General features: G+C 34.9%; 1 protein-coding gene across 1 annotated transcript; it reads left to right on the top strand.

Annotated features, from left to right (window-relative positions):
* The first annotated feature begins 35,977 nt into the window (after window positions 1–35,977).
* fat4 (FAT atypical cadherin 4) lies at window positions 35,978–134,503 on the top strand. Its single transcript, XM_006629160.3, has 17 exons — window positions 35,978–41,665; window positions 87,329–87,460; window positions 90,274–90,535; window positions 90,914–91,264; window positions 94,541–95,463; window positions 96,456–96,630; window positions 112,117–112,297; window positions 113,118–113,368; window positions 113,889–118,238; window positions 119,352–119,456; window positions 120,467–120,774; window positions 124,717–124,802; window positions 124,965–125,144; window positions 125,299–125,423; window positions 126,310–126,527; window positions 128,353–128,614; window positions 130,739–134,503. Exons 1-17 carry the CDS (start codon window positions 36,560–36,562, stop codon window positions 132,607–132,609), a joined length of 14,886 nt encoding a protein of 4,961 aa, XP_006629223.2. The 5' UTR covers window positions 35,978–36,559; the 3' UTR covers window positions 132,610–134,503.
* Window positions 134,504–144,179: the final 9,676 nt, after the last annotated feature.

Here is a 144,179-nt window from a genome sequence, read left to right as displayed (position 1 = left end):
TACAACAAAAAGAAAAAAAAGTCCCCCCAATGCCCTTCCTCCTTCAGAAGAAACCCCTTTCCATCCACCCCCAAAACCCAGTCTATCTCGGAGTCCCAAAAAATCAGATGAGCAACTAAAGTATGGTGGAGGAACCAGTGAGACTTGCATATCTTATCTTCCAGAGACACAACTTTTCTTTACTGGCACCAAGAACTTGAGCCGTAGTTAACTCCACGTGTGCAATATCAATAAAGGAAAGGACCCATTGGCGCCAAGGAAGACAGTTAGGTGACTGCCAGCAATGTGCATTCTTCTGGTGGTTGTAATATTAACCAGCCAAACCATTTTCTCAAGTGCTGTTAAAATAGAGGAGTTGTCTTTAAGCAAGGAATACTTAATTTCAACAGTGTTGATAGTGCTGTACATACAGTACCTAAAACATCTGTGATGTTTCCTGTGCTCATGGCTCCTTGGTAACACAGAGTACACATCAGGGAATTAGTAATATATATTAAAAACTGTTTCTGAGGCATTAGATAAGTCCCATGAATAAAATTAAAATGGATCAGCTGATGATCAAGATTTATGGAAGCAAAATTTGGATTACTTCAAAGGTTATCACATGAGAAGTTGTCTTTCTATGAGAGATATATTTCTTTTTCAGCTATCATAGATTTTGAAAGATTTATATGGGGATCTTAGTAACAAAGAGTAGAGTAAAGACAAACATTGAAAGACTTCCATCTTATGATACTGATGATACAGATACAGATATTTTTGGAGTTTAGAAAGAGAGCACCCAGTTGCTTTAAAATAGGACCTCTTTCCCTCATCTAGCCCTCCATGTGGGTTAGGAAATGACATATTTTTTATCTTAGATACCACACAACTGAAGGTAGAATGACCATTTTCCCGGAAATGTAACTATACAAAAAAGATCATGATGAAAATAGTCAGAACTGTATTTATTTGGAAAAATAAAAACCAAGAGACTTTGGTTTGATTAATCTAGCATACTGTATGCATGTACACTGACAAGGGTTCATGAAAGTCCATGAGTAAGCCTTCTGAAAGCAGGGTAGCAGGTCAGTACTCAGGAAAGACACAACAACAGAAAGTGTCCAATATAAACTTTCTAAAAATGGAAAGCTTGTGTTACATACCATGGATGTGTGATGAGAAAGACCTAGACAGCTTCCTGGAATGTTGTTACCATTTAAGAATTCTGTGATTTGGCTCTGAGCCTCGATGGTTGCTAAGCAAATCTGTTCTCACTTTTGTGTTGGAAGCGAAAAGAACAGCTGTTATAAAGTTTAAACATTGTTATGTATAATGGATATACCATAATGTATGTTCTTACAAATTTATTACATTGCACAGAAAACATCCCAACTGCGTAACATCGGAATACATCCATGCATAACAAAGCTACAGTACATTTTGCTAACTTGATTAAGATGAGTACCCCTAAATATTATTCTACATTTCAGTACATGTGCTGTCTCAGTGAAGATAAATTTAATAAAGTCACTTCCTGGTTAGAAAGAATTTGTCAATTATTTCATTGTCTCTTCTTTTCTGTAGACAACAAACACTTGATAACACTCATCCACCTATCTTTGTTCTACGTCCTGTCCCTCTTGCATGACCTGTCTGTATTTTTTTCTGAGTTGTCTGATTTCTGTTGGTGCTATTGTTATTTTAGATCCTATTGCAAAAGAATGATAGCCTTTGATAAATTATATTATATACAATATCACCATACCTCACTGCTTTTGTCTTTCAATAAGCTATTGTTTAATACTAAAACATGCAGGCAGTGGAATTCTTCTCAATTTGCATTTGTATGCTGCGAGTTGAAAATGAAATAGTTTGATGGACTGCACTGAACTGGTAAGTTAAGTAATTTACTTATACTTTAAGTGCTGTTTTTTGTATGCTTCAGTATCAAGAGTGAACAACAGATTGATATAACAGTATATGAGCATCTTGAACATCAAGAGTGATCATAGTCTCAGAAATGAAATCTTTCAACTGTGATAATTTAGTCACCAACAGGCACTGACTGTGACATCTTATCAGTTCAATTGAATTAAACTCTCAGATACATGTAGGAATCCAGGCAAAAGTATGAAAGAACATAATATTGATTCAATGTTTTATATGTCAGGCATACTTTATATTACTTTACTTTATATTGCTGTCACACCCAGACCGGTGGTGGCTCACAGCCCCTGTTTGCCATGGGAGACCCCAACATTTCCACGGGTGATCACGGTGCTCCCAGGTTCCTCAAAACATATTCAGACCACCTTTCAGTCAGACCACCCCCCTGCTAATCAGGCACCCAATCATCCTATTAATCAAACCATCAAGGTCCTCAATTTAATTCCCGAAAAAGCCACTGGGTAGGTGCTCTGTCATTGAGTTACCTGTGGCAGTACATCACTCAGCACAGCTCCACTGGAAGTGTAAGCAAAACTTGGCAATTTCCATGGAATGTAATTCCTGGAAGGCCATTGGGATGGTGCTTTGTCATTCAGCAATGTTTTAGAGATCAGGGATTTTTTATACAGGGTCGTAAGTGAAACTTGACATTTCCCAAGGAATTCCAAATCTCCCAAAAATTCCAGACTCAGAATCTGGATCTCCAAGCCTGCCTGAACACAGGACTGCAAGCACCTAACCAGAGGCATCTTTCACTGCCTGCTGCCGACTTCAGCAGCCTCATGTGCCTGTCTCCTAACACATACTATATGTTCCAGCATGCTAACCTGCTGCCTGCACCACACAGTCATGCCATAACATTTTTCAGTCCTCATTTTATATCTTTTACAGTACATGCGTTTCAATAGTTATTAGCAAGGATTATTTTGCTTTATTTACAATTACCATAATGCTTTCACATATCATATAAATTTCTAACTGCCGAGTAATGTATGAGAATCTTGATTGTATGGCTTTCCTGAATTACACAGCTTGAATATACGTAATTCCAGTCAGTGGCTGACAAATACATAACAAGTACATGTATGATTTGTAATTCATGATTAATTGTTGCCATAATTAATAAAAGACAATAATAAAAAACACAGTATATCGAGCTGAATTAAAGATACAAATCCACTGAACCAATTTGTAGTCTCGGGATGACTCATATTTACTCTAAACACTCATGAGTTGACAGCCTTATTTGCCATTCTGTTAATTCAGTTTTATTATTTACCTTACTGTACCATCACAATTCTTCCTCTTACAAACACGTAATGTATTTGATTTTATGCATTGTACATTATTTATATTATTACTTTACATTGTAAAACACCCTTAATAAGAGCATCTCCTTAATGTTTCTGTTTTCTTTCCATGTTTTCATCTGGAGGTTGTAATACTACATCATCCATTTTTCTTGGATATTGAGTTGGTGAGTAAACCTTAGCACCACATCTATAGTACATACCATTTTAAAAAAGGTGCACAGAAAAGTATATTTCCTGAAAAAGATCAATAGCTAAATTTTAGATTCCTTTAATTTTACTTTATGATTCTGTTGTATCTGTATATAATTGTCTTGTTCTCTAATGAATACAGCAGGCAAAGGAAAATTCAGGACCATTTCCGAAATTATCTTGTAATCCCTTTGTGCACCTAGTCACAATTCACAAACAGCAGAAAGAATCTGATTCTGTTCTTACATAATCACATTGACGACTCCTTAGGCTAATTGCTATGTTGCAATCATAGACTTTTTATGACACTGACATCATGCTGGCTATTATTACATTTCTTTCTTTGGTGGTCCTTGTTGCCTCAAGCCAGCTATTGTTTAGTGAACATTTCATGAGCCTGCCCTTCCCCCCATCGACCACTTTGGTGGTTTATTACAGACGCTAACCATGCTTTAATGCACTGAATCAGGCAATAGGATTTTATTAGTGTGCCTGTATTCAAACTGTAATCGCTGGAGATGAGTTTGCTGTTGAATGATAGTTCATTTTTTTTATTGTGAATGTGCTTGCAATGCATACTTAGCTGCTAACATGTACTTGCTTGAACGATATGCATAGATCAAAACACAAAGGTTAATTAATTTGTGCAAATCTCTAAGTGTTCACCTTACTGTGCATGTATCTCCTTCACATACATGTTCTAACAAGAAATCATTTGTAAGGCACTCTCAGCAGCAATTGCTGTGGTAAACTTTGGGTAGACTCCTGTTTATTTAGGGTTACAAAGTTGACTTGCAGGCAGCAGCAAGGGATTTATTATGAGCTCATAAGAAACACATTTTTAGAGTTGAATCTAAGAGCTCTAGAAATTACAGTCACTGTCACTTCTATTTGCAGCAGATACAAAGACAACAATGTTCCTGTCAATTATTTAAGAAGCTTGGTCTACCCCCGTTACCATGTTGGTTTTATCTGGAATTTATTTGTATGCAAAACATTAATGCATTCTCTGAAACATGACAAACAAACCACAGTTACAATTACCTGTAGGAGACACTGGCACTTAATCCTGTTGCATGATATAGATATATCAACCACAAAACAGGTGATTTTTTTTATAATGGAAGGTCAACTACAAAAAAGCTCCCTTCTAAATACTGTATGTTGTATTTAGCAGGCCTCACCTGTAACATTTTCATTTGTTTATTGATAGTTAAAATAATGAGCTTCTTTATATTTTTATTAATTCAATTTCTTATTTATGTATAAATAATTATAAACAGCTTTTTAATATGATACTCAGAGATGATCCTGGAGCTATTATAGTAAACCCATAGCACTACTTTTGAACTTCAGTTTATGATAACATTTAACTTTAATTACTATACATTATTCAACTTTATATCAAGGATACCAGGTGCCAAAAAAGCTATTAACCTAAAGCTGTCACTGATTTTCACAACTACACTGTGTTTTGACATAAATTGTAAGATATTTCTTACTGATAGAGTAACAAGCTGAGGTTAATTCCAATCTCAAAAATGGAAAATAAGTGAAGACTCCACCATTTGACTACTATGGTACCAATGTAAATCTAGCACGTGGAGACTTCAGGTGAGAAGTGTTATTTTTTGTCTTTCTACATTTTAAATTGGAAGTAACCTCTGTTTGTTCCTAAACATCTCGCACGCTAACACAGCTCCCACTCAAACCTCTACAGCATATTTAAAAATGTCACAAAGAATATGACATTATTTGAATGTTTCTCTAAAGAAAAATTAAATATCTTTAAATTCATAAAGACAACTGTTTTTAATTGCCAAGTTTGTGACAGTACAAATGGTATTACTTTGTGTATAATACTTTCAGCAACTTTGCTTAGCTTAATTGCAAAAAAAGCTATTCTGAAAGAACGATTCATGACACAGGGCAGCATGGTGACACAGTGGTTAGTATTTTCGCCTCACACTGCTGTGGCCCTGGATTCAATTCTGGACCAGGGGTGCAACAGTATCTATATGGAGTTGGTATTGTTTCTTCTCTCACTTTCTTCTGGTGTGAGTATGTGAATGTCTATGTTTGTGTCTCTCTCTGCCATGTCATGGACTAGGTAGATAAGCTCTGGCTCCCCAACAAAAATTGATGGATGGATTCATGACATTAAACAATTTTAAATAATTGTCACTGTTAAAACAGATTAACGTAGGTGTGTGTTGGAATTTTTTGTATGATTATGAGAAATAGCTTATTCTTAGGGCCTTGTTTTTATTTATTTTTCATATTTATGTTGAGACAGACTGAGAATTATTACAATTAATACTATGAGTATTAATACCTAATACTAATACTCTGTACTTAAGCAAGGCTTCATTCTCATTATTTCAACCAACCAGATGTTTTAGAAAAAAATTATCAATCAGTAAATGTGAACTAATGGTGAAAGACAACAAAAATAAGTATGGCTCACACCTGAAGAAGGCTTCATAGCCGAAATGTTGTGTTTTCTCTCTTCTCTTTTCAGCATGGAATAAACCTATTACTTGTTTCTTTCAAAAATACAGTAAGTATGTATTTTTTGTCTGAAAATGTTTGGTATTGTGGTTGTATGTATTCTATTGTATGTTTATTTAACATCATGTTGCAAAACATTTTTTAAAGCTCTTTGCAATATGATCTTTTTGAAACTACAGAGAGATTGCTTTCAGACATCAGCACACAATTCCATTCCGAAGACTGGCCTCATAAATATAAATTACTCCGGTTATTGTTTTTACTGTAAATGTATTCATCAAGATCGAGGTGAATTGTTTTTAGTCTGTACTGGCATAAACATCTGATTATACATGGGATAGGTTTTACTGCATTCTAGCATACTTGGTGGCAGGATGCCATAATGGGATCTTGAGATAGATCTCAGGGAAAACCTACACTAAATCAGCTATAAAATACAAAAAACAGCTTTTCATTTCACATCATGAGGAAAAAGAACCACTTTAAAAACAAAACCAGAAACAATCAGCTAGGTTTCTCTTCGCTCTAACTGCACTACTTATCCAACTCCCTATCTATTGGTAGCTGGGCAGATAAGATGTTTATTCTCTAAAGAGATAACCTTTCTAAAAAAAACTACTCTTCCAAAAATTCTGTCTCTCTCATACACTCTTTAAAAAACTTGTGGAGTAATTTAAATTTAAATGACTAGACCATTAGACATGTTAATTCCCTGTTTTTAGAGATAAATGATCAACCGTGTGCAAAGGTCTGTATCTATTTTCTCTCTAAATGTCTCTAAGCAACATACCTGCAGCTCAAACTAACACAAAGAAACAGCTGCTCCATTACACTTTATCTACATACAGCTAAATCACAGTTACAAGCTTAAGTGTATAATTTTTATCAGTAATTTAAGATATGATTCACTTGTGCACAAGGTTTGGTTCTCTGTTTTAGTTCAAAGCCCAGAAGCTTTACTTTCAGATCAAATTCAACTAATAGTTTCATATGTTTTTATTGTGAGTTGTAAACAGCATAAATAACAGAAAGATAACTTCTGAGACATTTAAAGCAATGACCACATTGTAACCTGAAACCAGTTCACAGGTTATGACTGCTTTGGGTTTCTTGCTTTCACGGCAGAATTTGCATTTCTTCTCAGTAGTGCTTTTGCAGAAGTGTGAAGTCAATAGAGAATTTCATGTACTGCATTGGTCATTAAAAACATACAGTAAATAAAGTAAACTTCAGCTTGAGTCTTCACAGTGCAGATACACAAAACTACGTTTTTCCTTCATTCTTAAGATACCAATACGATCTTTTATAATAAGCAGAACCCCAGATGTTGCACATACACTGTACCTTATTCGTGGTCATTAAATAAATCCATCGATCCATCTTCTAACCATTTCGTCCAATTCATGTTAACAGGAAAGACAGAGTCTAGCCCAATAAGCAACAGGGGCAAGTTAGGGTGCCCCCTGGACATGATGCCAATCCATTACAGGCCAGACACACAGACATGCATACACTCATACCTAGGGCCAATTTTCCAAGAAGTCATTTAACCTACCAGTATGTTTTTGGACTGAGGGATGAAACCTGAGCACCAGGAGCAAACCCACCACACATGCTACCTCTGAAAAGATAGTACCCCACATCTGGAATTGAACTTGGGGCTCCATTGCAAAGCAGCAAAGCTAACCACTGCACCCCTGTGACACCATGCCATCCATTAAATACTGTACATCTTTGCAGCTATTTCAAATAGCTAAAGAGGCTATTTATAAAGAAATAAAAAATACAAAGAAATATAAAACATCGATGACCTCAGCCCCAAATGTGCTTTAAAGAGGACAATTATTGATGATTCATTACCATATGCAAAACAGAACCATGGCTGTAAATTCTGTTTAAAATGACAAATTAAATAATGTCACTGAACCAGGTCAAAACAGAGGTAAATTGGCTCATTAGTTATTATTTTCCCCATAATTACTTATTAGGCATGTGAGTCACCTGACTAAAATGAGAACAGCAGCACTAAATCGAATTGCTACTCATTTCGTTCTGGTCGCCAGATTTAAGTTGAATGCAAGGTTTCTCCAATAGTTACAAACAAATAAGGAAACAAAAAAGAAACACAAAACAATGGCCCAATGGGACCATGTCCTGTAAGAAATCTATGTTCTGTAAACATCAGCATTTGGCAAAGGAAAAGAGAAACCTTGCCAACAGATCAGATTGTCTGCTTCAAACCTTTTCTTTTGCATCATCCATAATTCATGTCTCAAGGGACTGCAATGTGCCATTTTTATGCTGAGACAATTTATTTCTAATAACTGTTTCAACAGATAGAGCATACAAATGTCATGTAGCACCGACAGACAGGACTATATTGCTCCTTATTCATGTTTTTTGTTTTTGGAAAGGGAAACATTCCTACATAAGGAACTGGGAAGAAATGATCCTGTTTAAAAGAAGAACAAATTCATCTTCAGATCTGCCATGCTAATGGCAAACCTTCTTCATCTGTAGGTTTGATTACATTATTCTGTTAATGTATAATATCTTGATCATTAAAATTGATTGCATTTTCAAAGATATACTGTAACAACCATTAAACATAATGTATTTCAAACCTTTTGAAAAATTGTTTGCATTAATTTTCTCCACTTGTCCATTTGCAAAGTAAATTTAAAAAATGAAAATATAGTTCTCAAACTCTAAGGCCTTAACAGATCTTTTTTCAGCGTGTGAATCAGATGAATATACTATATATATATACTGTATATATAATTTGTACTTAAATTTATGCATAACTTTAATTCAAAACACTGAGTGATATATTGTCCTGTTGCTAAGTTAAGCTTTAAAAAGGTAGATCACACTTAAATTATTTAAGTAAATGAATCAAAACTTTATAACAGCAAAAATATTCATCTTTGTTAAAAACAAAAGAAACATCTGAGAATCATGTTCCTGTGTTGACCCACTTGCTTAAGCAAGACAAGCAATGGGTGAGGGTTTTCTCTAAATTTGTCAGTTTTGGGAAATGCTTTCCTGTTCTGCTTACACCTAGATTGAGAAAACATTTACAGCAATATCTAATTTCAGGTAGCGTAACCTCACGTACTAAAAGTGTAATGTAGTGAAATGATACAATAATAGTGGTCACAGATGAAGAAGTTTTTCTTGTGTCATTCACAACATTGCAAAAAATAACATTGAAAAGCATAAATATTGGGACAGTGAGGTTAAATTTGTTTTAACCTCATAATTACTAGTTGTGCTGTGTAATATTGAAACTTGTATTTCAGATCAAAAGGTATTAATACTATAATAATAATAATATACCCAAGCTGAAATTGTAGACATTTGCCTAATATTAATTTTTTGATGTGAAGTAAAACATAAAAAGTAACAAGTGACAAATTGAATTTTGCTGACTGTTTTCATCTAACCATTGCCAGATGGTTAGAAGCTTTTGATTCTGTTAAATAATTAATCAAGATTTTCGCCTGTTTAACAGTGTTTAACATATTTTTTCAATTACACTTATTTTTTCCTAACACTATATTATTAAAAGTCTGTAAAAATAACACTATATAAAACATACTGTATAATACTGTATCTGTAAAAGAAAGACAAAAATAAGTCTTTACTGTATGTCTATGTACAGTAAGAGAGAACAATCCAAGTGAGCACAAATTTTACATTGCTCTGAATTTTATTATTACTCTTGAGTGTGGTAAATAGAAATATTTTTAACCCCACCATTGATGTCAATGCAGTGTGGTGCTTTAATTGAACAATGATTGTGAATTTGGATGAAGAAATGATGCAATGTTTGAAATGAAAAATTAAATGCTTCTAGATGCAAGGCAGGCACTATGTGACCAAATGCTCTGAACGTGAATACAAAACCCACATAAGTACAGTACACACCCTATAATTACACAAAGAACCTTACCACAAGTGATTTTTGCATCACTATTATTCCCATCTTTATTTTTGATGAACAATGTTGAGAAAATTTTAGCTGAATTGGTTAACCAAATTAAACACTCTTCAGTATCGAAGTGGGTGGTACCGTCAGAAATTCAATTTTAGAATTTTCTGACCAGAGTAAAAACAGAATTAAACAGGAAGAACACAGGCTGCCACATGCATAATGTGGTCAATGTCTTTATAGAAATCTTTCTACGCAGGAACATAATACATATCAGAAGAAGGATACATTTAGACAACAGACATGTCTTAAATTCCAGCTATTGCGAATAGGATTCACTGTAATCATTTTTTACATTGGCATTTGTAAATGAAAACCAAGAAAGAACATTAGAGCAAAGAAGACACAAAAGATGAAATTGAAAAACAAAAAACGGAAAGCAACAACAGCAGCTATAAGAAAGCAAATTAAAAATGACCAAAAAAGACTTGTGTTACCAGAAACTTATATTCTTCCACAAAGTTTCATTTTGCAAAATGTTTGTGTACATTTGATAATGTTTTTTTTTTATTAAATATCTTCCTTCATGTGAGATGAAGCATCAGAGCTTGTGCAAATGGAAGCTAAACCCAGGCTACACTCCTATAATTGTCCCCACAGAAGATAGCAGAGGACAAGAAAGTTCACATTTACATTTTTGGTAGAGTTTAACGTACTGTAGGAGGGTGAAGGGAGAGTTTCCCCAAAACATCTGAAAATGTTCCATAGTCCATTCCCATGGAGAGACTCCAGGTCTGCTGGACTTATCTTATAAGGTTTCAGTAGATTTGTATTTTAGTTATCACCCAATTGATTATTACAACATTTATTATGATCATTTCTATTGATAATAGTACTTAAATGGTTAAGAGATCTGGTTAAGATGGTTAAGACGCTCAGAATTTCTACCCCTAAACTCCTAATCATTTTTGTTATGCACATTATTTTGTTCAGGCATTATAAGCCAAGTGTACAGAAGGAGGCAAGAATTCAGACTATTCAGACTTAACAGAAATCCTGATGTTTATTCCATTCATTTCCATGGTTACAGAAATGGTCAAATTACCAGGAGCAGGTGGCCTTGTACAGTAAAGGCAGCAGTTATGTAAAAGAGACATTTGTCAACATCAACATTTAGCTTTAAGTACATACTGTATTGGCTTGAAACATCTACTGTATTTGTTGAATAAAATATTTTTCCAAACTTTCATACAGTATACAATATTATCGAAGGTAACATTATAGCTTTTAGATGGAAACATAAAACAACAAGAGAATGAGAACAGGTTTAAACAAAATTTAGAAACCACAATGAGATAATTATTTAATAACAGGGATGTAATAGGACTCCAAGCAGTTGGTGTTTTCCTTATCACAGCCCTCCATGAGTTCATTTGAGTAACAGTTTGTCAGTGCAGCTGGTGTTGCACATATGTATTGATCTACTTTAATAACAACCTAGACTAAAAGTTTTATCCTGAAGGTGCAGTAGAATTATCGGCACCCTATAATTAAAACAAATAACAAATAAAATTGAGTTATGTAATCTAGAAGAATTTTTTTGCAAAAGTATAGGTACAGTAGAATTATAATTTCTTAAACAAATAACTATGGTTAAAAAAGCAAACCATATCCAAAACAAAATTAGCTGAAGACTAAGACTATGTTTTTTTTATCATAATAGTATAAGAAAGGTTTTAAATAAGAAGAGGTAATCTAGCCAGGTATTGAAACATGAAGTAGCCAAGTAATAAGTTATTTTTTTTTACAATTTAGTGGAGTACAGCACAGGTCAATAGTGGAGGAAGCTGAACTCTGTCAGCAGTTCTTAAAGTTTCAATGTCATGGAGCATTAGTATGATCTTGCTTAGAGCAAGGGACATATTAAGCTATCTGAACTGGCAGAGTCACTAGGAAAGATGGTGATAAACTCTTCCATGTAAGACCCCTGGGGCTTCTTCTTTTTACATTAACAACAAAACTCTAAAAATATGAAGAGAAGGTAAACTGACTTTAGAATTTGAGTCCAAAATCAAAGCTGCATCAGTAGTAGATATGAAACCAAATTGCTTTTTATTATGAACAAGATTGGAGTGCACAATCCACACAATTGGCATCATTAGGGAATCATTTTATCTGACACAATTCAGTGTACAGGCAATAAAATATTCCTATACTAAGTCTTGGGTCATTTATTTTAATTTAATTTATTTTAATGGGCTTGATTACCATTAACTTGAACATATCAAATATAACAACATACACAGACCAAGACAGAGTGGATAGAAATGTGAAAATCTAAAACCTTCTGCATTAAGACTACCAGGCATACCATAGATAAAAGACTATATGAGGTACAGTACTTTAATTTCAAATTCATTTTTGTAATGTGTTTACAATTTATTATTTCCTCTCTGATATACAGGTGTCAATTACTTCATGATGAACGAATAAGAAAAAAATAATCATATTAACTTAAATCAAGTTTACAAATGTATCCAATTTAAAATAGTGAAAGAAACTATATCTATGTACAATGGTAATTCCATCACTTTATTGCCTTTCATTTTTGCAAGTCTTCTTGGAGATGTCATTAACGGTAATAAGCCTTTAGGGCTGTAACAAATTCCCTTTGGCCTTTACCAATCATGGCCTTCTAATAATACCCCATCTCTGAATTGACTTGAGGTGAGGGTACTGGCGCACAATGGCTGCCATTGCATCATCGAGGTGAATGCTACACATTGGTGGTGGTGGAGGGGAGTCCCCATTACCTGTAAAGTGCTTTGGGTCGAGTGTCCAAACAATCACAACTGTATTTACTGTAAGTGTAAGAAATTATCATTATAATTATAAATACATCATCCTTTTCAGAGCATGTGGAAAGGTGATTAAGTATTTTACAAAATGAATTAGGTTGTTTACTTAATTTATTTATTGAAGAATTAAGTAATTGAGTTGAGGCCTAGTTGTGAGAGACCAAATGGAATTTAGTCAGGACACCGGGGACAGTATTTCTGTCTTCTGAACAGAGTACCAGAATCTACCAGAGTACCAGAATCTTCAATGGCAATGCTAATGGTGACATGTTAAAGTGAAATGGGTTTTTAGTAACATATATTTTAAATAAAAAAATAAAGAATCCCATATGCAACATTGGCATGTTTACTGCACTAACAGTAAGAATTTGTACAATTTTTTAGATATTGGATATAATAAAATAAGAAAAATTTCAGGGCTTAATTATTAAGTGTGAAGTCAACTCCTGAATTTCTGAAATGGTATGCCAAAAACTATTTCCTATGCTTTTGTAAAATAGAATTTTATTTTGCAGAAATTGCTTAACAAAATAGTACAATATTCCAGTCTAAGTGAAGACAACTGTTTTTTTAAAATAAATGCTTTATGTTGATATTGTGAATATAATAATAATAATAATAATAATAATAATAATAATAATAATAATAATAATAATAATAATAATAATAATAACAATAATAATAATACATAAATAATACTTTATTTATTAATACTTGTTGTTGTTGTTATTATTATTTCTCTTTATAATAATAATTTATCTTTCTTAATTCTCTTTAATAATAATCTCTTCACGTGAAAGTGTTTATGCACAAAGGTTTGCTGATATAGGAAAAATTCTAGATGGAATTATGGAACTCCAGGGCATGCAAAAAAATCTCTTGACTGTATTCTTTTTCTGAAATTATTTCTAAAATTCTGAATTTTTAATGGAGCTAAGCAAAATACTTGCATACAGAATTTATATAATAGAATATGGTTTAATGAATCCTAAATCTTATACAGTAGTTACAGAAATTCCAATGCTATCTAAAAATAAATAACTGTTTTTCGGTAGAAGAAAAGGTGATATGTTGACCCCAAAAGCACTTTTTTGCCTTCAATGCCATGACTGCGTAATCCTGTTTACAATATCTACAGTATCTTTTGCAGGTGGTTTTGATTGACTGTGTGGCCAATGACTCACAGGTGCATGTAGTACCTTATGCACAAAGGTTTTATTATCCAATTTGGTGGTTTGTAATGTAATACAAAGAAAGAATAGGTTCCAACCTCTCACACACAGCTCACCTGGGTCATCAGCTGACCTAAGGCTGTGTGACTCATGAAGGCAGTAATAACAAGTACTCTGAGAACTGCAAGTCAGCACAGTTTCAACAACTCAAAATATATGGCGTGAAATTGTGTCTGTCTTAGCTCTAATAATTGTGGCAGAAAGATGAATTGTATTTCAGTGACTGTTCAATCAAAGGATTTACCACATGCTGATAACCCACTACTGGTCATTATGATCTTAGTGTGTACAATAAAGGCTCTTTTATAACAACAAGTGGTGATTTACAGCATTTAAATATTTTTTTATAAAAAAACATCATTGCATGTCTATTCATGTCTGATCCAAAAAAGGGCTATGTGTATAAACCGAGGAAAGAAATCACATGAGCTTTCTCAATTGTTTAATCATTTTCTAGGTGTTAAGCACACCAAATAATGCTTTACAAACTATTTTGCTTTGCTATTGGTTAAAAGCTAACAATCTACAGACCACTGATCTGATCTGCAACATATTTCTTGAACCCATTCAGACCTTCAGAATTCAGTTTAAGCTGTGAGAAAAATATTTTATATAATTTTCTTGTCCTTCAGTGATACTAGAAATGAGATTTTATTTGACTTGCTCCCTATCACAGTGGACATTGGGACTGGATGACTGTAAAACCTAAGATAATGATGAATGATGCCTGTGTGTATTGTTTTGATTAAAATGTTTTAAAAAGTCATAAAACATTTAAAATACCATTATACATTAAACTATTAAACAAAACAAAGATATACCATACATTGATCACAATCAACGCATTTTGCCAGTGCACTTGGGAAGTTTTCATCTTGTAGCCTCTTTCCTTGTCGTCAAAATTTAACATCATGTTTTTCTGGATCTCTGGTAAGGACCTTCTTTCAGTTGGTCTAATTTTTTAATTAAGGCTCAATAAGTGAAGTTGTCTCCCCTCTTCCCTTAATGGCCTGTGATTTACCCAGTCACATAAGGCACTCTGCCACCTTCACCCTGACATACAAATGGTCCAGGTCCTGTTTTTTGTTGATACCAATCATTTCAGCATCTCTTCTATACTCCAACCAGCTGGTTACCACCTACATATCAAAGGCATTGGTGAGCATCCAAAGTGTCTATTTCCATGACTTTATTTTGGATGCAGTACAGGTTGAAAAGCTGAGTTAATCTACCCACCTATGACTACATTGTACTTTCTTACGGTTTCAGGTTGTCGCTTAAAGTGAATGTGTCCCAATACTTATCGTCATGTGAAATCACTGGGCTGAACACAAAATAAGATTTTTTTTCTAACATGATCTAATGTATGCATTGTATTACCAAAAATGTATATTATATTGTAGAGCTTTTGGGTTCACGTGGGTATGTGCCCTCGCCTCTGGTGGGACCTAAGGGGGACTCAACCCAGCCAGTTGAGCTAAAGGGAAATCTCCCCTCAACCAGGCAGCTGAGGTCCCTGCTATTCACAGGGAAGGGTGGTGACGTCACCGCGCTGGCAAACCAGCTCGCACATCCTGTGATGTCGGCCGTATGCGTTAGACTATTTATCTTTCATATTGATCTTGTGATCAGAAATCCAAAATTCTTCACTGTAACAAGAAAGCAAGTTTTGACTTTGTGTGATAAGTGCAGCTAACCCTGCCTCTGCAGCCAGTCAATCCTGCTCTGAGCACACAGCACAACTCCCTAGTCAGCGGATAACAGACTTACTCTATATTTAAATGGTATGTCAGTACTTTGTCAAACGCATGAGTATTCATTACCCTTGGACAATTCAAACAACATACCACAGAAATACAGAGATTTCAAGTGAATTTGGTAAACATTTTTTAAATCAAACCACAGTTATAATGTGTATTTCTAAGAACTGTGAATGATCTCTCTGCACTAAACTATACCTACTGTATACACTAGACCCTATAATACTTAGTTCCCATTTTTAAACAAAGTAAAAATGACTAGCAGTCAGTAGTAAGATATCAACATTAGGTTTTATTACTTGATTCAATTTTGTAAACAAAAAGGCATTTGAACAGAATGTAATTTTATGTATTTATTTCTTCCATCCAAGGTGGTTTGTAATATTCTTTCATTATGTTTTGGTTTCAATTTTGTTGTCCAAATGGATTTTTCTGTATCTTTAGGGTCTAATACAAGCTATTAAAGAAATTCAGAAACTTGTAAATCTTTATTCTGAAAATCTGAAAAAATAAGACTTGAAAATAAAGAAAAGATATCTTTTTGTTCCAGAAAACCATAAATTCCTCCACTTCAATGTAACTGTCTAAACATCCCTCAAAGCCAGTGGCTGTTTTGTGCTCATTCTCTGTCAAAAATCTCTTCACAGTAGATAAAGTTTCATATCTATATAAATTCTGTCTAAGGTTTCCCTGGAGCAAATTTAACCTCTGTTCACTTTCCTGACTTTATATATTTCTGGTATGGAACATAGTCTCAGTTATTTCCTCAAGAGACAGTCTGAAACCCAATCACCTAAGCCACCACTTCAACTTTTTGAAGGAACAGATCACAAATGTCAAAATTCTGCTGAATTGTTCCCATCCTTTAAACAGCGTGATTGGTAGACATGCAGTCATTAGATCCATATAGTGCAATGTACAATCTGTTATGTATTTCTTTATAGCATAAACAATTATTTACAGTATATTTTAAATGTGGCTATTTGTGTAAATCAAGTTTCATATACTAATGGCCAATTGATCTGCAAACGCAAACAGAGGAGACCATTTGCCTATTCTAACTCATTTTGTAGTTATTTTCATTAGATATTATTAAATCTCATTCAGCTGTTTAATGAAAGTGCCCGAAGCATGGGCTTAGCTGCCTTCTCCAAATACTCTCACTCTTGCGCATTTCCTGTTTTATGGCCTTTATGAATTATGTGCTATGTGCTTGTTTCAGTACTGAGTCTGAAGCTGTCCCCTAGGCTGACCCTGTCTTCAACCCTTAGGATTTCTACACTTGGATTAGATCGTTTTCCACTCTCCTTTGTTTCTAGATGCTTAGATAGAGTATAACTCCTTTATCCAGTCTGTATTAAGACATTCCCCTGAGACCAGACAATCATTCTTGTTGTCCTATTTTTACCTCCAAGTTTAAAAAATAATTTTTGTGCCATGGAGACCAAAACTGAATACAATATTCCATCTTACGTCTTAATGGTGTGTTGCAGAGCTCGAGTATAACCTTTTTTTCAATTCCATGTGATTTGCTACATGTATATACTAAAGTATTCTATTTACATTTTAATTGTTTCCCAGTACTGTACTGTCTTGAAGAGGGCAAGGAAGATCCAACATAAACTCCCTCTCAGTAATAGATTCCTATTAGTCATATGTATAGTGCATTTCCCTGCTTTCTATGTGAAAAACATTGCATTTATCAACACTAAATTGCATTTGCTACATAGGTCAGCATGTCAATCCAATACTTAAGAATGAATGCATTTTGTCTAAGACTTTTTTGTAATTCACTGCTGTTTGTGTGTTGGCCAGTAATAGAATGCTGTCTCTTTATTATCTGTATTAAATACATAATAATAAATCATTATTAAGAACCACAGCTGATAATGTACACTACCTTATTAACTGTAGTTCTTAGCAATGATTTATTATTTCAGTGAATGGTGTTAAAAACAACATTACATGAGCAATCATTCTATACATCATATAAACCTAAGCATTTCCTTCCCGTAACTGTAACAAAGCCACAAAAACAACAAATGCCTTTGCTCTTTAAAAATATTTTTTCGCTGCTATTGTTTCACCAAAATCACAAACAGGGATAAAAAGTCAAAAGTAAATCATGAGTCATAAACACCTTATAAACAGCACTCCCTGATCATATCAAGAACCTCAGCTGATGTTTTTAAATCTTGCCTCAAGACTTCTTTATTTTAATTTCATAATTTAGACATTTACTTAGTTTATTTCTGCTTACAGTACAGTTCTTTTACTGATGCATAATTTATGTAAAGTGCCTTAAGAATTGATTGATTGATAAACCCTGATCTTGTACTTAAAAACATACTGTATGCCACAATAAACTAGTAATGACAACAATGCAAGCTCTGTAGCCAAGATCTGTGGCACAACCTCTTCCATTGCATGGAAAATCTCTGCATATCCTAGTGTCCTCTTCAATCCCAACAGTTCCAAAAATTATATTCCATGATATACTGTACTTCCCCCTACTCTATTTCTACAACAAATACAGGGCAAGGGGAAGAAGGCAGTCTCCTCTTTTCTGGCTCCCAGAAAAACTCCCTCCTTGCAGCTGGCTGAGGTGAATGTACCCTCTTTCTGACCTGAACTCCAGGACTTGAATAACAGGCAGGAGTGTCTGGGTGATAACTGAAGGTAGGTAGACATTCATGAGTGACGGCTACTTGTGGAACCAACTGTGTGCAGATGAACAGGCGGCAAGGTTGTCTGCTCTTCTTTCTTTCTTTATCTTTCCTTTCCTTCCCTCTGTTACAGGTCCAGCCTGTTCGGCATCTCCACACATTCCAATGTGGCACCTCTGTGTGGTAATTGATGGGTGTCTTGGCAAGCAGTGTGTCATTCAATCAGAGGTGATTGTTGTTTGGTGTACTGTTTGTGCTAGGGAGGCTTGAAGGCCTTGATTAAAGGAGAAGGAAGCATACAAAAAAAGAGAAAAAACAGAAAAACATGTCAAAAACATTGGCCATTATATGCATTACTAAAGTAAACATTGCCCTGAAGCCACTGGCCTATACAGTACCTGCTTTTGTCACCCCGTACCCCTTTTGGAAAGACAAAAAACAAATGTTCTTAATTTATTGAGTACAAAATGTTAAATTAAATTAAATTGCTTAGAAATGAATGAATACCTCTAATAATCTAACACCATCTACACAACAAAAGAAATGAATTTGAAACATCAAGAAAACACATCAAGATCAAGATGTATTGAATACGTGACCTTTCATATTAGCAAAGTAGTCTATTTGCAGTCCTTTTACTGTAATTTCTACAGTGCTTTGCAAAAGTATTCCAGGGATGGCCTTTTTTGTTTAAATAACAGGTGAAAATTTCTAAAACTTAAATGCTCAAGCTGATCAAAAGATTAAAAAAAGTATTATCCCTCTAAGTCAATACTCGGTTGGAGCACCATTGTCAGGAATGGTTGCTGTCAGTTTTTTTTTTGGACAAGTCCCTACCAACTTTTTACACGAGAATGGACAATTTGTGCCCATTCTTCTTCGCAAGTGTACTCATGCTTTATGGAATTGATGGACAGCAGTTTTCAAGACTTTCCATGCAATATAAGGCAAGACATTCACTGACCAATCAAGGACAGTCACATTCTGCTTATTAGACGATTCCAGTGTAACACAGGCTTTGTGCTAGGGATGTTGTCATGATGAAAGTCACTGTACATTTGTATCCTAGTTTTAGGTCTTTAGACTGAAACAGGTTTTCCTCTAGATTTGCATCTTTGCTTCATTCATTTCCCCTTTCCCCATAAGGAAATGCTGTCATCACAATGCTTGACAATAGGAGTAGTGGTTACTGAGTGATGTGCTGTGATGGGTTTGTAACCAATTATTACTGTACATTGCATTTGATCAAAATGTTCGCATTTTGTCTCATCTGGCCATAATGTTTCGGTGCATTTTCCACGTGTGATTTGAGGTGGGATTGGCACTCTGCAATGTAGGACAGCTTTGTGTCCTGACCAGGATTTTGTTGAGTCATGGACACTCCCATCTCAGCCAATGAGCTCAGTAGCTCTTCCAAAGTTGTCATTCCTACTAACACCCTACGTACATAGAAAACAGTATGAATACAGGACCCACTATAATTTACTATAAAATAGGTTATCTAGTCATTCATATATCACCCCCCTATCCTGTGCCTATTAGGAAACGTTTCTAAAAAGTTGATAATTTTTTTTAAACATGCAAATAAGTAGTTAAAGCCTAGGTTGTGGAAGGAAATAATGTAAGAGGCTGACAAATATTCAATATTCAACTGTTCAATATATTTTTAATTGAAAAGTAAACAACGTAAAGCTTTATTGCAATATCCATGTTTTCACAAACGATACTTTTTACTTACAGTACATATTTAACTTTGCCCACTTTTTAGTCAGAAGAAAGACAAGAGAAGGAAACTCTCTGCCCTGCAAATCACCATGTGCACTTCTGTTCATAGCAGTTATGCTGTAGTTCAGAACACAGCAATTTTCACCCACTCTTGAAAATACTGTCTAATTATGATTTTAACAGTTCAATTTAAAACTGTTAAGTTGTATCCAAGGTCATTTCTTAGAAACAAAACAAATGACTAATTCTCTGGCATTGGTTTTGGTACATCTGTCACAAGTGTGTATGCGAGAAATAAAGCCCCATTCACAAAACATCTACATGTTGTCATGGAAACATTGCCAGCTGCGTTTTTTCTACTTTTATTAAGAAACTTAGAAAGAACAATTTAAAAACACAAATACAATAACAGATCAATCAGTAAGGGAAACAGCACAATAAAGAATGGACACATTGTGTAGTTCACTTGTTGCAGATCGATCTCCTGTGAAATACGTATTTAATTTCTAACAAAACTAGGATCTAATTGGGTTGAAATGTGCACTGTCATTTACAGTTGGATATCACAATGCAACAAAGCAAGATGCATTCTCACTCTTAAAGCATGGAATTATCTCTTAACCTACTGCTCAACACCACAAGAAATGCTAAGCTTGTCTGCCAGTTTTTAGACAGTATTTAATTTCTAAAAAAATGTTTGCAGTTCATGAATGTACACAAAAATTAAAATTGTTATTATTGGCTTATTTTAGATTATTCCATTTCAAACTAAACAGAAAATGTACGATTTACAGTTTTGCAAATGAAATCCAAATAAACGAAAGGTTAATTAACCCACACTATTAAAAGTAATAAATGCAAACAAATTCATTTTATTTGCCCAGTGACTACAATATATGTACAGTATTTGACCACCAATATATTTAAAATAAAATAATCCAAACACACACAATTTCTTGAGAGCCCTTTTAGGCCATATACTGTATTGTGTGTTCAATTGCTATCTATCAGCTAAGACATTACTTAGATCACATTATTAATAAATAATAATACAACTTCATGAGTAACTCAATGCAGTACACAGTAGCATACAGTACATATAGTGCACTACAAAACAGAAAAGCGAAAAACCACAGCAAATTGATGATGAAATCAAGAGTAAAACTAAATTATGCATTTAATTCTTCAGTGAAGACAAAGATCATTAAGTGGGCTTTGAATGTGTTGACAGTTGGTGAATGTCTAATGGATTTAGGCAAGGAGTTCCACAGGCGTGGTGGTGCACACAAAGTGCTCTGTCATCCATTGTGTGGAGCCTGGTCTTCAGCTGACTAATAAGGCCTGAATCGGTAGATTGCATATTAGGAGCTGGACAATGCACATGCAATATGTCCTTAAAAAATGTAGAGATACACAATTCAGTGCCATCTACTGTACATCAGCAGGAAATCTTTAAAGTCCAATTTTAAATTTCACTGGGAGTCTGTATAATTTACCAAGAACGTGAGTTATATGCTGATGCAGAGTACTCTTAGTCAGCACATGAGCCATGGAATTCTGCTTTTTTTTAATTGAAAGTTTTTAGTACCGCATTATACTCTGATCAGTTAGGTTTCAAAGAACAAAAACCAATAGGCAGTGTACAAGAAAGACGTGCTAATCTTAAACTATCTCTCAAAGGAATAATCTCAAACAAATCAGGTTAGCCTGCTTTTTTCTCCTTGTGTCAGACATTGAGAGTACATGTGAAGGTTTTGAGTGTCTGTAGCCATTTCCAGAACTGACCAAAGGAGAACTGGATGTCTGTAAATTAAGCAGAGGTGACAGAGCAAAGCTGCAGGCATGGAGGGGGTGGGGGCTAGAAGAGGGGTGGAATAGACATAAAAATAACATTTTAATAAACCAGAGCTTCTGAAACTGTGAAAGGTCAGACAAAGCCAGGGGTAAAAAAGAGGGGTTTGTATCCTATTTTAAGAGTATTCTCCATCACTTTTTTTCCCAATAGAGGCTGTAGCTGAATCTTTCTGTTAAATGCATAACACAAATTCAGTCCAGGCAAATGTATATTAATAACCATAACTGATACTGTTTTGAAATGGATAAAAAAAGACTGTGGAATGGTGATTTTTTTAACTGCATGAAAGCCAACTGATAAAGTCATTTTTAAACTGTAAAACCACATTCACACTGCATTATTTTCAATCCTGATAAAAGTGTTTCTATTTCTAAATGGTTTAACACACAATAATGGTTCACTTGGAATACATTTAATCAGGTCATGGGATCAAATCCCGAATGGGATACTGCAGTTATACCCTCGAGCAAGGTACTTCAGTAAAATATCCAGCTGTATACATTGGTACAAATACAAGTTGCTTTTTATCAAAATTATATCATGTATTATATCATATATCATGCATTATATCATTTTTAATTTATTTGGCTGAGACATTTGATCAAAAGTCTAAATAAATTAAAAATTATATAATACATGATGGGTGGCACATGCTGCCTCGCAGCTCTGGGGCCCTGAGTTCAATTCTTGGGGTACTATCTACTTTGTATGTTCTCCTCATGCTTGTGTGGGTTTCCTCCAGGTGCCCTGGTTTCCTCCCACAATCTGGTAACTCCGGAGATAATTGGCCTGGGTTTTGAGTGAATGTGTGTTTGTGTGTGAGTGTGTCCTGAGATTAACTGGTATCCTATCCAGGGTATATCCTGCCTTGAGCCTGGTGTTTGCTGGGATAGGCTCTGGCTGCCATGCAATCCTGATTGGGATAAAGCGGATAGAAAATGGATGGATGATATACGGTAATGATGTAATGCAATTTGAATTACACCAAAATTCCAGTAATTTCCTGATCTGTGATTTTTCAATGCTGCTTAATTAGACCACTTCTAATTGGAGAAAAAGACCATTACATACAATAATATATTTAATATATTGTTGTTCAATTAATGAATGTTCTAAACTTGTTAAATTAAAGAACATAATTGATAGATTTAAATATCCTCTTGTGCTCCTTTACACATCACTTTACTTTATAGTGCATAAATTTAGACAGTACACAAAACAATTATAATATAGCAGAGTTAATGAGCTTCCAATTGGATCTCTCGTGAAAGATTTTAGTATGAATTCTACAGTCTTTCTACGTTTCCATATTCTTACTGCTCATAAAATGCATAATTACATCTGCAGAATGCAGTTATTCATAAAATACATTGTAAGGTCATATGTGAATTATTGCAAAACAAACCTTTAAAGAAATAACTACGTGTAGTTTAGGGTATCAACGAGTTTGTGTTATTAACAGGGGACTTATGATGAAAGGTACTGTATATTATGATAACAGTATGAGATAAGCAAGAACCTTAGCCTGTCTTAGAATGCCATAAATTGAAATCCTAGACTCATGTATTTTATATATATACAGTATATTAACATGTATATGCTCATAAGCACTGAAAACTCATTAGCAGCCCTATGTAATTGAATGGCTGTAGACACTAGTATGCTTCAATACTGGAATTTACCAATGTTTTATAAGTCTCTTGATTGCATCTGCACCAAAGTGATGACACATCAAAGGATCTGCTGCGTGAAAATAACAGGAATTAAATTTGGCACGTTTTTACTCTACTCAGCAACAGAGAATCTTTGATGTGCCCATCTTGGTTTTAGGTTTAATGCAACCAGAATCATTGTTTTGGAATGGTGGAATGTTTTTTTTTTTTTGCTTTTACTTGCTCGAGCTATTTTTGGCTCATCAAACAGTTTTTGCTTCTTTTTTTAAAGACGGAAGGGTTCCAGTTGAACTCAGTAAGAGTGTACGTAATTAAGAACCTGATAATATCCTGGCATTAAATTGCACTATTTCAGATGTTCCCTTTTTCTCTGTCCTCTCTTTTCACCTTGTTACTCACAGCAAATTCAATACACAAAAAAAATAACCTATTTATAATAGAGTACCTTAAGAAAACTTTATTTTAGCTCAATATAACTTCAAATGTAAAGAATGTTCAGTTTAATTCACATGATTGGAATATAATTATTAATAAAGTTCAGATCTGGCACTGGATTCCAAGATTGGAAAGCCCATCCAGACACTAATGAAATCACCATTAAGGAAGTGGTCAGACAAAAATATTGCTATGAATTTTTCATTTATAACAATATGAAAGTGGCAGTGTATTTTCATTTATAATACAATTGAATTGCATATATGCCACATAATATAAAACAACCTTTTTCCTTTGCAGCCGTTAGGTTGTCTCATTCAAACAGTTGATTCTCATTATGAAGACAGCAGTGGTCTGCACAATACTGACTTTTCTGGAGAAGGTATTAGGTTAGAAGCTGATCACATATGATTTAGGGCATTCCATCCTGAAACACTAAACACTGTTCCCTGAAACAACATACATTGACTGTGCTTTAATCTACTTTTAAAAAAAGTAAATATAATGCTTATACTTTTGTAAAGTCTGTGTTTAAAGAAAATATCTTCTTAGATGTGAAAAGTAGCTCTAATCCTTAATACTTTGCCTTTGAATTTGTAAGCAAATTATATACGGTCTTTAGGCTTGCACATGAATTGATCTTCATAAAGCTCTTCCTGTAGTAGTTTCAAATCTTAAACATTAATGGAAACAATCAATTTATGGTCAAATATAAATTACTTCATTAATTTACAGTATTTCTGCAGTAATATACTACGAAATCATCAAATGCTGAATTCAGGTTCAAAGCAGCTTTCAAGGGGAAACATATTTCACTCTAAATATGTCTAAATAACACTGTAAGTGTAAACAACATTTTGTTTTTACTGATGAAAGCAAAGTAAAATATGCAGCTAAATCCCAAACCTACTGTAGTCATATATTAAACTTGCAAATGTCAAAATCTAAAATCTTGTTTAAGGTGATTTGGGCTGTATATTTCCTTTTCTTTACTTCTACATGCATCTTTAATAGAAAGTGTATACTAAATAAAAAAAACAGCATTCCTTACTTCCACTGCTCCCATTCACTCTACTGTTCTCTGCATGGTATTTTCCCTCAGGCAGTATTTCCATTCTTGTTATCAAAGGCATAGATAACAGGAAGAAAAAAAAAACTTTTTAAATCAGGTCCATTAATTGCTTCTTCAAAATTCTTCCGTAAAAATATTAATTTTAAAGTAGTTTCACTCCTAGCAGTAAAATAAACACAATATTCAGACAAGTGTGACTGGAATAAAAAAATGGCACAGCTCCCATTTTATGAACTAGGATAATAATTCATTAGATGTTATTTTTTATAAAATAAAAATCTTGTTATTTAATCTTTATTATGTTAAGAGGAACTTTTTATTTATTGTGCATGATTTAATTTATATTGTACGTTCATAGAGGTGAAGGAGTCTTTTCAGTGAGTTACAGGTATAGATGTTCTGTAAAGGTGTTTACGGATTTAGAGTGTTATATTATTTATTTTTGCTACTTTTCTGTGCTACTTTTCTTTAATCAATTCAGGGTGAATTAATAAGATTTAATTTTTAACAAAATAATTCAGTTATTGCACCAACAAAAAAGATTTTATAAACTTAATATTAGCCCATGGCAATACAGTATAATATGTTGCTATCAATTCATAATTGATTATATGTATTCAAGATGTACATGTATTAGAAAAAAAACATTTAATGGTTTTCAGCTGTACCTTTGATGTGTCCATTTTCCATAACTGTTAAGTAGTAGTTTTCATTTTAACACAGTTGTCTCCCAAGGTAACCTTTGACAAGGGGATGACCTCTTACATGCAAACTAGGAAAACTGTCACTGTAGACAAGCTAAATTTATGCATTTGTGTATTTATTAGGCCTTTTGGGGAGGATCATAACATGAAAAAGATTAATGAAGAAGAGACACTTGCTTTTTTCTGTGTGTGTCTTTTGTCCAAGTTCAGTATTTAACTTTGATATTTTGATGGTAGTAACTGAGGCACCACTTCAATGAACAGGAATGTTATTTTCTTTTAAGAATGTATATTAGCTTGACCTCTGTAGTTGATGTGAGGTGATCAATTTCCATTTATATAAAAATGGTACAGTCTGCCAGTGTTGTCTTATTTTAAGCTCTTTGAACAAAGATTACTTGTTCTGTGCATCATTAGGCCAACTTGAGATAGACAATATGGCACAGAGCCAGTTTTTTTAAATGCTTCCATATGGCATTTACATTTGTCAAGATGTTCTCATTTTCAGATGCAGTCGGATCTAGAGGAATAGAGAGTAAAGCAGTAAGGTCTGCAACAGAAAATCTTTCAAACTGTACAAACAGAGAAACATATACTGTAAATAAATATATTTAATGTATTGTTCTTTGTGTTATTATTGTAATGCGATTAAATGTAGTGTAAAAGTCTGACTAATGTGTGAACTCATCAGCTTTACATGCCAATCCATAAAAAAGTATTTATTTCACAACTTTAATGTTTTTTTAACTTTTTTCTAATTTCATACTGAGGAAGACAACTAGAGTGCTGAAAGTAAACTCTGGAATTGATTTTTGTGTCACAAGCTTTCATATATTTGGACTAAACATGAGATAATATTGCATAAGTGTCTTTTCATACAATATAGGTGTGGTGGCTCTGTGGCTGAAGATCTGTGCCTCTGGCTAAAAGGTTGCTGGTTCAAATCCCATGGCTGGCAGAGGAATCCTACTCCATTGGGCCCTGAGCAAGGCCCTTAACCCCAGCTGCTCCAGGGGTGCCATATAAATGGCTGACCCTGTGCTCTGACCCCAAGCTTCTCTCTCCCCATCTGTGTGTCTAATGGAGAGCACGCTGGGGTATGTGAAAAGACAAATTCCTAATGTAAGAAGTTATACATGGCTAATAAAGTGATCTTATTTTATTTAGAAGATGCTGAACGTAGTATCAATTATTTTGCAAACTACTGTACATTGTTATACACAAGCTTTTTGTTTTTCACATTGTGAAACAGTAATAGATTATTACAATAACTATATACAGTATAGATATGGTTATGTATACCTTATGTATAATTATACTCAGTAGAACAATATACCACATAAGTAGCAAACCAATATAGTATAAACTACACAAGCTATTTAGAGTTGCAAATATAATATAGTTATATATAATTGCAGTATACAATTCATGACATTTTAGATGAAAAAGTGAAATTTATTTAGTGAATACAGGGACAAGACTAATGTAACTTTTTAATTATGACATACTAGTTAGCTCAATAGAGTAAAATATTTTAGGATAACATATCTGTACTTACAAAATAAATATGGAACAGTGTTCAGTATAATGGTCCTAGAGCATTATAAAATTCCTAAAGGAAATCAATGCAACTATTTTAAGTGTTAGAAGTATAGAACTTGACTAAGCAGAATCCTGTGAAAATTACTCTTATTTTCTCAGCCATGAGTGATAAGACAGAATAAATGCTCCTATTAAGCAAGGAAAATACACAAGAAGAAAAGACTAGTTTCTGTTGAAGAAGAGTCAAAATGTATTTTACATAATCCTTTAGGGTAATAACAAATAACCTGGAAGCTGTTAGATATTAGACACATTCCTCTTTCCTACCAAAATCAAAATTAGATTTTCCACTGGTTGTTTTGGCAAAGTTGTGTGTTCAGTTTGTACTGGTTAGCAACTTGAAAGAAGGAAGGGCACATGAGCTGTTCCCACAGCTCAACAAACAGTATTACAAGAGAGACCCCTGCAGTTTGCTCACTGTGCTTGCAGTGCTTGCAGACTGATAATTAACTATTTGTGGGCAAACAGGCTTTTGAAAAAGATATTTTATATATGTGAGGTTTTAAATACCTGTAAAATCAGTTTCCATGTTATCGTATACCTGTATCTTTCATTGAAATTATGTTTTCTAGTGAACAGTAATAATGAACAGCAATACTGTATATTCGAATATGTATTGAATACAGCACTATACTTACTGATTCCTATTTTCAAGGGACATGCAATCTTATTCAAAATAAGGCAGAAAATACTTTATGAATACATTTTTAAATTTAAAATAAATGATAACATTAAAACTATTGTAGAGGTAGTTTATTTTTATTGGATATTCTTACTTCATGTAATATGTAGTGGGGTTTCTGCATAAAGGAAAAGTTTTTAAAAAATCATTGGCAAATTAAAGGTAATAGTTTCAGTTCAAAGCGTTAAATAAAAAGAGATACCAGAGAACTGAAATCAATATTTATACTTTGAAAGCCCAAGCGCAGTTTTTTTTTAAAAAACAATCTCTACCCATAAAAGTAAATACACTCAGCGTATTTCAGCAGCCTGAATTCAGAAGTGTTGGCTAAATTCACCTAGTTTCATTTTAAAAACGCATTGTTGTTCCGTATAAGATGTTTTTGTAGTTGATGTGTAGATGTGTTGGACACTGTGTAGTCATTAGTCATCGTGAACATTAACGTCAATGCTGCAGTTTAATATACTGTACAGTATAGTTCATTTTGAACTGAAATGGTAAGACTGATGTTTCCTACTTACTAAGGCTCTTCCAGGCCTTATTTGAAAGAAGCACTTTAGAAGGTTGATAGTTGATAGTTTTGAATAGAATGAGATGTCTCCATACTGATCACATGGTTTCTCTTTGTTATCTGCCTTCTTGGAATCTGCCTTCTTCCACCAACTGGCAACAAATGTTCTGTCTATTAAAATGTTTTAATTTTCAGATGAAAAAACACAGATTATAAGATTAATTTTGTGTGAATTCATTATTTAAAATTATAGTCATAAGATTATGTTGTATTTTCTGGTTACAAAAACACAGCAAGATCAATTACTTGACCTGCTGCTTTTTAATTGTATCCTTTTGTAGCCACAATTAAAACTGTATTTGCAATGAAGCTAATTATACTGTTTTTCTTAACATTCAAATTATGTGGGTACAAAGTGATTTTGGTCTTTTCTAAGATGACTGGTTTCCAGCAATGAAAACAGGGATATAGTAAGACAAATTAGCCCCTTACCCATACTGAGACAAATATTTAAGCTTGCTGCTCCAGGCTTTCTTAATTTGCAGCTCAGCATTCTCATTACTGCTGCTGGGGACACCAATGTATGATTTAGTTGTTTTGTGAACTGGGACAGTGACACAGAAACCAGATTTTCAAAAGAATTTGATTATTATACTTGTTACGGAACAAGTGATAGGTTTATTCCATGGTGAAAAGAGAAGAAAGAAAACACAGCTTCTTCAGGTGTGGTTTATTTCAGCATGGAATAAACCTATTACTTATTCCTTTCCAGCCTCCGCATACTGATGCAGCTACCCACCTAAATTATATTTGTTATACAGGTTTGCTTTTAACTTTAACATGTGTAAATGTTTCTCTTTTTGTCCCAGCTTCAATATTTGACATACAGGTACTTGCAAACTTGACTATGTTTTATCAAAGGGGAACCACAAATTACTCCAAATTGCACCTCAGAATTCAGAAAGAGAGTAGTATTTTATATTAAAGGTAATAACAGCAAAACCATTTTTATTCATTTTTCTGATCACTCTTATCTCTCTCTTAACACACAGATCATTTGGGATTATATAGTGCAATGAAATCAGTAACGTGCTTGATATTAAGACATATACTATACTATGGATGCAATTCCAGAAAATGCACGTGTTTAAAATGTAACATTTAGTTTTGGCCAAAAACAGCAATTAGAAACTGTAAGAAAACAAATATGACATTAATCTGTGACTAAAGCTTTTCAATTTCTTTTGCAGCTAAATTCCCTTCAGCAGTTTGATTTTAATAATGTAGTCAAAAATACTACCAGGATTATAAAATGAACGTACATACTGTTTTGATTCTTGTAAACTGCAGACAGTAACCCCCCTCCCCTAAAGGACCTACCAAGCATTTTAGACATGATAAAAAAAACAAATTAGATTTCATTATATGTTCTGTATTCTGCTGCCAAAATGAGTAAAATTTACATTGTTATGAAACATATTCTTAAGTACCAATGCTTTCAAAATACAATAGCAGTCCATTTGTACATTTTTGGTATGATGTTTTTGTTGATTTTATTCTAGATGTTTGGGATTCACTGTAGGCTTCTTCATCAGTAAGGAAATACCTGAATATAGGCACCTTTAGAAATCAGGTGAGCAAGGTCACATCTTTCAAGAAAGGTCACATTACAAAAGAGTACAAGTCTCATGGCCTTTGTAAATAAACTGTAAAATGATACAACACTCTAGAAGTGTGTACATGCAATCAAATGACCAATAAGAGATTTTTTAACAGTAATCCTATGGCCATTGTATGGGTGCTGACCTTGTGACTTGACTAATCTCTTCTGAAATTTGTCATTGTATGGAAACTAAATACTGGTTCATAAGATACATATCAAAGGATAATACGTTTTTTCCATCTTGCTTTTGAAAGTCACATGTCGAAACTGTCCCACTGCAGCCCTTAAGTGTGATTTCAGATAGTGTGACCTCCTTATCCTTGTGTGTAAACATGGGTAGGCTCAGTATATTATCAACATTTATATTTTGTTGCACACAAACTAGGAAGTCCCCTTCTGAAGAAACACAACCTCCTATCGAAGAGCTGAGGAATATATCAACCATTCTTCAATCTGCCTGTTGTCAAGGTTTTTCCCAACCAAAGTTTTAAGCATCTCCTTACTATATATATGACCTGCAAGAGAAAGTTCAGTGTGACTTTCTGTAATGAACGGTACTTTCCGGACCCTATGCGGACGACACAATCCGAAGAAGTGGGGAAACACTAGGAAAATGTCATGCAGGAATACGGGGCTGAAAACAGGGGGGCGTGTCCAAAGTGCGCTGGTGCACGGGGGAGGTGGCTGTATAAGCCAGAAATGATAACCATGATGTTTTGTTTTTCACCCAGATATTTTGACCACAAGCCATAGTACTTTTTGTTAGGACTATTATTTTTTGGGTATTTTTCCTTCTAATAAAGAGTGTTGTGTAGCGGAGAGGCCTTAGAGGCCTTTTGGTGACCTCTATTGGCAAGTTTGCTGCTACTGCCCCCATCTGCCCCTGATACGGTATAGTAAGGAAAGCAGATTTAAGAAAAGCATTTGACATCTGTGATCATAATACTGTATGCTTTAAAGAATATGTGAAGCATATACAGTATGAATTGTTACATATATATACTGAAACTACAAGGGCAGATTCATAAACAGAGATTTGCAGTTTCAGGAAATCTGACTGTGCAGGAACGAGACTGTGAAAGATTCATAGAATGGGGTACAATAAATATTGAATAAGAAGACGATGGACAGCAACAGTTAAAGATATCTTCCTTGAAGCACAGTAGAAATACAGTACATCAAAAGAGTAAGTAAATCTTAGACTATAAGGCAGTTGCCCTAAATAATAACTGTTGTTCAACCCCAATGATTTCAAGTGACCATTTGTTTTAGAACACATTCACTTTAAATTTCAGAGAGTAGTAAGTCAGTGTTTCGCTGCATGTCTCTTTGAGGCAATAAAGACATTTTGTGTTCATGATTGCTCTTGGGGTATTCTGGCTTTAATTCTTCAACCTGTAAAATTGATGCTTATATCTAATATTTTTCACTTCTTCTCCTGATGAATTCCTTGATTGCACTGGCTGTTTTACATACAATATACTGTCCAGTATGGTATGCATAAGATGTCAGCAAAACTCTTCCGACAGACCCTCATAAAACAGGTATGAAGTGTGTGACTGTTATAAGTGAAGTATGACTGTTATTGATTGGAAAATGGTTTATGTTGTGCCTGTCTGTAAATACATGTAATGTAAGGTTATAGAAACAATAAACTAAATTAGAGGGTTATCATTTTTAAATGTAGAAGAGATAGGTCTTTCATAACAAACTCTTTCAACAAACAACAGCAGTAATGGACATTAGGAGATTAATGATATATTGGAATTAATGGAATTAATGGTATATTGTGATTTTAGAAGAATTTCGGTAAGGTACAATTTACATCATAAAATATACAGTATCAAATTACTAGCAGTGGGTATTCAAGAAAATATATACATCTGGAATGAGAACTGATTACTGTTAGAATAGTACAGATAAGGAATGAAAGCTGAAACTGGGATGATATAAAAATAAATTCAAACAGGGCAAAAACCTCATACTGTAGATAACATAAGACATCCTCAAATGGAAAGTATTGCATGCAATCATCAAAAATAAAAGCTGGAGATGTTACATGCATTCCATTACTGTAAAAACAGATTAACTGCATCTTATCAACATTAATTTCTATTTATTTAATCATTTCATGCATTATGACATAAATATATTTTTCAGATATTTATTTAATACTTCTAGATCTATAAAAACACTTGAAAAAGTTCAAATTGAACTGCCCTCCTTTCTTGCAATGGCGTATTCAGAGTTATTCTCTATTTGTTTTATATGGGCAAGTCAAGTAAAATAAGGACATTTATTTTCACTGGTAACATTCCAACTGGTATATATCTACTGTAGGATGATTTTTTCAGATTTAATTTTCTGGGAAGAAAAATGTCCTAGATATTTACAACAAAAATGCCATCTAAAATAAAACAAAGGTTCATGAAGCTGAGACTTACATAGCAAGTTTGAATTCCTCCCACTTTTAAGAATTAGTTTGATTTTAGTGTTGATGTGGAAGTTGGCAAGGCACTAGGGACATAATGACTCATGACACTGCATGCAGATGTACTTCGTTTTCTGAGTAGATGCCACATCATAGCACCTGCTGGCGTTTTTTTTTGTTTCAGTTTGTTTTGGCCAGTGATTCTCCATACTGACCTTGATTTCAGGGGGTGTCTTTGACACTGCCACAAAGGAGAGGGTGACTCACTTGGCTTTCTCTTTGGCTTTTGCTCCAGACATTATGAATTGATCAGCATTCAAGCTACAGATGTTATGAAATATAACAGATCCTTGTCATTGTATCCTTATCTGTATGTCATACATTTACAAAGGTTACATCAAGAAAGTGAAAGGACACTCCAATGTATCATGTCCCTGTTTGTGAGTGTGGTGGAAGGACCAGTCTATTCTTACTCCATTTCATTGATAACGGAGTCACATTCACTTGTCTCCACATGGAGCCAGCTATTGGAATGAAAAGGTTCAGAGACTGACACAATGTACAGTATTCTCTGGTAACATGACCATACAATGTACACGTGATATGTTGAATAGACAGTTTGCATTCCATCTGAATTCCTGATTGAAAAATCGAGCTCTTAACTGACATAAATAATGTTATGTGACTTTTTAAAATTGATTTTGAGTTATTTAAGCATATTTATAGGTAAATGTAACCTCTTACTGTTTCAGTTGAATTCAGAAATGTCAGTTAGTAAATACTTAATTATACAGTATCTTGAGTTAATTAGCAATGAAAAGCTCATCCAGAACAAAATCCAGAAACTGTTGATTTTGACACATGCTCAGTGCCATGCAGTCTAGGAGAAAGGGAATGAACAGTCAAATGGAACTTTGGGGAATATGATGTTGTATTAAACAACATTATTTCTGGACAAAAACAGCACACACCGATGTAATTGTATTAGGTATGTAGGCCTTTTCATACCTTCAGAATGCATTGAGTGCCCCCTGGTGTATACTGTTACTGTTATTGCCCTGTGGTGTGAACTGCTGTTGAACAGGCCAGCTAGCATTATTAGACTATTATAGGCTATTATAGGCTTTATCATCAGGCGGCTCAAGCAGCATTAACTAAGTGCTGAAGTCAGAAAACATTAGGGAAAATACTGCATACTGAACAAATGCAATAATAACATACTATATTATTTTTCAGGAACAAAAATAACTTCAAGATGTTTCAAGAATTATCTTTTTGGTAAGGTAAAATAGTCTTTAGCATTGTGTAAAAAACACACATGAAATGAATGTTTTATGGACATACAAAATAGATTTTAATTAATTACTTTCATAACCGAATACCAGAATAAAAGAACTTTAAAAACAGCAAGTTTGGATTAATTCTTTCTATTAAAAACACAAAATCTGTAATGATAATCCTTATCATAATCATAATTTATTGTTTTAAGGAATATCAATAGACATGGTGACAAAAAATACGCAAACTAAACATCACTTTTCTGTTACCTGTCAAAGACAATTTAACTTTACTGTATTTTTTTTTTAAAGAACATCTTGCACTGTCACGGGCTTAACATAATCAGGTTACAGTGCTGGCATAATGGAAGAACTGAGAAGGAAGATAATCTGTTCTGAGACACCCCTCCACAGGATCTTTCACACTTGCTTGAAAGATATACTGTAGATGCATTGTAAAGAGAATTATTCTGGTCCCTCACAATCAAATAAATGTAGTTTCAGTTTTATGTGCTTTCTTTCGTCCATACAGTATGTACTATCTGAACCTTATGTATGTATGTTGTTGTTATTTGTACGTATACATTATTCATAAGCTTTAACATAAGAAGGAGACGAAAATATGACACTACAGCAACCTTTAGTATGCAAATTTTAGATACAAAACCTCATCTTTCATGATATCCGCACTAGTATACAGTATGTGTGTCAATGGGAATGCAGTGCATTTTTAAAAGAAGTTGTATTATAATAAAAGACTTATTAGTACAGGCATGTATCGAAATAGCTTATTTTACTTTTTAATTTGTTATTTTGAAATAAGTTTTCTCAGTATTCATTGAAATAGCATGAATACTATTAAAATAATGTTTTATTTTACAGTAGCCTGTAATATGTTCTTTCTCTTGATTGCATGCAAATAATACTATTTTATTCTAATGAGACTGTTTTATATACAGTAGCATTCTTTTATTTTGTTATTTAAATTATTATTATTAGTATTGTTGTTGTTACTGTTGGCCAGAAACATTAATTTATGTCTGTAATGTTACCCAGTAGTTCTTGCCATTATAAACGTTAATATAATGAGCACTAGATGGCGCTCAATACCCATAAGTAAGCAGCTAGTAAATCCTAAACTTTAAACAAAATTCCTAATATTTTGAACTAATTGGTAATGCATCTGATATATAACGTCAATTTACATCGGTGCAATCTGTATTTCTATATAGATATTTATCCGTTTTTAGTTTAAGTTTTTAGATTATTTAAAGTAAGTATAACAAAAATATTTTAAACAATATTTTAACTTGATCTTCTGCAGATTATAATGAACTCATTGTCATAACTACTACTGCTGAAGTGATAATGAACAAAACTATGCAAAGAAACGATTCAGAAATACTTTTAAAATATGTTCTGACATTAGGAGTGTAATCATTGACAGTAGATGTACTATTTCAGAACGCTTCACCTAAAATCAGGTAACTCAACCTTAAAGTAACTCAACATTTCCATAATAAAGAAGCACTCGTATATGGAACAGTTTTTTCACTCTTTTTCCATCAACATCCATTACATAACGTCTACTGACAGTCGGAAATCTAAACGCTGAAACAAATCAAACTACCTATAGGACTTCAGTAATTTAATTTGGGAGCTTTTCGTAACTATGAAACAGTTAATAAACTTGACCATATAGCATTCCAAGACAAGCCTCTTAATCCCCTTTGAGTTATTATTGTAACAGCCTAACGGTCCTGTAGCCAAAACCATCTCCTCCTCACTCACCTCATAAGTGCCTGTCGCTTGTTTCGACTGACACGGCAAACAACAATCCACTGGAGGAGGCTTGGCCTCCGAAGCACTCTCAGGGGCAGGAACGTACGCAGCAGACCAATAGATAGACTAGTAGGTGGGACATTTCAAACTTCGGCTTTGTTGGGGTGAGTTGCTGAGGACCTATGCCTAAATGACTGAAGTTTTTGCTCCGTTATAGTACTGAAAGACCGTACTCATTGATCCAAGAACAGTGAAAACTTGAGAGTTGCTTTACCCAGTTTGAAGCGTGCAGTAACAATTATTCTCCTTTCACAGTCTGAGTTTTATAGAGATTTATGCGTATAGCGGAAAAAAAACTATAGTTTCAGATTTTATTGTGTTATGCTGTTTGCTGTGTAGAATGGAACTTCCAGAAAACATGAAATCAGCTAAATGATGAGAAAAAATATATGGAGGACTGTTATGGAACTTTCTCAAAGTTGACACGCAAGGACCTTCTTTGCAATGCTACCTGGTAATTCCTGAATCCACTGTTGGACTTTTTCTTCTTTTGTGAAAAGAATAGAAAACGTAAGGAATACTTTAAAGAAGATAACGAAGAAAACGATTCAAGTTTTACCTGCGCCGAAAAAACGTCATACACATCTATTGCACTGCCAATATGAATATTGCGCTTTACTGTTTGTAATTTTAATCAAAGTTGATGCATTATAAGCAAAGACGCTGCCCTGGAAAGGTGGACTGGGATTTTAACCATGGCGTTTTCAGGTAGGAGTTTAAACAGACTTTGCTTGGTTATTTTAATATTGTGGACTTTTTGGAGGGATGCCGCATCCAGTCAAGTTCGTCAGGAGTTTCAGGTACTGGAAGAGCAGCCCATTGGCACCTATGTGGGTACTATACAAACTAAACCGAGTTTCACTTATCGATTTAGCGAACACCACGAACTGTTTGCAATTAACGGTACCACGGGTGTCATTTACACCACATCAGTGATTGACAGAGAAATGTTACGAAGCAACGCAATTAATATAGTGGTCTTGTCTAGTCAACCCACTTATCCTACCGAAGTCAGGATTGTTGTACTGGATATAAACGACAACTCTCCAGTGTTTCCTGATCCGTCGATTGTTGTATCTTTCAAGGAAGATGCCAGCAGTGGCAGGCAGGTGATACTCGACACCGCTACTGATGCCGACATTGGAAGTAACGGAGTAGATCATACAACCTACAGAATAGTTGATGGTAATGAAAAAGGGAAATTTCGTTTGGATATTACAGTCAATCCAAGTGGAGAAGGGGCATTCTTGCATTTGGTTTCAACTGGAGGCTTAGACAGGGAATCCACACCCTTTTACCAACTCTTGGTTGAAGTTGAGGACAAAGGCGAACCTAAACGATTTGGTTACCTGCAAGTAAATGTAACGATACAAGATATTAATGACAACCCGCCCACCTTTGACGAAAATCATTATCAAACGAGCGTTTTTGAAAATGCTGCAATTGGTTCAAGTGTTTTGCAAATAACCGCTAAAGACCTGGACGAGGGGGCAAACGGAGATATCAGATATTTTCTGGATGAGGGAACACCTTTCCAAATTGACCCTAAAGCAGGCACCATTACAATAAAAGAACCGCTGGATTATGAAAGCAAAAAGGAGTACTCCTTAACAATTCATGCAGTTGACAATGGAGTACCTTCCCTTTCAGGTAGGTCAGAGGCAACCATTAAACTTCTGGATGTTAATGATAATGATCCAGTGGTAAAATTCAGATATTTTCCTACTAGTTCCAAGTTTGCTTCTGTTGATGAAAATGCTCAGATTGGCACAGTAGTCGCTTTATTAACTGTCTCAGACGCAGATTCACCTTCAGCCAATGGGAATATTTCAGTTTCAATTTTAGGTGGAAACGAACAAAGACACTTTGAGGTTCACAGTTCCCTAGTTCCACATCTGAGCTTAATCAAAGTAGCTAGTGTTTTGGACAGGGAGCGCATTTCTTCCTATAACCTCACCGTCTCTGTATCTGACAATGGCAGACCTGTGGCCAGGTCCTCTTTTGCTAGCTTGGTGATTTATGTGAATGATATTAACGATCACCCCCCCATTTTCCAGGAGAGTTTGTACAGAGTTGACATCAGTGAAGACATACCAAAAGGCAGCTACATTAAAGGGGTTTCAGCAACAGATGGTGACTCTGGGCAAAATGCCAACCTGCGGTACTCGATAGTGTCTGGAAACAGTTTAGGTTGGTTTGCCATCAGTGAAAATAGTGGTTTGGTGACCAGTTCTGCTCTGCTAGACAGGGAAATTGCATCTGCAGTTGTCCTGAACATTAGTGCCAAAGATCAAGGGGTTCAGCCCAAGATTTCATATGCAAAATTGATAGTGAACATTACTGATGTTAATGATCAGGTTCCTAGCTTTACACAGAGTTCTTATCATGTCTCTATAGTAGAGCATTCTCCAGCAGGCACTGAGCTATTAGTGCTGTCAGCTACTGATGAGGATCTAGGAGCGAATGGAACCATACACTTCTTGTTTGATGCTGAAACTCCACCCCATATCCAGGATTTGTTTCGTCTGGATACAGTTTCTGGAAGATTAAGCACAGCTACAGAGTTAGACAGGGAAGAGAAAGAAAAATACCTGTTATTCATCCAGGCAATAGACTCGGGCAGTCCTCCACTTCATTCAGTAACTAAAGTAAACATAACACTGAAAGATATAAATGATAATAGCCCTGTTTTCTACCCAGTCCAATATTTTGCTAACATTAAGGAAAATGAACCACCTGCCTCTTATGTCACCACTGTGTCAGCTACAGATCCTGATTTGAGAAACAATGGAACAGTGAGATATATTATCACAGCAGGAGACACTTTTAAATTTCACATAAATAGTAATACTGGTGTAATCTCTACACTGGTTTCCCTAGACAGGGAGGAAAAGACAACATACCAGCTCCAGGTGACAGCAGCTGATGGTGGGAACCTTCGCTCTCACACTCAGGCGATTGTCACAATCACTGTTATAGATACTCAAGACAACCCCCCTTCTTTTAGCCAGAGTGTCTACAGTTTTGTTATTTTTGAAAATGTCAAAATAGGCTCCATTATCGGCACTGTGTCTGCTTCCACACTTGACCTGAACACCAACATTACCTATTTAATCGCATCTGGAGACCAAAGAGGGCTCTTTGTTATTAACAGTGCCACGGGTCAAATCACTGCATCCAGTCTGATAGATAGAGAAGAGCAAGCATTTTATCAGCTTAAAGTAATTGCAAGAGGGGGAGAAGTGACAGGGGATGCTCTTGTTAATATTACTGTAAAGGATTTAAATGACAATGCACCCCGTTTCCCTCTCTCTGTCGAACACATAAATGCTGTTGAAAACTGGGGAACAGGGCATCATATATTTCAAGCCAAGGCAGTGGATCCTGATGAAGGCACAAATGGCATGGTGCTATATAGCCTGAGACAAAACCCAAAAGGCTTTTTTCATATCAATGAAAAGCATGGACTTATTACTTTAACTGGGCCCCTGGAAATAACAACAAGCACATATCAAATAGAGGTCTTGGCATCTGATATGGGGGTTCCTCAGCGCACGGCCAGCTTAATTTTAACGGTTAGTGTGTATGATGTCAATGATAACGCACCTGTGTTTGATCAGCTTTCATATGAAGTCACTATTTCTGAGTCTGAGCCTGTAAACAGTAGATTTTTTAAAGTAGAAGCTACTGACAAAGACTCAGGTTTAAATGGGGAAATATTTTATGACATAATTGGAGGAAATATTAGAGATGCCTTTGGCATTTTTCCTGATGGGCAGCTGTACATCAAAGCAGAATTAGACAGAGAAGTACAAGACAGATATCACTTGGTAGTGGTTGCAACAGATAGGGCTGTGGAGCCCCTAAGTGCTACAGTTAATGTAACTGTGATTTTGGAAGATGTGAATGACAATCGACCACTATTTAACAGTACAAATTATGTATTTTACTTTGAAGAAGAGCAGAAGAGAGGGTCTTTTGTTGGCCAGGTATTTGCTGAAGATAAAGATTTTGGGCCAAACAGTGAAGTTAGGTATGTCTTTGAAATACCTCAGCCAAATTTTGAGTTAAACACTATAACTGGGGAGCTAACAAGCACACAGCAGTTTGACAGGGAACTGTTAATGAGGCAGAGAGGTGCTGCAATGTTCAGCTTTACAGTCATATCTTCAGATCAAGGATTGCCCAAGCCGCTGAAAGACCAGGCTAAAGTTCAGGTTTATATCAGAGATATTAATGATAACACACCCAAATTTACCAAAGACATTTACCAAGCATCTATTTCTGAGTCCGCCCAAAATATGACACAGGTGCTTAGAGTGTCTGCCTCAGATGTGGATGAAAGTGAAAATGGGCTTATACACTATCATATTAAGGGGGGGAATGAAGAAAAAAAGTTTGCAATTGACAGCAGCTCAGGTCAAGTTACACTAGTAGGTAAACTGGATTATGAAGCCACAGCGTCTTACTCCCTAAAAATATTAGCTGTGGATTCTGGAAATGTGCCACTTTCTTCATCTTGTATGCTGAGCATCAATGTCCTGGATGAAAATGACAACTCTCCTTCATTCCCCAAGTCTGTTTTGACTGTCGATGTTCTGGAAAATATGAGAATAGGAGAGTTAGTGGTATCTGTAACTGCCACGGATTCTGATTCAGGAGACAACGCTGAAATAACTTACAGCATTACTGCAACCAACAATCATGGGACATTCAGTATCAGCCCCAACACTGGAAGCATTTTCCTTGTAAAAAAGCTGGATTTTGAGACGCAGTCCCTATATAAACTAAACATCACAGCTAAGGACAATGGGAGACCTCCAAGGTCATCATCTATTCCAGTAATCATACATGTAAGAGATTTCAATGATAATCCACCAAGTTTCACTCCTGGTGACGTTTTTAAATCCATTCCAGAAAACTTGCCTGTTGCTACCTCAGTAATGACTGTGACAGCTCATGACACAGATGCGGACATTAATGGAAAGCTGGAATACTCTATCATTCAACAGACTCCTAGGGGAAACCATTTTACCATCGATCCCATTACTGGGACAATATATACAAACAAAGACATAGACAGAGAGTTTTCCAATCTCTTTGAACTAACAGTCAAAGCAACCGATCAAGCTGTCCCAGTTGAATTCAGACGCTTTGCATTAAAAAATGTGACTATTTGGGTAACAGATCTCAATGATAATGTCCCAACTTTTATTTCTCAAAATGCTCTTGTTGCCGAATCCACAATTGTAATTGGCTCTATCCTAACGACAGTTGTGGCCTTTGATCCAGATGAAGGGGCAAACGGAGAAGTAGAATATGAATTGTTGAAAGGGGACTCCAACACTTTTATAATGGACCGCTACAGTGGGGACATCAGAGTGGCTTCGCCTTTGGTACCATCTAAACTTATTTACAGCCTCACCGTGTCAGCCACTGACCATGGGACAGAAAGAAAAACAGCTAAGACAGACCTCACCATCATTCTCCAAGGTTCCGATGGGCCGGTGTTTTCACAGCCAAAATACATAACAATACTAAAAGAAGGGCAGCCCCCTGGTACTGATGTGATATCTCTGGATGCCTCAAGTCCTAGAGGCTCTGAGACCAAGGTGGAATTTTACATTGTGTCAGTGCGCTGTGGCGGAAAGCCTGTGGGTCGGGTATTCACCATAGGGCGCCATACTGGAGTCATCCAAACTGCTGCTGAACTGGACAGAGAGCAGGGCTCTGACCTCTACCTGGTGGATGTGTACGCCATGGAGGCAGATGCCAGTCTACCCAGGACACAGAGAGCTGAGGTAAGTATCTGGACATGGTTTATTAACATTAAAATTGAGTTGAGAGGGAACTAGCTTTTAAAAAGAGGTCACTGAAAAAAGCCTTAGGATGTTGAATTTACTTTAAGGTAATATGAAACTGTAGAAAATGCTTCTTTTTTTAAAAATGTTTTTGAAACTTTATTATCGTATTATCTTATGACTCTGTTTACGCAGTGTTCGAGATCAGGGGCTCCAGCTGGACGTTTCTTACTGTAGTATCTAAGAAAACATGAAGTGAAAAAAAATACTTCATTGTGCCTTATTTTCAAAGTTAATTAAGTTCCTTTTCTTTTTAGGTTGCTTTTCTTTTCCTTTTCTAGTTGTTTTAAGGTGAAGTAAGATTGTTTAGCGGTCTTAATTTTATTGTTTCAGTTTGCAAATAAAGACCGCCTTAAACAATGTTTAAGGTTTTGTATTTTTTGGAAAAACTGAGATAAATGCCACATATTATATGCTTTAACCTCTGTTATTAATTTAAATATCATTTGGCTGTAGTAGAATAACATACCTAAAGAATAAAAAGGAATAGTTACAGTAGTTCTGCTAATTTCTGACATGTGTCTTGACTTGCTGCATAATCAGTATGGTGTTTCCCTTCTCCAGTGAACCAACATATTCTGAAGTTTTATTACCAACAGAAGACATTTTGTGTTGGTTACTAAAGGCAGATACCGGAATCCTTTAAAGTGAGAAAACCAAGATTATGGGGGATTTTTATTTGAATCCCTGCTGGAACAGGGTGGTCCTCCCATAGTTCTTGTGTCACTGGCTTTGCTCTGCAGGGAATAAGTGACCATAAAACTGGTGTGACCTTTTAAGACTCCATGAATACATTCTTTAAAAAAATATTTTAATGCTGAAACGTAAGCTATCCATTCAACGTGCATTATATGATGCACCTTTTAAGCTTCTTTTTAATTTTCCCTGTGGGATAGAGTGAGTTCTCTGAAGTAGAACACTGAAATTCTAAACCTAGTTTGGGTGGCTGAACACCAGCCACTCCTTAAATGAAAAACAAATGTGACTCTATATATGCATTTTGGAAATTCAGCTGGAAGCTAAAATTTCATGTTATTATAGGCTTGATGTTATGAGTTTATAAATTCCTTTTTTAAGTGAAACCAAAATAATTTTGCTGTAGCTTCCTTGAAAAATGTGTTTTTCATTATCACTTTAAAACTAGCTGACACATTTTAGGTTTTTAAGACTTTGAGTGTAATTAGATGCTTTTGCTTCATGTCACTTTAACAATTCAGCTTAGGAAAGCTGAAATTGAAATTCAATACGGGAACTAAAAAATTGCACTTCAAAAAAATCAAACATTATTAAGATCCACAACAATACAGAATAACAAAACATGTTGTTTACATATGAATAGATCTTTAAATGTTTCTAAATCTCTAGAAAATAGAAAAAAAATACTTTTGAATACAACATTGCAAAGCTATGCAGAACATGGAGTAACAACTTAAATTCAGAATAATTGTAGTCTTCTCGTTTATAACGACTACAATTATGCTTTGACTTAAATTTACATTTTCGGTCTATTCATTGCAGTGTGTAACTTTTTGTACATTGTAACTGAAATGAATGCTTATGTAATAAGAAACAAATTAAGCAAGACATGGGATACAGTGTTTATTTTGTTTGAGTTTAGTTGTGTAACTTTATCAAGTACAGATTCTGCCAGGCACAACTGATATGGGTCTTGATCCAAGGCTTTGTTTTTTTTTTCTTTTGCTGGATAACAAGGGTTTAAAAAAATGTAAAAGGATTAACGCCAAAAGCAAAATGTGTATGTATGTGAGCCGAAATTTCTATGCAAATACATTTTTGTCCAATTATTACAGTAATTAGTGCTACAAGTCATAATAGCTTAGGCTATAGTTTGCTTGCACAAGGAGAAGAAATAAAATGTTTAGCAACATAAGGGATTAACCTGGTTTATTGCTTCAAAAGCTGAGATAAATATGGTGCACCATTATCAAAATTTTATACCTGATCAATGTAGAAGCAATATTTACAATACCTAGTACAGCTGAATTAATGACCCTGGCAATAAAAATGCCTAAAATACTTACATAAGTAAAAGTGTTTTTCAATTAATTAATTTTTCTGCTGTAAACCCAGAAGATATGGTAATGTTTTGTACTGGTTGATAAAAAAGGACATAATTATTTACTTGGTGTCCAAAGTATGTGATTTTTTCCAAGAGATAAGCACAACAAAGAAACCTGTACAAGAAAGTTGCTTGTGAAATATTTTGAAGTACTGTACCAAAAGTCTCCCTCTTTCATCTTTTAGGGTTGAGGACGTTAGAGTATCTTGAGCTGTCAAAAGATTAAAATCCTGTAGGACTGCCATTTTTGATGAGTTAATATGACACTTCGAGTTTCAGTTTTTAATTTGTTTCCCTTTCTTCACACAAAACGTTGGTAGGGGCCTCAATGGAATTTGTTTTACCTGTCTTTGGAAACTTAGACAATGTTGTTCAAATAGGCTTTGCTTAACATGTTTTTTAAAAACTCTGACAGACAACAAGGCAGTGCTGTGGTACTTTTAGCACTCTAGGTAATTAGCTTTTCCAAATCTCAAATTTGTTAGACCTCATTGTTTTTTCTTACCAGCTTCCTTCAATGACAGATTTAAAACAGCACATGACTAAAGGAAGTGGGAGTAAAATTGTTTTTGTGCAGGGCTGGACTGTGTTGGGTACAAGGGAGCTTCCACATTCCTGGCGGTATTCTTAGACTTCATAGAGTGGAACACAGATGGCCACAGCAGATAAAGGTGTCTTATAATTGTTTACTTTCCTTGACACCTTGTCTGTGTCTCCCTGTGTCACCATGAAGACAGTTCATAGGATTTAATATCATTCACATTCTAAGTAGGGAGTGCTGTGGCTTAATAGGTTAGTGGACAGAAGAAAATAAGCCAGGACGTCAGTCAGCTGGAAGAAGGAGCCTTGAAAGAAATGCATAATTACAACAATTAAATAATCATTAAGTTTCCATCTCGGTATATTCTGTACTTTATGTTTGACCGAAAAACGATATGTGCATTGTGTTTGAAAATGGGATTGGAAAATCCTAATTTACTGGAGAGGAAGGAAGGGCAGCTATTTTCCAAGTTGAGCTGAACTTTGCAACAGCCCACTTCCTAGAAAGCTTCTGTGAAGTTGCACATAATTTGCTCCAGTGCAACCTATAGCATTAGAACCAAAGTGAAAGTATAACTAAAGGAAAATCATGACATAAGAGACAAGAAGAGGTAACCAAATAGGAAACTGTGTTATAAATTTACCGCTCAAAGCATGTGTTCAAATCTGTTTTATTAGTAAATTAACTGTATAATGTGGTAAAACCTGGTATTCCCACAGAGACATTAGATATGAGAGGCCTAAAGTTAAGGCAATCTAAAACATTTTCTTACTCCAAGAGTAGATGGTCATTCTGGCTCACAAATGAGACAACAAGGCGTTTCACACAGGCCTCTAGAACAATGAGGCTGTCTTCCTAATACTTCTCTACAGACATTTTTCCTTCTTTTATTGGTGGTCTGTAACTGAGCTCTTATAGATTGATTAAAGATGCATCCAAGCAGATGACAATGAAGATAATGGTGACTGTTTTCACAGCATGGAATAAACCTATTACTTGTTCCTTTGCAGCCGACACATGCTGATGCAGCTACCCACCTGAACTACTATATAACTATTATAGTGTATAATATGTATGATTATTATTGACAGTCCCTTTGGAGCAGTCAGCTAAATACTGAATTTGGTCGGTTTATGTCTTCAAAGTGTATAAACTATCACCTCACAACTTGATCAATTCTTTGGTGTGTTTTGCCTGCTAGGACCAAACCTTTTAACTAAAAATACACCACGTTGGCCTTGAGTCCTCATTGAGTCTTTAATTCACACAAAAGGATGATCAGTTTTGGAAGGTGTACAAGTGTCCCCATCACTTATTCTGATAAGGACAAAGAAGATTTTTAAGTGAGCCCTAAGGACTGGTCCAACTTTCCAAAATGGAACTTGGCAGAAGAGTGCCACTACTCAGAAAATACAATTTCCAGTTTAAATTTATTTTCAAGACATAAACAGGCAAAGGTCCTCACTTTTCTTTGCTGATTTCCTAGTGTTTTTCATAAGTATAATAAGAAAAATTATGTCATAAGAGACAAGAAGAAATTACCAAATGGGGTACTATATTAGAAAGTCTGATATTATGTTGTAATATATAAATAAAATCTCAAAATATTAGAGAAATTAAGCAATACATACAGTAAAGGAACAAGCAATGGTTTTATTCCACGCTGAAGAGAGAAGAAAGAAAACACAACATTTCAGCGGTGTTAGCCTTCTTCAGCTGTGAGAAAGACAGGGCAGTAAGCAAAGGTAATGTAGCAGGAGAACAAAAGCTGGAAGAGAGGAGGAGCGGGAAGCGTGAGCAGGGGACAGACAGAGTGGTCAAGTCAGGTAGTGTGAAGTCAGGATAGGTGAAGGGAGGTGTGAAATGAAACTTACAATAAATAGAGAGAATTTAGGAGAACATTAGTTGAAAGAAGGGGAAAGGTGTGATCCTAGCTGCAGGATAATGTTAGTTTCTGTAGTCTTTCTGATTTGGGAGTTAGAAATACCATCTTTGAGAACACAGACGGAGAGATTAGTGTGATCATGGCCGTCGGAGGTGAAATTAGAAACGATAGGCTTGGAGAAATCTTTAATCTTCACAGCCCTAACATGTTCTCTGAAGCGGTCTCCGAGTCTCCTTCCTGTTTCCCCAATGTTCATGTTGTTGTATGAAATTTTAAATGAGTTGGATGCTGAGGGGTTAAGGAAAATAAATGCTTGTAACCTGAACTACACATGCACAAGAATTCGTGTGGAAAGTTTATTTTTACTAGAGAGATAGATTGCTTTCTACTGTGAATTTGATTGTCATGCTTCATTTACAGTGCATTTTTAGTCTACTGAACACATGGTCAGTGCATGTTGGCTTAATGTTTTCATATATTTTCCTCTCTGCATGTACCCTGTCCTTTTGCCTGCAAGTTGTAAAATACAGAAACATTGAGAATAGAAGTCAGGGAAAGACCTTTCAAAAGTATATGAACCATCATATACTGACTTGGAGTAAATAGTATGTGGAATGTTTTTCTTTTTCTTTTGTAGATAATCAAAGGCAAACTGTGACAGAGTGGTCCAAAATATATATATACTGTATAAAACAAAGAGAGAGATATTTTCACCAAACAGCACCTTTACATTTTTTAAGTAAGCAAAAGACAATGTATATGGGAGCATTTAAAAATTTCTTCCTAGTATGGATAGTGTACCAAAAATCAGACTAATTTCTTCAAATATCACAAATCTTACACAAAAATGTTATTACTAAACTAGACCCACCTAGTATTGTAATTTTTGTGAGTTCAGCATCAGTTACCAGTTAGTTAGCTTTCTTTCTCTGTACATACACCCAGGGTATCCAGTGCTTTATTGGCCAGACTTGTCTAAGAATTGTAAAATAAATGTATCTTAAAGTAAGTGATTGGATTCTGGCATGTGTGTTTATTTAATTTTTCCATTGAATGTAAAACTTATACAGTTAAAAAATATGGCCTTTTCTAGATCCCAAATTGCTACTAGGAAAAATGTCTCAAAGTAGGAGAGTTTATTTTAAGGGTCAACATCAATAAATCCACAGAATGAAAGAGCTGATTTTAGTTATTTGATGTACTGTAATTAACATGATTCCAGTCCAAACTGTGAATAAAATGTCATCTAAAGTTTGTGAGTAGTGTTCCAACCTACATGAACATCAGTGGATCTAGTATTTAAAAAAAGCAATTTACAAAAGCTACACTAACATGACAACATGACAACTTTATATAGTACTACAAAGTGATGGACAGATGTGTGAGGAGTACATCTCAGGAGTTTTTGCATTTTTCCTTTCGCGCAGGTGTCTACTCATAGTCGGTTTAAATTGCAGAACCCATTTCTGTCTTTCAAGACAGAGATTTTAAAAAGTATGTATGTTAGTATGAGGAGACTTCAGCTGAGGTCTTGTTCACTCATTTAAAGATCTTATTGCACTTTTGGAGTAAGAGTAAATGTGGTATCCATAGTATCCTGGCTAATTTCCACTCTGGGAGTCTGCTGGTGTTTGATAGCTGCTCTGTATCACACAGGTGAGTACTGCTCATCAGTGCTGGATGTATAGGACCTTTTCGATACGGAGTGCTTTGGAATCCTTCATGACGAAAGGTGCTTTATAAATATAAGCAATTCTTTTCATTCCCATCTTTCGAGAAAAATGTTATGGGGCTTGTGTATAAAAGTCAAAATTCAGTGAGTGATAAAGGTTTTGGGTGTGTATAGTTTCTGTTTCTGGGTTTAAAATTAAAACCTCCTATTGAAAGATTAATTTTAGGTTCCCATGTGTAATATGTGATGAAATAATTGAAAAAAAACCAGCATATAGTACACAAGATGATAATTTGAAGTTCACATTAAATTTGGTATTTTAATGGTGGAGTTCTTTAAATACCAAAAAAGTGTTCCTAATATATCTTAAGTACAAGGCATATCAGACAGCATCTAGGGTTGATATATCTCTGTTAGAAAGGAGATCCAGTGCAGAACAAATTCATCTGCAGAGGTAGACAGATAATTTAGTAGGAGTGGAAGAAAGGGGATTCATGCATTGCCATCAGACACTTCTGCATTTGTCTGCAAAGTTAAGAATGAAGTCAGGAAAAGATAGACTGGCACCAGAGAAGGAAGTTAATGTTATCATCTTTTTATGAGTTTTCCATTAAGTGAAGTGTACAATACAGTCACATCTCTCACAGGCATCACAGACTTGAATGTTTCTGGCTGCTGTGCTGATTGTAAAAGGGAAAGTGGCTTAGATGTTTTCTGGAAACTTTAACAGGTGTTTATTTCCTTGGGGGAAAGGGTGCTGACTGTAAAAGGGCAAGTATCTTAGATTTTGTCTTTAAACATTAACAGGTGTTTATTTCCTTGGGGAAAAAGGGCGGCACACAGTGTGCTTTACTGTGAACTCTTGACATGGTAATAAAAGATTTTTCTTTTCATGTTTACCATTAATTAGAGACATGAATAATCCCAACAGGTGGTCAATAGACAAAATGACCAGCAGGGTGTGAAAAAGCAGTTTCATATGCTGCAGGTGCTTTCACCACTTGAATCCAAAGTTGTAATGTTCTCTTAACGTTTGTGTTCTAGATGCGCTAAGCCATTCACATACAGTAAAGTTGACTTTAGTGTCTTCAAAGCTTCGCTATTTATTTGGTTTCTTGCTTGGGGTAATCCATAAAACACCAGAGATTATTTGCAGTTGTTTGGATTATTTATTCACTTTGTTCTAATAAACAAACACATAAAATAAAGAGCACATACATTGTTGTAGTCCACTCTCAAAATGGCATATTAATGGCGTAATTAAACCAACATTTCTGTTTAAAAGGAAAAAACAAAATTTATATATGTATTTATATATAAGCACCATGTAAAATGCAGGGTTCCAGGCACAATTTTGAAATACTTTTCTTGAGGTGTTAGGGACAGATACAGTATGTAATGGAAATTGTTACACTTGCAATTAAGGGTGTAATTAATGGAAGGAATGCTGAAAAATAAGAACAGAAAAAATAACGGAAATGCACAAAAAAATCTTGCTAGAATATCCAGATCTGAAGTTTTTTTAGAAAAAGTTGTCATGTTTGAAGTTTACTGTTTTACCGCTCTCCTCTCATAGTCTGTGTCCACTGTGAATACCTAAATCAACTTCTGATTTGTTCAGATTATTCTTATCTATGGTCGTACTGTACTTGCTTTTCCTAAAGTGTAAGAATTGGCACATTGTCCAGAGACAATCTTCTTTTCTGAAATATTAGGCTCATATACATCTGTGCTGGATAGATGAAAACAAAACAATAACTGAAGCATCTGGATTTATTGTTGTGTCCCTGTACCAGCTTGATCAATTTTGATGTGAAGCACATTGTTTTTGTGACCTAGAATCAAAACAATGCCTCTTTTACAGCCTTTTTAACAAATACCTCTTTGGAAAAAAAATAGCTGGTCATTTGGGTATGCACTGACTGTTTTTTCCTCTAATTGAAAACATCTGGCAAACAGGGTAGACTGTAATGCACACATAAATGTTGCTTAAAGCTCTGTGCCCTGATTGGAGTACCTGTGCTTTTTATACAGGCCCTATATGCCAGTTTTTTGGGGGTACTTTTATTAAATTGTTAAATATGATATCTTGAGAAATATTTGGAAGTATTTTTAAACGTTTAGTTTTCCTTCTCATTTGAATGACTATTATGAAGTACTGTACTGTACATGGCTGTTTTTTAGCATGTGTAGGGCATCAACAAGAAATGTTCCTGTCTTTTTAGCTCTGGACGTTTAGTTTTAAATATGTTTTCTACAGGGGAGTGGCTGGATTGGATAAGTTTTTAGTTTCATGAACATTAGAAGATTTTAAAGAAAATTATGTTATTTTTTTAACCAAATATATTCCTAAAATGGGGTAACTTTAATTTAGTTTTAAGGAATACTTTACAAAACTGAATAAGTGGAGTATAAGTCAGAAATATGTACTGTATAATGCAGCATGATTTATGTAGACCTATTAAAGCGGGTAATCAATTAATAGATAAGACTATGGTAGAAGCAGTAAATATTAAGAACTATGTGGAAGTATTGTAAGAACTTATAGCAAGTTTCAAGATATTTTGACACATTATATTATGCACATTTAATTATTGAATGACTTACCAAAACATATACCTATACTTTTCTAAACTATTTTAAATACTTTTAGTATGCATGTTTTAAATATACTTTGATGGATTAAGCTCTTAGATCGTAAGGGTAGACAATTTTTTTGTCATCAAATTTTCCTAACCTTTTAAAAGGGATAGTGAATGGATTTAACATTGCATACAACTCTTTCTGGAGCTAGTTGTGACATTGATTAATTAGGAGAAACAGAATGCCTTTTATGCATTAAGATCTTTGTAAATAATTTGCTATTTTTTTTCCTTCTTTATCTTTAGGTGAGCTGTGTGTGAATTTTAACAAGTTTATTTTAGTTGAAAAATCTGAACAAATAATTATTTTACGGATTATATTTAACAACTTTAGTTATGTTTGATACTGTTATAAGAGACTGCCATTTTTTACTGTAGTTTAAAACTGCTGTTTCTTTCATCTTCTCCATCTTAATACTTAGCCAATGTACTGAAATAAATACTGACTCTTTACTGTGCTTTGAAGTTATTTTGCTTGTTTAGGTTTTACCTTCCAATTTTAGCACTGTTGCTTTGTCATTACCAGACCTTCAGAGATTAAAAATGTTTTACTATTTTAAAATCTTGTCAACTCCACAGTTGACAGGCGTTACGTCTGCCAACAAAGTAAAATAGGCATGTTTCAATTTCCTAAACTCACAAATGTGTTTTAATTCAATGATGCACTTTGTATTATGGATTGTTTTATAGTATCAAATGTGTGTTGTGATGGCAGATGGTTCGAATTAAGTATTGAAGAGTTGGAAGTATTGAAGAGTATTGAAGGTTGTGATGCAAAGATATTCTTGTGCTTTACTGCTGTATTGATTTATGCAAGTTTGTGAATCTGTTCGTCTTCTGAAGAAGCTTCTCTTAAAAAGTTCTTTTTTTCAAAAATGTTAATTTTAAGTTCTCAACAATGATTCTATGTCGGGGGTTTTCAAAACCTAGATTTTATTCCTAGGAAATTACACTTTTTTGAGATACTGTTCTGTGAAAAGTAAATCAATTAAAAATAGTGTGGCATAAATTTCCTCTTTTCTGAAAGTGAAGTTTTAATGGTTTAAAGATGTCCAGTAGTTAAAAAAGTTTTTAGTTCTACAGAAACACAGTGAATGAGAATAACGTCTTAGAAAGTTAAAAGGATCACCATTTTTAGAATGTTTCTATATTTGTTGAAGAAGCATTCTACAATACACTGTAAATTCAATTAACAAAATGCATTTGAGTCTGTTCTGAATTCATGCAAGATTTGGCAGGTCCTATAGTAATTCCTTTACAGGCTAAGCACTGGACCCTTGGCAACTGACGTACTGTACCAGCTGTGTGCGACAAGAACCAGCAGAGCGTGTGACTTGCAGTGCACAATCTCTGCGTGCTGCTTTTATTTTTCCGACATCCTACAAGTTTAGGACTCATTAATAATGATTTGGATATTACTACACATCAAGCTCCCTTACAGATTAGATCATAAAGCAGCAGTCAGTCTTTCAGCCTTTCCATTTTTGATTACTCTAGCAGATAGGTATGCCTCAGCTGTGAATTCATTCAAAAGATGAAATTATTTTTGTACCATTCTTCCTCACATTACTGTTTATTCGTTTACCTTATTATTTAAAGGAAAGAATGTATTAAATTGATTTTTGGTTTACAACATGTAATTATCTATTACATAAACATATTGTCATTCTATTTAAATTAAAAAAGAGTTTGAAAATCTTTTGACTTGACATTAATAAATGTGTCTTATGACTACTTCGGTTTTTGGCAGAATTCCCAAAGTGGTATAACAAATTCTTGGACGTTTACTTGTGTACCTATTTACAAATATTTACAGTACACATACTCTTAAAGGAAGAACAGTATTACCTCATGAGGTAAGAGGTGCTATGGATTGTGCCAGGGGTGCTAGGGTGATGGTGGAATTTGCTTCATGAACAAAAACAGTGATAGATCTGTGACCATGCATATTGTTTAAGATATTAAAGAATGAACTTTGTCTTCATAGGTCAGGGTTATCAATTTCATATAGTTAGATTGTCGAATTCTATCAAGTAAATGTAAAAGGTCAACGTAAAAGTAAAACCAATCTGATTTCTTCATTTTATTCTCCATATGGAGCTAATCATAAAATAATATTTACTGTCACTTGACCTGTGTGCCAATTGTATTGAGGTTCTTCTAAATATTATATTCAATATATTTTTTGTTGCATATTTTCCACTTTTTGATGCTTCATTCATTTTAAAAAATGCTCAAAATGCACAGCTACAACAAATGAATTACACAGTCGTAATTCTTAATAAATATGTAGATGGAGTAAAACAACTGGGAGTACTTGTACTTGAGTGCTAATGTTATGCTGTTGTTAATTGGTTGCTATGTTTAACCAGCATGTTAATTTCTGTGAAATGAATTCAATGCTAGTCTCACACCTTTTACATGTATTAAATTTAACAAAGCAATGCTTTATTAAAGATGATAACATTTTTTGTCTTAGTAACCATTTATTTTTGCTCAAGTGGGTGGTGAGTTCTCATTTGTACTTTATACTGTATGTGTCATTGCTTAATAAGACATCAGTACAGCATCAATTCTTGACAGTGATATTTGGGTTCCAGTAGAGAAAAGGGAAATCTGTGTTATAATAAGGCATTTTGTTAAATAACATGTTAGGAGTTCTGAAATGTATCAATAATACTTTACAGAGCAAAACAACAGAACAGCCACGGGGCCTGTGACAACCTTTTGTGTAAAACTCAGTTGTAGTAGTGTTGTAGAATATACCAGGTCGTTTTAATTTCTAGACATGCATTTTATTTTATTGTAAATTGTTAACTCTTTTATTTATGAATGCCAGTTAAAAACTCATTTTTATTCTAAATGGTTCTGTGAGTAACTTGAGGCTTTTTAATGAACCAATAATACACTTGTTTATTACTATCATATACAAATTGTCCATCAAGGTTACAGAAACTTATAAAATGATTTTTTTTTTGTTTCAGCTAAGAACCTAAGAAAAGTTACGTAATCGAGGAGGCCATTCTGCCCATTAAGCATCTTTGGTACATAGTAGTTAATTGATCCAAAGATCTTATCCAGCCATTGCTTGAATGACAACCACTTGGCAGGTTAGCTTGTTCCATGCTCCAACAACATTTTGGGAAAAGATGTGCCTCTTTTTCTTAGTTTTAATTGCACTTCCTCATATTTTTTGTCCTCTGATTCATGGGTCACTGTACATTTTGAAAAGTCCTCTGGGTTGACTTTGTCAACTTTGTCATTGCATAAGCAATGCAAGGCAATTCTTCAATAAAGAAGAATCCTTTAGTGTCTTGCCACTTTTAATGAATATTTACACTATAACCTCATTATATTACATTATAATATTATACATTGGTGGAGACTCCAACTAATTTTTTTGTTCTCTTCAAATTATTTAAGATTATTTAAAACTAGGAAATGGAGACACTTAAAAGTGCTAATTTAAAGTAGGTAAGAGATATGTAACTCTACGCATTAAATACAGTGGATACAGTTCATAGCTACTTTATGGATTGATACTCTCAAGAGAACATACTATAAGAACAAAAAAGGGCTAGAGACAAGAGCAGGCCATTGAGCCTATCGACCCCATTTGGTTACTAGCAGCTAGTTGTAGATCTTATCCAGTCATTTGTTGAAAGACGCCAGGGTATTGACTTCATAAACATGGTTGGGTAGCATGTTTCAGGCCTCCAAATCCCTTTGTGTGCCTCCTGTTCCCAGTTCTAAATGGACTCCTACATACTTTGCACTTGTGTCTTCTGGTTCATGTTTCACTGTTTATTCGAAAGAAGTCCATTGGAGTGACTTTGTCAAAGCCTTTGAGGATTTTGAATACTTGAATCAGGTCTCCTTGCAGTCTTCAAGATTAAAAAAGTTCAATTCATTTAGTGTAAGAGATTCCTTTAAGCTTGGGAATGTATCTAGTTACTCTTCTCTGGACTGTTTCAGAGCAGCAATGTCTTATACATCATACACACTATTCTAAATTAGATCTTATTGCTTCATAGTACAATTGTAGTATAACATCCTTGCTTTAAATATCTATCCTAGCATGTTTGCTTTTTTTGCTTTTAGCTATTTTAAACAACATAAGCATGTAAATCTTTTGCTTAATTAGCTTTCTGAAACTCAGTGTTCTCATTTTGTGTTTGAACTTTATGTCTTTGCTACCCTTTGCATCAAATATTCTGAACTAGTCTACATTAAACCTCCTCTGCCAAGACTGGTATTTACTAATTTTCCTATTTCGGTTTTATCTGTAAATTTAAGTATTTTGCTGTCTATACTGTACTAGAAACTAGAACATTGATATGAAAAGGAATAGCAATGGTCCTAGTATAATGTAGATTCTTGAGGTACACCACTAATTGTTTCTCCCCTTTTGGAGCATTTATCCCTTGTTACACACATTATCTTGAATTCCTGACTGACTTTATTTGAAAATAATTTATGAGAAGGTGTATGAAAAGCATTCTGATAGTCTAAATACACCATTTCATATGCTCTGTTTAATAATTTTGTCATTTAGCTATTTAAGTTATTTAGGCACAAAGTATTTATTGAGCAACAGCAGAGAAATACATATATACAGTAGTACATGTTTCCACTGCTTCAATTCAGTCTTGTTCTCCAAGTCCCAGTGGTGAATGTCTAATCGCCAGTAATAAGTTAAGCTAGCAACTCAGATGGACCAGTGAAAAACCAGTGTTGAAGAACAGCAACTATTTTTTGGACTATAATTACTTGCAATCTGGGCTATTGGGACAACCAGATCACATAAACATTACATACATAAAGATGATAAATAGATGATAATTTCAGTTTCTAAGTTTGTAAGGAAAACAGAAAACCCTTTTTGCAAATTCTAGAACTTTGATCTGGTAAAGAGATCAAATACAATTTTACAGTACAATTTTAAATGTACTGTATCACCTTCCATTAATTTCCATTAATTTTTCTGTCTTATTGAAAGATTTTAGCCCATTATAAAATACTGAAAACTGGCACCCGAAGAAGGCTCCACAGCCGAAACATTGTGTTTCCTTTGTTCTCTTTTCAGCATGGAATAAACCTTTCACTTGTTCCTTTGCAGTCTACACAGCTACAGTACCTACCTGAACTACTGAAAACTAAGTTCCTTTAACATACCAACCATGCATTTGCTTTGCTTATTGCTTGAAAGTTGAAAAATGGATCATTAAGTCACCCTGCAGAGTGGTGTTAGTCAACCAAGGATTCAGCTACAGTATATTGTGTATAAGGAAATTGGTATATACTAAGTTTTAAGTACATGTGCTGTTCGCAAAAATTAATGAACTGCTCATTAGTCAATGTGCAATTTACAAACGATAGCATTGATGAAATTACGTTTAGAGGGGCATGGTAGAAGGGGATACCATGAGACAAATGTTCTTGGAAGAATCTTGTGTATCAGTTAAGGCTAAGGATGATTTATACTGTATATTTGCATATCTGTTCTATATTTTATTTCCCCATTTCTTTGTATTATCAAAAAAACTATTCAATTCAATGTAAAACACCATTATTCTGTTATAAATAACATTTCAGTTAAAAGACAGAGAAAGAATTGATTTGAATTTAATAATTATTCATGAAGCTAATTTGCATACCAATTACAGCTAATCAAATCAGATTGAAATCCCAGGACAATTTTTAGGGTTTATGGACATGTTGTGCTTCAAGATCAGAAGCACACTAAATCCTTAGCTTTGGTATCTAAGGGCCCCCAATAAAGAATATATTTCAGAGGAAGCTTTGTTCCATTTGGACATAGATGTCTGAAACCGTTTCATCTAATGCAAATTAATTCTGCTTCTCTAACGTTAGGGATTTACCACTGGAGGGATACAATCTTTTATAATCAGGAGACTCTTTTGACAGATTCCATTGCAAATGCCTTTGTTGGAAGATTACATATACTTTCAGCAACCATAAAATTCATGCACTTTAGTGCTTGCTGTAGGGAGAGCATGGGGGTCTTTTCACACCATTACTATTGTTAGTAGGGGATTATGCTTGTGGTTGTTATCCTATTAATCGGCGTAATGTTAGCAATTTTCTGCTTTAAAGTAGGCTGTGATAAAAAGATAAAAGCCTGCAAAATCTTTGCTTCAAACACAGGACTGTTACATCTTAAGGAACCCAAGAGATTTCAGTATTCTTGTAGAATATTTTTTTTTCCCTGCCTGATACCAAACATGGTTGCATTTTATTTGATTAACATTATATAATATAAAATTATATGAATCATTACTCTCTGAATTTTTTTCAGTACCATTAACTCACTGTATATACTGTACATTTTTGAATATGCCTTTTAATATAAGTGTTATGGGAAACATACTGTAGCAAGCTAGGATCCCTAAAACTTGTAGCAACAGAAATCTTGCTATTTTATTTATTTCTGAGGAGATCAATGAAGGTTTTCTGTTTTTTAACTTGCCAGCAACAAGGCTTTCCAAAGTAATGCTCTTAGGAGGTCATTAGGCTTTTTGAGAGTTTTTCAGTATATTAGCCTGAACACTAAAACCCTGTGTCTTTTGGTTCTGATTAGTGACACTTTAATAAAGTCATTTGAAGTTCAGTGGACTGAATTTTCCACCTTTTCTAATGTTTCTATGGTCACAGGGAAACGACCTGTATTCAGGCCCGTATGCAATCTTTTAAATGCAAATCCTTTAAAAGTAGCTGTGTAATTCTGTGTATCAGGCTTCTGAGTTGGCCAGAGAGAAAGTGTTTTTATAAACAGCTACAGCAGTGTTTTTCTTTCTGTTTTCTTGATCTGACAGCAATTGACTAAACCAGCCCTTTAAGCGTGACAAAAGGTTGGCAAAATCTTTGCACTTTTTATTGCAAGACTCTTTGGATGGGCCAAAGCAGACAAAGACAGCCTCTCTTCCACTTCATTGGATCATAAGGCTGGAGTAGACTTTGGTTGAAAAATTTCTTAACATTCTCCAATTTTTTTTTCTGTGCCACAAGAAAAAACTATGTCTAATTGGCCACAATCAAATCATTCATGGTGAACTCACATAGAGAGAATTAATGCACTTTGTATTGGCTGATGAGGAGAGTGAACAACACGTGAGAAGCTGAGTTAAAAATTATGGCTGTCATCCACTTCACTAGGGGCAGGGAGGTAGGTCACTGACTTGATTTTCATGGGAAGACAGATCCTAGACTATTTTGGCATTCAGAGACTGATAGACCCAGTATTGACAGCTGCGGTTTGGGGAGGGGAGCGTGCAGCAGCATTGTACCATGGTTTGTTGGGAAAAAACAAGAGAAAATCAGAGACAAAGCTCTGAATGGAAACAGTAGCCCCTGTGTCCTGTCTCTCACTGCCTGTGCCTTGTTGCAATGGTTGGTGAAGTGCTGCTTCTCTTCTCTCACTCCAGTCAAGTGGCTAGATTAATGTCTGCCTTTTGTTAACAATTTCTTCACACCACACCACATGTTCAGATATTGATGATACAGTAGGCATTTTTAATGCAAGAACTCAGTGAGCAGTCTTCCTAAAAATATCTATTTTTTGAATAACGGAGTCAGTACGTATATAATAAAGTATGTCAGCAAATCCTGACATACATTATAGCATCAGAAGAGATGTATATATTGTATAATGTGCATGCACTTATTTTCTCCTGTTTAAAATTACTATTGTTCGTCATGGATTTAAAAATTTAGGGTAAAACTGAACTGAAAATGTTGTGAAACATTGCTGTTAGTCTCTTTTAAGGCTTTAAATGACCATGTTACATTTTATAGATTTTTTGATAGATTTATTGTCTGAGTGGTGCTCAATCTAACCTTATTTCATGAGTTCTTCCAGTGTGACACCGCAGAAGGTTCAAATGTGCAACTGATAAAGATGATGTTGAGGAGTTCACGTTGTTCAAAAGTGAAAAATGTTGCAAGCCCCCCATGGAAACATACTGGCAAGAACAAATCTCTGCTAATTAACTTCGACCATTTCTATAATCATCTTAATTTCAATAATGGTTTATTTCTAGTAACAGGAGTTTAACAACACAAGAAGTGTACTATTTGCAGCCTTGAGTGCAATTAATTTGTATTTGCATGAAACATTAGTTCAAGTTAAGCATCAACAGACAGCTCATATCCTTTTGTTCCTGGGTTAGGGAACTGCAGCCAAAATGTGTTTTATGAGTTAGGGTTGAAATCACACTTGGTTGTATTCATTTGCAGGAGATATTTTTATGGAAAGAAGTGTGGGTAGATTGTATTTACCTAGTGCAAAATCTATGTATTTTTGTGTTATCTCTCATCCTACTTTTGTCCTTTTTTTTCTTTTGAAGTCCAACTTTATGTATTTTGGGATTTTTTAACCTTATTGTTTTGTTGTATTTCAAAATGTGATACAAATAGCTTGAATAACAGTGCAAAGCTGAATTGCTACTCTGCATTAGGTTTTACGTAATTTTTAAAGGTTGTAATTGTGTTTTGGAAGAACTTTTGCTACATGCACAAAGCTCGCTTTTTAAGTGTGCTTTTTTCTTACAAAAAGGAAGCTTAGCATGGAGGAAAGCCTGTGATCTGCAGTCTCAGATAATGGCACTGCTTGGAACGAATGAGATTATTTATTACCAGCCCGAGATGTCACATGGTGGCCTCTGTTTGCTTCAAAGGATCCTTGCAATTCTTTTCCACTATTCATTATCATGTTTCAGCAAGAATTAGGGAGAAAACTCTATGTAACCAAAGTTTATTTCCATAGATTAAATCACATTTCTGCCTCCTTTGCTCTTTGTACATTAAAAAGGGATATTTCTCCTAATCTGCTTTTATAATATGCACCAGTGATTTTGATCTTAAATTAGGTTTGTTGAATGGCTGTAATGCTAAAGAATATACTTAAAATATGTGCTTTTGTTAAGTTATCCTGACCACCTGACAAAGTCAGTTCTTTCTATGACCATTAATAATGCATAATATAAACAGGAAAGTTTGCATTTGCACTTACTGTATGTGAATAACTGAATTATTTTATTTAGGAAACAATTTGTTTTAAATTAAGTTTATATTTTGCACTAATTAGCTGTAAAATGTTTTAAAATGTAGTATTAATTATTTCCGTTGCTAAATAAATTGGTATGTTTAATATATGTATTAGCAGGAAAAGTAGAAAATGTTCCCATGTGCAACTGTAAGCAACATTCACTTTATGTAAAAAAAAGCCAGTGAATGAAATACATGTGTTTAGAAATGGTGATTGAGTTTTCCTTCTGGGGAGTTTTGTAAATCAAATGTGCACACAAACCTGTTCCAGTTTGTGTGCACATTTTGCTGACAATGCCTGGTCTCTGTTATTAACAATCTTGGGAATATGACAGGTAAATCACAGACATTTCCCCTTGTTTAACTTGGGAGAAACTTGACAGTTTAATTGTGGTGTGTTTTTTGTGATCAGCCACAAAAACCTATGGTTGCAAAGATAGTCGATTGTGATTACTTAATTCAGAAAAGATTTAGTCAGCCTTGGCCCTGTTCTTAACTAAGCAACAACGAAAGAAAGTTGTTTTCATTTGGCTTTGTTCCCTCATTTAACATGAAATAAAGAAAAGGTCTGTGACCCATATTCCTCTCCACTGACAGAGTAATAATATCAAGAGGATAGTACAGTACAGTTATTGTAAACATGGCAATTATGTACTCAGAACATGTCTACATTTCAAATCAGTTGCTTAAATGTGTAGGCTTCTATATACACAGCGAAATATTTTAAATTGTTTTTAGCCTCAGTTCGTGCAATCTCTTTCAAACGTGTCTGATTATGTTTACTATCCTTTGTTTGAAATGATCCTATAATTTTCACCACCATATTGTTTGTAGTTTTCAGTTTCACTGTAAATGATTATTTCAATATTGAGAACAAATGGAATAACTGAAAAGCTATTAAAGCTACAAATAATAACAACAATAAATTGAATATAAAATACAGCAACCAGAAAGAAATGCTTGAAATGCCTACTGTGTAAGAAGCATCTTATATTGAGTGAAATATATATAATTAAACATACATTTTTCTCAGTGTTGAAAGGTGAGTGCTCTGTAAAATGATGATCTTGTTATTAACACACGCCTTCTTTAAATTCTGATCAATTTGACATTAGGTATTTAAAATATTATTTTCACTTTGTGTGCTTCTCATATTGTAACTGCTTAAGATCCTGTTTCTCTGAAACAGTATGATATACTTTTAGATAATATATTAAATAAATCAGACAAGCAAATATTTGGAAATTTTACAATTGGTCAATGTTTCTTACAAACATTAGGTTAGGCGATGCAAGGTAAGGTGGCATACACTTTGATACATCCATAGTAATTACTGTTGATAGAAAAGTGTAGCCTCTGAGATACAATTACAGCATCTGGCAAGATATGTTAATTATTTAATAGAGTGCTTTGATTGAGTATATTTGTTCAGGTCCTTATATTGGCTATAATTTGTGGACTGAGAATCATTAAGTCACATTCATTGTCAAGGTCATTCACAACAAATTACTTTATTCACTGGCTTTCTTTCCTCCTGAGGCTTGTGTCAATTGAATCACATGTGGACCTTCTCATAGATCTGTGAAAAATGCAGTTAGTGTTGATTATTCACAATCTGTTTCAACTCAGACAATATGTGTGCTGTACCACAAAAAAGCTTTTTGCCATTGTTACAATAAGTCATGCAGCTTTTGAAACACAGCATAACTGAAGGTGAAAGTTTTTGCCAATGATGTGCCCTTTTTTCAACTCCACAGTCTTCTTGCTGTGTCTTTTAACAGTCAACCTGTAGTGATCATGTTGTCCCAGCTGCCTCGAGCGTATGACACGATCCCTGTAACAATTTCAACTGAACTTGGTGAGAAGATGATAAAAGCTTTTCTGACACTGAGCCGCTCCTTTAAAGGATTTAAAAGACTTGAAAAGCAGCTGCGATAATGCTAATACAATTCCTAACATGGTGGTCTTTCACATTCACCTCTCGTAATAAGTATATTAGTAATGAAGTATTCTAAAACAAGTATTGTCACAGCTGTTGCTTCATAGTACAGTAAGTGTAGGTATGCCACATAAATCAATTACCTTACCATTCTGAAAAATCATATCCCATGGTATTTTATTTTTTGTGTGCCACTTTAGACTTCAGATTTTCAGATCTTTGCTTCAGACAAGCAAAGCAAGAATTCCATTTTCTATTACTTTAATGTTTTAACATCCATATAGCTTTGACATCTACTAGTATTTTATTATTTTCGAAAGATGCAATATTATCCAAATGTTTCTGTATACACTTCACATCTAAAGCCCCGAGTTACAGTAAAAGTGTATACATTTTTTGTTTAGAGAATATATAAAGAATGCCCAGTTACAGTATTTCAAGACAGAAATCCCTGATGTAGGATTTAAATTAAAATGAAAATAAAAGGGATAATGTAACAGGCCACAAATTCCAAATTTATTGCTTTGGACATGCTGAAGTACAACACAAACCTCATGAACTGCCTTGTAACAATAGCCCTTTTCAGTATTTACTTTGTGGTAATGTGTAATGTTAGTGTTCTCATTATTTTTTTAAATGCAGATGCTCTGTGTCAACTTAAAACTTATATTTAAACTGCCATACATAGTAAGGGTCAAAAAAGTGAGAAAATCCCAAATTGTGAAAAGAGGACTGCAGAAGAGAGCACGCTTTTGCCTGCTGGACAGAACTTTCATGTAGCTTTGGTTGGGCTTTTGAAGTTATGGATGAGCATACTGATTTTGCTGACATGCACTAATGGGAAACAGAGTATTCTTCTACAGGCTTGCGAATGAGGAAAGAAGTATGACAAATAAAGGCTGAACTCTTGAATGGCGAGGTTCTGTGTCCTGTGGTTCTGTTTGCAGCCTGGTTCTCTGAGGGCACAGCTTTGCTGCCCAGGGGGTTGTCAGTTACTGATGGCACTGTTGTTCCATTGGTGTGAAGGGAACTGAGGTAGCCCCAGAGCCACATTTGTTAAATAGCACGAATTAATGAAGTGGCAGAGCTGGGAACTTCCTACCCCACAGCACAAAAAGGCCACTTCCTTAGCATTTCTATAGGTGCTTTTCTTTTCATCTATCAGCATTTTTCTTTTTTGAAGTTATTAAATCCTCAAATTTATGCTAGATTGGGAGCAATACCAGATAAGCAGTTTAGTAAGCAAAAAATAAAGCTTGTAAATGTATGTGAATGCAAATGTGGACAATGTTGATGGCTAAGAGCATGGACAACAGATCAATGAGATGCGTCCAAATACAAATCTCATATGCAGTTTCCCTATTATTGAACAAAAGGCCTTCATATGGTTGTTCAGAATTCCCAATCTCAGTTTAATGCTTATTTTTTATGTATAAAATGATAATAATTACTTTTGATTTTAAGTTTTTGAACATGTTTATTACGTCTATGTGATTAGGTTTATCTAAATCTATATATGCATTCTGAATGACACTCTGCTCATGAATGGAGGCCTTTGTAAGCTGTGTACACACTTTAGCAGAAAGCTTCTGTGCTTTAAAATGAAAAGCAGTTGTCTTCCTCCACAGTTATGTATTGTATGCTGTTTTACTTGAAAATTTGTAAACCTGAAAAGAATGTTTGCATCCCCATGACAGAAACACAATAGCAAGGCTCATGTGCAATTCCCAATATGCACCATTCTGTCTTTTATTAGCAGAACACAGTCTTAATTTATGATATGGTGAAGTCCTTCATTTTGCATTTGAGGTTAACCTGTTTTATATTACTACAGAGTTTGGCCAAGAGGCTACTGATTTACAGCAACAGAACTACTTGACAACACTTTTATATAGCTGTAAACTGGTCCAATGATGCTGAAGTATTTCTGTACTAGAATAGCGATTCTTGAGTTATCCAAGTCTACAATTCTTTTTTAAGTTTAGTCCTTTGTTACTGTGTTTTTGGCAACACATACAGTAGTGTACTTTCATCTTGATATCAAAATTTATAAATCATACTTTTAATAGCAATCTGCAATTTAATAGGCAAAGGGATAGATTTAGTCTTTACAGCTTGAAAATACAAGTTTTAAATTTGATCATACTTCAAGACAGATGGGTTGTATTCACCAAAGAGGTTTGGGTTTCCATCAGAATTGCCTTTTTATAAAAGCTATCAAATATGTTTGTCTGGAAAATTAAATAAAACGTATTATTTATTTTATTAGCAGCATATTAATGATGCTGCTAGCTCATCATGTACTCTTTAACACATCAGGGAGAGAACCTATTCAACATTTAAAATACATTCTGTCATTAGTTGTATGTGTTTAAAAGTCATCAGATCCCTTGATGCAAAATATAAATAATGAATAGGTCTCTTAGTTTTCATAATAGCGCTATAAAAAAAAAAAAACAGACATCTAGGGCCACATTTTAAAAAGTTTGTTCCTAATTTGCTGGAAGTTATCAATCATATGCAATACGATGATACTATCTAGTGGTGAAAGATTTTCTATATGGCACATCAATTTTACTTTTCATGAATATTTTTTTATGTTCTTTCGTACAATAACATCTGTGATTTTCCCAAACTCACAAAGAGCACATGTTGAAGTTTCTGATTCATATTTGATAAAACATTTAAACAATGCCTAGTGACCTACTGTATATAGTGCAGCACTTTCTTTAAATAACACATGAAGGACATCCTTGTACTCAAAACTTGCACTTCCTGTTCGGGTTTCCTTACAAAATTTAGAATTTTTATAGATTAGTCAGATTTGGAATGCACCTCAAGATTATTTGTTCATGTCCTTTAGATGATTGAATGTGAAATGTTGAATCACAACATTTTGTAGATAAAAAATATCACTGTGGTACATTTGGCCCTGAGCCAAAACATAATATGTTTATACTTTGCAGGTTTTGTTTTTTTTTTATGTGTGACGTTACACACGCAAAAATAAAACTTCTGTAATATTCCATAAGAAATATAAAAAGAATGTCTGTTTCGATGACCAAATGAAAAAAATGATCTTTAAGAAGAATACATTAATTTTACTGTACAGTAAATAAAACATAAGAAAGGTTACAATGAGAGAAGAGTATTTTGCCCAATTTGCCCACTTGGCCCAAATGTTAAGGTAAATAACCTGCTATGGAAAAGAAAGGTATATGAACATAGTGGATGGTTTGTGAAGAGGCATTTAGATGTTTTTTGAATTTCTGTGTATGGTATTAATATTATTTACTTTACATCTAGTAATGCCATCAACACGAGGAACACCCAGGGGCGGTACTTTCTGTAGGAATGTGTCTCTCTACGAGCCTACAGCTGTAGTCAGTCAGTGGTCTGACAAGCAACAGCTGTCGACGGCGTTACTTATACGAGCCACCTACCTCCCTTCAGAGAGAGAGAGCTAGGGGGAGAGGTTCTCCTGAGCCTTGAGTTGCAAGGCTGTACTGTTGTTGTGTTCACCCAACACATGCATTAGCGTTGTGAAGTAACATGCTTGCTATGTGTAAGCAGCCACTAAAACAGCAGAAAACTAGCAGCTGCGTGTGTTGTTGTGTAATGCTGGAAGTCGGCAAGCGCCGCAAACTACAGCTTTTCTTCCCTGGAAGGGAACTGAGTGAGACCCAGTGGGGACCCTTCCGTGACACTTTAAAAACAGCCTGTTCTGAGGGCAAGCAGAAGGAACGGGGCTGTGAAAAGTGCAAGTCTGCTGAGCTGCGTGTCATGCCCATATGAAAGCAAGTTACCGGCATGCAACCTGAACAGTCTGTTACGCACAATGATGTACTGTATTGCATAGGCCTACAGTCCTAAAAGAAGCTGTGGTATTTAAAGACCGCTTGTTCCAGGTGTGAGAGGGATCTAGGCTGTCAGAGAGATCTCCACTGACTGAATTAGTGAGTTAGTGAATTAAATTAGATAGATAAGGTGTTGCAAAGTAAAGAGGGATGCACAAAGTATAGAGTGATGCAAGGGTTTGGCTATCCAAGGTCTGGAAGTGATGCAGAGCACAAGTTGTCTATAAACAAAGTGCATCAGTAACTTCGGGTTAGAACACTCTTCAACCAGGTGCGCTGGGAACTGTATTAGCATATTTTAAATTCTGAGTGTAGTGTTTTTTAGATGTATAAGATACAGCCTGTTAACATGGGGTCAAAGGGTAGCCTGACAAAACCTTAGTTGAGCCAGTAGCTGTCAGTATAGTATGTTGAAGTAGTGTTTATCAAGGAGCTGAGTGCTTTGACAAATACACGAGGAGCCCATTGCTCCAATAAGTACACAGGGGAGCTGGGGACTGTCAATTTCATAGATTGCCAAAGGCAGGGACAGGTGTATGGATCTGAGCCTGGGATAGCGTGACCAAAGCGCTAAGCAATCTTGCATTTCGTTCTCGAGCATGACAGTTGGAGGAGAGTACATGAAATATAGAATATTAACTTAACTAGTAAGGTGGATAATTTTGCCCAGCAGTTTGTCGACTCGCCTGGATCAGTGCCTCTAGTGTGAGTAGCCCATTATCGCAGTGTGTACAGGTATCATACAGTAAATACACCCCTTTTGCCTCATCTATAGTTTCTCCGTGGTATTAAATACTCATTCTGTCAGGCCATATCGGGGCCTGGGATGCATTTTTTAAGCTACTACATCATTCTTAGAGGCCTGAAGCTTTTCAGACCATCTCTTGTTTTTTTCTACGAATTAACCATCTCGTCCTTCCTACTTCTTTACATCTTCCTGAAGATGATATGAAGATATGAAATAAAATTGTGCACTACTGTTATCTGGAATATTGGTAGATTTGAAGGTGGCATAGTGGAAAACTGGTTAGCAGTTGCCTTGCAACCGGGGCCCTGGGTTCAATTCCACACCCATGTAGAGTTGGTATGTTCTCCCTGTGTTTGCGTGGGTTTCCTCCAGGCACTCAAGTTTCCTTCCACAATCCAAAAACATCCTGGTAGGTTAGTTGGCTTCTGGGACAACTAACCCTGGTTTGAGTGCATCTGTGTTTGAATTGTACCAGGGTAGTGTACATAATTTCCTTTTGTCATAATTATATATTCTAACATTTTGAAGTCCCTTCCTGTCCTGTCCTGTCCTGTCCTTTTCTTAACTGGGGTAGTGGTGGTTGGGGTTCAGGAGGGTGTCCTTCAGGAAGATTTTTTCTCTCAGACACCTTTGGGTGTGTTCAAATGACAAACTGTGAGCCAGATATTTTGTAGATAAACAAATAACTTTTCTGAGAAATACTGCCAAAATCTGTGCCAGCATGCATGTGTAACAGCAACATTTAATCACCATATATAACACATAGTCAAATAGTATCAGTTTTGTTGTATTCATATACAAACCAAGAGCAATTCAGACATGTGTTTTTTTAATACCACTACTGTAAACGTTCTGCCTGCAGAACTGATTTTAATTGACGGGATTCCTTGCCTACCTCTCCTTGTCCCCTTTGGTCAACACAATGCATGGCAGACCTAAACAGACATACTGTACAATAACAATGAATCCTTTCTCTACAAGCCCCTCTTTTTAATATCAATTGGAGATGATCTGCTGCAAAGATTTTACAAGCTATCAGGCATATCCAGCAAAAGAAAAAATGTGCCTGATGCCAAGAAACGTTCAATCTGATGTATTAATTAACTCATATTCAGTATGATCGTGAAAATAAATAAATTGAGTTAAAATATAAAATCTGTAACAGAGTTGTTGCAAGTCCTGTTTATTTTTTTTGACTTGACCTATGAGAAGTGACAGATCCATGGAACCAGATAATGGAACTGCCTGTAACGGGCCATTAACTTTAGATGAGGTGGAAAGCGCCCATATACCCGTTACACTAGATCAATTCTCAAGTAATTAGCGCAGTATAACTGTCATGTCATCATCCTGCCTCAAGGACCTTAAGGGAAGAATGTCAGGCACTAACAACCTGTTGTTGTCCCAGACAGTCTTTCTATTTATCAGAAAACAAATAACAGGAAGGCTGGCCCTTTAGGGATACTAAAAGATTGGCATTGATTTCTAGACTTTTCCCAGAATGAAGTCTTGGAACAGCACAGCAGGGATTAGTCTGGGTTCATTATTGTTATATTTAAGGTTACCCCTGCCTGGGCTAGGGCTTTTTTTACCATGTCTTGAATTCTTTGTTTTGACTTCCTCTGTTTTTTTTTAATAAATAACAATTACAACAGTTCAGTTTATCTGTCTCCTAGTAGAAAAAACAATGAACGTCCTTTACTAAAGTGACAAAATTCCATATTTTAGATTCTCTGGGCTGGCAGACAGGAGGAATTAAGAATACAAGAAGCACAAGACCCTGTTTATTTATAGAATTGAGATGCCTGCAAAGTTTTAATTACCATGAAAAGGTGTTTAATTTTCCCATTTGTTTTAATGGCAGAGGTTATGTGTGGCATGCTGTGTAACAAAAACATCTATATTATCTTTATGGTACATGTGGGAACTTTTCTTAAGACACACCGTATTCACACTTAAATAATATGTACTTTAGAATTGATGCTAAAAAAAACGGAAAAAAATGCTGAAACGTTATAATAGGGCATCGGGTTTAGTTTACACTAAAGACCAGAGAGAGAATCATCAACTTTAACATGTAATATTTCTGGAAAAAAGAAAAGTCTTCAACAGAAAATGTCAGTCTTTTCCATTGCCAACATAAGAGCTGGCCAAAAATAACAACTAAAGGAGTCTGTAGTTCAGAAAAGTTTACTCCTTACTTTAACTGTAATTTTATGGCCTTTGTTGAACTAAACCAAAAAATTATTGCTGTCATGCTAAAACATGTTATGGCTGCGGAGTGCATACGTTTGATATTTCTTTGGATTCCTTTTCACTTTAAGTATGCCTTCTATATTATACTTATAGCAGCTAAAATATTTATAGCAATCGATGTTGAACCAGTCTATAAAAGTTTTACTTCAGTAGGTTTTTGCAAGATTAATTGTCTCTTTAAACAAGGAGGAGAGATTTACATCAAAAAGAGCTTTAAGTTAAGGCCAGAAGTCTGTTAAAGTGTTAGTACTGTGTCACTACTTCTTTAAAGAGTTTCATTTAAGTGGGCATAAATTATTTACCAATGGTGCTAGGGAGCAAGGCGTCTAAGCTACAGTAACTAATGTCTAGTGTAACCCTTGCTTAGATGAGAGTACCCATTAGTAACCAGGAAATACTGCAGGTGCAAAGTGAAAAAGGACTCCTGTGACAGAGAGATTTCCTTGTAAGAAATCTAAGATGAAACAGATATTTAGTAGTAAACTGTTGCTTACAATTGTTATCATGCAAGCACACAGGTAAATAAGCTTTGAAAAAGATTTTCCTTCAGTTTAAGACAAGCATTGTTACATCAAAAAGTAAATTGCATCAATTGAGGAAAAGTTTAATTACAAGGCAATAAAAATGGGTGTAATGTTTTAACTTAATCCAGTTTGTAGCATGGGGCCATGATAAGAAACATCAAGTTGAGAGTTTAATTAAAATGTTTAAATTGTGTGTTTTAATAAACTTTGAACCATAAACTATTGTGACTCTCCAATTTTAAGTTTATTTATAGTCAATTAAATATTTTATTTACAACTGCACTGTCAAAAATTAATATCACAATATTATACTTACATTAGAGACTGATATTAATTCAGAGATTTCAGGCAGGATCTACAGTATGGCTCAAATTGCAGCCCCTCCAGCCTACTTAAATCCTGAATTTCACTATATTCACCTTTTAATTATTTAACTGGACCACTACAGCAATAAATAGCTGGTTGTATCAGTATTTTGAGTAGAGTACTGCAAATTGCTTAGACTTGATCTATGGCAAATTCTTATGATTCTATGTATTAAAAACAGTGTAGAAGTAAGTATGCAGCCATTAGCCTTGTTTTGTGTTTTACATATTTTTCTTCCGAGAGAGGAATTAGTTTATTTTAATAACAGCAATATCCTGTTTAACCTCTGCAAAAATCAAGGAAATGTAATCTTGTAATACTCTCATATCTGCAGAGCCTGCTAATTGTTTTGGCGTGTTTGCAGAGATTAAAGAAGGGTGTGAAATTGTTTTCATTATTCTGAAACTACACTGTAGGATTTACATCCATTTATAATTCCAGTCAGCACTGAATAACATTCCTGTCGTCCTTGTCTGTGACTTAATGATGCTATCCATTAAGTGAAGTAGCCTGTGCTGATTAAAATCAATGAATTTCCTGTTTTATGGAGAGTTAAACACTTGCTCTAAGAGGACCTTAAATCTTATTGCATCACCTTATGTATTTCTGCAGTTTAAAACATTTATGGAGGCGCCTCAAACTTGACTTTATGTCTCCCTCTGTTCTATTTATTTCTCATATGACCACATTTATCAGAGACATTTATAGAAAGAAGCACACTTAAATCCTAGCTCTCACCCTCCTACAACATATCCTTACAGAACGTAAAAGATTAGTAAACGGCTGTGCTGTGCTGTGGGCGCTTCTTTGCGCAAGAAAAAATAATGTATGTGATATGTCTTGCTTTATATGCAATACTATATCTTTTCTCCTATTTTCAAGTGAAAGAAGAGTGTAACATGGACAATATCATTGCTTTGATAGTTTGTATGGCGTGACATTGACACTAGTACGTTTTGAAGTCTAAACTTTCTATCTTATATTCTATAGCACTAATAATGGAATTAAGTTCCAAATAACTGCAATCACCAGGGACACAATTAAAATTTTATGCTGAGCCACATCCTTTGAACATGTCTTTTTGCACTAAATAAAAACTACAGGAAGATCACAATAATTTGTTTCTATTGCAAAATACATATATCATACAGGTATATAGTATGCGTTATCTAAATAATTAATTTCTGTAACACTTTTAATTACTGTAATCAGTAATGGAAACACCCCTTGGTCACATCTTGCACATTTACTATTTTAAAAGTTTCAACTAAAATAGTTACAGTATTATTGCCAATTTTTCAAATAACAATAAAATTATAGAGAAAGATGTGGCATTTGTTGGTAAAGTGTATTTTTTCCTATAAAAGGCCCCAGATATAACAGCATGACAAATCACATTACAGACGCATTCCGATTTTCCCAGAGAGGTCTTCATTGTAAACGGTAAAGAATAAATGAAAAAAGCTGTGAGCTGTAAAGAGCTATACAGTTGCTAATAAATTAATTGCTGAAACCCCTCTGCAATGTATATGACTCAAAGAAAGTGATGAATTCTGACAAAAAGTGATGATTTGATTCGGAACATGATAGTGCCTTTTAGAAGTGGGAACCATTCATTACTCCATGTTTAAAACTATTTCCTTCTCCAAACACAGCTGCCTCACAAAATGTTTTTTTTTTCAAATGAGAAGACCGTAAATGAACTTTTACATTTCTAATAAATTGTATCAGAGAACTTTTCTCTTTGGCTCTATGCCTTTGAAACTGGCCTTCAGGTACAATTAAGACCACAATGCCTTCTTACAATTCTGTAACTCTGTGTGATCTTGTGAATGATAAATTAAGTATACAATATTCAAATTATAATATAACCTTCTGAGAATCATTCATTTGTGAAACCTAGGCTTATATTAAGGAATTTGAAATGTGTCCACATTATTGAAAAGGACATGCTCTGAAAGATTGTTGGGTAGGTTTTCTATAGTACTTTTGAATTGAGTTGAAAACCTGCTAAACAGAATTTACTGTTGTTTTTGTCTGAATATACAGTATTTGTACATTTGCAATTAATTAAATAAAATATGTATGATGCATATTTATGTAGGTTTATCCAGATGTCCAGTATTTCAAAATGAACATGAGGGTGGCACAGGGGCATAGTGGTTGTTAATTAGCATTGCTGTCTTGCAGAGCTGGGGCCCTGGGTTCAGTTTTGGATCTGGGCTGCTATCTTTGTGGAGCTCTATAAAACTAACTTATTTTCACATTAAGAATTTTTACCACATTAAAGTTTGATTGGTTTCTCTCAATTGTTTGCCTAGGCATTATCAGTGGTCGCCACGAGGGAGAGGTAAAGATACAACTCTGTTTTTTTTCTTTAATTGAAAACAAAATGCATTAACTAATTTCCAAAGTATATGAAAAAAAAACTAAAACATTATTTGTATCAAACTCATGTAGCAAAATCATCCACCCGTATTAAGAAATACATATCTATAGACGCCTCTGTCAGTCATCTGATTATTTAGAAGACTGTGAGTTTGATTCCTTCTAGTTATTGTCCTGTGTAACGTTTTTTTTTTGTTTGTCAACCATTACATGTTTATTTCCATTGAATTAATACTATAATTGAAAATCTTATTATTCTATTTTTTTTGCATTTTGCATACTTTACTGGAGCATGTTTGCTTTCCATTTATTTATACCTCAATTTCATACAAGTGTTGATGCTGTTTACAGAGTGTTGTTTAACAAATTCAATGTCAAAAACATGTTTATGGGCAATGCCTCTGAAATGTCATGTTAGTTATTTTGTCAAGTTCCTAATGAGCACGAAATATACATGAAGCAAACTATACTGCTGGCTCTCAAAGAAGATAGAGTATGTAAAACTGGTGTTTGTATTTCGACTCTCAAATCAGGTTATATATTCTGCTAAATCACTCAATAGTTTTTGCCATTCCCACTGAAAATAATTATTTTGAAAATAACAGTTAATATTTTAAAGAATCCATGTGTGCTGACTACACTTCCCTTATATTTAGAGTAAAAGTGACATTGAAAAAACTATCCAATAGTGTTAAATTCAGGTTGAAAGGAAAAAAACAATGCTCAAAACTGATAATATTTAACCTAATTCGATCATTAATGTTCTGTTGTATTGTATTATGCAGTTTTATATTGACACAATCATCCCATGATGATTTTCAGTTATTGCTGTATATTTAAGTATTTTGTTTTGCTTTACACTATAAAAGCAAGGCTTCAGTCTTAAGAAGGAGAAACATTGTATTCAGTTATTTGTAAGTACATGTTTTAAGTGCTGCCTTAAATTTAATGAAGATACCTTAAGTGCAACTGCTTCAGCTTTCAGCAAAAGTCACAGCAGTCTGCACTCTGATGGGCTATTAATCTAGGTTAGTGATTTATGAGCATGAGCTATGATGGATAAGCATATTACTATGTAAGTAAAAAAAAGTTAGAATTCAAATGAATGGAAATTTTTCTACGTTAAACAATCAAACTTTAATTTAAACTTTGTTTTAGCAGTAAAACACTGTACCAAGGAAATTGGCTCTGTTCTTAGTGATGTTAGGTTATGGATAAATTAATTCTAATTTTGAAATCACTCCCTCTTCTTACCAATAATTTAATTCAGCATTGTAATGAGCAGTTTTAATGGGATTACATTACAGTATGTAGATTTTTTATAAGGGCTTGTTTTCATACACCATCTGCTTTTTGTTACAACATGAATAATCTAAGTAAGCACAAGAATCCAGCTTTTTGAAACTGTATGTTGAAGGAAGGTGAAATAAACTTGTTTTGTAATGTAGACTATCCCAAAAGCAAATCACTTTTAATGTAGGAGAATTCAGGTTAGAATGGCCAACATTTAGCAAAGTTACTGCTAATTATGGTGTAGAGGAGGTCACAATCATTTTTAAAGTAATCAAAAAAGAACGTTACTTTCCTCAAGTGAAACTAAAGATGAGAATCCAGTGTTCACGTTATTCCAACTGTACAAACAGATTGGACTGTGCAGTTTGTGTGGATTAAATATATTGCTTAAAAGCACTCTTACCAGTCTTAGTTTCAGCTGTTTGAGCCTGTGTGGGGGGGAGGTGCTGAATAGTCCTGTCTCTGAGAAGATCATATGTGACATGGTAAGCCTTTTAACCCCTCGACAGCCCCTCTATAATCCCTTTGCTCTGTTGATTGACAGGCTCCAGACACAGGATTAATGTGGTTTTCTGCATGAAGTGCCACTTTACTCTAATGTAACTTTTCGGCGGTTTTACTGGCAACATCAACCCTTAGCCTTTGGATTGCCCCTGTTTCAGCTTTCAATAGCTCTTTATAGCAAAAGGGTGTATTGCATACCATAAATTAAACCTCATTGTTCCACAACTGAAATCTCCTGTTTCCCAGAATTCGTTTTTTTTAAAGAAAAGTGTTTTTGTTTTCCATTTCTTTCAGGGAGATAACAACAACTGACATGCCATCACAAATGACAGCTGAACCTTCACATGTCAGTACAATGTTAACAATAACCTCAAAATAATTTGTATGGCTTTTCTAATACTGCAGAATTTATGTTGTCAAGTATATCAGTGCAACGCTTTTCTAAAGAAATTAGTGGAAGTTTAGTTTTTAATTTGTGTTAGTAAAATAAATTAGTCCATGCCCAATTTTCCTAGGAAGCCTTATCAGTATGTCTTTGGATAGTGGGAGAAAACTGGAGCACCCAGCAGAGACCAACACATAGTTCCCTGTGTATATGAGAAGTTTCCTGGAGAAGGAGATGTTCTGTTTCAACAATCAATGTATTAGTCCATAGAAACCAAAAGCCAATGTCAGAACAAGTCAGAGGACTGGCTTGCTAGGCCAGGACTATCTATCAGACCTGTCTTCGTGACAGATGCAGTGACCCCAACATGAAAAACCCCAGGATGGATCCTGTATTAGTAGCTACCTGTTGACATGAACATGTGGTGCATCCTCAGATACCATGAAAGACACAAGTAATTGGTTTATTCCATGCTGAAAAGAGAAAAAAGAAAACTAAGTGCTTCGGCCGTGGAGCCTTCTTCAGGTGATACCTGAAGAAGGCTCCACGGCTGAAACGTTGTATCTCTTCTCTTTTCAGCATGGACTAAACCAATTACTTGTTCCTTTGCAGCCTACGCATGCTGACACAGCTACCCACCTGAACTACCATGATAGATAGACATGTTGACAGGTGAGAGAAGAAATTACCACCAACTGGTGGAGTGGTAGAATGGGATGATGTAGAGAAGAATCTTACTGCTCATTAAGTGATGCATTGATGAAGTCCTTGGGAGGGTGCTTTTCTTTTTCTGCATGCCAAACTGAAAGTGTTCATTTTCCATGAGGACAATGCAAGACCACACAGTGCTTGGGTTACAATGGCACAATTTCTAGAAAACAATGTCTAGACCTTGGCATGGCCATCTTTTTTCCTGACTTGAGTCTGGGGGACCACCTTGTCAATGTTATCAATAGGAATGAGCTTAGGCTGGAGAACCTATGCCAGTTGCGTGCAGCTAGTGATTGAACATTCAGCAGCAATCTGTCTAGATGATGAATAAATGTCAACATCGTTACTGTAGGTTTGTGTGTTAATGCTCAGGGAGGTCATACCTGTAATGTAAGATAATGTTTTTATTTTTCCACTTTGTCAGGTTTCGTGCTGAAAACACAATTCTTTCATTGATGTGTTATGTTTGCTCACATTTTCTATGGTTTTGTTTAATGTTTGTGTTTAAAATATCAGATGAAATCCATTAGACCTAAGAGTTGCATTTCTTTTATGATTCAATATACTGTAGCTCTTTATCTTGGCATAGTAAACTTTTGTCTGCATATTCTACCAAAATATTTACTTATGCAGTGTATTACTTTGAAACACAATGAAGTACTAGGCACAATGTTAAGATTTTTTTTCTAATCATCTACAAGTAGATACAGTGTATAACTAAATAAAATCATTTAAATCATACTACACGAGTATTCTATAAGTGTAAACATAGAGGTCCAAAGGGAAATTTCCAAAGCATGCTTAACATGAACTTCTTAAGAATATCACACCTTTAAAACATATTCAGTCACTTAAAAACAGATTGTAACACAGATCAAGGTGATTGTGAGAAGGGGTTTGTTGGACAAACATGTTTTTGGTCCTCTGAAGGGACCCAGTATTCATTAATGTTAGTTTTGTAAATGTGGACCATTTGAAGGCTGTGTGAAATCCCTGGAGTCCTCAAGCATTTCCGTCAATAATGACTAAGAAACTGCTTGGGGAGATTTGTGAAACGTTAGCATGTCAACAACAGGGCTAGTGTCCTTTTTTCAGTTTATACCATCGATAAGAGGGGGGAGGCAGGGGCTTTTGGAGCTGCAAAGTAGGTGTCAGAACAGAATTAGAGAGAAAATAACAAATGGCACAGTTTTGTTGAACTGAAGACCTGACCCTGGAAAAGTCAGAGATTTAAAGAATGTCACTGCTTTGGGGATTAATGGCGACCTTTGGCCCCACTAAAGTTTGTACAGAATGGAGCATAAACAGCAAATTTTCATAGGTTTAATGGCTTCTAGCAAAAGAAAAGGAGGTAAAAAAGAGGAGGAGAAAAAACATGTTTCACTAGAAATATTTGGGTTTTTTTTGTCACTTAAACCTCGTTACAGGGTTTATAAGCAGAAAATGTATTGGAAAAAAGTTCTTGAATTTGAATTGAGATTGATCGTTTTTTAAACTATTCAGCTGCAATCAAGCATGTGCTGAGCCAAACAGAGTAGCCATGAAACAGAATTACCATAAGGCTTTCTAAATGTTTTTTGTATTTTGTGAGAAGCTTGAAGAAAAGGCCCCATTGCTGTAACCTGTGGTACATCTAAATCTGAAGCTGCTTAGAAGTCTTGGTTGCCAGAAAATACAGCATCCCATTAAAGCTCTTTTCAATAACAAGCTTTTTTAAACAACTCTTCCTTGCTTCATCATTTCATAAATCAAAAACAGTTTTGTTGAAAATATTACAGTTATAATATTGCATTTTAATGTGATTTGCATGTTGCAAACATTAGGTTTTCTAATAAGATAAGAAAGAAAGCTACAGTGATTGCATTCATTTTAATGAGAGGTGCAGTTTGTTCAGTGAATATATTCTTGAGAAAACAACAATTCTTATAATAGCAAAATATTTTTGTACATGAAAAATACTATTTGGTTTTGTACACAAAGATGTTAATTGTAGCAAATTGCTCATATTACAATCTCTTAACAACCCAATAGTCTAATGCATTTAACTTGATGAATTGTTTTCACTGATTTGTTTCAGCTTGTTTTTAGCAATACTTTTTCTTAAAGCTGTGTTATTGGGACACTTAACCTCTTGTCATTTCTGTAGGAGAAATATTCAGTCTAATCATTAACATTTATTTTCAAGATGTATTCAAATTAACGTGTCTTGCAAAGCACTTCCTGTTGATTACTAAATGAATGAAGTGGCATGCCATGCTTCTTTTCAAACTATTAAGTGTAAGTATTAGGAACTGGAAGTTTATTGTTAATATTATATATGTTAACATATTAATTGCAATCTAAGAGAGTGCAATCTATTATTTTATTTTCCAATTGAAGAACTTAACAGTAAATGTGTTGATCCTTCTTTGCAGCACGTCATCTTAAGTCTTGCATCATAAATCTTTCACATTGAAATGCACCACTTATTCAGTAATGATCTCTAATACCCAATTACCTGAACCATAGTTTCATTCTTTTAGTAGTCTCATTCTCTTCACTGCTGGAAATCTGACAGTGATTTCCTCCCTAATTAAAAAGGACACCAGTAAACGAGAAACAGCCTCTTTTGAAGCACGGTTCATTATGATCACTAATTCCAGACAATTGCAATCAAAGCAGAAAATGAGTGGAAAATAATACAAATCAAATGAAAAATTAAACAACTGTGAAGAATGGACATGCCTTGATTGTACATTTTGATAACTATGTTATAGTTTCCCCAGTCTTTGAGGCCGCAGTTAGGTTCTTGTGTGGAGACAGTGGTACAGTAAGGTTTGCTTCGGCCTCCCTCCTGGCTCATTAAACAGTCAGAGGCTTGGATTTCTCCTCTTGCAAAACCTCCTGATTAGGTGGCGACTGCTAAGGTTTTCCCGTTTCTGTTTTCAGCAGTTTCCTATAAACACAGGCTGTGGGGTGCCGGTACTTTTCTTGCAGAGACAGTCCTCTTATTAAAGTTTTAATCGTGTTTCCCTCCCACTGACTAATCCACAGGCATTCACCATTCAGAGCTCTAGCCCCCCTCTACACCCAGACTGTGAGGCATGTGGTAGAAATCAGTTCACACCTAGACAACCCTCGCACTCTATCACAGCGTTTTAGCTGCTTTTACTGTCAAAATATGGAAAACACAAATGAAATGATGCTGTAGTGTTTAGCTCTAAGGATATTACATTGTAGAAATGAACAAATTCCTTTCTTTCTCTATTGTATATTGCAAGTTTTGAGTATTATCTCAACACACTGGAAGAAAAAAAATAAAGATTTTGAGCTATCACACTGTAATGTATATGTAATGACACAAGTTCTAATGGGATGTTCAAAGGTTATGCTCTTTTGTATACCTCTAAACTTCTTTCCAATATTTTAACATGTTAGAATAAGCAAAAAAGGATTAATTATAGTTTCAGATTTCCTAGGTTACCAGATTACACATTGAATTTCCATATGCTTATTTTCCTTTTGTTGGTTTATTTTAATGTGAGTTATTAATCCAAAAGTAATGGTGGAAACCATAAGTTACATATAGGGTAGTGTTTTGTCAGATAAACAGTACATTGTCCACAGCTTTTCATACATTTTGTAACCTACAAAGGAACTAGTAAAGATGTATTCCATGCTGAAAAGAGAAGAAAAGAAACAAAATGTTTCAGCTGTGGAGCCTTCTTTGGGTGTGGACTCTTTTCAGCATGGAATAAACCTTTACTTGTTCCTTTGTGGCCTGTGCGTGCTGACGCAGCTACCTACGTGAACTATTTTGTAACCTATTGCACTTTCTTAATTAACACGCACACACATTAAATTACAAAATAGACTTTTAGATTATTAGACCAATGCATTGACTTTCTCAGGAATTTCTCAACAATTAGACACCAGCCCAAGGACACATGTGGAAACTATGTGGAAGTGCTTTTAAATGTTTGAAAAAATTTCCTGTTTGTAAAATGACTTGAATTCTTATGTTGTGTATGTTTGTATATCCTATTTTTATTCTTTTTGTATCCAAAGGACAGTGTTAGAAGATGGTGATGAGATTGTAGTGTGGTTCACTTTGATCTTTAAGTTAATCATTCCCTTTCTTGTGTACTGAAGATGACTGTATCCAAAAAAAATATAACTTATTTAATTTCCATGTAAAGGTATTCTGAATTCCAAATGTTCTTCTTGTTGTGGCTATGACTAGCTGGACCTCAGTTTTAAGTCTTGATAGTTGTTCAGCAACAGTTTAACATCAGTGCATATTTGTTTATGCTGGTTGTCGGGACATTTTCATTGTTTACAAATATGTATAATATGTGAACCACAATAGTAACTTTGGCAGTCAGATGGCATTAAATGTTATGGGATTCCACTGTCATAATGTTCAAAATATGTTTGTGATCAGTAAATAAAACCCCATCTGAGATCAGTAAAATGAAATTCTTAACTATCTTGGTTTGAATTGTTCTTGGGAACAAAGAAAGATTATGAAGAGACAGTAATTGTTCTCTGAAAATCATACTTTTAAATCAAATACATTACATCAGTTAAAATGTATATTTTCTTCTTCTAATAAGTATTAATAATTCTTTGGCAAAATCTATACTGTAATTAATCTTGTAAAATCATTTTGACATTGTAGGGGAGGTATCTTGCAATATAGCTTTATTATAAAAAAGTCAAGTTCTTCAATTAAAATAAATGAGTAAAAACATACCAACTGTGTAAAGCACTAAATTGCTACTTACATATACCAGAATCTATCAAACTAAAATCAGTCTTGCTCAGTTGCTGTTATCCTTGGTCCTCCAACCTCTATGCCCTTTGCTCTCTGTGATTAATGCTTTCCATTTTTCACTGACCCACCATAATGCCTAAACCAACTTACAGGAATTTACAGAACATTGTCTAACTCAAGATACTGTAATCTTCTGTTTCAGTGGATTACAATTGGCTTCAGGAAAGGTTATCAGAAATGTAGCTTTTTTAAGTATCTTGTTCTTAAAATCCTGTGCAACATTTATAGGACTGACAGTAGCTATCAAACAGATGCTCTATGTTTTAAAGCCACAGACCTTTTTTTTCCTAATAGTCTTGAACTTAAGCCCACCAAAGTGAAAGAGACAAACCTTGCATCCCATTTACTGTATGTAGTTGGCAGTTCTTTTCATTTTTCACATAACATCTTACAATAATTTAATACACATTGTAAAGTATAAAATGATTTAAATAGTTTATAAATATACCAAAGATAAAAGTAGAATGGATAATTTTTGCAGTATGATTAATTTTTTGTGTAAAACAAGTGTTTTGCCTGGATCAATTTCGTATTTCAGTTTCGTACATGGCTAAAAAATAACTTTAGTCTACAAAGTAATTCCAGATTGAATTCTGCACAGGATAAACTCACTACACACAGCAGCTGAAATGCTTCTCTGAGACGTAGTGATTCTCTTTATTAAAACCACTTGTCCAGTGTTGACTTTTTCTGCATTGTTGGTTACATAATACGAGGTGCTTTGTGATTGTCCACAGGCACTCTGAGGGAAGATTTAGACTAAGGGAGGGAAACTTATCCTCACTTTTTTTGACACTGGCTTCAGCTGGCATGACTCCAGCTTTGTCTGCTCCTCAGGCTTTTCCACATCCCAGGAAGGATGCGTTTGTATCTCTAGAGCGCATGTTGCTGATGGGTTGAAAACGTCTTGTGGTCTAAAATTAATAAATGTAATTACCTTTGTCTGACAAATCAAGCTAATTGTGATTGCATACGTGTAAAAAACATGGACAGCAGATAATTTATTTCAGAAGCATTGGTTTTATTATTTGCTTATGTTTGCCTTGCTTAAAAATGGAGCTGAAATGGTACTTAGAATTGTGTGTTTGACCTGTGAAACCCAAGGGTGCTTAAGCTAACATCACCATAAATCTTTTGGAAAATGGCTTGACATTATATCTAAACAGTTAAATGAGTAAGGGAGAAATGAAGGAGACTGAAGATGTGAAATAAAGATGGTCTTTGTCTTCAAGTTTGAGTCAAGGGGAATCAATTATCCTGCAAACACAGTCATATTACTGTATGTGAGGCTTTTATTTTTTTAGAGATATGTTAGGTCATCAGTCAAGTGTGCAACATTTGTGTCACACACTTTTAAGTTAAGCAATACACACATAGTTAAGTGATGCCCTTTTATGGTCTGATTGGTGCCTGTTAATATATACATTCATTGAGGAGGAAAGTTGCCTTTTCATTCTGTGACTGCCATATCTCAGAAGAAAAACAAGTTATTGTATTGTTTCGTGTTCTTTTATATTCCTGAAAAGTCCCATCGTGTTTATTTTTGAATGTTTGTATCATGCCACTGTATATAAACTGTAGCCTTTGCCTTTGTTAAAAAGCTTAAAACAATTTGATGCAATTAAATGCAGTTTTAATATGTGTGTATACAGTATATATGTATATTCACAGCATTCTTTGTTTCATAATGCAGGCTCAATCTGTGCACTATTTCTAAAAGGAAAATAATGTAATTTAAATATTTAAACTGCAATATACAGTAAATATATATATATAATTTTACTCATTTGGCCATTAGCACTCTGACTATAAACAACTGCTTAATTGAAAAAATGAATGTTTTTTGCTTTATAATATAAACAGAAGAAAATACAACAACCTACAGTATAGGTCTATCTGTTTTGCAATACTTAATTAAAATGAATTCGTTATGGAACCTAATAACGTATTCCTTTGTACCGTGGTAAATGGTTACATTCTGCGAATAATTAGCTACCTGAGGGGTTAGATTCTTTGGCCAGTCTGTGAAAGGAAAGTCAATAGAAAACTTGGCTTCTGTGTTTACAAAAAATACGATCAATATGAACATTATTTATTCCATCCATTTTCTATCTTACAATTCAGGGTAGTGAGGGGACCAGAGTCTATCTCAGTATGAAACGTGCATAACGCAGGGTACACCCTGGGTGTGATGCTAGTCTCACTCAGGGCACACACAGATGTAGACATCCACACACCTTGGGCCAATTTTCCCAGTAGCCAATTAGACAATTACTGTAACAGTGTCTTTTGACTCTGGGAGGAATCTGGAGTGCCTGGACAAAACGCATACTAACATAGGGAGAACATACAAACTCCATGCAGATAGCACCCCAGGTCTTGAACTGAACCCAGTCTCAGTGCTGTGTGGCACAATGCTAACCACTGCACCACCATGCTGCCCACGAGTTCTCAGATAATTATAATCTTATTTTAATATGCCTTGGTTCGGTTAATCATTCTAAAACATGCACTAATGAATGCAAATCTACACCTTAATTACTTAAGCAATCTAATTGTGCTATTTTTTTAGATCTCTCCTAACTCTGTTGAACAAGAGCTAACATGCACCTGGAAAAGCCATTGATTCTCTGTTATTTTTAATGTTACTTGAATACAAATTTATTCATTGTCTATATGTGGAAAGTTAATACAAATTACTTACAGAAGTAAACATTAAAGATGTTTTAAAGCACATTACATTAACGTTATACCCAGTGACTGTCACTAAATGGTTGCAGCAGATGACTGTGTAGACTATGCATTCAAGCAATGATAGTATCCCTTAAGCTACCAGGAAGGTGAACAAGAAAAGGTACAATTCAACCTCAGTTATAAATGGAAAGAAGATACGTTACATTTTCAATTTTAATGGTAGTCTGTCAGTAGATCTTCTGGTTAATCTCTCAAGGTCAGGCAGGCATGCTGTAATTTTTTTAACCCAGACCCACACCAGATTTCTCTCACTTCCAGAGGTTTCTAGAACACTCCCAGTTTTCTCCTTCCACATAAGCCTTGTCTTATTTTTGACCATGGTTTGCTTTGCATGAAAGCCTTAAGTTGCAAATAAATATGTCACATGTCAAAGACAGGCCAGGAATGTAACTTTAAAAGCATATGTTTTCATGGTTTTAAGACTGAGTTTGTTTGCTGGCATTAGAATTTTTTTTTTTTCACATTTTATTTGTAGCCAATGTCTGAGTCACTTTAGCAGTAACGGCCTTTGGCTTTACACTGTAATGAAGTGCAATATCTGTAACAGATGATGTGAACCATAGTTCCCTCTACATTAATGCCATCTACTCACTTAAATATTCTTGCAATTTTTTCCACAGAATATTTTAAACAATTTCTATTCATTTTAAGTCTAGTTTTAAAAAGGAAGTCTGGAAAATAAATTGCTTTTTGAACTAAAAATAAATGTTATGATCAGTCTGCTACTAAATAGGTAGCATAATACTTGACTTTGATATGCAGACATTCAAACTCAACCCACCAGCAATTTATGTTTTAAGAATAAAACCATCACATTGTATCCAAAGAGTTTGATGGTTTGGTTTTCAATGGACTACATTCATTCATTCATGTATAATGCACATTCCTTAAACTGAAATTTTCTTTTTATTGATGTACTGGAATGATATATAATGTATTACATTATTACTACAGTTATGTACTACAATTATTACATGTACTGAAACTCTGGACACTTATTTCTGTACAGTAGTATTTGTGAAGAATGCTTACGTATTTAAAACAAGAAGATTAATATGAATATAGACCAAAAGAGCTTACTTGGAAGAAAGGGAGGTTTTAAATAATGCACCTGATATTTATAATGAATTAATTTATAATAATTATATAATGTAATTTTTATTTAATTATATAATTCAGATTTTCAATTAATCAGCCTTTGTTGATCCACTGTTGAATAAATGTCTTTCATTCTTACTGATTTGATCTTGCCATCTTAAAGAACTTTTTCCTGGTGGGTTTTGATCTCCTGAGTTCCAGTTAAGTAATGTATTGTCTTAGTGCAAGGGTGATCTGTTCTGCTTACTGTATAAGGTCTTCTGATAATAATGTCCCTTGTTCTTGTTGTCACTTTAACCTATTAAATTATTCTAACTCTTAGTAGCCTGCAGTTTCTGCATTGTTTTTTGAATCAATGTCCAGATTTCATATTTATAAGTTTGCACAGGTATCTCACATATGTCAAAGATTTCCCTCTCATGTCACAACAAGATTTTAGATAGATACTTTGTTGTCCACTGCTGTGGAAATTTGTCTTTGGCTTCTCCCACAGTAGTAAAAAAACACTCAAGCAAAACATCTCCATCTGAATCATAGTTTTCAACACCACTCCAACCCGTTATTGCTGTGCTTTTTCTTTAACACTTTAGCTTTTCTGTTACTGATATCTTATAGTTCAGATACTCTTCAGTTTTGGCCTCTTCTAACTCGATGCATTTAGTTTACTTTTTCTAGAGAAGTGCATGTAAATGTTTTGTAAACCATCATTTTAGTTTGTGTAAGGTTAATTTCTTGTTCTGCTCTGAAAATGTGAATGCAAGTAAATTGTCTTTCTACCTGCAGACAATCCATGGTATTCAATCCGCTTTGTAATTCTAGTTAATTCCAAATTATTTTGTTGCTTTTTTTTTCTTCTGTAGTTTTGCAACCTTATCATATCCCTTTATTTTAACAAATTAAATTAAATTTGAGGGTGTAATAAGAGTACTGGGATATGAGACTGAACAGCATTTTCTATTTGGTCTGTTTGTTTACTATAGGAATAAAATTTGGGAATTGCTCTGGCCAGGTAAAGTGATGAAAGTCTGTGTTAAATTCCTCAAATGAGTCATACAGTACATTGTCTGCCTAGTGCCTAGTTATTTCACAAGAGATTCCTACTATTTTAGCCAGTCAATGAAATCCTTAGATTACCAGGTAGCTCAGTTGGTAGAACAGTGGCCACAATTAAAAAAAAAAAGATAGGTGAATATAACTACTAACTTGCTTTGTTGCAGAAATCATAATGTAGATAATTAAAAGTCTGACACTAAAAGATTAAAATATGTCATATTAAAACAGTTCTGTTATGGGATTATAAAGAAAAATATACATTAAAAATTAACAATGCTCTGGTAAATTTGTATTTAAGGATTGCAAATCCAGATTTCCCATTTAAAAACAAAGTAATCTACAAACTTTAAAAAAAAAAGTTAATACTGTAAATGCAAAGATATTGACCATATCCAATATCCTAGCATGTCCATTGTGCTTCTTACAAATAGAGTTAAAAACAGTTATCTGCTGTATATTGTAAAATTATTGAATGCGTAAAAGTATTTTCCAAAGAAACTGATACTGTAGTAGGAAGCAGGTGTCTGCTTTAATGGCATAGTCAGGTTAAAGGTGGATCTGAGGACAAGAGGTAGATTTAGGGCCAGTGGATGCACTTTCATGTGATATAATTGTTTGCTATGAATGTAGGCTGTCATTAAGGTTTGAGGCTTTTTAAATACTTCAGTTTGGAAAACCCATTGCATTTTTCAATATAGGGAGATGTACTCTAATTCATTTGTGATTGTTCTGATAAGAGTGATATGTAAGTGCTTTATCACCATTCAAATTAAAATCTGTCATATTTGGCAAGATACTGTCAACACATTGAAAATAAAGTGGAATAAAAAGCAAAATCAATATTCCTTTCACCATCTTAGGCATTATGGTTGACAATGCAAAGATATTACCTGTTTCTGAATCTTTTATATGGTATAAATAATGGAACTACAGTGCTACTGAGCAGCTGCACCTTGAAACTGTAGCAGGTGAAATGCAATAGTTTATGTGTAAACCAATGTGTTTCACCTCTACCCACCTGGAGTGTACATTCTGAGTGACAGGTATAGTATAGAACAAGCTCTCTTCATCTTCCACTGCCCCTGATCTTGCTCCCTTTTAGCTATGAATTTTTCACCATGCTCTTTGAAATGAATATCTCGGGGGAGGATTGGTAATATAAACTAAAACACAAGGCGTAATTATTTCTCATAAACTCACTTCTCCTAATTAGTTTTGTTTGAAAAAAGTGCTGCATTATTTACACATCAAGAGGACAAGAGAGTAAGATAAATATTCATTGTATATTGACTTTGGATGCTCTCTCTGCACTTCTAGCTGTTCTGAGATTATTTCTGCATTATACATGGATTTTGGTTTGTAGTAGTCCAATGCAAATCTGATACATCTTCTTCCATAATTATGCTCATTAAAGATAGCCACATCCCATCTGAAATAAAGACTGGAAGAATCTGCATTAAGTCTATCATGAAAATGATTAAATTTGTGCATAACTGTTCACAATATGGGTGACCTTTTTTTCAATTTTAGTTTTAACTACTCCATGAAAATATTTTTTTCAAAAATATTAAGGAAAATAAATTAAAGTATGCTCTAGGATTCTAGATGAAACTTCTGTTTAGGCTTTCAAAATAGCTCTCATAGACGTGCTTGACACATTTGTTAGAGAAAAAAGCATTTTTTCAATATTTTTCATTTTCCAGAGCTGACTGCATAAGTTGAGACCATGTACTGTATGTTGTAAGTCAATTGTATTTTAGTCACTCAAGTAACATTTTGCACTCTGTTTTAGATCAATAATCTACAACAGATTTAGATTAATAATCCACAACAGATCAACTACAATAATTATAGTTTTAAATATTCTGATGTTTTTATACCAGCAGAAATAACATTTTAAATGAGAAATGAGGGTATCTGATCTGCATATAAAACATTTTAACACTTGAAAACATATTACAATATAATTAAATAATAAAATAAATGAAAGCAGAGTTATTATACTATTTTAATAACTTGATAAGAATGATACTGTCCCTTAATTAATTAAGATGACCTAAAGTACAGACTAGACTTAAAAGTTTGTCCTTTCGGGCACTTAAATAAAAAAAAAGATTATCTCCTTGGTGGTCCTACCAATCTGAAAGTCTATTGTCTATTTAATAAGTACTTAGGAAACCTACTGTTTGTTTGAACATTGTCATTGTGCACTTAAGGCAGCTGTTTTTTTCCTATAAAAAATGTCATTTACTGCCCAGACAAACTGGAAAGTACAAGAAACAGCACTAATGTTTCAACATAGTATCTTTAAAGGTCGGAATTACTGTAATCAGTGACAGCAATGATAGGCAACATTGTGCATAGACCTTTCAAACACAGCGTCTTTTATTTATAAAGCCCATAAACAATAAATGCAGAAAAATGTTTGTTTATGTTTTGAAACTAGAGTTCCCTAGTGCTTTAAAAATGTTTATTTACTTCAAGAGACATTAAGGGATAAAATTAAAAATTCAATAACCTCATCACCAAATGCTGTGATTTTGGGTCAGTCACTAATGCATAAACATATTGTAAGGACTTTTACACCGTTTCATCTTTTTGACTGACAGCATTTAATGTTTGAATGATGTAACTTAAGCCTTTGGCAGTCCGACATCACATTTGGGAATAGTTCTGATGGTAGATCAGTGGATGTAATCCAATGTAAACTAAACTTTGATCACTGGAAATCATTTAACATCAACTGCTCCAATAAATTGTATTTATGCTTTGGAGTCCAACATATATAAATACATTATTCAGTTTTGTTGTTGGAAAAATGAAATGTTGTTTAAAAAAGTAAGCCTTACTTTTGTAAAATTTCCATCACCCACATGTTTATAATCAAATGATATACTAGATATTAGTAACAGCTAAATGCTTTGTGATAGTGAGAAGTGTAAGAAGGATGTTTTAAAAGTTCTTAAGCACTACACCAGGCATTTTTTCTTAACAGCTCTTGTGATTTCTTTCCCTCTGTTCCCAGGTGGAAATAACACTTCAGGATGTCAATGACAACCCACCTGTGTTTCCAACTGATATGCTTGATGTAACAATTGAGGAGAATATTGGAGATGGATATAAGATAATGCAGTTAACAGCTACAGATGCCGATGAGGTATACATTTCTCTTTAAATCTAATGCTACCTCTCTCAGGTCTTCTTTAATGGTTTACCAAGACCATTTTCCTTGTTGTATCTCTTAGTAAAGTTTTGAAGAAGCATGTGTACAGTAATATAATAAAGACTTGATTTAAAGTGTCATTAATGCAAGCATTAGTATTTGTGTAGATCAGTTAAGATGTTTAGATTCAAAGGTTAATGGCCCAGACCAAATATGCTCTAAGTGTATATCCTTTGTCTATCCACCTAAGGTGAATGTTTATTATTTTGATGTTTTTATAACATGCAATTCTTGTTTTCTTTCTGTCCCCTTTATGGAATCTGTAATGTTTCATTCCATAGTATTTCAACCATGGTACTTTAATTGAGGCCTGCAACTACAGTTTTGTATTAGTCAGTTTCTTGTACAGTATCCTGTAGTTTCACTACTCTCACTACTCTCTTTATTACTAGTCCTGTGCTACTTAAAACAGGTACAGTTAATATGTCTAATGGTATTACCAGTCAGGGTCTGTGTAATTAGTACTTTAAATAAAAATAAAAAATTTAAAAAATAATCTTCTACAGAAAAAAATAAATAAGGTCTTACCCAGCAAATGTATTTTGCAATTTTAAGACACAAACGATTGTTTTTGAAAAACGTAATTGCTACAACTAAGCAAATAATATCCAAATTCTTCCAGTCTGTTGTTACCCGAGATGTCTGGAGGCCACAGTGCAAGAAGATCAAGATGAATAAGCAACAATCGAGTCTTCACATTGTGTATATAGTCCCCTCGCGTCCATTGTAGTTCACATTACCTCATTGACTTCATTGTAGATTAGAAAAAGACTCCATCTTCCAATTCAGCAGGATGAGGACATAAAATCTACAACAGAGGGAAAATTTTGAAGCCCAAATGTCTCACAGGCGTATAGTTATTAATCGAGCCAACAATATGTGAAGGCTTTCACAAGAACTAAAAAATGAAGGCCACTGCAGTAAAAGATTAGCAAAGAAACTGCATGAGAGTATGTGCACAAATTATTTACAGTCATTTAAACGGAGACAGATTTTATTACTAACCCATTACCTCACCACTTGCTGAAATTATAATGTAAGAAAATGCAGTGTTGTTTAATGCATTAAAGTGAATTCACCAGTGAATGGTAAGATACAGTTTACAGATTACTTAGACCAACTAAATCATATGACGTTCTGTTATTTTTAATCTGCATAAATAAAACTAAGTTTGCAGAAGTAGTGGGTAAGGTGTCACAGGGGGTTCTTACTGTAAGTTTCTCAACTCTGTTTGATGAGACCATAGCTGAAAATGATTTTCTTTCATTAATTGAAAACCACCATAGACTTTGGATATTTCCTTGGTTCTGAAACAAAATGGTAGCCATCAATGAGAATGGAGACTAAGTTAAATATAGTACCTTTAAATAGCCACTTGTGTTCTTAATTGCAGTGTAGCATAATGTACCATTAAAAACCTTTGTGAATTGGAGTTAATAATCTTATTATTAGTTATTATTAGCTGTTCTTTAAGTGCAACATTTATCGCAATAATAAGAAAGAGATTTATCACACATTCATCATACATTGTTTTCAGATCCCTAGATCAATAGATTATCCTGCATTGTCACATTGTCACTGTTACATATTCCAATAAAAATAAATATGGCTTTTGTCACATTTAGAAGTAGTGTATTATATATTTTTAAAGCATAAATAGCTTCAGGACAAACTCCATTAACCAAATTAATGACATCTCTTTCTAGAGTTGTTTGTCTGACTCTAACATATAATCGGTAGGTATTTCTATTTAACAGGAAGTGAAAATGATCAGTGTCTGAGTAAAAGTCGGGGAATTAGTCCATTTCAAAGCTGATCAGCAAAAGATTTCTTTGAACTTTACCAAATGCATTAATAGGCAGACAGTGTATATTTCCTATGGGAGGGTGTCTGCAATATTCAAAGAAATGCCTTTAATTTCCCCTGGGCTTTTGCAACCACCATCCTGGTGACTGATGCAGTAACCAGACAGATTGAATGAAGAGAGCAGAAATGTCTACACTGAATAGCACAATACATAATTTTACTAAGATGTTAAATGCACCACAATACCCTATTAAAACGTCTCATTCTTCTTCATTGTGCACTGTTTCTTTTGAAAAGACTCCAAAAATGTCTTTATGGAACATTTTTAATTATTAATAAGATAAAGAAGATGATCTGTGTTAAACTTTTTTTTGCAACACAAAACACTTGTTTGTATAGCTGGTCTTTATTAGACATTAGACATGAAATGAAAATAAGGAATATCCAAACAGGCAGCACAATAACCCCACAATAAATCCAAGATCCTTTAGTCCTTTGCAATTCCTGACGTACTTATGTTATAGTTATCTCTCCATTTTCTAACCACTTTATCCAATACAGGGTCATAGGGAGAGTCAGAACCTATCCCAGCCAGTGGATTCCAATCCATCACAGGGCAGACACAAACACAATCACACCAGGGCCAGTTTTTCCAGACGCCAATTAACCTTCCAGAACAGTATGTGTGTGGAAACCAGAACACCCAGAGGAAATCCATGCAAACACAGGACGAAATCCATACAGATAGAACCCCAGGTCTATAATTGAACCCAGGGCCCCAGCACAGTGAGGCAGCAACGCTAACCACTGCGCCACTATGGCACCCTCACATTTGTTATGATAAGAATAATTATGATTAATAAAACTAATATGATTATTAGTTGCTTCTTTTGCAGAATAAAAGTATATAGAAAACATTAAGCATTTCATTTTGTTTCCAGGGACCAAATGCACTTGTGACGTACACAATAATAAGTGGAGCAGATGACAGTTTCCGCATTGACCCTGAATCAGGAGACTTGATTGCCACCAAACGTTTGGACAGAGAAAGGCGGTCAAAATATTCACTGCTGGTTCGTGCAGATGATGGCAAGCAATCTTCAGACATGAGAGTAAATATCACAGTCAGTGATGTAAATGACCATACTCCTAAATTCTCCAGGAATGTTTACTCCTTTGACATAGCAGAGGACACAACACCAGGTAATATCAAAATAACTTTATTATACAGCTTACTTATATGTATTTTTTTTCAATACAATAATAATAATGAAAATTCTGCATGAAAAGCACTTAAATCTCAATTTCATCTTTCATGCATTAATGGAGGTTAGTGGTATCATGATATACTACTGTATATGTAACCAGAATGCGTTCCCCAGACAGACCTCTATTTTATGGATTGTACCTTTCAATTCTTGATCTACAGTACATTCTCAGAAGTGCTTTAAGGTAATAATTTGTCCAAAGATTTGGGACTTCCCTCATATGGTTTTTGTAAAGGAGTCACTGATATACTGTACATTTCTGATACAAATAAACACATCTTTGTGAGAAAATGTATCTGACTTTGCCCATCAGGTTCAATAGTGGCAGCTATCCTTGCTAGTGATGCTGATTCTGGCATAAATGGTGAGATCACATACTCCTTGGAGGAGGAAGATGAAGATGGAGTGTTTCTCTTGAACCCTGTGACTGGCGTCTTCAATGTGACAAGGCCTTTGGATTATGAAGCCCAGCAGTATTATGTCCTCAATGTTCGTGCAGAGGACGGGGGAGGCCAGTTCAGCTCTGTGCGAGTCTACTTCAACATTCTTGACATCAATGACAACCCCCCCATGTTCAACTCCACATCCTACAGCACGTCTGTCATGGAAGACCTGCCTCCTGGCTCCAGCATCATCACGATCAAAGCCAGTGACGCTGATGATGGTATGCTCTTAATAGCTGAAACTTAGAGACAGATATGCAAGTAGAACAATTTTTCTTAACTTTTCAACTTGTCTTTTTTATATCCTATAGAGTGGTACAGTAGATTCATTAATCATTATGTATTGTTGTTGCTTTCCGAGCAATGTAGATAAGCACCTGATTCTGATGGGATTCTGATTTCACCCTAAGATAATTTTTTAACCATTACTTATGGCTATTGTGATATACAAATCCTACAGATTCAGTTATACGTAGCAAAGATAATATACTCTACCTCCATTCATGATGCAGTGACTGCTTCTGGGTTTATTTAATTTTATTTAATTTCTAATAATTGAGTTGAAAAATAATAATTGCGTCTCATTATAGTGTAATTGTGTTTACATCTATTAATGGGACGAACTGATGTGGCATTTCAAAGTTCTGTGCGAGCTTTATTTAAGACAGACTGAATTCAAGCACACAAAACTGCTAAAACATCTGTATTACTTCAAATACCAAACCACATGAAAACCAGATTATAACATCTGTGAACCTTAAAACTGTAAGATAAAAGTGAACACACATTGCATAAGTTTATTACTTTTTAAATGAATATACCGTCTCCCTGAATTACACTTCATATTCTTTGTTGTTTTGACAGTCCTTATCAGAAAGTTGTTTCTTCAGTAATTATTAAATATGTAGGGAAACAGTATTTTTATTAGTCTGTGATGTGCAGTGGGATTTCATGCAAAACTGAATGAAGCCCAACAAAACAGTTGGCTTCCAGTACATAGCCAATGTTCTATGATACAGGATTATTTTTGTCCTTAACATCAAGAATGAAAAAATAAATCTTATGTCAATGTACAATAAAATGAATAGAGGTTTCATTTTGATTTAAATAATCTGTTGAATAGAACAATTGTCTTTTTCTTCATGATTGTAAAGGATGGAAAGGAAACCCACCTCTTTAAATGTTTTTCATATTATAGAATTACTTTGAAAACCAGCTAGTCAAATTATACTGACCAATGTTGGAAAATCTGCATGCCCTGCTAAAATTAGTAAAATGCAGTAACAGTCCTGCCTTGACTTCTGTTTGATAAGCAAAATAATTCCATACAACAATTTGAATGAACTTCAACATCATTTTGTTACTTAATTTTTTTACTTCTCCTCAAGAGAAGCTTGTGGATTTAGATAAATAATGCCCACATTTATTGCTGTGTATCATATCATTGTAGGGAGCAAGGCCTTTCTTCTTGTATCTCCTCCCCACTTGTGTCTGCACATACTGTACTACCGTTTTTAGTATGTCCAAGACCAAAAAATAGTGATTGTTTTCAACCACAAAACACTATTGTTATAGCTTCCTGAACCTTAACCTTACCAAGCAGGGCAGTAGTTCCTATTGTAAATATTGTGTGATAATGGAATGCTAATATTATAAGTAGCCTTTGATAAGAAATTGTTTGTGTGTGGGAAAAAAAAAATCCATTGGAGGAAGTTCCTAGCTCAGTTCTTCAAGGACTCCCAATGTGCACTACAGAACTAAAATTTAGTTAAGTAACATATATAAGAGATTTCTTTAGTTACTTCTTAATATCACAATAATCAAGCTGTAAAAATATCAATAAACAGAATGTGAATTATGTTGTGTATACTATATGTATCATATGCAATACTATTTCATTTATAAAGAATGGTGAAAAGTATCATTTGATCTAAATGTTTTCCACATCTGAATTTGTTCATATCATATTCTCCAAAACTATTCCCTTAAATGTTTTTGAAGTTTTAGACCATATTCCCATAATTTCCATATCAATTAACTTTTTTTATTTATTTCACTTGTTTGGCATTTAAGGAATAAGAAAAAACCCAACTGAAAGCTGTTGGGTTTTAATATGTCAACATTAATTTGCATGATCTATACCATATGCACAATTTGTATGCAATCGTCTATGGAAACTGAGAAGTTGTTACATTTTAAATTGAAAATCCAGAAGAGCTATTCCTTGCGTCAGACGCCAGCAGTACATGTCCCCTGCGTAAAAAGAAACCATGTCCAAACTTACTTTGAGATTTACTTACTTTGTTCAAAAACAATTTATATATGTTCACGATACTGTAGACATTCAACAATAACAATGTAAACAAGCTAAATAAAGCTCAACAAACCATACAATTGAGCCCTAATAATCCATGAACTAAAATGGTTATTTTACTCTCACAGATTAACTAAATTCCAAAAGCATATACTGTTTAGAGGAGCATTTTCTTATAATTTATTTGTTTGTTTTTTTGCAAATTTATCTGTAGCTCCTTAGATAATTATTTTAGTGGCAATAAACTATGGTGCTTCATCAAAATAGTGTCCAATGACATAAAGAAGGAATTATCAGGAAGTGTATGAGGAACGCAATTAATTGGATTTAATTCAATTCAATTCAACTTTATTGTCATTAAACTTACACAGGTGCATAGTCTAATGAAAAGTGTTTCTCTTAGTCACTCAGGTGCAGTATATAAACAGGACAGAAGATAAGACAATAGACAGTTACACAATAGCAATAACAGTAACATGTAATAACATAACAAAAATAACATGTAATCAAGTAATCAAAACTGTGCAAAATTCCGCAAACAGAGAAAATATAACAGGACAAAAACAGTGCAAGGTAATTCTTGGAACAGTGCAAAAAATAGTATTGTTAAAAGTAGTATGGTTAATTAATAAATATTAAATATTATTATGCCTGTTACAGTTTTACTGGGCTATTGAGGGGACAGTACAATTTTGGCTTACATGTGTGTGTGGTGGTGTAGGAGTACAGTCGTTGTGGGTACAGGAGGATGTTAGGAGAGATTATAATAAGGTGGAACGGAGTGGGGGCGTCACCAACTTGACAGCTCTGGAGAAGAAGCTATTTTGGAGTCTAGTTGTGTGCGACTGGAGTGACCGGAACCTTCTGCCAGATGGTAGGGGAATAAACAAGTTATGACTGGGGTGAGTGGGGTCAGACATAATTTTGGTGGCTTTTTTCAATTAAAACTGGCATTAAGATGTGTGCTGTAGGTATACAGTATTTTCCTAAAAAAAAATTTTTTTTAGCAGAATCTCTAGAATATTTTTTCTTCTGAAAAATTATTTTAGGCTTTGGTTTCTGTCCTGACATGGTCCACATCAAAGCTTCTTGTCTATATCATTTTTATTTTTTTGATTTTTCTGTGAGTATGAAGTTCATTAATAATGATGTATAATATATTTCTTTGTTTTGTTGTTTCTAGGTCCTAATGCTCAAGTGATCTACAGTATTGCTTCAGGTGATCCACTGGAACAGTTCACCATAAACAGTGATGGGGTTTTGAAAACCAGGCAACCCCTGGATAGGGAGACTCAGTCCTTTTATAACCTTGTAGTCAGCGTTCATGACCTGGCACTTCTTCCAGTGTCAAGATTCACCAGCACAGCCCAGGTCTCCATCATATTGTTGGATGTGAATGATTGCCCACCAAGCTTTACTTCACAGAAAATGACCTATATTCAAGAGAACACCCCTGTGGACACAGTTGTGTTTACAGTCCAGGCCATTGACTCTGACAGTGGACCAAACAGCTACGTTGAGTTCTCACTTCTCAATACTTTAGGTAACAAGTTCAACATCGGGAACATTGATGGAAAAGTTAGACTTACAGGGGAGCTTGATAGAGAGGAACTGTCTAACTATACATTGACCATAGTAGCCACCGACAAAGGAGAGCCACCACTCTCTTCTTCAATGGATGTCACAGTTATTGTCCTGGACGTCAATGACAACACACCCAGTTTTTCTCAGAATATCTATGACCTGGAAATTGCTGAGAACACACTGACTGGAACAGACCTGATCCAGGTGTTTGCAAATGATGCAGACAAGGGAACTAATGGACAGATTCGATTCTCAATTGTGGGGGGCAATGGGAACTCTGATTTCAGGATTGACTCTGTCACTGGTGTAATTTCAGTTGCTAGGCAGTTGGACCGGGAGGTTGTATCCTCATATTCTTTGGTGGTCCAAGCATCAGATCGTGGAAGCAGCCCAAGGACTGATAAAGCCATGGTTAATATAGAATTACTAGATGTAAATGATTGCATACCTTTCTTTGAACTCTCCCCTTACACCGTAAGTGTTCAGGAGAACATGAAGAATCTACCACATACTGTTTTACAGGTTAGTACATTTTTGCCTCAGTTAATTCACTATTTCCTATTTGTTTACAATGCTTCTGCAATACATAGTTAATTCTGAATTTGATTAAAAAGTCACATCAATAAACTTCTAGATTTTTAAGACAACATTCCCAGTGAAAATGGTAATTTAGGGAAATCAAATTCCTGTAACTAAAAATAAATCTTCTGTATGTTGCTTATTAATATTCTCTGTGCAATATAATGTATAGGTTTAAAATATGTGTTATCTATATAGTATAGCTGCCACCAGCAACTAAGAACTTTGACATACAGTACAACTATATTGTTTATATTAAACTAGCCACTCTATTAAATCAAGTGAATAATCTAAGAAGTACAGTCCACCAGATGCTGAAGGCAAAATAAAAGTGAGTGTCTGGTCTCTATATACAGAAACAGATTACTGATTAATTGTAGTATTGTGATAATTACATTTGGTGAAGTAATGAACACAAGGGGAAATTGCTGCTTATAAAAAGAAACAAATGAAGTTAACATTGTGTGTTAACTAACTTGCTTGTGAGTCTGAACCATCTACCAGCAAAAGTTAGGAAGTCCCATAGAAGTAATTTCTTATTAGACAGCAGAGAATTAACAATCCAGACCTATAAAAGCCCTTAGTAAGTTATGAAACTACCTGTCTCTTAAGACAAAGGTAAAATAAATGGTCTTTCCTTACCTTTACCTAATGAAAATAAGCAGCAGCTGCTGGCCTGGGAGCTGGGCCAGCGTCCATGCTTTTACACCACACAAGAGCCCTTCCAAGCTCTAACATGGCAGCTATCCTATGTGTCTTGGTAGCAGGAGTCTAAGAGCTCATGTTGCTTGTGAAGTTAGTAATGAGGTCTGTGGTGCAAAGATTTATGTTCCCAATACAGCCAAGGGGAAGGAAAGAAAAGAAAAAGAACACAAGCAACAATATTTGCTTTGTTAAGACATTTCTTTTCATGTGTTTATTTATAATGTCTCAAGGTTGTCGCCCGAGATGACGACCAGGGATTGAACAGCCAACTGATATATACACTTACAGGTGGGAATGAAGAACGTGCCTTTAGCTTGTCTCCAAGTGGGCAACTGAGCCTTATACAGAGCCTCGACCGAGAAGCAAAGGAAAAATATTCATTGATAATTACAGCCACGGATTCAGGTATGGTCGGTTTTTTAATTACATTGTAAACTATTCTTAAAGCTGATTTTTAACCTTCAGTTGTTTTATATCGGTTGATTATTTTTCTTGTAGAGAAATAGAATGTAATCACACCTATGTTTCTAAATGTATTCCTGAGGAAAACTGCATTAAGTTGGCAACTGCGTTTTCCCCTAAGCAGCAATACAAAATCAAGTTCAAAGGAAATAGTTCTAGAACAGCTGGTAATATATAAACCTGCTATAATATGGTTTACTCTGTGGATATACTGTACCTTGCTTTGTTTACAGTATATCCTCTTCCAATTTATTACATTTCTAGTTTGCTTCATATAGTCCTTGACCAACCTGATATGACTTTCTGAAAAATATCATATGGTCTTTTATTGAAGTTTTCACACTTCATTTCATGGTCTCTTTCAAGGCCATATAAAAATGTATCTTGCCTATTCATACATTTATCATCAGAAATAATTTTAAATTGCAAGCAAAAGTTTACAAAATTAATGACCTAATGTCCTTGTAAGGTTTTTGAGTTAACGTCTGAAGAATAACTGCAATTTATGGCCACTACTAAATAATGATACAAAAAATACCTGAGCCAGTGGGGTTACAGACCTCCATTAAGGTTTAGTGAACACTGTTAAAGGGAGAAACTAAAATAGCCTGTTTTACATTTGGAAATTGGAACATTCTGAACCCAAATTCAGTGGGTTTGGCATAGAAACTGTATTCCTACCCATTAAATGTTCCACTTAATTCCAAAATGGATTCCACATAATATAAATGTATTCTACAGTTATATTCTAAGTGAATTCTATGCTTCTCTAAGTCACACATTTTATGCTGCTATGGACATAATTCCATTTTCTGTTTGAAAGATTTTATAAATGTCAGTTACTCGATAAGAATAAAGACATTTCATGTCATTTTATAGCTTTCGTATCATATCCTGTGCAAAAAAAAGCCTAACATGGCTCTCGACAATCTAAACAATTTTCGCCCCATCTCCAACTTACCTTTTCTTGAAAAAATTCTAGAATGCGCTGTCACATTTCAGTTACATAACCACCTCTTGGCAAATAACCTTTTCGAACCCCTCTAATCTGGCTTCCGTCAACTTCACAGCAAAGTCACTAACAATCTTCTAATAGCTTTTGATTCTGGTTCTCTTTCTGTACTCATCCTTCTTGATCTCAGTGCTGCTTTTGACACTGTTGACCATAACATCTTACTTTCTCATCTTGAAGATTGTGTTTGGAGTTTCTGACACTGCTCTAAAATGGTTCAGGTCTTACCTCACCTATCACTGTCACTTTGTCTTTCTTAATGGGTATAGGTCTGAAATTGGTCTTGTTAAATCTACGTTTCCACTTTGTCAGCTTTTAAGATCACATGGCCTCAGCTATCATTTCTATGCTGATGGTACTCAAATATACATCCATACCAAATCTGACACTGATGTGGCTGTCTGCATTCTATCTAATTGCATCTCTGACTTAAAAACTTGGATGACTCAAAATTTCCTTCATCTTAACTATGACAAGACTGAAGTCATGTTTATTGGCACCCCCCATCATCTTTGTAAAGCCAATCCTGTAACCTTATCTGTGGATAATACAGTATTTGAGCTTCAGTCTAAATTGAAAAACTTGGGGGTGATATTTGATTCGACCCACATGTGCAGCATATTGTCAAAACATCTTTTTTCACCTCACAAATATCAGCTAGACTACGCCCTATGCTATCACTAACTGTGGCTGAAAAGCTGATCAACACATTTGTGTTTTCCCGAATTGACTACTGAAATGCTCTACACGCTGGGGTATCTAAATCTACATTGAACAAACTGCAGTATGTCCAAAATTCAGAGTTTTTGCACTGGAGTTCTTGACTGGCTTCCTGTCAAATTCCATTTGGACTTTAAAATCCTCATGCTCACCTATAAGGCTCTGCATGGCTTGGCACCTCAGTACCTGTCTGAACTATTATCGCCCTACTCCCCACCTTGCAACCTTCACTCTTCTAATTCTGGTCTCCTAACTGTCCTCCAAGCCCGTCTACACTGTATGGGTGACAGGGCCTTCTCCTGTTATGCCCCCAAGCTCTGGAACTCTCTCCCCAAGGATATCAGAGAGTCACCTTCTCTAAACTCCTTCAAATCCAGACTCAAAGCCTTCTGCTTCAGGAGAACCTTTACTTAACTGGTTCCATTCTTTACCCCTCTTCTACTACTATACTTAATACCGCCATCCGCGGTCTCCTCTGTGTATCAATTGTGTTTTATCTTGTGTATTCCTTCAAATCCAGACTCAAACCCTTCTTCTTTAGAAGAGCCTTTACTTAACTGGTTCCATTCTTTACCCCTCTTCTCCTACTATACTTAATACTGCCAACCACAGTCTCCTCTGTGTATTAATTGTGTTTTATCTTGTGTATTCTTTTTGTTTTTTGTTGTTGTCATTCTGTTAAGCACTTTGAGAAGCCACCTTTAAAGGCGCTATATAAAATTAAGTTTTTTATTATTATTTTTATTATTATTATTATTATTATTATACATTTATACTGTAAGAAGTAGATATTCTTTCCCAAGAGTTTCTAAAACACAGAAGTAAATTCACAAGGTTACATTTTATCAATCAACATTTTACCAACATGCAAAATTATCTATCGCATTGCGTATATTCATGATACACACAGGCCTTTCATTACTGGCAGCAAGATTATATTTCTTTTGGCCCTTAGCAATATAAATCTGAAAGTGGTATATACTGCATGTAAAATATTACAATATAAAAAAACAGCAATCAGTGTGCAGTATGAATTACTCTCTAATATTTTCCTGGCATTTTTAAGGCTTAGACAGTGGGGAAAGGATTATCCCATTCACTACCTGGCACAAACCTCCACTACATACACAGCATAAACTAGTAGTAAATCAGGACTTTCTGTATATCTTTTTAGTCATGGAAATTTCAGATAGGTCCCTTTTTGGAAAAAAAGGAAAAAGAGAACAGTATCACAAACAGGGCAGTTGTATTTATTGATTTATTTTTATTTTCGCTATACTGTATGTTTGACTAAGAATGTTGTTGCAATAATACATTTCATATACTGTATAAATCTTACTTAGCAGAACCTGGGAGGCACAATGTTTTTTATAACATAAGTCTACCATACTTCTCCAATTGGTACTGCAACATGAAATGTGTCATAAAACCATTTTCTAAAAACTGTACATGGTTTTGATTTGTGTATAATAGCTTCTGGCTGAAAAGAACAGAATTTGGCGTGATTTTGTCATTATTTAGAAATACTTGTTCTGACTGAATGTGGCGCAAATACAACACACATAAAGGTGTTTTACAAGAGGCTTATTCTTAAGAAACTTGAAAACAAAGACCTTTGCAATGGAAAGTTGTTGGCAGGATTTCTGAGAGAAAGCAAGGCCATGAGAGAGATAAGAGAACAAGTAACAGGCAAGAGAGGTAACATCTGGATCCTGCTGCTTGCAAACTAGTCTTTGGATACAAAACACAAAATCTGGGTTTCTTTAATAATTGTTGCATATTCTTGCTAAATAGAACTACATCTCTACAAGACAGGATAGATCACCACACCACATGGATGAAATTTTTCAGTTTTTGATATGCTGTATTGTGACGTTAGGAGCCAGAGTATGCTATTTGCACAAAGGATTGGGTGATATGGAACAAACTACCTAACTGTTTTGCAGACGCTGATGCCCTGTCTTATTTTAAGAAAAGGTTGTGTTAGATGGACAGAAAGCCCTTCTCTCAATAGTAACCTATCTTATTTTCTCATGATAATGTATATCCTGTTCCTTATTTTTAACTGAACAATATCATCATCTGAGCATTCTGTAACCCATTACATGATTAATAAACAATGTTTAGTGAACAATGAGAAACATTTTAAGGTTGCCACAAATACTTACTTGTGTAGTATCTCTGAATTATCTTCCTCCTCACTGGCCTTGCTTGTTTTCATTGTTTTTCAACCCAGGGCTAAATAACAATGAGTTTGTTTGACAGCAGAGACGCACAGTCAACAGCTAGATAATGCAATTTTACGTTTTAATGACTAATATTGTATCCTAATTACATGGTGTAAAACAACTAAAGATCTTTTTTCTGAAATGTTATCACTAAAGGGCATTAACATGTCTCTGTTGTAAGTCTGTGAGTCACACTTGTAGGTCACTTTACGATTTCAGTCCCTTAGAGACATTGGGCATGGTCCACAAGTTTCCTGTCTCCCTTTGTTCCAGTTTTTCTGGATATGTTCAACAAATAAAAAACAAATAAATGTTCAAAATCCATGTAAAATTGCAATTCAATTTTTCCTTGAAATGCAAGCTACAAACCATTAAAAATATATATCATGAATATGAATCCAATATCCAGAGGAATGCAAAAAGTATGTATTATTTTGTTGTCTTTTTAAAGTGCAATGAGCTGTATAGCTTGTTTGCAGTCATGATACAGCATTCAGTGTACAGCATTAAACATAAAAATAGATTATGTATTTAACAAATTGTATCTTGTTCATTAACGGGATGCAGAGGATATTAGTTTAGACTTTAATTTCTTTAATTTTTCTTTTCATTACACCGCATTGTTGTTCCTCTGTCAATCTGTTGTTATTGGTAGCACTTCTGTAAAGGTTTATAACAATCTGACAGGAGAGAGGAAGGTACTGCTGTTTGGCAAACAGCCAAAAATAGTACATTTTTTTTATTGCTTCCCTCCCCCCTTCCTTAAATCTGAAATACTATGGAAAAATATTAGCACTAACACCATCACCGGTACTTTCAGTATTGGTTGAATTGAAACCTGAGCTTGTCGGCTAGTCTGCTAAGGCTTCCTGTGTTCTAAGCCTAGTGGGTGGAAAAGGCATGGTCTTGTGGCAGGGAAGGCCTGGGTATGATACTGTCTTGGGATACAAACTGTGTGAAGTTTGTATGTGTGTGTCTGTGTGTTCCTTGTGATTGACTGGTGTCCTATACAGGGTGTAATAATAATAAGAATAAGAATAATAAGAAGAATAAGAATAAGAATAAGAATAATAATTGCTTACACTTATATAACTCTTTTCTGGACACTCCACTCAAAGCGCTTTACAGATAATGGCGACTCCCCTCCACCACCACCAATGTGCAGCATCCACCTGGATGATGCGACGGCAGCCATAGTGCGCCAGAACACTCACCACACATCAGCTATCAGTGGGAAGGAGAGCAGAGTAATGAAGCAAATTCATAGATGGGGATTATTAGGGGGCCATGATTGTTGGGGGTCAATGGGAAATTTGGCCAGGATGCCGGGGTTACACCCCTACTCTTTTCGAGAAACACCCTGGGATTTTTAATGACCACAGAAAGTCAGGACCTCGGTTTTATGTCTCATCCGAAGGACGGCGCCTGTTTACAGTATAGTGTCCCCATCACTATACTGGGTCATTAGGACCCACATGGACAGCAAGGTGAGCGCCCCCTGCTGGCCCCACTAACACCTCTTCCAGCAGCAACCTTAGTTTTTCTCAGGGGGTCTCCCGTCCAGGTACTGACCAGGCTCACACCTGCTGAGTTTCAGTGGGTTGTCAGTTGTGAGTTGCAGGGTGATATGGCTGCTGGCATGGTGATGTGGCTGTGTAGTCTTCTCTTGTACTCTGCGCTGCCAGAATAGGCTCCGGGTCCTTTCCCTCTTCACCAGAAATCATCAGCATTCCACAACTGAATGAATTCATATTTCTATCTATTTTCTCAGGGGGTCTCCCGTCCAGGTACTGACCAGGCTCACACCTGCTGAGCTTCAGTGGGTTGTCAGTTGTGAGTTGCAGGGTGATATGGCTGCTGGCATGGTGATGTGGCTGTGTAGTCTTCTCTTGTACTCTGCGCTGCCAGAATAGGCTCCGGGTCCTTTCCCTCTTCACCAGAAATCATCAGCATTCCACAACTGAATGAATTCATATTTCTATCTATTTATTACTATTTCAGTTGATTGTTTTATTTGAAATTGTGACTACATGTGAATGTGGAATTAATCAGAAAATATATGTATGAGCTACAGGAAACAATGTTATATTGCTCCTCTTATTAAACCACTTTTGTTTGTTGCCAGCTTTAGAAAAAAATAAGCGTATGTTGCATGTTTAAAGATTTCACATCTTCTTAATATTGTATAAATCACTTTCTTTGGTATTGTGATATGCAGTCTAACAGCTGCATGTGTTTTCTGTGAATTCATGGTTTTCTTTTAAGATACGGTTAGATGGAACCATGATTAATCTGCTCCTTAATCACTTAAGCAGCTTGTACCAACTCAGACAATTTACTTATTATTTTAGTGAGTGCGCAATTTGGAGGTTAAAAGTTAAGGGCTTAAAGAGCGTACCACATAGATGGGTATTTATGGTGAATGTCATCTTCTCAAAATAATTGCAAGGTGCCATTTATTACAGCTATATTTTCCTCTTGATTCATTTAGCATCTTTTTTATGCAGTACATGCAGAATGTAATGCCAGATTTGAAACTAGGTTCTCTCATGAAAAAAACACAAAATGTCAAATTTCTATAGCACAATTTACAATTTGAAAGTTGCAAAGAAAGAGTTACTAATTTTTGTTCTGTTAATGTTTACTAGAGTAATACTACAGTACGCGAGTGGATGGCTCAGGATGCCCAGATTATAAAACGTACAATTTGTTGAGCAAATATTAGAATGCTGGAGCCACCACCTTTCATATTTTTTGCATGTAATTAAAAGCAAATACAATGCCTTCTTAATGTCATACTATCTCATAAAATTTATTTTTTTGCATTACAAATCACATGTAAATATTTAGGTGTTGTCTTGTATCGTATAGGTCATGGTGATCCAGAGCTTTTCCTGGTATCATATGACATTAACTGGGTCTACATCCTTCATGGAATTCCAGTCCATCACAGGACATACACAGGGACAATTTACAGATAGTAATTTACTCCTAGCCAGCATGTGTTTGATAGCAAATTGGAGTACCCAGAGATAACCTACATAAACACAAGGGGATCAGAACATGGAAACACCACACAAAATGTTAAATGCTCTAGTACTGAAATTAACTTAGAACTCAAGAACTGTGAGACAGCAGCATTAACTGCTATGACAACATGCTGCCATTTATTTCAAATTAAAATTTGAAAAGAAAACAGGTAATGTGCTTCTGTACTGTAAACTTAGAAATGTGAAAAAGTTCACTCCTGTGAACTGTGACCAAAACCTAAATCAGTGCATCTGAGAAAATAATTGAATATGCACAGTGTTTTCACATTTGTTTGATAACATTTTGTTTTCCTGTGCCATTGTTCTGTAATTTTGCAGTGTTGGAATTCTTTCACGTCTCTGAATAGGACAAATTGTTTGCACTTCTACTTCTCCTGCCTAAATGAATGTTTAACAGATAAAGAATTTTAATGACTACCCTATTAAAAGGTTTGGCACTTTTATTCTGTTCAACAGTACTCGTTAAGTAGGGCTGTAAGTCATCAAATTTATTAAAAGTGACCTTTCCAGTACGTGCAGGGTTCTCATGTAGCTTCGGTTCAGGGATAAAATGATTTTTTAACTATTTAAAAAATCTAAATGATTAAAATATCCATGAATATTTTTATTTCCATTACTTGCATATAATTCTGTATTAATAGCCACCTAAAACTGCCAAGGCTGATGAAATCTTGGTAAACAGTGGTAAATGTGCAATAAAAGTATGATTAAACCTTGCCAAATTATACGGTGGAGGCAACAGTCCAATTTTACTACTAAAAACCTTTAATAGGCTCAGTTTCTGAATTTAAGTCTCTTGGTTTAACAAAAGCCATGGATTAGCCAAATAAAAAATCCAGTTCCAAAACTGAATTTATTTACACATCTCTCAACTTCTATATCTACTTTTAAGGATTGTACAGTAACAGTGAAGTTGTGCAGTCTTTTTCTTATTATTTTTATCTGTTTTTTAAAGGCTGGAATGCATCATTACTGTAAATAGTTTTGAAGTATCTAATAAGATTTTTGAGGGGCAGTGTGGCTGGGTGATTAGTGTTGTCTGACAGCCAGGATATCCTAGTTTCAAATCCCATCACAGCCACTTACTGTCTGTGTGACCGTGGTCAAGTCACTTCACCTTACAGCATCTCACAGCAAATCACTTCCAAAGTCTGTTGTATTTTTTTTTTTCAGATTTGATGATTGCTGCCAAGCTGTTTTGGATATTTCCCTTAACATTAGGATAGAAGTCTCTGCAGACAGTAGTTTTCTTGAACCAAAAAGACATAGACAAAAGTAGAATAAAGTTTCAAACTGTTTTATACATCAGTTTTACATGGTTGACCATGGTTTTACAGAGACAATTTTTATATTTATTCTGATATAGTTCATAACTGTTCACATGTTTTTGGAAAACAGTGGAATAAAAATTATATAATGTAAAGCTTTAAAATACTAAGTTACAGGTGTGAAGTAAAAGAAAAAAATGTGTAACATTTATCTGATCATAGTAGTCATAGTAAGCAAGTTAGATCTGCACATTTACGGTATTTAAATATAAATTCACTTACCGTGCAAAAATCCACCTCTTGAAATCAGTTACTTGCTCCTCTCTTTTACAGTATAACCACACTTTTAGCATGTGGAGATGGCACTGAGCCATGATACATGGAAATCAATTTAAAATCTATATAACATATATATATAACTACTTTATGAGACACATCACAACATATGAAAAAGTTTTTTAAAAAATAGCTAAAAAATGTTGTTCTGTCTGGTCACAGTTTTAATGCAGTGTTAGAATGTTCTTTAGAGAGGCTCATTTGCTGTGAGAAAAACCTTGTTTACTTCATTACATTTGGCAAACCCGGTACTCTAATAACTCAGACTAGTTCTTAGCGATCTATTCAGTGGTGTTTGACTGCACCATCAAAAGCAGCTTTGTTGCAAAGCAACAGATTTCATGAAGGATAAAAATGTCAATTTCCAGAAAATTGGCATCTATTTTAAGGAATAATTATGTGTTTTATTTACAGAACCCCTTAAGACTGAAGTACAATCTAACAGGACTTCATAAACCGTAATTAACAGCTGAACCTTAATCTCTGTGGCACAGATGGCTGTCTCATAGATTTACATATTCTTCTGTCTCACTAAATCAACCAATCGATCCACAGAGTTAAGATTTAATGCAGCACAGAAAACAAATATTAATATTAGTATTTTAATTCAGTATCAGGTAATATACTATATGTAGTAAAATAATATTCAATTCTAATGTTTTAATTATAAGAGCTTTAGTTTAAATTTCAAATCTATTTTGCATATTGTATTAATGTCCACCTTTTGTGTATTTCTGTTAAAATAACACAAATATGTAATTTGGACATTAATCCACAATAAAAAAAATGCAATACCATATTGCTGTGAACAAACTTGATATGCTCTTCAGTAATATATAGTAATAAGGTACTTAGACTTAACCATATGTTTAAACTAGACAATGCTTTGAACTGAAGGCTTAAGCTGGTTTAAGAAAGAAAGCTGTCTGCAAGTGTTTAAGATGAGGGTAGGGGAACAGATGGTAAGGACACGGTGTACTTAAATGCTATACTGAAAATATTGAAAGACATCGTAATGTCTATATTGTAATATTGGCTTGTAAGACATAAAAATGAGAAAGGTTAATACTCTTATATTGATAAATTTCAATTTCCCATCATCAATCATTAATTTCATCAATCATCAATTGCCCTTTCGGGATCAATAAAGTCTTATCTTTCTATCTAAGTCATATTAATATACTACTTTGGAATGAATAACATATGTCAAAATCATGCAAGGATTTACTTGAAAATTGTATCACTTTACGAGTATATATGCTTCTAGATACTGTATGCCATCTTGGTACAGTACTGTTAGTATAACATGCTGAAGGAAAGAAGAAAAGCATGTCTTTTAATGAAGTTTTCATGCATACTACATTACATTCTGTAAGACATTATATTTGTGAAAATACTTTACACTAGGAATTGTAATTCCTGTGCGATAAATTTGATTAAGGTAATCTAATAACATGATAGTGTAGATCAGTTAAATAGGATATTTCTTTAATGCAAAATTCTCATCAGGACATACAGTAGATTTGTCCTGCTTTGAACAGTAGCAATACAAGCTTTTTCTAGTGTCTTGATTTTAATGAAGTGTTTTATCTCCTGGAAAGTAAGATGTTAACATAACTTTAGTGCAGTTAGCTGAGATGTCTTACCATTTTCAGGAATGTATTTTTATAGTATGTCTTGATTTGTACAAATATTTGGATTGACCTGAAAATATCATCCCTGTTTGTAAAACAGTTTATAGGTCACACTAAATCTCCCATCATTGCATATTGTGTACATAATAGTTTATCTGTGTAATGCAATGAAGTTCTGTATTTATTGTTTTACAATGAAATGCATTTAAATAAGAAGAGCTATTGAACTCATCTAGAGCAAACCAGGTCATTATATCGTAGTTCTATAAATCTCCTTGAGTAACCTAGCAGAGAGATTATGTAAATTAAAGAGTGCTGCTCAGAGCTTTATCTGTATAGGGAGATAAAAATGACGCCAGTCCCTCATAGTTTCAACTTATGGTTTTTGATATTTCAATTGCAGCATGCCACATTAAAACATCACTGAATATTTTATATTAATTTTTTCCTTCTGAAGCAATGCTCAGAAACCTTTCAAACTAATGTCTTCCCCAGTGTAACTGAAAACAACACAGTAATTTTGCCATGAAAACTACCACAAGCCACAGTACCAGATGCACACGCTGTAATTCACCTTAGTCATTTCAATGGAATTTTAAGTAAAATTACATATTGCAGACCTTAATCTAACTTGTTTCTTTTGCTCCTGATTTCACACCATGGGGGACATGATCTTCATTTTCTCCTGCTAGCTTTTTTAGGGTCTGAAGCACTACTACTGAGACCCATTGGGGAGACGTGGAAAACGTTCTTGTGGTTTTTTGGTAACTCATAAATAGCACAAAATGCATAGAACTGCTGGTACAGCAAAAAAAAAGCCATTCTGGGAACTCAGCCTGCCTATGGAAACAATATTTCTCACCACAATACATGGCAGTCAGTCTCAGAACAGACTAACAGTGCAAATTTCCACAATTTTACTTTCCATGGATAAATGATGTCATCTGTCATTTATCCCTTAACTAGTACAGTGTGTGCAGCCAATGCTTAGATTTTCTAGCGATATTTCCCTATACCCACATATCAGCTTTATTGAAACTGTGTGAATTTCACATATCCTAATTCAGTATTTTATTTGTGATATTCTCACATGGTTCCAATAGAACACATACATTAAAATATGTTATAGAACTGGTCATTACCTAGCAGTGTGTAAACTCTGTCCAGTTTATGGTCTTCAATTGAAATTTAAAATACAATGAATTATTTTCCATCAAAAAGTAGAATCAAAACATCTGTTGAGATTTTTTTTCCAGATCAATTAGGCATAATTTCACTCTGTATTTGTTTTCCATATCAGATTGATGCATGTGCAGGGATGCTTTATTTTTTATTTAAATCAAAAATAGTAAATTAATTTTGATACCCACCAGATCTGCCACCAGATCTCTGACATACCCATCTCCGAAACACTCATCTTTTGAATTATCACAAGTTATGCTTCCCTGTGCAGGAAGCTCAGCATTGATTGGAGTAGTAACAAATAATGAATAAAGTCATCAAACGTAAGGGTTTCTCAATGCTTTCGACAATATAGAATATTACGTGCTTGAATAGGAAACAATTGTGTTTCACAGTATAGCTTTTGAAACACAACTTTTTGAACTGAGTTGTTACTGGTATGGACAACGTTAAGTCAAAATGTATTCAGTTTTACCACAAGATTCAGAAATGGAAACTCAGAGCTATTTAAAAATTGATCCCCATTTAAACACTTCACTTTACCACTATTGGTTTAATCCAAGTTCAGGTCGACTAAGACCAAATACAAATTCCCAGAGAGATGAGGGATTAGATGTAATATTGACATGGGACTGAACTTTAACAACCTCAGGGAGAGTTGCTGCTGGGGTTCCTTGGTGGGGGTGGTGATGGCATTGTTGTCTCTTTTCTGGATATAAACTACTTAAGTCTTTAGAGTCTAAGACGTTATTTGAGCAGTATTAAACAATCAGCAGATTCAATTTTAATTATGTGACTGTGTACAGTTAAGTGCAATCCAAATTACTGTACAGTACATCTACACATCATACATAATGAAGGGAAATTACTACTTATTCTAGTAGCAGATGCACTGAATGCAATGAAGAGTGGCCTCTACATTGTGGTGTATAATGTTGCATTCTTGTTGCATGAGAGAGTTTACAGTATTCTGTTTATTAAAAGTTTTGATGGGGAGTTGTATCAGTGTGTGTTGGCTACAAAGGAACAAGTAATGGTTAATTCCACGCTGAAAAGTAAAAGGAGTAAATGAACTAAAAACGAAACATTGTCTTTCTTGTTTCTTCTTTTCAGTACAGAATTCAATTTTACTTGTCCTTCTGTTCATCAGGATAAAAAAGTACAGTACCACATGAGTACAGAAGTGTGCAACAGGAGTAGTGTTTCACACAGTGTTTAAAACTTGTGTACTCTTCTAATCTGACTTCTGTACTTAAATATTTTGTTTTTTATTGTCACTGTACTCTACTGAATGCTATGCCTTAAGTATAAAAACAAATAGCTCACCAGAGTTTCTAATCAGCACACTACCAGCTTTGAAGCTGTATTTACATAATGTGTTCTTACAACTCAAAGGTATCACATGGAAAATTCTTGTTATCATGACTCATCCTTTGCTTATCGTAACCCGTTTATACATTTAAAGAAGATGACTACAAAATTAATGGGATTATTTGTCACGTTGAAGTGGTACAAATGGTGAACCTTATAATAAGGCCACCAGACTGAGTTCTAGGCAGAATCCAAATCTCAGTGTGGACGTGCTGTACGCCTTATCCAAAGGACCCAGTCTTCTTGTTGCAGCTATAGAAATGCCTGTAGATGTTACACAGCTTTGTCCTTCTGCATTCAGAAACAACCTAATCCTAAAAGAAACAAAAATGACACAGTTCACATAAAACCCTAGAGTACCTAGTCTGCTTACCACAGTAAAATATCCTAGGGATCCAGTCTGTTCAGGCGTCACAATAACAAGATAAGATCTTGGGTAGAGAGAGTGTTTCTCTAAACTTACTGCTGTGCCAGCTGAACATGAACACTTGATAGTGGTGTAAGTATGTGTTTCAAGCAGTGTTCGTTTCTGCTCATTTTTTTTTAAAAAAAAAGCTTTTAACAAATTCTGTTTCTGAACCTATCAGTATAAGATTTATTTGGTGAGCAGGTATTACATTTATGGATAATGCTTTTAGGTATTTATGGACTTAATAAATTAGTGGTTTCTTATGTTGGTTTATAAATTATTTCAATTTCAAGAAATTATTCAATTTTATAATTTGAAAATGTTAATAAAATATTAATAGAATAACATAAATACATTAACACTAAAGACTGCTTCAATAAATAGCATGTTAACACTACAGCCCTAATCTGTGCCACGAGTAAGCCTGAATTATACCCTGAACCCTAACCCTAATGGAAAAACCCTATTATAGCCTTTTACATCTACAGTGCTCTCTAATTATTAACAGTATTAACAGTTGCTTTATTTCCCATTCATAAAATCTGATTCCACAGTCCTAAACTCAAGTGTGATAAATGTATGCTCATGTTCCAATTCTCTGCCTGCAGTACACATTTGTTGCTCTGTTTTTAATCAGTTTAGAACCTGTGTCAATGGCACTTTTGGTCCTAACTAAAAATATTTTTTGCTAGATATGCATTAAACAAAGTGCAAAAGTAAAAAGGTAATAAAAGTAAAAGTTTATCTGGAAAATATGACAAGTTTTGGAAAGTATACAGTATTCACTGTGTGCATAAGGAAAATCTCATTTTATTCTTATTTGTTCAGCTGAAATTGAACATACTGTAGGATCTCAGAAAGTGCAAGGACATTGAATTAATCCAACAAGAAACATTTGCTTCTCAATAGGGTAAAATCTTTAAGTTGCCAATTAAGAAAAAGCTCAAGGACAATGGAGGAGGTCACACCTGCATTTCATCAAATGGCGCTGAAAAGTGCTGAAAAACTGAAAACAAACTGTAAAATAGAAGAGAAAAAATGAATATAGCTTATATTAGTTTTCAAATCCTTAAATAGCATTAATGCTGAATGGAAAAAAAGTTGAACATTTTAAGTATTTCTAAACATTTCTTCTTGGACCTTTATATATTGACATATAAGTGCAGAAATACAGAACTGCAAGTAGCTGGTTGTTAGGGTTCTACAATATTAATGTACAAGAAATGCTGCTAAAAGTAATACCCCACATCTTTAAGAAATTAATCACTACAGAACATCAATTAAAAGTTAAATGCCATAAGATTTAACTTTCCTGCTTTTTTTCAGGGATTCAAAATATCCTTAAAGTGCTTGGTGGACTCAGATTAATTTTGAGGAAGAACAAAATGGGACATTTACTTGATTTTGAAAAGTTACATTAAGACTTTTTTGTAGCTATAATATAGAACAAAGATTTGCTTTTCTCAAGTATTTTCTGTGAGTGCATCTAAGCAAAATGACTGACACAGTCTAAAAATTTGGCCTTGATTTTTTTTTGGCTTTCTCATAGATGGTCATTAAAGTATGTACTCCCAGGACACATTTTGCAAGAATGGGTTTAGTTGCAATGGGTTAATTTTGTGGTTAAAAAAATAAATAAAAGCAAGGGCCTTGGAAACAAAAACCACATGGTGTTAATTACTGCATGCTAAAGCAGCCAGTATACTTTTAGAGAAAAGTGATGCATTGCAAGGGTCCCATGGGTAAACTCTGCCTTGCGTTTTTCTTGAGGATCATGCTTGGCTTAAAGAAGAATGCGAAACACTTCTTGCCAGATTAGTGTTTTCTCTTAGTCCTCTACAGAACATAGATTTGAGTGTCTGATGTTATTGGTGTCTGATTTAATGCAGACAACAAATATCTTTTAGCATTTCACAGTAATGTAATAATCCAGTTGTTTACATTTTGTCATTATATAATACTCATCTGCTATCAATTTAAAACCACCCCATTTATTTTTTCTAAGATTTTGTTTTTTTTTTCTTTTTGTTTATTCTCCCTTTTTTCAGTGTTGAGTACAAAATAAAGTTCCATTTCCAAAATCTGCCCCTAAGTGAGCATTGTCAAAGCACCAATGTTTCATTTTTTGACACATGAAATAGAAAGACAAGAGCATACTGACCTAGTTGAATTAGTCTGTTATCTGTGGAACATGGGCTCATTTTTGTCTCTTTCTTTAGGATCTCCAGCTCTCACTGGTACTGGCACTGTGACTATTCAAGTAGACGACATCAATGACAACATTCCAGTTTTTGCTTCCCTCACATTCCACACCACTGTGCCAGAAGATGCACCAACAGGAACTGATGTCCTGCTTGTTAATTCTTCTGATTTGGATGCAGGCATCAATGCTGTGATCAGGTAAGTTTTTACCTGTTTTGTGTTACTTCTACATTAGGGAACTGTGGCTCAGATTTGACCTCACTTTCCTTTCATTGCATCTTCCCATTGGGACATCACTGGCTGTCAGATAGAGCAATTTCTAATTTAGCAAATAAAATAATGAGGATGTTAAGTGGCGATGACAGAACAAGAACTGCCTATTAAACGTTGACTTGTTTTTAATAGAATACGGAACCACTCACAGTTAGTTTTATTAGTTTCATTGGTCTCATAAGCCATTAAGAAATTCATTTAAAATATTTTGTATTTTGCTTTAAAAAAACAGATGGTTAATCAGATGCTATCACAGTAGGAAACACAAAGCCTTTAATTCTTATGTTGTTTACCAAATTGTATTTATGTTTTTATTAATTCTGTTAGCTTAGTATGAAAAGAATTTGAAATATCTACATCTTGAAAGGAAACAGCTGGGTTGTATTTAAAAACAGTACTCACTTCTTGAGGAATACTTAGGAATGACTTCTGTGACATGAAGTAATTTGGTTTATATTCAAAGAGCAATTCTTAAAAGCAGAGTGCTGAATGTTCATATTGTCAGAGAACAAGCCAAATGGAATAGAATGATAAAATGAAAAGTTAGTCCTGTTTTCATTGATTCCTTCACCTCTTTTATGGTCTTTAAAACTCATCTTAATACTTAAACTTACTTTTACAGTGGTTTCCAGTAGTGTCCTCTATGGGATTATTTGTGCATTGCTGTGTTTCCAAAGGCCTATATCAGTGGTTGTACCTTTATAACAAATGTTTGTTAAATGGTCTCTGTTTCATGTTATTACAGCTACAGTTTGACCGGAGGAGATGGACAGTTCTCCATAAACCCAGCTACTGGACAGATCATCACAAGTGCCCTGCTGGACAGGGAGACCAAAAAGAATTACCATCTGGTGGTTGTAGCATCTGATGGTGGACAACCCTTACCCATGTCAAGCTCTGCCACTGTCTCTGTTGTTATAGCTGACATCAATGACAACCCTCCCAGATTCCATCACCACCCATATGTGACTCATGTCCCTGCATCTACCTCTACGGGTCAGTTAAACCAATATGCATCATGGTTCACTTCTTGCAGATGAGTGCACATTCCCACAAACATTTTAAAAATAATGTTTTGTTTTAGCAAGTAAAAAACAACCAAGCAGTTAGAAACTTCACCTATAGCATCCCAAATGAAAAGTACATTTTACAATGAATTTTACGATTCTGAGCACTGTTTCTTCAAAGATTATAGTTTAGACTATACTATAGTATAGTAATCATTGGTATCAATGCATGTGTTTGAAAACAAATACATAAAATGATAATTATATAAGGGCCATACTGATGCAACACAAATCATAAACCCTGATAATCATAAACCCATGATAACAAAATATTATTTTGGAAACTGTTTTTTTATTTAGGAGTAAGATAGATAGTTTATTTTACAAATACTTAATTGATACCAGTCTTGATTGAGTCCAAACCATGAGAAATTAAAAAAAATACATGAATGTTAAATGTGTTTTAAATAAGATGAATGCAGTATTAGTATTTTTTATTATTTTTCTAGGCTCACTTGTCTTTGCTGTCACTGTGACTGATGAGGATGCAGGACCAAATGCCCAGCTTCATTACTCACTGATGGGCAGGGATTCTGGGAAATTTAAGATTGATCCAGTGAGAGGAGCCATAACAGCAAATGAGAGGCTAATAGGGGGCACTGATGTTACTTTTGGAGTCCGAGTGAAGGATGGTGGGATTAATCCTAAAACAGACACAACAACTGTGACTGTAAGATTTGTGACAGGGGAAGATTTCCCTGTTATTAAGGCGGGACAGACCATTTTTACATTTCCTGAAAACCAAGCTTCTAATACTTTAGTTACCACAATATCTGGATCTTCTACCAGAGGGGAACCCTTGTCATACTACATTGCCAGTGGAAATCTTGACAATGTCTTTCATGTTGACCAGCAGACAGGAGAGCTGTCCATCAAGCAATCTTTGGATTTTGAAAATATACCAAAATATGTGCTTTGGATTGAAGTGAGAGATCAAGGCTTTCCTCCCTTTTCATCATATGAAAAAATCGAAATAAATGTAATAGATGTCAATGACAACTATCCAGTCTTTGAACAAGACCCCTTCAAGGCCGAAATACTGGAGAATCTGTCTCCACAGAGAGTGCTTGTTGTTTTAGCAACAGACCAAGACAGTGGACCCATTGGACAAGTGGAGTATGCCATCATTGATGGAAACAAGGAAAATAACTTCATGATTAACCGAGCAAATGGAGAAATAAGAAGCAGTAGACCTCTGGACAGGGAGAAGGAGGCACAGTATGTTTTAAAAGTTAAAGCAACTGACAAAGGTTCTCCACCAAAAAGTAGTGTTGTTAAAGTTTTCATCAATGTCTTGGATGTGAATGACAATGCACCCAGATTTTCTCAGATCTTCAGTGCCACAGTACCTGAGAATGCCCCCATTGGGTACACTGTAACTCATGTCACAACCTCTGATGAGGATACTGGAACAAATGCCATAAGTCGATACTCTATCACTGATGCAAGTCTTCCCTTTTCTATAAATCCCAACACAGGGGACATAACCATAAGTAGGCCTTTAAATAGAGAAGACACAGAAAGATACATTGTCAAAGTCTCTGCCCATGATTCAGGATGGACTGTCAGCACAGATGTTACTATATTTGTGACAGATGTCAATGACAATTCTCCTCGTTTCAGTCGTCCATCCTATTACCTAGATTACCCTGAGGTTACAGAAATTGGTTCACTTGTAACTCAGGTCTCAGCAACAGACCCAGATGAAGGATTTAATGGTCAGATATTTTATTTCATCAGGTCTCAGTCTGAATTCTTTAGGATAAATTCCAGCACTGGAGAAATTTTCATCAAGCAGCAATTGAAATATCAGAATTCTTCAGGGGTCAGCAAAGCAAACATCAACCGGCACAGTTTCATTGTAACTGCATCAGACAGAGGGGCCACACCTCTAATGAGTGAAACGACAGTAATTGTAAACATAGTTGACAGCAATGACAACCCTCCCCAATTTGAATCTGCTTATTACTTTACACCTGTTACAAAGAGTGTTAAGATTGGTACAAAACTTATGAGAGTTGTTGCTGCTGATAAGAAGGACTTCGGGCTTAACTCTGAAGTTGAATACTTAATATCAGGGGGCAACAGTTCTAATAAGTTCCAGCTGGACAGACAAACTGGATGGGTCACAGTTGCTTCTTCACTCAGTTCTGATGTAAATAAGGTTTTCCTTGTCGAAATGACAGCAAGAGACAAAGGAAACCCACCTTTGTCCTCCCAAGCTAAACTCCGTGTTGCTGTAACAGAGGAGAATCACCATACTCCAGAGTTCTCACAAGGTCACATTAGCGTGACAGTACTAGAGAGTCTTAGTGTTGGAACTGTTATCAGAACTGTTTCAGCTAGAGATAAAGACAGAGAAATGAATGGGATCATTTCATACAACATATCTTCTGGAAATGAAAGAGGCCTTTTCAAAATGAACAGCAAATCAGGTGCCTTAACATTGGCTAAGCCTCTGGATTTTGAGGAGCAGCAAACTCATGAACTTAGAGTTAGTGCCGCAGATGGGGGTTGGATTGCAAAGACTGGCTACATTACTATTACGATTCATGTGACTGACGTAAATGACAATGTGCCCATCTTCAGCCCAGATGAATATTTTCCGGTTGTACAAGAAAATGTCCCCAGTGGCACAACTGTTGTGCGAATGAATGCAACAGACAAAGATTCTGGATCAAATTCTGTTATTGCTTACGTTATCCAGTCTTCTGATAGTGACTTATTTGTGATTGATCCGAACAAAGGCATTATTACAACCCAGGGTTTCCTGGACTATGAAGCAAAACAGGTTTATCACTTAACAGTAAAGGCTTTCAATGTTCCAGATGAGGAACGGTGCAGTTTTGCAAATGTAAATATCCAGTTAAAGGGAGCTAATGAGTATGTTCCTCGCTTTGTCTCAAAGCAGTATTATTTTGAGGTTTCGGAGGCTGCACACAGAGGAACAATAGTAGGGGAAGTATTTGCAAGTGACCGAGACCTTGGAGTGGATGGAGAAGTTCATTATTTAATATTTGGGAAAAGCAGAAAGAAGGGCTTCAGCATTAATGAAAAGACTGGACAAATATATGTGTCAGGGCCTCTTGACCGAGAAAAAGAAGAAAAAATATCATTGAATGTCCTTGCTAAAAACGCTGGAAGCATAAGGGGGGCAGATATCGATGAAGTCTTTGTGAATATTACTATTCTGGATGCTAACGACCCCCCTGTCTTTAGTTCACGATCATACAACATACAGATCAGTGAGGGCATTCCACCTGGAAGTCTTGTTACCTTTGTCAGTGCAGAGGATTCAGACTCTGTACCCAGCTGGAGCAGGTTCTCCTATTTCATGGGTTCTAATAATGAAAAAAATGGATTTACAATAAATCCCCAGACTGGTCAGGTTTCAGTAGCAGCAGAGCTTGATAGGGAGTCAACACCTGTTTACAATTTGACAGTACTAGCGGTTGACTCTGGTTCCCCCTCTGCTACTGGAAGTGCTAGCCTGATAGTGACATTAGAGGATATCAATGACAATGGCCCCACTCTGATTACAACAAGAGGAGAGGTGACAGAGAATCAGCAAGCAGGAACCATTGTTATGAAACTTAGTTCTACCGATCCTGATCTACCTCCAAACCAAGGACCTTTTACATATAGTTTACTTAGCACTGGATCCGCTGCAAGCTATTTTAACCTTAGTCCTGCTGGAGTGTTGAGCACAAGCAGAGAGATTGACAGGGAACAGATTAGTGATTTCTATTTGTCAGTGGTGATAAGGGACTCAGGCGTCCCACAAATGTCTTCCACGGGAACGGTCCATGTCAAGGTTAATGATCTGAATGACAACCCATCGGAGCCTCGAACAGTAGAGATCTTTGTTCATTATTTTGGTAACCTGTTTCCTGGTGGAATTTTAGGTAGTGTAAAACCACAAGACCCAGATGTGCAGGACATTTTCCGGTGCTCGCTCACTTCAGTAGTTCCCAGCCTTTTCAGCATTACAGCAGGGACATGTGATTTGAATTCCCACTCAAGGTCATCAGACGGGACTTTTGAGTTTACTGTTCGCAGCAGTGATGGGGTACATAGCGCTGTCAACAGCAATGTTCGTGTTTTCTTTGTGGGATTCAATAACATAACCATTGATAACAGTATCCTAATCCAGCTTGATATATCAAATATAAGAGACTTTTTTACCAATCACTATCTTAACTTTCTACGCATAGCTAATTCCCAACTAGCAGGCCTGGGAACAGCTGTACAGCTCTATGGGGCTTTTGAACAAAACAACAGGACTTTCCTAATGGCTGCTGTGAAGCGTAACCACAATCAGTATGTCAATCCCAGTGGAGTAGCCACATTTTTTGAGAGTACAAAGGACATCCTTCACAGGCAGAGTGGGGTGCGCATAGACTCAGTAGACTATGATCCCTGCACAAGGAATCCTTGTCAGAATGGAGGAAGCTGCAAGAAACACCTTAGTGTGGGTCCTCAAATGAAGGCTGAAGAGAGCATCCCCGTCATCCTTGTGTCAAATGAACCTCTCCAGCCGTATGTCTGCAACTGCATGCCAGGATATGCCGGAAGCCTGTGTGAAACTGACATTGATGAGTGCCTTCCGCTACCCTGCCACAATGGCGGGACTTGCCACAATCTGGTTGGGGGGTTTTCCTGTACCTGTCCTGATGGATTCACAGGAATGGCTTGTGAGAGAGATGTCAACGAGTGCCTATCAAACCCTTGCAAGAATGGTGCTCTTTGCCAGAATTTCCCTGGGGCTTTCAGCTGCCTCTGCAAATCTGGTTTTACAGGTATTGTTTTGTTTAATGAAACTTACAGATATCCTTGCTGTTACAGATGTTTTCCTAGAAATAGTGGTACACTTTGGACCAAAATCCATTTGAAAAAAAAAACCCTACAGTTTAGTGGTAGAAACTCTAAAAATGTTTGCTTTTAGGATGACCAGAGCTATCGACATATCCATCATTGCTAGCTATGTTTTTTTAATGAAAGAGACTTTAAAAAATGAAACGAGGATTTATTGTGGAGTCTGGAACAATTCTGGAACAGAATTTAAAATTTCTAAATATCTCAAGTTTCTTAATATTTCCATTAAGCAAGTCTAAGTTAGTAATAAATTGACTAATCAGTTGCAGTCAACATTGCCAAGTCTTGCTAAAGTAAGGATGCTTTATTACGGTTAAAGGTTGTCTAACAGATGTTCAGACTGAATTAATCAATTATATGAAAATTGATTAGGTTTGTAAGATAATAATCACAGTGCATAATCTTAATGTTAAACATTAAAAGACATACTAATATTTTTCTGAATTGAACAATAAGGATTACCTCATGTATTGTTACAATATGTCTTTTATCATTATGACTAGAGTGATAGTCAGTCTATTTGGTTTTATTGTGAGAACTGTGTTTTTCTTGAAAAATACACCTTTTGTCTTACAAAAGTTTTTATGCCCTTCCTATGAACCTTTCATTTTCTGTTTAGCCTGCCTGGATATGTGAAAGGAATGTACCTTCATTAAGTTATTTGTTTAAAATTGTGGAAATCAGAGCCTGAATGTTGTGAAAATAAACCATGCATCTTCTTGTACTGATTAGAATTATACTGTATGCTCAACTACTGTATAGAGTCTATATTATCCTTATATGCTTTACCACAGTGCATTATCTGACAATTATTGGACATTTATTTATATTTACTTGTTTTTATATTCCCATCTGGACCATCCAGCTACCATTTCAGACAGAACAAATCTTATGTATTGTGTTATTTATTAATAGAAATATTTGTTCCTGAAATATTACCTTTAATTTAGACACCCTGGCTCTGTCTGTTTAAAATGGTTTGCTTTTGAATCTCATCCCATATCATTCATTTTAATTTGTGTTTTTTGTTAACCTAGGCAAAACGTGTGAGTCTTCCATCAACTATTGTGAATGCAATCCCTGTTTTAATGGGGGTTCATGTCAGAATGGTGTGGATGGATATTATTGTCATTGTCCTTTTGGTAAGTGATACCTAATGTAATCTGACAGATTTTAAATTGATATATTTGTCACATGATTAGTACAAACAAATACTGTTAAAAACAAATCTGTTAGCCATAGCAATGAAAAGTGGGTCAATATGGCAAATCATACATCATTTGGAGCTCTACTTAAAAATTGAATAAAATAAGAGAGACACTATTGATTCTCCACTAGAAGCAATGACAAATCAATTTAAGAGATTACATAGCTCTCACTCCTTCTCCCATTATGTTTTGTACATAATTATGTATTTGCATTTTATTTTGACATCAACATTACTCCTATGTGTTAGCCTTCCTATTCCTTATTTCAAGTCTAATCACTATAGACACTTGATGCAGGGGCAGTTAATGTGATGCTTCTCATTTTACTGTGTTTAAAGGTAGTAGATAAAATATATTGGATAGGGTATGCTGTAGTGTATATAACACAAAAGCAACAATAATTAATAGAATCAGACATCAAGGGAGTGTGTGCCGAGACAATTTTCAGTTTAAGTATTTAACTCATTAACCCTTTAAGTAGTATCTTAGGGGTTTTTTTGTACAGAATGTCAGTGATGCAAAAATCCAGTCCTAGAGTGTCAGAGTGTCTGCTGGTTTTCATTCCATCTGTGTTCTTAATGACCTAATTGATCATTATCTGAACTGGACCAATCTAATACTTTTCAAAGGTCCTCAGCTGGTGACATCTTAGAGTGACCTAAAAAACCTGCTGGATTATGGCCTTTGAGGACATGTTGCACCTATGCATTACAAAATCATACATTTTCCTTGTAAAGTAAGGTATTTGAACATATTGTTTGATTTGAACAATTTGTACTGCAGTCAAATAATAACATCTTAAAAGTGTATTTGCTATGGAAAGAAAAAGTATTTACAGTATGAACAGGAACACACAAGGCAAACACTTTTTTGTAGTTTTAAAATACAAAATCTTCTATACTGTGTGACCACCGATTCTATTTTCATATATTTTATCTACACAGGTGTCTTTGGAAAACACTGTGAGCTGAACAGTTATGGTTTCGGGGAGTTATCCTATATGGAATTTCCTAGCCTGGATCCCAACAATAACTACATTTACATCAAGTTTGCTACCATTAAGGACAATGCTCTTCTGATGTACAACCATGACAACAAAACCGGAGATAAGGCGGAGTTCTTGGCTCTTGAAATTTTTGAGGGAAGAATGAGATTCTCCTTCAATTTAGGAAGTGGGACCTACAAATTAATGACAATGAAACAGGTTTCAGACGGACAGTTCCACACTATCATTGCAAGGAGGGCAGGAATGGTAAGTTTTTTTCATAAATGCTAGCAAGGTACAAAACTAGTAAACAACATCAACCAAACTTTGTTTTTTATAGTGCCTTAGAAGGAAAATATTTGTTAATAAAATGCAAATAGTCTAGATATTATATCTGTTTTTTTGCTACAAAACAGCATGACATTTAAGCTCTATGTTAACACAAAATTAGGAAACAAATGCACTTTTTCTGTAATAATATTTCTTAGTATTTCTGTCTCTGTAAAATACATGTATATTACATATGTATCTAACCATGTTTCCATATAATAATCCTTTCTTAAAATGTTATTGTTGAACCCATGGATTAAAATGGAATTGGCTACTTTGCATCAGTAGAAATTCAAAGGCTTCAAATTATAATCAAAATCTCCATGATGGCAGCTGTTCTCACAACTTTCTTAGTTTGTAATTAACTTCAAAAACATGCACGTTTAGTTTTATGTTAGAGTTTTGGAAACAGTGCTAGCCTTTTTGGTGGATCAATTCATTGCTGAGAGTCAACTCCTTCAGCCTTTTTCTGAGATAGGAAAAATTGCTAGCATGTCAAAATTTTATAATGGAAGCCCCCTGCAGGACTTCAAATCTGTCATATCCTATGGTGCTTTGGGATTTCTTAGGAAACTGGTAAAATCGTTAAATTGTCAGCTTTGAGATAGTGTAGAATGACACGATGGAAAGGTACACAACATGTAGGCAGAACTGTAATTCCACCCTACTGTACCAATGTTGTGTGTACACTTAGAAATCGCCATATTAAAGCTGTAAACTGAATAAAACATAGGAATGCATGTGTTTTAAGTGCCAGCTCCCTCAGGTAGTATAAAGCAAACCTACCATGTTTGGAAAAGGTGATGCGGTTCATTTAGGTGGTATTGTGAAGGCATTCCAAAAGTTTTTCTACCTGATTTTAAACCAACTGTAAAGTAAGCATGCAAGCCATTTTTTCCCCATGGGCATTGTACATCGGTTACTGTTTATTTTCACAAAGTATTGTTTATTTGTAGACATTTTTATATAATTAGATATAATTTATTAATTTAACAAATTGTTTTCAGAAATAATTCAGAAATTATTTTGACTTCAGTTTTGAATTTTTAAGGTGATTTGGTAATTCCATAATTGGGCTTTGTTTTGAGGTTGCTTTAAGTGATGGATTTATTTTCCCCTTTGACCTTCAGTGTTGTTTTGTTATTTGAATGGATTTGATTTTTTTAGAAGGTTTATATTTACTTCTGTTGCTCAATAAGTGAGTCATGCAGTGCAGCCTGACACAGTATATTTAAATTTGGTTAAATGTTAAATAACTTTCATCATACTATTAATAGGAAATACTGTACTTAACATTGTAAATACCAGACACAACCTACTGTATGTGTCATTTTTGTTTTCATGAAATAGAGGGGTTTGCAGGAATGTGAACACATTTCTAAAACAATTGTTGAGTGAATCTTGCTTGAGCCAGAGCAAATGCCATTTTTTACATAGAAGCTGCCCGAGTACTAATCTGAAGTGTTTATAAGAGCTCTCTATGTTAACTAAACTCAAATGTGGTCCTAGTATACTGTCAGAATGTAGCATTTGATTTTAATTATTAAGTCTTTTCAAGACAGACTTTGTAGAAGTGTGAGAAACTTGACAGCATGGTTTTCATACTAGACCAATTGTTGGAAAATACATTAATACAGTGCCCATATGCTTTGTATTTTCAGCTGTTTCTTCCCACAAATTACCTCAAACCTTTAGTGGGTTTGAACTGAACAAAATGTCTAGGAAACATTTTCCATATTAAAATGTATTTGCATTAGTAATTACAAATTTGCCTTTAATGGGACTTTTCATCTTCTAAAATAAGGCTAGAATGCCCCTGAGGCAGATTTCTACTTAATACAATGTAGGTCACTTAATTTTGTCAATAAAACTGTATAATTTTCATGTATTAATGATTGTTTTTCAATCATTAATTTTTAAATTTAAAATACAGTTTACAGTAAAATTTTATATACAGTATCCAATGGACAACGGTTGTAATGAAAGTGAGCAAATGTATATTACAGATCTGATAATAATGATGTCTGCATACTTAAGAAGTCACTACAGATTGACCAATTGTCAACCACTAACAAACTTGTAGTGGCTCAGCTGTGAGCCTCTAACATAATTAACAATGCAGAATCCTGCAGCAATATTAAACACAGCTAGAAACATAAGAGCACATTTTGCATCTATTTCGAACAGAAAGAAAATTTTTCTGTTCTTGCTGTGAATATACATTGTTTATTATCTGCTGAATTGTTTCCACTGAGGATTGTGCCTACAAAAAAAATTATTGACACAGTAGCACAGGATCATTAATATTATCTTAATAAGGAAATATTAATATTAGTGCCTTCACTGCTGTTAGTTCTAGTGCTGAATCCTAATGGCAAAGAGTTGCTTTATAGTTTGCATTACAGTGCAAATAATTATTTGTTTTGACTTAAAGTTTGACAGTCAGATACATTTATCTACAGTAACTAATATTGCTTTTTCTTGTGATAACAGTCTGGTCCATACTGTATGAATAGAGTGAATGATGAACGAATAAGGTGAATTAATAAGGACGGTAAAACAAATATAACAATTAGGCCCATCATGTTACTTTATTTGTGCTTTAAGCCCGTGAGAGTTTCATGAGAAACCCCCAGGTAGGTGTAATGCAAGGATGAGAGCTGATCTGTTGATTTCTCTAGTAGTTTAGATTACAGTATATGTTAACTGTATAATCATTTCATGATGTCATTTAAATGTACTGCTTGTATTGATAATTACTTTTGGTATGTGATGGTAGTCATACCTCATTGTTATTTACAGTATGTTAGTTAGAGTATGTTGACATTTTCTAATTCAAAATTCTAAAAAATGTATTAAAGACTCTTCCAAATGTCAATATTTGTACTGTACACCCAACCTATAATCCTACTATGTTTATGTTACCGATTACCCTATTATACTCAAGTAGTGTCAATTAACTGATGCCCAAATAATGTGACAAACATATTATGTAAACTGTACATAGTGAATATTAAAGTTACATGTAATTTGACCACACTGAATAGGTGAAGTAGTACAAAAGGCATGAGTTTTGTAACAGGTTTGTGGATCTTTTCCCTCTGAAAACATCACTTTGCTTGTTGGATAAATTTAAAACAGGAGGGTTTAAAGAAAGTTTGGCTTGCTCATGCTGCGTTTTTGATCTATGCCTACTTAATAGCATTGACAGTAAGAGACACTGCGTGAGGACCAGCTGCTTCTATTCAGTTTCCTAATCCATGTTCATCTGAGGTTTCATGTGCAAACCATCCAAAGCAAAAGAAGCCAATCAAATGCCTTCCAATGATTACTTAGTTCATTTGCAGTAGTGTGTGGTTTTCATTCTGGCAGCATCAAATTACTGATGCTCATCTTAAAAAGCTCAACATTCAGATATGTTAAATGTCTTTTTATTTTGTTATTAAGAGTAGTATTTTTATACTGCCTTGTACCCATTGCTTGCTGGGATAGGCTGCAACTTCCTTATTATTCTGAATTAGATTTAGCATTAGAAAATGAATGTTTGGAGTAGTGTTTCTTGCAGTGTATTTGCTTAGAGTTACATATAGTTCAATAATAGATAGGTGGCTTTGTAAAAATATACTTTATAACAAAAAATATATAAAACCTATAAAATTATACATATATTGTGGAATATTATACAGCTGAAATTATGACAAAAAACAACTAGTCTTGTAAGGAGTTAAACCTTATCTGCTGTGCAAGTCAACAAAAAAATGATTTAGAAATATAATGTTTAAGACAAATAATATAATACAAATAATAATAAGAGATGATAAATATCACCATAATGTTATTTTTATCAGAAATTCATTTATCATAAATTATTATTTTTAGGCTGCTTCTCTGACTGTCGACGTATGTTCTGAGGATCAGGATCCTGGATACTGCACTGTGAGCAATGTTGCTGTCCATGCTGACTGGTGAGCAATGTCATTGAAGTGTTGAGAGAATTCAAAATTTTAAGAAGAATGTCCTGATGCTATTTCACGTTAAATAATGATCGTGAAATTCGATAGAAACTGTTATATGAGTGTTCCAGAGTTTGAATAACTCTAAACTGTGGTGCATTTTATTCCTGCTAGGACACTGGATGTGCAGCCTAACCGACTCACAGTCGGAGGTGTCAAGTCAATAGAGCCAATTCTTCATCGCAAAGGACAAGTTGCCACCCACGACTTTGTCGGCTGCATAATGGAGTTTGCAGTCAATGGACGACCTTTAGAGCCAAGTCAGGCTTTGGCATCTCAAGGAATCCTTGACAGGTCTGGCATCGCTTCCAGTCATAATACTGGTTATCCTTTTCTTGTTATGAATTGCTGAAGTCAAATGTCCGATGCGGTATTCACAATCTTTCATATTTAACATGCTTCTTTCTCTTGACTAGATTTCTTATCTGACATTCCTTTTGTTCCTTAGATGTCCAAGATTAGAAGGAGCTTGCACAGGAAATGTTTGTAAGCACGGAGGAACCTGTGTGGACAACTGGTCGTGGCAACAGTGTAAATGCATGGAAGGGTTTACTGGAAAGTACTGTGAAAAATGTGAGAATTCTTTCAAATATCTAGCAAACATTTTTGGCATTCATAAATACAAATTATTAAAATGTTGAAGAGTAAACTAAAGTTTAATCCTTTAGAATATAGTAATGGATAATTTAGTCTCATTTAAACACCATGTGGCATTTATAATAACAGTACAGCCATTTAGCTTGTGTATTTACATAGCTATGGTTACTTAGTTAATTAAAAAAAAGTCTGACATATTGCACAGCTAGACTGAAACTGGGATATATTAGAATGGTTTATTACTTCATAATTAACAAGTAAAACAACCTGTCTTTTTTGCCATATTAGATTCTGGCATTGAATGAAACCTGGCAGTATGCCTCCAATTACAGTAATTATTCCGAAGCTAGGTTAGCAGTTTAGTGCTTTGGGTTGCAATCTATTAAACATTCACTTTTCAAATACTTAATATAATTCTAAGAAGTAAAGTTAAGAAGTAAACACACAGTCAAACTTTAAATCAGCTGTATTTACTCGGCTACAATCTGTTCAAGTGTTATGAGTAAGGTTATAAACATTTATAACATTAATAATGTTATAAACATCTCTAAAAGTTATATACCCCTATACCTCGGGTTAAGGCTGGGCTGAGGAGTGTATTTCAAGCTATGTTCAGCATCAGGATTCTGTTTGTAACATCTAGTTAATTTGCACAAGAAATTAGATATAATTTCATTTACTCTATGCTACTGTAAAAAATACTTACAAAATATTTCATGGATAAACAGTTTATAAATGACATTTGCAACCCTTAATCTAAAGTGTTGTCCTGCACATGAATAACTGCCAGTGAAATACAACTTTAAAGGTTACTCTGGAAAAACGGTTTTCTGATTTGTTTATTTTGTGTGTGGTCCTGCAGTCATTACTGTGGATACAGCACTGTCTCTGGATGGCAGTGGCCGCCTGGACTACTCCATAAACCAGAATAAGAAACGTGACTTTTTGTTGGAGGAGAGTTTAAAAGGCTCTGTCCATGATCCAGTGAGTCTGAACAGCCTAGACGTGAAGTTCAGAACAAGGAGCAAAAATGGAATTTTGTTTCATGTCCAGGAAAGCAGCAATTACACTACTGTGAAGGTAAGATTAAAGCAAATGCTCAGATGATTTGATTGGACTGCTGCAGGGTTGTGTGTCCTTATCACCTCTTCCATTACCCTGTGCTCTTTCATTTCACTGTATTAGATGTTTGACTAATGCTGGGCATTTTTCCAGACGCTGAAAACTCATTCATCTCTTTAACTATTCCCCAGTCAATTCCAAGGGACAGAAAGGTCTCTTTGGTTTTGTTTTGCAGTGTTTTTGACTATACTCCAGAATACTACTACTGTAAGCCCCAAAGAACTAATATTCAATGTCTTACTTAATAAATGTTGCAACAAAGTGCAAAATAAAGTACAGATTTATTTCACAGATCACTCATTATCCCCTCTTATTGGGTCAAAAGGATTTTCTTGAATGTAACATTTCCTATTTTTTATGGGACTCTTAAATCAAGGTTTTATTGTACTGTAGTTATTTTCTAACAGTGTGGTATTTTTTTCATAAAAAGCAACATTGAGTTTGTCTTCTCCGGGCATCATATCTAAAATATGTTTTTAGTTTATATCTATATTTCTGATGCCAAGTACATACAGTATCATAGTGTTGTTTATTTGTTAGAAATATCCTTTACTGGCATAAAGCATTTAAATGTTTCTTCATAATGTAGTTAGCATGTAATGTTTTAAACATATTTCAGTTATATCATAATGCAGTTCTGGTTGATGTGGTCTGAAAAGAAAGAAGCAATAAAAATATTTTCCAAGCAAATTACATTTCTCTATGCTGTAATGAATTTTGGAACTTTCAGCCAAAACTGCACATTGACCATTTAATATTACACAGTGTAACAACCACAGCTTTACCTCAACTGAAGAAGAGGAATTTGAAGAAAAGCTATTATCATAGGAAACTTGTACAGTATAAGCATTTTCATACTTTGAGAAGAAATCTCAAAGATATTTAAATAAAAGTAAATGTGTATTATTTTCATCAGCCTGATGCTCATGCATACAATATTGAATAGACTTTGTTAAACAGCAGGGGAGGAAGTTTGTAGAAGAGAGGAAGGGCTCTGCAGACAGTATTGTGTTTAGCCCTGTGGAGCGCTGAGTCAAGTGTAGCCCTTAAAAGCACTGGAAAGACATATGTAATCAATGTGAATCTTGTACATCAGAGATCCCGAATCTACTTTGCAAATACATCTTCTGCTGTGTCACCTTAAACAGATGATGTGATTAATGCCTAGTTTGTATGACATATTCCAGCATGCCATAAATGTTGCAATTAAAGGCATGGGTCTATAGTAAGAAAATGATTCATGGTTAACACAGTTACTTATTTAATAAATACTAAATAAAGGTATATATATATGGTATAATACATAAATAATGCCTTTTAGTCAATTTCCCATTAATAGTACTCACCATCAAGTATATACATACCTGCATTCCTTGTGTTTATTAAAATTTGCATTTGTTTATGTGAATTTCTTCTTGTAATCCCTTCTGTGGATTCGGAAAATAAATTTTCAATGAACCAAAATAATTTTACTAAAAGAAAACTTTACTACTTTGTCATTCTAGAACAGAACTATCTAAAATAATAAATTGCTCTGCAATTTAATTCAGTTATTTTGGAAATGTTGTACCCATTGATTAATTTGATATGTTTCTTATGGAACTGATGAATGTGAAACATCTTAACTATGTTTAAAATGCACTGAAGCTGTACACTATACAAATATTCTAAACCCATTTCTAGGTTGGAAGACATGTATAAAATCAACAATGCCTGTGGCTTAATTATATAGTAGGTTTCTTGGGTATTTTGTGATTTAACGTATATATTTTTTATGTTCCAGATAAAGAATGGCAATGTGCATTACATTTCTGATGCTGGCATTGGTGGAAAGGTAGAAAGAACTATGCCTGAACTGTCTGTGTCAGATGGTCAGTGGCACACTCTACAGCTTCGGAAGAATGGTTCTATCACATCCATTCGCATTGATGGTTCCAATTTAAGGGAGATTCTTCATAATACACAGAATTTTGGAGGGGTTAATGTATTAACACTTTCACTCGGGGGAACTCCTCCTGGGCCATTGCAGCAGAAAACATCCTCAGGTAGGTTGTTAGGTCAATGACAACTTCTGTAACTTTGTTCGGTAGATGTACAAATACACGCTGCCACTAATTTTCAAAACACTCGTGTGATGACAAATTCAAATGTAATCCTGTCAAAGTAACAATATAATTTCTGTATACAATGCTGTGAAGAAGTTAGGTTGGTCCATATTCTTGGATATTTTAGACTGTTTTAAAATATGAAAAATGTTTCTGCTGTAGAAGTGCAAAATAACTTCCAGAACCAACCAGATTATCTCACAGACTGAATGGCAGCACTTTGACTATTGCAGGTGGTTATCATTTCCTTCAATTCCCCAAGAAGTCAGAGGGCTTCAGTTCATAGTAATGGCATTGAAGGTTACTTGGAAAAGTGTTTATAAGACCTTGAAGAAAATAAAAGCTTATAATATAGGACGAACTCCAGTTAGGCATATTTTTAACATGATGACTTTTAACATGTTATATTATCAGTAACATTGTTTTAATTATCTAAATAGATAAGTTTCAAGGCCCAAAATAAAGTTTTAAAGACATAGCACTTATTTTAGAAATAATTCACTCCTTTAGTGACCAAAACTAGCTATACCTTATAGTGTAGTCTTGTAGCACCATACACAACGTCAGGATGACACCCACAACAGTGTTTGCTCATCCTCTCAACTCTGGAGCTCCCCAAAGAGGTCCATGGCAAACTCCTCTTCACCACCATCTCACTCACAGTCTCTTACAGGAAAACTAAATACAACAGTAACAGTCACAATGGAGCAATAAGGCACTAGCAAACAATGGAATGTTCACAAGGGAGTTGTTCACCTCTCTGTGAAGCCTGAAATCCCATCATGTGTAAATTACGTACAATTTAGATCGCCCCGAACTCAGGGTGAAGTACATTCTTCACCCTGGTATGGTCAAGGCAATCTCATTTAAGATGAATGTTGGACTTTCACAGTTTTTACATTCACAGTTTTACAGAATTTTAATAACCTTGGATTATATGTTAAATTAAAGATAACATCTGTTAATCAGACCAGTGCATTAGGCAACACATGAGAGGAGTGTTGTTGGCTTATCATGCTCATTTGATTATTTATTTGTCTCTATATTCCCACAGTCAATTTCTGTATATATGGTGCTATTGCTTCATTTTGTCTTAACGTTCTTTCTTATTGTATTCTTATTAACAGAACAAAAGCACATTTTAGTGGATAAGGAACACAGGAGAAAAATCCTGCCTCATGTAGACTCCTATTTTATTTTAAATGTGCAACCTTCCAATGACCTATTTTATTCAAACACAGAAATAATTGTAGCTACACAATATGATTGATATATAATGTGCAATATTGGGAACTTGGAATAAAGTAGCTGGTGATTTAGTAACTTCTTTCTGTGCCAAAATCTTCAGTTTCTAAAATTGCATCTTAATGGCTTTAAAATACACAGCATTTTAGCAGGTTTATATGACATCAGTCTTATCATTTATACAGTACAGCTTCCAAAATACAATGAACTAGTGCCAAGTCACCTTATTTATAGCAAATGCTGTATTTTGTTGTTCTTTATATGTTTTTCAGGGTTAACATTATTTTCAGTGAGCTGACTATGCTGTCATTCTGTTTCATCAACCAATCAGAATATTGCAACTGTGTCCTAATATAAGTAATATGAAATAGAAATGTGATTCTGAAAGATGTTGTAATTGATAAATATTTCTGGCATACAACCCAGACTTACTCTGTAAAAGTTTTCAATAACACGCTCATAAAATAAGTAGTATGGTGATGCATTTCTGTGTATGCCAGTGCTGCCATTGAGGTACAGAAGTTAAATTCAGACACTATCACTCTCAATATGTTAAAGTCAAATTCTGTGAAAAGATTAATTGATTTAATTTATCAGTCTAAAAAGCATTATTCTTTAAAAATGTTTTAGAATATAGTGAATCAATTAAACTGTTTATACAGTTTTCATACAACACAAATGAATTTCTCATTTCACATTTTGAAATGTAATGTCTGTCATTTTTTCTCAGATATATGTTTTAAAAATATTATATGTAACATTTAATATGACCTCAGGAGTACTTGCCACTATCTGAATTGCTTTTCCTTATTTTTTAAGGTTTTGATGGCTGCTTTGCTTATGTTAAATACCAAGGAGAAATCCTGCCTTTCAGTGGGGAACACAACTCCGTCACAATATCGAAATCACATCCATCTGTTAAGATTGGCTGTAGAGGACCAAACGTGTGTGCCAGCAGTCCTTGTTGGGATGACCTTATGTGTGTAAATCAGTGGTATGCTTATGAGTGCGTTCCTCCAGGTGACTGCTCCTCCAGCCCATGTCAAAATGGAGGGAGCTGTGAACCGAGCTCTCACTCTGGATTTACCTGCACTTGTCCTGAGTTTTACACTGGAAAGACATGTGAGACTGTGTTGGCTTGTCTGGGTGTGCAGTGCCCCCAAGGAACTCTGTGCAACATCGGTAATAATGGAGGCTTTGTCTGTAGTTCTAATCCACAGGCTGATGAACTGTCTCTTCCCATATGGGCTGTGCCTGCTATTGTAGGGAGCTGTGCCACTGCCTTAGCCTTGGTGGTTTTGAGCTTGATCTTGTGTAACCACTGCAGGGGGCGCAAGACCAAACTGCCAAAAGAGGAGAAGAAACCAAAAGAGAAAAAGAAGAAAGGGAGTGAGAATGTGGCTTTTGATGACCCTGATAACATCCCTCCGTACGGAGATGACATGACTGTGAGGAAACAGCCCGAAGGGAATCCCAAACCTGATATAATTGAAAGGGAAAATCCCTACCTTATATATGATGAAACAGACATTCCTCATAATACAGAAACTGTACCCAGTGCTCCTTGCGCACCTTGTGTGGGTACTGAAGCTGATATAGAGCACTATGATATTGATAATGCCAGCAGTATTGCCCCTTCTGATGCAGATATCATTCAGCACTACAAACAGTTCAGGAGTCACACACCTAAATTTTCAATTCAAAGACATAGCCCTCTAGGGTTTGCACGACAGTCTCCTTTACCACTTGGAGCAAGTAGCTATACTTACCAGCCTTCTTACAGCCAAGGTCTTAGGTCAACTCCATTAAGCCATTCCACTTGCCCTACTCCTAATCCTCTTTCTCGGCAGAGCCCAGCTCCTTTTTCCAAACCTTCCTCCTTCTACCGTAACAGTCCAGCTAGGGAACTTAATCTCTCCAGGAGAGAGGGAAGTCCTCTGGACTTGCACAATGAGGTGTGTCAGCCTGGTATTTTCAACTATGCCACTAGGCTGGGAAGAAGAAGTAAGAGTCCTCAGACAATGGCTAGTCATGGTTCTAGGCCTGGGAGTCGTCTGAAACAGCCGATAGAACAAATTCCTCTTGAGACAGGGCCTCCAGTTGGGCTCTCTATAGAGGAGGTCGAGAGGCTGAACACACCCCGACCGAGAAACCCCAGTATCTGCAGCGCCGACCATGGGAGATCTTCTTCAGAAGAGGACTGCAGAAGACCTCTTTCCAGAGTCAGAAATCCTGCCGATGGGATCCCTGCACCAGAGTCATCCTCAGAGAGTGACTCGCACGACTCCTTCACTTGCTCTGAAATGGAGTATGACAGAGAGAAGCCGATAGCTTACAGTTCCAGGATGCCTAAATTATCTCAAGTCAATGAGTCAGATGCAGATGATGAAGATTACGGTGGTAGGTTAAAGCAGAGGAGGTACTCCAGCCGTAGAGCAGAAGGAGGGCCAAGCAGCTCCCAGGTGCCTTCAACTGAACATTATTCATTAACACATAAACTAGGCCAGCAAACTGGGAGTTTCAATTGGGACAACCTGTTAAACTGGGGCCCTGGTTTTGGCCACTATGTTGATGTCTTTAAAGATCTTGCTCTACTTCCGGAAAATGCAGCTGCAAAAGATATTGAACTGAACAGTGGTGATGGTGCTGTAACCATTTCAAATGAAGGGGAGGCAGAACAATATGTCTAAGACCTTATTTATATTAAATGAAGGTTTCTTCATGAAGGAAAAAGGGATGAAAATAACAAGCTATGAACCTTGAAAAAAACATTTAGTTTTCCATTCAAGCAGGATGGTCTTAATTTTTGTAAATGAAAGGCAGAAATGACATCTGAACTTGTCACAAATGGAACTCTTAAAAATATCACACAGACGTGTTCTCTTTCCACCATAAATTATGGTATTGGTCTTTGAAGTATCCACGTGTGCTATTCATGAAAAACAAATTAATTCTAAAGGCTTACAACAACTGCCACATCTCAATTAGGACTTCAAGTTAAAGTAAAAAATAAGCTAATAACGTCACTATTATTGCACAGAGCCAGGATTTTTGAAAATAACAAAACATTTGAAGACAAATTTTACCATTGTTTTACCAAATTTTAAATGGTTTTCTTACAAACTGTAAAAGAAGCATTTGGTATCTCACGTATGATGTACTGTGTAATATTCATGAACACACACTTTGGCCAGCATTTTAAATCACTCTTGCCAATTTTATGTGAAGGCTCAGAACTGCCTGTTATATAGTATGTTTTGACTCAAAAGACCAGCTAAGCATTTTAAGAGCAGAAACTAATAAACCACTGCCTTACAGACATTTGAGGATTTGCTAGAAAATCAGAAACGTTCCTTTGCTTTTGGAATGAAGTGTTTGAGAATGTTGTTGCCACAGTCTTTTGAATTCTCTGGGGCCAGCAAAAGGGAAGTATAGAGTGTGCCTGGTGGATATTGATGTTAACCTCTACCACACAGACTATGAACTTGTAAATTTACTTAAATGAAATTCTTGAAGGATTTTGTTATTGTTGTCATTTGTTTTTTGAAAATCTTAAAGTTTCTACTTTTGTACCATTTAATAACTTAAATTACGTACTTAAGCTGTGTTTTTATGGGTATTTTCATATGCTGAAAATAATTTTCTTACTTTCAGGGAAAGTAAGATGAAGTACTTATTTTTACTATTTGTTACTTATGTAACATCAGTATTTTCCACTTTTTGATAAAACTGTAACATACTGTATGCTTTATACATGTAAAAACCAATAACAGAATAAAAATATTTATTTAAAAATGTCAGTTTTATACAGATAGTTGTGGTTAATAATCAAGCTCCAGGCAGCAGTGATTCAGAGGGAAAAGGAGTCAATAGACTTTGTTATGGATAGAAAATCTTTATTTGGTCTATCATATGCTGATTTATTAGAAAAAAAAACATTTTAGAAAATGTTAGCATTCAATAATGTGGGTGGTGAAGTATGTTTACACCCAAAGGACGCTACCTCTCTCTGACCTGGGTTTAAATCCACTCCATACTGAATTGTACAAAATATTTTAAAGACCATTGAGAACCTAAATGAAACTGAGCTACAGTGCTCTTGGCCAAATACAACATTGAGAAGGTCCACAATACAGACCTATATTGCTTTCAACAATTATTTACATCTGGCTGAATGAGCAGAAAATTTCTAAAAGCCCAGTGATTCTGTACATGACATGCTTATCTTTTCCCTCATCAGCAGTCTGAGCTTGGGAAAGCTGGAAATGTAGCCTGTGAGGAGTGACAATGAAAATCTGTGTAAATGTGGCCTATAAGTCCAAGATGCTGTCTGGCTATGGAAAGTCAAATGCTGACAAATTGTTCTGTGGGGTTTCTTATTGTGCTATGGTTAAGATAACTAAGACTTAACATGCACTGGAATTTGAGAAAGTTTTGTACAGGTCTTTAGATGTATAGCTAGCTTAACTGGCTGTGTGACCTATTGCAATAAGAAGTATAAGCATGATTTGTCATACTTAGTTTTAACTATTTTGGACTCGTACTGCATGTTTACAAGAAAATAAATAAGTGAGAACTTTGAAATGAGCTGTGTTAACTGGTGAGTTAAAATATATGTATTTGTAGAATAATGTATTTTCTTGTTTTCTTTTTGTGTTGTATTCTTTTGAGAATTTGCATCGATTCTGAATTGTGTAGGATCAACAAATCACATAGTCCTTGGGTAGCAAATAGGTACTGTAACAACAATATTTTGTTAACAATTTTATATGATCTTACTGATAACTTAATATAAACTGTATTTACAATATGTCCACTACTTTAAACCTACTTTTATATTAATACTCAATAATCAGGTTCTACAAGAAATAAGAGGTTATAAAACACTTGCTTATATCCAATATATCTTCCTTTCTGTTTTTTTACATTTCACCCATTTTCTGTGCTATTTTCTGCTTTTTTAATTCTTTGAATGCCTTAAACTGTCAGGAATAGTTCTTTCCGGGCCCTATGCGGACGACACGATCCGGTAGGTGAAGAAACAATAGGGAAAAATATGATGCAGGAGTGGGTCAGGAGACAGGGGGGCATGTCCGAGGTGAGCAGGTGTCCAGGGGAAGTGAGTCCGGGGCAAACAATACAAGCATAAATCCAAAAGGGAAATCCAAAATGGGAGGCAGAGTCCAAGACCAGGGGATCCATCCAAAGTAATTAAAAACCAGAACCGGGTCGGGACTGGCGGGACAGGGAATCAGGAACAAGAAACTAAAACCATAACGAAGCCAGACGCAGTAGGACCCCGGGCTCTCACGAAACGGGATTCAATGAGAAAACCCCGGGCAAACGCCTTCGTCTGGCTTTAAAGGTGGAACTAAAGAGGGGCTGGAATAAGGAACAGGTTTGGGGAATGGGACAGAACGAGGAAGGGCTGGAGCGCCCTTAAGAGGAGGAGTAACGATTGTGACAAAACAGGACCTAAAATAGGCCAAATAAAAGGTTTACTTCCTTTTAAACACTCTTCACAAATATCTATACAAATTATGCAGCTATTAATTATTGTTCCAGTTCATAAAGGGGTATAGTTTCACACTGCAGCAGGCAAAAGTTTCTGCTGCTTCATCACATATTTCAGGAGGGGGAGGATCAATTGTGCCTTTCAAGTTTGCTCAAGCTCCCTAAACAAACTTTACCTCCTATTTCATTCTCCTACCTTTATTCTTCACTCTCTCATTGTCTTTGCAATGGTGTACCATCTCAAGCTGAGATGGAGCTGTGGAGCACTGTCCCTCTTAGCCCACCTTCCTGTCAGGAAAGAGTTGAGTACTTGAGTCAACTAATGTGTTATCATAATGCATAAGTACTCATGATGCAGATATTGCTTCTTTCACAATGTTGTGAATGGGAGAGATATCATCCTTCTGGTAATCAGGGATAAAGAGCACTCATTTTTTCTCATTAACTTCCTTATAAAAGTCAAGAAGTCCATTGAAATGAAAAATTATGTCTTTGAACTCTTGACTTTGTGTCAAGTATTTTGTGCCGTGTGAAGAGATAAATTTGGTGCAAGTATTGGAACTGATTTGCCCCAGGGTCTAAGCTAATGGTTGCCACATTGTATTGTTAAGTTAAAAAAAACAGCAACAAATGGTGTTGTTAATCAGCATGCAGCGATTGTGGTTTAGATATTTTTTACAGTTGGATATTATGCCTTGAAAAACTGCACAATATGCATTAGTAACAAAGTGTAACAGCAACAACAAAAAAGAGATCACAGACCAGCTTAAACTTTTCAAATCTGTTTTGTGGTTCCTATAGAAAATGGAGGATGTAACCATAAAAGCTATATAGCTAGCAGGTATGAAAGACAACACTAAATTTTAGAAAGGAAATATTGTAAAAGCACTTTGTCAAATAGTAGCATTATGAATGATGTGGCTTTATCCTGGTCTGACTTTAACTCCAATAGAGTGTTTGAGCTTTTGTGACCAATTGTACTTGACTTTAGCAAATATATAATGGTCAGTAAAGGGAAATGGACTTGTGTATTTCAAAGGAAGCTGCTACCGGGAACCACACAAAACTGAAAGGCATTCTAATCAAAGACAAATGGCCAGGAGGACACCCATTTGTATGTAAGTACTTACATCTGAAATAACAGCAGATCTACAAATTATCACCCGGTCTTAAGGGGTGCTCAAACTCACATCTGTAAAAAAGCTGTGGGTTCGTTTAGTTATTTGTGTTTAATACCGAGTGTACTGAAGCCAAGTGATGCCTTTCAACATACATAAAAGCATCAGAGAATTAAACCATGGGAAATTAAAAACAAACATTCTTACTTATATACCACTGCCAGTCTGAGTGGAGAAAGATCACTGTCTGGTGTTCCATATCTTTCCTGTTTTTCTTGTTTTATAATTGTTTTACATCTAATACAGTAAGAAGATTCCACTGGCAAACAACTAAGACTGAGGACTGAGGTGCTCTTGACAATTGGTATATTCCAGTAAGCTCTGATCTGAAACTTCTGTCACAATGCTGTCAGTAGGCTTCAACATTAGATTCTGCTAAGTACAATCAGATACATCTGTTTTGCATTCTCGCACTACTCACTGCTGTTTCAGCATTTTCATTTTTTATTTTTTTAATTCAGGAGAATGCTGACTTAAGTGCTGCTTAGCTTGCTGGTTTGGCAATGAATGATACTGTCCATTGGAAAAAAATCAGGATATTATACAGCTACCATGTATTATTTTTTTCTAAACATGGAGAGCAAAACATGTTTTAGTGTTTCTCCTCTTCATATCATTCAAAGATCATTATAATAAACAGTTGTGTTTAGTATAATTGCTTTACCTGCGTCACTGAAATTAGTGATTGTCTTAAGTTATGTAAAAAGTAAATAAGCAATTATTATATAAATATGAAATTATTTTCAGCATCATATACAAATATGTCAAAGGTACCTGTAGAATTAAAAAGCAATTCTACTCTGATTTTGATCCCAGTCTTTCAACTTAGTGCCAGCTGTTTCAGGGAGCTGCTGAGGTTGTTAACACTATTAAGGTTTAAGAAAATCAATATCTAAGCATGATGAATAAATTCATATTTTATAGTTACTATCTTAAAATAGTATTAAATGTTTTGAAATAAATCCAATATTCTGATATTTTACTAATATTAAAAGTGATTGATTTCCTCATTCAAAGCTGTCACACATCATGTTTTATTGTACTACCCCTAAGTGGTTAAATAAAAATACTTTATTAACAATTCATGTACCAGAAATAAAAACCAGTTAAACCTACAGTAGGTGATTCTGAGTCATACAAGCTATATTACTATTTGAGTTGGTAACATAAGACTCCTGTTGATATGCCTCTGGTAGACTGTAATAATATTCTAACAGTAAACAATGTGTCATGTACTTAGCAAAGTGAACACACAATAATGGGGATTCTGATTCTGTACATATGCATCAGCCACCAACTTCTTTTTTACATAAGAAAGATCTTATCAAAACAAAAGTGGTCAGTAAGCCAAAACAGATGATTTTACACATACTGTGGTAAAGCCACAGTAAATAATGGACAAAAACAACAGTCTTAAAACCCCTGCTGAAGACTGCTAGCTCATATAAACAGTTGGTATCATAATGCTTTTGAAAGCGGATCGCTTGAATAAATGTTTACTCCACCCCCACATACAGATATGTGGAACACAAGACTTAATATGAGTCCCATCATGGTGGAACAAAATAAATACTGCTCGCCTCTTCACAGGATAAACATAAAAGAGAACACATAGCTTAAAGAGAGCCTCACAGAGTAGACAAAGCTGCTTTCATTAACGGTGTGGGACCAAACTAAAACAGCAGCCTCTTACAGTGCAGTATCTAGTATAAGTGACAGTTCTTTACTCTCCTAATTACTTGTTAAATCATTCTCTTTGCTGCAAAGATAAACAAAGAAAACAGTCTCTGTTATGATTAAACTGCAAAATCTTTGTCAATTGAAAAACTCAAAATTCTGCATTTACTTTTCATTGTCTTCCCGTGGTATGATTTTTGTAAAAAAAACATTTTAGCATTTTCTCCATAAAAATCAACAATCACAAGAATGTACATTCTCATGAATTCAGTGCCAAAAACATATGTATTCATCAACCAAGATAAACCATATTAAAAAAAGCAATACACAGTCAACATCACTCTCTAGTATCAATTGCAAGGACAACAAAATGGTGGTAACAATGTTTTAGCATTATATGGTTTGCTCATATATACAGTACTATCAAAACGGAGTCCAAAACTGCCCAGATTGACACTAATTCCAAATTCATTGAAATGCGATTATTTCTGCTACAGTTAATTGTCATATAAAATAAAAAAGTTCCATGTCAAGAATATTTTGTGAAGATCAAACTATTACTTATATGAATAGTCTTCAGGATCCTAGACAGGTCATTGGTGGGGTTACCAATCAGCTCAGTAAGGCTGAGCTAATCCCACTTCTTTTGTTTTATACCTTGATTGGAAACTGAAAATAATTGTTCTTGTTCCTCCCGATCATAACAAGTTCAAAATGTGCAGCCTGCACATGAGCTGTTCAGGAACAACTTAATGGTTGCAAGAAACATCACCAGCCCGCATTAAACAAAAATTGCTTTCTTCCCTGTGTGAGCATCTCAACTATCAAGCTATCACAGTTTTTTCAGCAGCACCATATTGTTTCCTGCAGAATAAAGATGTTTTAATACAAATCTTAAGCTTAAAACGTTTTATGTTTCATTGTCTGAAATATGATGTTCCATCATATTTTTATTTATTCTATCAAATAAAAGTTAAAAAGTAGAAACAAGTAAACAATATTTTGGATATTTTCAGAGCTCTTGCATCATTTATCAATATTATAATTTGTACCATTTATCACTGTGAAAATCTGATAACATTACTCATGTGGCCAGAGCTTATCTACTGTATTTTATCTTATCTTATTTGCATTATTCAGCAAACTAAGAGCACTAGAGATTGCGGGGGTGGGGGGGCTGTTTATAACTGTGTTAACTGATTTAAGTCTACAGCCTTCATAACACCATGTGGAGTTGAGACGTTTCCCTAATAAAACCAATATCAGGATAAATAATATGAGGGTAATGTAACACTGGCACATTAAAAATGATTAAAGATTACCAGCAAGTGTCAAACAACCAATATCAGTATGAAAATGATTATCTAAGTCTGACAACAAAGCAGATGACAAAGTGTGCTGTGGTAATGGCTTACGGAATTTAAATAAATGTGAAAGAATAAGCAATGAAACATGAAAACCTACACTTAAAACCTAATTACAGTATTGTTTCCCTTTACCATAGTTTTAAATGGTATCATAATGTTGCCTTTACCATATCTTCTTCTTTCCTCATCTGGTATGATTATCTTGGCTGAGCTAAGAGTTTTGGGAGCCTGGAATCTGGAATTGTCAATGCCTGTGTTATCTGCTTCACAACATCTCAGCATCATCATCATACTGAAGTTCTCTGACAGTAGGTGAGGCAATATTAGTTTAAGAGTTGTCTGAGATTAAATCATTTATTGCCCATTCAGCAAATCAGTTACACTCTAACTCAGAGAATGTATGTAATTAAACTGAGCATACAGTACATGGACAACTGCTTTATCCATGGGCGAGACATGGCCTATCGCAAAAGGCAAATTTCTGAAGTGTTTTTTTAGTTGCCCGTCTTATGTCCAATTTACAGAACAGACACGCTTTCATTTTAACCAATCCACACTGGCTCCGCAAGATTCACGTCTCATGTCTGTTTCCTCCAGCGTTTTTGTACGCTCCGAGTTTATTTTTTCCCACGTGCGCATGTGGGTGAGGCATAAACCCCATAGAGATCTGGTCAAATCACACAAAACTCACACTTTCTATACCCTGTGAACTATAGTATATAAGCACAATCTACAACAATATTCTGATCATGCTGGCCCAGAGTGGTCCATTAATTAGTGCAACCTTTCACTTTGTTGTCACGAGCACAACAACTAGCTAATGACACCGACACAGGTAAAGTATTGTGGTTGTTTAGCCACAATAAACAGAGATCTGTTGTTACTCCACCCGCTCGTGTCAGGTTTTATTCAGCAATTTAACTATTTAATCAACAATTGTAATTACATTATAGTCCAACTTCAGCTGTTTTACTCTCTCTCTCTCTCTCTCAATGTTCTGTTGACTTTCCCTTGATTGGATGCAGAACACAACAGTCGGAGTTAGTGTGGATTGAACGGATGGTTGCTTATGCTAAGCTTTCGTTGTGCCACTTCTGGTGTGAATTCGGGGTCACACCAGGACCAGTGATACAGAAACCTACAGTATAAACCTACATGCATGTTTTGGAACTGTGGGAGGAAACCAGAGCACCCAAAGGAAACACCGTCAACCACAGGGTTGAACATACAAACAGCATGTAGGTAGCACCCTTTAAATTGAAGTCAGGTCCCCTGAATTGTGAGGCAGCAATGCTAACTACTGTAACACTATGCCACACTGATTATTTTATCATTTTAGTGAAATCAAATACTCTCAAAAGTCAAACGTTACAGATTCAAATCCTTTATTCTCAGCATTTGAGGCCCATATGTATTCGTAGCAACAATTAAAATTTTATAAACAGAAGCAAGGAAATGTGTGGCTTTTTTGAAAATCATGGCTTTCCACAGGAAATGATTTGTAAAGCTAAATCCATAATGTATAAGTCATGGAGAGAATGCTTAAAACAACAGTAAGAAACTCAAAAACAACACAATTCCTCTAGTATTCAATTGCCACCTCACCAACAGAAACTTACAGACAATTTTCCCTCAGGAAATTTAAAATACTACAGCACTTATTTTACAAACTCCACCACTAATTTCATGTAGAATGACTAAGTACCTAAAAAATACTTGATCTCTGGTGAAATTCATCTTTCTGGGAACTCTAGAAAATATATCTTTCCATGCAATAGTTTAAGACCACATGAAAATATATCAAGTCTTGCACAGAGATTGGATCATTTTTGAATCATCAATTGCCAATCACTAAACCTTAATGGGCATGTGAATGTGTGTAAAGAAGTAGTTTACTGCATTAACTAAGAAACATGTATAACACCAATACCTTGGAGAAACTAAAATGATTAGGTGACTCTTTTCTGATATAAATATGAAGCATTTAAATTAATATCACATTTCCAGTTGCCCATCAGCATCTGTGAAATGAGTCAGTGTTAAGAAACACTAGAAACTAAAGGAAGTAAGAAGAAGTAATTTTAGTGTCTCTTGTTTCCACTTGGAACTTTCTATTCCACATCAAAACAGCTGTCTAAAATGTCCTGAAATAAATTAATTTTTAATAATTAAAATAATACAATCTAAATCAAATAATTTAAATTATGAATAAACACTTATTTTTCAGTCACTTTTTGTACACTGCATCTCAACCTTTAAAACGTATGCATTTTTCATAAAAGAGAAATTCTCAGGTTTCCAGTGTTTTTTTAGAGGATACAAATTAATAATTATAGAAATATTAATAATCAATTGCCCTTTCACAGTATTTAGAGAGGCAGGACCATCTAAGAATCCACAGGCAGCTGTTTAAACCCTTATTAGGGCTTATCAGCATGACATACAGTGATTAACATTTGCAAGTAAAATAGACATATGTACAGTATCTTACAATGAACAGTTCTCAGTCTTATGGTGTGTTTTAAGAGCTTGCAGTCACTATCAATTATTGTGAGTAATATTTATTTATTGTCTAACATATGAATTAGGATATCAAGTCAAAATAAGAGCCCATTCCAATGGGATCAGCTCCATCTGGGTTTAACTAACATTGTTGTGTGTGTTCAACCTGTCCTCCTAATGACCTTATCACAATGCAGAAAAAAGCACTTTTCCAAAAATCAGTTTAAGTTCCCGTGAAAGCAAGACTAATTAACTTATTCTACAGGTAGTCCAAAAGTAAAAGTAGTAGCCATTTATTTCCTGGGGGACCACAGAAAACAGGCATTTTGTTGGATACTTCTAAAGCCTTTTAGACTATTTTGCTTTAATTTATTAATAATGTAGAGCACAGTAAAGTGAAAGCCTTATAACATTGTTTTAAATATGCATAAGCATAGTTGTTTAAAAGGCTCACTACAGACAACAGCATCCAAGAATTAAATGGTTTGTGAATGTTTGAAATACTTGGTGAGATAGGTTTGGCTTAACCTACTTGGTCAATAAGTAGCCTCCTGGCCATAGATCGAGGAGGCTGGAACCCCTTTCAGACTGAGTGAACCAGGGGACAGCTGTAAGTTGGATATGAGGTGGACGAGGGATGCTTGAGATGAATGCAAAGGGAGGTACTTGTGTTCAATATACAGTATATAATTTCCATAATGATGGTGATTAGGTACTCTATAGCTGAGTGTGATTGCCTTGTCCTTTCCGAATTTGAGTTAATAAATTCCATTTTAAGAAAAATTGTAGAGCCAGTACTGTTTATGCCATATACAGTATGGTAAAATATCAAATTCATATTTTATTAGACTAAAGGAATGTATAAAAGCAAATGCAATAAAAAAATAATGTCAATAGAATAATGTATTATGTTTATGTTTTCCCACAACTTTAAACACTTGTTTATACAGTATATACAATATGCTAGCTAAAACGTTAAACATAAACATTAAATTTGACATACAGTATATCCCACCTGTTTCCATAAGTTCTAATGCTGCAGACTTTCACACTATACAGTACATATAAATTGCTCCTTTTTAAGCAGAGAATTATATGAAGGATGGAACATTTGGGCTGTGAATTAAATGGGGGTATGTATTAGCTAGATTTTTATTTAAACAAGTTAAGCTTACCCTTTAACTTGAGGAATGCCTGGAGTTTTGGCAGCTGTTTAAGGCAAATTAATTTTCACAATAACATTCATTACCTAATTGTCCTCCTACTCATTAAGCACTTCAATCAGTTATACAATCTTTCAGCTTAGTTTTCCCATGCCCCACTATCCTTTTTCAAGTCCTAATCTTTTCATTCTGACAGACTCGTTTTCCAGTTCCTCTATGCTATTTTCCAAGGTCTGGTCTTTTTGCTAATTATTTTTCAATGCTTGTTTCCTCCCACCTACATAATGCACCTTGTTTCCTCTCTTCAATCATGGCACAATCACTGTGTGGTGTAAAAAAACCTGTCAAGCTATATACTGATGAGTTCCATATTGAAAAATTGATTAATTAGCTGATTAGTTTTCTAAATCCTGGATTTCTAGAGGACCCAAGCTAAATAAACAGATGCTTTAATTTGTTGTTAAACTGCTTTGACTCAGCTTTGCATGTCATGGTTATCATACTGTGATACATTAGATGCAACTTAAACGGTAACGTTTCTTTCATTCTGTTACATTTTTAAAGTTTCCTTAGTAATTAACCTAATTAACACTGAAGTAAACCTGTTATTCACAAAACATTTGTAACATTATGTGAACATCTTTTAATAAAATAAATATACTGTAGTATACATGTAGATAACATGAGAATGAAGTGTACATTTCAATGCTAATTTGTGTAAATTATGATAGCAAATTATGACTTTTGCCCCACATTGCTTTGAGACATTAAAATGTTTGAGCAGCTGTTTTTATGAGTAAAACAACAACTGAAGAAGCCACATTTCCCTTCTGAGGCACCATTACCATTTTGACAATCA

This window comes from Lepisosteus oculatus, chromosome 1, assembly GCF_040954835.1.
Source record: "Lepisosteus oculatus isolate fLepOcu1 chromosome 1, fLepOcu1.hap2, whole genome shotgun sequence".
NCBI classification, from domain to species: domain Eukaryota; kingdom Metazoa; phylum Chordata; class Actinopteri; order Semionotiformes; family Lepisosteidae; genus Lepisosteus; species Lepisosteus oculatus.
Note: the sequence above shows the minus strand (reverse complement) of the source record. Positions and strands in the feature narration are given on the sequence as shown.

What these genes read in the sequence shown, in the direction of transcription:
- fat4 (XM_006629160.3), top strand. Translation starts at nt 36,560, where the DNA reads ATGGCGTTTTCAGGTAGGAGTTTAAACAGACTTTGCTTGGTTATTTTA. An exon ending in CCCTGCATCTACCTCTACGG is followed by an intron (nt 113,369 to 113,888) that starts GTCAGTTAAACC and finishes TTATTTTTCTAG; the next exon opens with GCTCACTTGTCTTTGCTGTC. An exon ending in TGGAAAGTACTGTGAAAAAT is followed by an intron (nt 125,424 to 126,309) that starts GTGAGAATTCTT and finishes GTGGTCCTGCAG; the next exon opens with TCATTACTGTGGATACAGCA.